The following is a 144,179-nucleotide window of genomic DNA, read 5'->3' on the forward strand; positions in this document are numbered from 1 at the left end:
ATTTTATTCTGCATTGTTTTATTTTGATTTTGGTAAGACAAAAAACAATGTAGAAAGTTTGACAACTTAAAAAAGTAATATGAGTGTGAGAAAGCCCTCTTCCAGGATTAGCGAAAAACGGCTTTTTTTTTTTTTTTGTGACGGAGTCTCGCTCTGTTGCCCGGCTGGAGTGCAATGGCGCCATCTTGACTCACTGCAACCTCCGCCTCCTGGGTTCAAGTGATTCTCCTGCCTCAGCCTCCCAAGTAGCTGGGACTATAGGCGTGCACCACCACGCCTGGCTAATTTTTAAATTTTTAGTAGAGATGAGGTTTCACCATGCTGGCCAGGCTGGTCTCGAACTCCTGACCTTGTGATCCACCCGCCTCAGCCTCCCAAAGTGCTGGGATTACAGGCGTGAGCCACCGCACCCGGCCTAAATGGTCAAGTTTTATTATGGACAATTAAGCTGTAGAATAAAAATCTACTTTTAATAGCTGGCATAGTGCCTAGTGGTTTTGAAGCCACAAGCAGGTTTACAAAAAAAACATTTAAATCTATTTGAGTCTACAGAAAACTAAGATTACCTAAGCAGAAAATGAAATCATTCAGGATTAAGGAGTCTTAACAAATGAAGAGTATAGGTATTTTAGAAGTATTACTTTATATTTTTATAGTATCCTAATAGTTAATATTTACATTCCTACAATTTTAATGAGTTTATCTATATTAAAATAATTTAATGGATTAGTATGTTTATATTTGCTTTTAGTAAATGTAGTGTAGGATAAACTCAGCTGTCTACACCCTAAGACTACACCTGAGGCTGTTTCTGTGTTGATATATACCTGAATTGCAGATATTACTTGAGAGGAAATAAAATAGCTTCAGGCCTAATTTTGCAAGTTTATGATGGGAGAGTAAGCATGACTTCAAAGAACTGACTTTGAGTTAAAACTTGAAGAATGAATGTGATGACAGCAAGTATAAAACAATGCCAGGCAGAGGTGGGACTGTTTACGGGTATTAGTGCAAGTGTGTTGATAAATGATCAAAGTAGGAAATACCTTTCTTCCCCCGTACATGTTGGAAAATAACTGCAATAGAATGCAAGGACATCTCAGAGATAAATGTTCAACGTAGCTTTTAGAGACCGTTCAGTTACTTTTTGTAATGACATCGGAATTGATTGCATTTTGAAGGCAATTCTAAATGCAAAGTCTTCATTTTGTTGACAGAAGCTGGGTTATTTATTATGAAAATCCAAAAATCAAGTAAAATATCTAATTAGGATTATACCAGCAAAGGCAAAGTTAGAATTCAAGACTTCATGATCATGGTAGGATTATTTTAACGTAACTCTGCTAATTAACTGAAATTTCCTTTAACTCTCACATCTGCCTTTTACTTCTTAAGACATTTTTCTAGTATTTCACCAGAGCAAGATATCAGAAGGGTAAATCTCTTACCAATGAACTTTGCTAATTCTTAGTGACTCCGTGACTCTGGTGTAAGGATCAGGAAAAAAGTGAATGAAATACATTTTAATATATTTCTGCTTTCTCTAATTCCAAAGACCACTGGAAAGAATAAGTTATTTGTGGGTATTATTTAAAACTTGAGATTAAAAGAGACCGTGATTACCCTTCATGGATTTTGGCAAAACTTAAGCCATTTCATTAGAAGAGCAAAGCAAGCCTCCCACACTCTTGGCTTATTCTCACAATTATCTAGATATCTAGCAACAAAACTCAAGTAGTTTGTTAACTACAGATGCCAAGGGCTGACAGTTTCACTTTCAGTTTTCAGAATATCTTTTGTTTCAGTGGTGTAAGCACACCATCAGAATCTCTACAAAATAATTAAGTTACAATTGTAACTTCCATCAGATGTAGTACTTAAAGGAATCTAGAAGACACAATTCATTAATTATAGGAATTTGCTGCAAATTCTTCTGGGGGGTCTGAATTTCAAAGGAGGTATCTTTGTAAGTCAGACTCAACTCATTACTCTGTGATGCAGGCTCCTCCAAATGGCAGCAGAAACGTATTACTCTAAAAAAAATACTCTCTAGAAACACTACAGTAGTGCTACAATTTTAGGGTTCTGTAGCGACAAGCACAAATGAACAGAAAATACATTCTTAGAAGGACAGTATCATTTAAAATAAAAAATACTGTCATAATTGTATACCAGAATAGCTTCCCTATAATACTTTATGATTTTCTGATTTTTCAAAATCAAAATTGAACTTTTTAATGTGAAAAAAATGAGTGAATTGTTTCAAAATAGGACATTTCTGTGTATAATTTAAAAATTTAAAAAATATTTGATTAGTAGACTGATATACTCAAACACTTTTGATAAGCTTTTCATTATGTACAAACCATATAAATTGTAAAAAAATTGGAAATTATTCAAAACTTCACATAACTACAGTGACCAAATAAATATTGGAGGGGAAAGAAAAGGAGTCAAATGAATCTAGCATTTTCTTATTTTCTTTCTTTCTTTTTTTTTTGGGGGGGGCGGGAAAGGGTCTTACTGTGCCACCCAGGTGGGAGTGCAATGGCGCAATCACGGCTCACTGCAGCCTCAACCTTATGGGCTCAGGTGATCCTCCCACCTCAGCTTCCCAAGTAGCAGGGACCACAGGCATGTGCCAACACGCCTGGCATTTTTTTGGTATTTTTTGTAGAGACGAGGTTTCACCATGTTGTTGAGGCTGATATGGAACTCCTGGTTTCAAGTGATCTACTCAACTCAGCCTCCCAAAGTGCTGGGATTACAGGTGTGAGCCACCACACCCGGCCTAATCTAGCATTTTCTAAAAGGAAGGACCCAGGGGTGAACGGCAGTATCAGTAATTATGTTCAAGACTATCAGACATGCAGGCTGGGGATGAATGGAAGGGGAAAATGATGAATAAATTATGAATACACATAGGGACACAGTGGATTAGAGATGCCCAAGATGCCAGTGAAATATTCAAAGTTTAACTCAAAAGCCACTTAACATATGAAATCTTGACAAACACTCCTACCTCCAACTGGAATTAATTTCTCTTCTGGGCTCCCGCAGCACTCTGTATTTTTCTAACAGTATAACACTATCTTGTTTGTAGATATTTCCGTGATAGCATTACTAGCTTTCCCCTTATCACAGCTGTTTGAAGTTCTTTTGCCTCTTCCATCCACTGTTCCCCAATCCCACTGCTTAAAGGCTGGTCTTATTAAGTTTTATATTCCTAGTGCTAACACACTTGTCTACACACAGATGATGTTCAATAAGGGGTTGCTAAATGAATTCTCTTGTGATAATAGCACTATGGTAACATAATTGATGGTGAAAATTTCTTCTTAATGTTTACTTTCAGCAGAAAGCATTCATTTAATAAACTTTCATTGAGAACATGCTAATTTCCATGACCCTGGTAGGAAATAGGAAAATAAAGATGAATGTAATAAGGTGCCCATTCTACTGAAAGTCTTCACTAGTGCAGAATTACGGATCAAACTTTTCATGAAATGCCTTCAGTAAGAAGAGTTCTAATATTTGGAATAAAAAATGTTACGGGTTGTGCCAAGATACCTACATACTTCGTAATTTTGTAGAGGGCTGTCCTTAATGCAGAAATGTATACTAACATAGTCGTATGTGGAAATTCTTTTTATGATGCTAACTGCATGCTAACCAGGCTTTTTAATTTAATACTTGCATTAAATAAACCATGCTAGGAATCTAGAAATCTAGCTTGGTTTATTTTCCATAGAATGTACTCTTTGTAGTATGCATATACTACATAAAAATTCTATTAATGGCCTGGTACTACAGATGTGTCTGTTGGGGAATCAGTTATTCTGTATAATTCTATATTAATTGATACATTAAAATATACCAAAAATATAAACTCCGAGTAAAAGTACCCGCACGGTGTGCATATGTTTATTATTTTAAATATCAGCATATACGTTTTCATACCATAAAGTTATAAAATGAAAAAATAGTAGCCTTTTATATTGCGTTAAATTCATGCTTATTCAGCTAGTAAAAACAAGAAAGCAATTAACATATAAACCATGATGGTGGTTCAACTTGCTTTAGTTTGTGTTTTTTAAAATTTGAAAGTGATAAATATAGCCCGAAGTCAGCTCATATTTTCAGTAAGTACTGAAGAGGATGTACTGGCCCTATTGACTACACTGACCCCATTAAAATATTTGTGAGTCTAAAGGTTCACATGATGTTCCTTCACTCTAGCAACAGGCCATACGTGTCTCACATAGGGACTCTGTTCAATCCATTAATACCTCCTGAAGTGCTTAACACTGTGGTTCATTTATAGTAGATACTCAATATATACTCCATTAACTGAATTCTAAGATAAACTGTCTGTTACTTACAGAAATTTTCACGTAAGGGAGTCGCCGCAGCTGAAGGCAATTTTGAAATCCTGTAAAAGAACCCACTCCTCTCTCCAAGTAATGAAGTTTGTTAGCTTCAAGCCTGTAATAAGGTACTGACTTAAATTTTCTAATACAGTACTACTATATATCTAATGTGGGGTTAGTCAATGATAGGAAAAAAACATAAGAAGGAGTCACATTTAAAAATGTGTGCTCAGGGGCATGGTGACGCCCGCCTGCAGTCCAGCTATTCCAGGGGCTGAGGCAGGCGGATCCCTTGAGCTCAGGAGTTTGAGGCTGCAGTAAGCTATGATTGTGCAATTGCACTCAGCCTGGGCAAGAGAGTGAGACCCTGTCTCTAAAAAGAAATTCGTTTTAAGTGTGCTCAGGGCACAACAGGAGCCACTGGTAACATGCCATTTCCACTGTGAATATGGTAAGGACAGAATCCCTGTCTCTAGGCCCTCTTCCACTAGTCAATCTCATCATCACCATTCAAGGTCAACACTGGTATTCTCTCCTCTTAGACAAAGTCTTTGGCATTTTCTATACTATACTATGTCTTCCTCTCCCCAAACGCATATACAAATAAAACTTGAACGCTTCTTTCTTCATTTAGTGTAATTTTCTTTTTATAACATAGACCCAATTTTCAAACCCCACAATGGTGGATTTTATTTGATACATTGTAAAAAGCACTGGATTGAAGTCAAATGGCTTAGGAGACCTAAATTCTAGTCCTGTTTCTACCATGAAAGAGACAAATCACAAGGCTTTGCAGGGCTTCAGCTTCCTTGTGTGTAGAATAAGGAATCATAGAATCATCTCTTTGGTCCTATTGGGCAATAAAAAGCTATGATTCTAAGCTGTTCCCTTTTCTCACCTAAGAATACAATCTGATACAAAGAGCCCGCAGAATGTGTCAACCACTCCCTGTTGCTTCGAATTCTCTCTTCCTTTAGGTTCAGGGATAAAGGGATGTTATTTCTTAAGTCTCCCTTTGCTTTCTTCTGCTTGCCTCGTAAATATTTTTCCACCTTGGCAGTCCTACATGTCTTTTCACTCTACATGTCTTCCCTAGGTGATGTGACCCAGCCTGTGGCTTCTACTGCCATCCACACACATCGCTGCCTCTCTTCACATCCGCATCGCAACTATCTCCTGGAAGCTTTCCAAGTGCTGAGCCACAGTAACCTCAACCGAACTGCTGTTCATTCTCCCCCCAGGCCAGCCCCTCCTCTGCGTCTTGGTGAGAAACCTAAGAGAAATCCTAAACTCCTCCTTCCACCCCACTCCCCACATCAAATCGATTACCAACTTGTGCTGATTTTATCTCCAAATATTCTCCAGAATTGTCGCTGTCATGGACTGAATATTTGTGTCCCCCCAAATTCGTATGTCCTAATCCCTGATGTGACTGGATTTAGAGATGTGACCTCTAAGGAGTAATTAAGGTTCAGTGAGGTCAAAGGTGGAGCCCTGATCTGATAGGATCAGTGCCCTTATAAGAAGAGACTAGAGCTGGGCACAGGGGCTCACACCTGTAATCCCAGTATTCTGGGAGGCCGAGGTGGGAGGATCACTTGAGGCCAGGAGTCTGAGACCAGCCTGGGCAACATAGTGAGACCCCAGCTCTACAAGAAAATAAAATAGTCAGACATGATGGTACACACCTGTGGTCCCAGCTCCTCAGGAGGCTGAGGCAGGAAGATGGCTTGAGCCCAGGAATTCGAGGCTGCAGCAAGCTGTGATCACACCACTGTGCTCCAGCCTGGGTGACAGAGACCCAGTCTCTTAAAAAAAAAAAAAAAAAAAAAGGCCATACATAGCCCAGAAAAGTGTCCTCACCAGAACCCAATCCTGATAGGACCTGGAGGACTTCCAGCCTCCACAGCTGTGAGAAAATTTCTGTTGCTTGCGCCGCCCAGTCTGTGGTATTTTGCTGTGGCAGCCCAAACCGACTCATCAGTGACCTCCTCTCTGTTACCGCAGGGTAGCTCATGATCCTGTCTTCCCTACAGTCCAGCCACTCTCTCACATCTACCTACCTAGAAGTATCACTGTGGGTTACAGTCAGATCACTGGGGATTAAGTCCTCATTCTGCCGCTGCCTGTGTAAATCTGAGCAAGTTACTTAATCTCTCTGTGTGTCAGTAACCTCCCTGTGAAATAAGGCTAATAATAGCAGGGTTGTTTCAACAAGGCGATACATGTATAATGCTTCCAACACAGCTTGGCACATTATAAGCATTCAACGAAAGTGAGCTACTATTATCTCATCAATTACCAGAATAAGCCACCTAAGCCACAAGGCTGCCCACATCATCCTCATGTTTTAAAACACTTCAGTGGGCTCTCTACCATCAACAGGATAAAGTCCACGCTTCCTTTGCATTTCTTAGAGGCTCCATATGAATCCACAAGTTCCAATACGGGAACACAGGTGAACTTTCCACTCCAACTTCAAGCTCCTTCATGTCACTCCTCATCCACATGGAGGTCAACAGCACGAGACTCCGTGCAGTTCCTGGTAGTTCCCTGACCCTCAGGCAGACTCTCCCCAGCCCTCCGTCTGCCACATCCTTGCCCTTTGCTTCCCTTGGCCAGCTCCCATTCATTCTCCTCGATTCCGCTTGGACGTTTCTCTCCCAGGAAGCCTTTATGAACCTTAGTGTGGGTTGTGAACCCATCTTTGCTCCTTTCATACCTTTTGCAAGCCTTTATTACTGACACTTAACCATTATCATACTGAAGTGACCTGTTGGTGTGTCTTTGTTCCCCACTAGACAGAAAACTCAAGATCAGAGATCAGTTCTTGTTTTTTTTTTTTTTTTTTTTGTATCACAGTGTTTAGCAGCCTGCTATATGGTAAATGTCAGTAAATGTTTCACAAACTGAATGGAACTGAACTCTGGAATCTAGACCATCTTTTCCATATCCATCACTCCTGTCTTAGTTGAAGTCCTTATTTCCCATTTGAACCAATGTAAAGGATTTCCTAACTCTAATCTCTCTTTTTCTCCACACCATCCTTTAAACAGCCAATAGAATGGTCATCCTAAAGCACAAATATCCTGTCTTACATATCCCAGATTCAGAACCTCTCTAGGTTTCTCACCATATAAGAAGAAAGTCTAACCTCCTTAGCAAGGTGCATAGGTCTTCAATGGGCTCCACCTCACTTCTCTATATACACCTATATGCTTGCTATGCTAAACTTCTTTCTTATTGTTGCTGGAACAAGTTCAACGCTTTCAAACCTCCCTGACCCTGCATATGCAGTTCGGTCTGTCAGGTATGCCCTTCTCTCTTATGCCTGGGATATTCTCATTCATTCCATATGACCTATTTCAGAAGTCACTCCTTTATGAAGCCTTTCTTAGACATCCACTAGGAGAATCACCTGCTTGCTCCTCTGTGTTCCCACAGCACATACAGATAGCACAGTACTTACCACAACTTATTACAATTTTGTCTGTCTTGCCCATTTGAATCCAAGGGCAAGGACGGAATCATTCTCGTCTTTGTATGTCCTGGGAACTAAACTGTACCTGAGACATAATAAACTCAATATGTTTGTAGTTTTTAAATAAGTTAATGAATAGAATGGCTAGAAAAAGTGAGAAAAAAACTGGCTTATTGTGTAATATACTGTCACACTAAGAATATATACTGAGGACAGAATCACATTATATCATCACTTTTCACGCTATAGGTCACGATCCATTATGAAAAAAAGAATAGTAAAAAAATCACAGGGCACAATTTTTGTTTCTGTCACACACATGTGTACATGTGTATTGGGCTGAAATGTAAAATGCATATTCCATTGTACAGCGTGGTTTTAAAAGAGGCTTGGAAAACACTGCATATGGTCATTTCTTAGTTTAGTACAATTTATTATTTTCATAATAACCTCAACTATAATATAAGTCTACCATGAAGCATTTTGGGAAGGTTAAATGATGTGAAAAATAAATTTGTTAGATACCCTGAGTTCATATCATAGCTTGCTCTGATACTTTACAAAACATTTAACCTTACCCACAAGTTTTAGTTTCCTCACTGAAGTCACCCTAAGGACAGTAATAGCATCTTCCTCATAGAGTATTGTGAGGAATATATAAGAGAATGTATGTAAATGCCTGGCACTTAGTATTTATTCAATAAATCTTAGCAATGATAATGATGATAACAACATGGTGCCTGGCACGTAAGAGAGTTTTAAAATGTTAGTTTCTTCAGTCAAACGTGCTTACATTGATAGTTGATACTAACGGGTTAAGAGGTCATTGCTGGCATAAGACAGATTACAGTGAAATAAAAAATGACTACTGTTTAAAATGAATGAAGACTTACTTACAAAGTCATGTTCATCTGGTACAATAGTGAAGTGGCTCAATTGGGAGAAAATGAAAAATAATACAAGTGAATATATAATCTTACTTACGACAAAAGAAATAGGACACCGGACTAACTATCAGTCTCCTAAACCACAACTTTATTTCTGATACAAAGAGACAGTGAGAAAACCAGGGCTTCCCTCAAATAAATTACTTAATCTCTGATTCAGTTTTGCATCTGTAAATATAAATAACTACAGTTTCACAGTATTTCCATTTAAAAAGTTCTAGTGCAACATCAGAAACAAGAACTTAGTAGGTGATCAAAAAGAAATATAAGTTCTGCTTTGTTAGTCGCCAGTTGCCTGTTTCTAACCCTCATATTAGCCCTCACTTCTTTTCTCCTAAATCCCTATATTGTATTTATTTAATTTAAAGTGCTGGATGTGGCACTATGAGAAAGGAAAAGATACTTAGTAATCTTGTTAAAATCATTAGACATCCCAGGCTATTTGGAATCACCTTAGGCTCATGGTTGGACAGCAGCTATGGCTTGTTTTATTTATAAACTCATCCACTGATGCATGATAATGGAATTCACAAGAGGGCAATTTACCAAAAAAAAAAAAAAAAAAAAAGAAATTTATTGATTTATAATGTGAGATATTAATTTAGCCACAAATATTTATTGAGCATCTCCTACATGCCAGGGAATGGACTATATATGGCAGGAAAACAGATACCAATCATTTATATCAGGCATTTTTTTTCTAATAGAAGGATATTCTCAGGAGACAATGCATAGCACCATGCCTTGCACATAATAGACATTTAACAACTATTAGTTGAATAAAATTAGAGACTAGAACGACACACAAAGAGGCAAGAAAGAGCAAAGATAAGCCTTTTTGAGAATTTCTATCATGTCTTGCTCAATAGCTTGTCTTTATCCACTGCCTGTATTTTTCCATGTAGCTAATCCCCACTGGTCATTAGAATTGAGGCACCCTTTCCTTGAAATCAGCAGCTATAGGAGGCCATTCTTCCTATTGGGCATTTTCTTTTTGGGACAGCATCTCACTCTGTCACCTAGGCTGGAGTGCATCATAGCTCACTATAACCTTGAAGTCCTGCGCTCAAGCAAACCTCTTGCCAAAGAGGTGGGATTATAGGCATAAGCCACCATGCCAGCCTATTTGGCATTTCTACTATAGACAAAGCAGACTTACAGCAGTAGGTCTACCTGCCTAATACAAAAAGAAAAAAAAAATTAACGCAAAAGAGGGAATCAGATCCAGAAAGTGATTCTTATAACTTAGATTACTTAGAGGAGCAGATCTATAATCTGCTCTAGATCCACTGCATACAGTGGGCCGTTCTTATATTCCATAAATAGCACTTTTCTCAGCCCAGCTTTTGATGATAGCTGAACAGACTAACAGTTTGTCTAACAAAGGCTAGAGAAGGGGATGGCAAACAATGGCCCACAGGCTGAATCCTGCCTGCTGCTCATTTTTGTAAAGTTTTATTAGAATACAGTCATTTCCACTCATTTTCACACTGTCAATGGTTGCTTCTGCCCTACAGCAGCAGAGCTGGGTGGTTGGGACAGGGGTCATATGGCTAACAAAGACTAAAATACTTATCATCTGACCTTTTACAGAAAGTTTGCTGATCCTTGGAGTGTACAAGTATTCTATATTGCTGATTAAGAATAGAACCACAAGTATTAGAAGTTAGACCAGCAGGTGGTAAAGCTGTTCATCTATTAATACAATGGAAATGGGGGTTCCCAATCAGGACTCTTGCTTTGATAGAAGGCCATCTTAACGAGGAGGGAGACACCTGCAGGCAAAGTCAGAATTTTCTGCAGGAAAAGTTTTGAGTCCATTTCCCCTTGTGAACAAGTGCTCAGCTCTGTATTTCATCTTTAGTAACCATGCTTTGATACCTGGTTCTCCTTGGTAAAGATTGCTTTCTTCAGTAAGTCTCAAGACTTTCTGGGAAGGTAGGGAGATAGGGGAGTAAAAGTGTCCCAGGACTTACTGAAGGAAGCGGTTTATGATTATCTGACAGAATCACTGTATCATGGTAGAGAAGGCAAACAGAATATAACCTGAAAATAGAGCTGAGGGTGAACAAATGGACACTAAAACTGAACTCAGCATCAGGAAGGTAGCAAAACAAGACACAGTTAAAGAAATGGGGTGATTCAGACCTCAGGAAGCTCTAATGTGGGATGTTTCCGTGTGCCAGGAGCTGAACATTTAAGCAAGAGGAGATCCAGGAATGTTGCTAAAACCATGGCCTCCATATTTCATTGGAATTAGTACAACTTATCCTTGTTTCTTTCATTTTGCAATCAAAATATTTAAAAATTATTTTAAAACACATTATTTTAAAAGCTAGAATGAAAATTATGATACCATGGGCGCGGTGGCTCATGTGTGTAATCCCAGCACTTTTGGGAGGCCAAAGTGGGCGGATCACAAGGTCAGGAGATTTAGACTATCCTGGCTGACATGGTGAAACCCCGTCTCTACTAAAAATACAAAAAATTAGCCGGGCATGGTGGCGGGTGCCTGTAGTCCCAGCTACTTGGGAGTCTGAGGCAGGAGAATGGCTTGAACCCAGGAGTTGGAGGTTGCAATGAGCCGAGATGGCACCACTGCATTCCAGGCTGGTTAACAGAGCGAGACTCCGTCTTAAAAAAAAAAAAAAAAAAAAAAAACCATCCACCAAAATGGGAAGAAGTGATGAAAAATTACAGTCCAAGAGGAAGGGGCATAGCTGTTTTAAATCAATTGGTATATTTGTTATCTAATACAATCGCACATAAGGACAGGTATTTAACAAATGTTTCTGCTGAATTTGATGATTCTATTTCCCCTACACCCCATATGCAATCCATCAGCACCCCACATCCAACCCACCAGCACCCCACATCCAACCCACCAGTACATCCTCTCAGCATTGACTCCCAAATATAACCTGAATCTAACACATATCCTACCATCTCTGCTGCTACAACTTTCGTCTGAATTCTCATAATCTCTCACTTGTACTACTGTAGATGACTCTGAATGAGTCTTCTCGCTTCCATTCCACACAGCATCCATACGGATCTATTTTTTTTTTTTTTTTTTGAGACGGAGTCTCGCTGTGTCGCCCAGGCTGGAGTGCAGTGGCTGGATCTCAGCTCATTTCAAGCTCCGCCTCCCGGGTTTTTACGCCATTCTCCTGCCTCAGCCTCCCGAGTAGCTGGGACTACAGGCGCCCACCACCTCGCCCGGCTAGTTTTTTGTATTTTTTAGTAGAGACGGGGTTTCACCGTGTTAGCCAGGATGGTCTCGAACTCCTGACCTCGTGATCCGCCCGTCTCGGCCTCCCAAAGTGCTGGGATTACAGGCTTGAGCCACCAAGCCCGGCCACGGATCTATTTTTTTAAAAAATTTTTTTGTAGAGACAGGGTCTTGCCATGTTGCCTAAGCTGGTCTTGAACTCCTGGCTTCAAAGGATCCTCCCACCTCAACCTCCCAAAGTGATAGGATTACCAGTGTGAGCCACCCTGCCTAACCCTGACTATCTTTCTAAGCATAAATCTAATCATGCCCCTTCCTTGATTCAACCCTTCAATGAATTCACATTAAGAAAAAAACCTGGCCAGGTGTGATGGTTCATGCCTGTAATCTCAGCACTTTGGGAGGCCAAGATGGGAGGATCCCTTGAGGCCAGGAGCTCGACACCAGCTTAGACAACATGGTGAAACTCCATCTATACAAAAAATACAATAATTAGCTGGGCATGGTGGCGCACCTATAGTCCCACCTACTCGGGAGGCTGAGTTGGGAGGATCACTTGAGCCCTGGAGGTCAAGGCAGCAGTGAGCTGTGATTATGCCACTACACTTTAGCCTGGATGAAGTGAGACCCGGTCTCAAAAAAAAAAAAAAAAGAGGCGGGGCAAGGTGGCTCACGCCTATAATCCCATCACTTTGGGAGGCCAAGGCAGGCAGATCACGAAGTCAAGAGATCGAGACCATCCTGGTGGTGGTGAAACCCCCGTCTCTACTAAAAATACAAAAATTAGCTGGGCATGGTGGCACGCACCTGTAGTCCCAGGTACTCGGGAGGCTGAGGCAGGTGAATTGCTTAAACCCGGGAGGTGAAGGTTGCAGTGAGCCAAGATCGCACCACTGCACTCCAGCCTGGCGACAGAGCGAGCGAGACTGTCTCAAAAAAAAAAAAAAAAGAAAGAAAGAAAGAAAAAAAGAAGAAATCCTCAGTCCAGTCTTAACTACTTGAGAAGCTGAGGGAGGAGGATCACTTGTACCTAGGAATTTGAGGCCCCAGTGAGCTATGACAGCACCACTGTGCTCCGGTCTGGAGAGAGTGAGACCTTGTCTCTAAAGAAGAAGAAAAAAAAGAAAGAATGAATGAATGAATGAACAAAAAGAAAGAAGGAAAGGAAAAGAAGAGAGAGAGAGAAAGTAGAAAGGAAAAGAAATAAAATAAAATAATAAATAAACCCAAATACAACTTCTTTACCCTAATCAACAACAATCAAATAATCTCATGCCAACTAACTCTCTGAACAGCTCCTTCCATTCTATTCCCAGATTACTCCATCTTTCAGCCACAAGACCTTTTTATCTTCCTTTTACCAGCCAAACACAATCCTACCTCAGAACACGTGCACTTTTCTTTTCTCTGACTTGAATCTCCTCCACCCATTACATAATCTTAGCTCAAAGAAGCTTTTCTTGACTACTTAGCAAAAGTATTTATCCCAGTCATTCTCTGCTACATTATTCCATTTTATTTTCTTCATAGTACATTTCAGTACATAAACATTTCCTTATTATGTGCTTGTTGTCCTTCCCCAACCTCCTAAAATATCAGCATTCCTTGAGGGCAGAGACTGTTTCATTCCTGTGTCATCAGCACCTAAGACAGTTCCTGGAACATACCAAGTACTTAATAAAAATTTGTTTATTGACTAGCTATGACACATTTTACTTATATAATTTCATTTTCTCAGCAAAATGAACACTTTGAAATGTAATTATTACTGATTTTTGCAGGTATTTTCTAATTATTTAAATAAAATATTTACTATTTTGGTCAGCCAAAATTCTTACATTATTTTAGCACCCAGGTAGCTTCTAAAAATGCTTACAATTAACACAATTTTATCTAGCAATATGTATTAATCACAAGACAGAATACACTGAACTCTTTTTCACCAAGAAAAAGCAATCCAGGCTGGGTGCAGTGGTTCCCGCCTGTAATCCTAGAACAGTGGAAGTCCGAGGAGGGAGGATCACTTGACACCAGGAATTCGAGACCAGCCTGGCCAGCATGGCAAAACCCCATCTCTATAAAAAATACAAAAATTAGCTGGGTATAATAGCAGACGTCTATAGTCCCACATACTCAGGAGGCTGAGAGGTGGGAGGACTGCTTGACCCCGGGAGACTGAGGCTGCAACGAGCCGTGACTGCATCACTGCACTCCATCCTGGGCTATAGAATGATACCTTGTCTCAAAAAAAAAAAAAAAAAAAAAAAAGCCAGGCATGGTGGCATGCACCTGTAGTCCCAGCTACTCAGGAGGCTAAGGCGGGAGGGTCACCTGAGCCTGGGAGGTAGAGACTGCAGTGAGCCCTGGATAGTCCGCGCCGCTGCACTCCAGCCCTGAGTGACAGAGACCCAGTTTAAAAAAAAAACACAAAAAACAGAAAACAAAACAAACAAACAAAAAAACCCAATGCATTGTTGAAATGTTAAATCCAGTATAAAGAAAAGTACAGGGGCTGGGCGTGGTGGTTCATGCCTGTAATCCCAGCACTTTAGGAGGCCAAGGTGGGCAGATCACTTAAGGTCAGGAGTTCGAGAACAGCCTGCCTAACATGGTGAAAAATGCAAAATACAAAATAAGCCAGGAATGGTGGTGCATGCCCGTAAACCCAGCTACTCGGGAGGCTAAGTGGGGAGAATCGCTTGAACCTGGGAAGTGGAGGTTGCAGTCAGCCAAGATTGAACTCCAGCCTGGGTAATGGAGACTCCATCTCAAAAAAAAAAAAAAAAGAAAAGAAAAAAGAAAAAGTACACGGTTGATTCTGCAGCAGGGACTTAAAAAAGTATAAATATCTTTTCTAACATCACAAAGCTCTGATGTCTGCAGCTTTATGATTAACTGCTAGCTCACTCCCATGAACACACGTATGTAAACAGGCTCTATACAATCTACAATCCCAGACTAAGGGGAAAAAACTGTCCTGTCACTGCGGTTTCCAACCCTTGGCCCATTTCTTTCCTCTTGACCACAAAACTTCTCAGGAGTTGTCTGTTTCCTCTTGATCCACTTATCTTTAGCCCACTCCAATCTGGCATCGATTCTCAGTACTCTCCACTAAAACTGCTTTTATGAAGGCCATCAATGACGTTCATGTTGCCAAATCCAGCAGATACTTCCTGTTTTCTAATTTTATTATTTTTTATTTTTCAAGAGACTGGGTCTTGCTCTGTCACCCAGGCTGGAATGCAGTGATGTGATCATAGCTCACTGCAGCCTTAACCTCCCTGAGTTCAAGAGATCCTTCCACCTCAGCTGGGACTACAGGCATGCACAGCTATGCCTGGCTAATTACTCAATCTTTAACACAGCTGATGATTCCCTCCTTGAAACACTCTCAACTTTTAAGAAACCCTATTATTTTCCTCCTACATTTTTAGCCAGTTCTTCTATCGGCTTCTCTTTATCTGACCTCTAAATGTTAAGAACATTAACAAAGACTGAACCTAGATTTTCTTCCCCCTTACTGTACTGCTCCTGGGTGATGTCAGTCCCATTACTTTAGATACTATCTATTGAAACACTGAAATCACTATTTTTTTTTTTTCTTTTTTTTTTGAGATGGAGTCTCACTCTGTCACCCAGGCTGGAGTGCAGTGGTGCGATCTCAGCTCACTGCAAGCTCCATCTCCTAGGCTCAAGCAATTTTCCTGCCTCAGTCTCCTGAGTAGCTGGGATTACAGGTGTGCGTCACCATACTCAGATAATTTTTCCATTTTAGTAGAGACGGGGTTTCACCATGTGGCCAGGCTGGTCTTGAACTCCTGACCTCAGGTGATCTGCCCACCTCAGCCTCCCAAAGTGCTGGGATTATAGGTGTAAGCCCACTGCACCTGGCTGAAATAACTATTACATCCCAATCTTTTCCCTATGATTTCTTAATTGATCTACTTGACTTATCCATTTGGACTTTTAATAGGCATCTCAAACTTAATGTGTTCAAAATACACCTTGTGACTTTCCCTCCCAAACCTATCCCTACCTCCCTCAGTAACTAATATTATCATTCTTATATTCATATATTGAATAAATGTTTGTTCCCCAAGTATTTGTTGCTGTAAATTTATGAAGAATTCTTTTCTCCCTAGTTATTATAATTAAAATGTAATATTTATTTTCTTTAAAAACTTTACTTTGTAGGATTGTTATTTTTTAAACAGAGACCAACAATAAATAATATAACTTCTCTACTTGATTAAAACTAGGGCTTCCTCTTGTGCTCCCTCAGGACTATTTCTTCGTAAAAACAACAGCTAAATCAGTACTGGTGTCAAAGAAATCATAATCTCATAACTTTATAAATATAGTATGTGGCAAGGGATTTTCCCATCTTACATAGTAATAAAATTTTCAGCTGTGCCATGGCTAAAAGTTTACCATCCAAGTTGGAATTTTAAATCAGAAGTAGTCATCTTTCTTTTTTAAGAAATGGAGTCTCACTATGTTGCCCAGGCTGGAGTGCAGTGGCTATTTGCAGACCTGACCACGGCACGCTATAGCATCCTGGCCTCAAGCAATTCTCCTGCCTCAGCCTGCCAAGTAGCTGGGACTACAGGTCCCTGCCACCACACCCAGCAGAAATATTTAGCTTTCTGAATTTCTCAAGTGTGTGTATGAATAAGACTAGTGGGGTCTTTAACCAAGATTCACAGTATTTTTACTGATTTATTAAATAACTTGGATTTACATCTACCAGAACGTTCTTTGAGGTACAGGTATACCTTTTATATCTCCTAATATAGTCATTACAATGCTAAATACTAAGGTGTGATGCTCACACACTACAGAATAGCCAAGCAAATGAACTACTTATTCTCATAGGGCTATTATAATTAACAAATTCTTATATCACCCCATCATTAGCAACAACATCATCATAGGATTTCCTTTTATCTTGAAGAGTCTGGAAAAAGAATAACAGAGAGGTATTTCTGAGGAACAAACTGGTAATGAGGGAGCTACTGTGTCCATTACAACACTCCTTCTAGAAGCTCAATACATAATGACTAATCTCTTGAAAAGAAGCAAATGTGAGAATGGAAGGCTCTTCTCCAAACTGCAAAATGAATCAATCAGCAGTGAACTAATTTATGAGCAAAACAAATTCCTGTAGAAATTACCATCATATGCTGTCATGCATGTCTGCCAGTCTATTTATCATATTATTTAAGAAACAAACATTTACTGAAGATTTATCATGTGCTCAGCCCTGCCAAAGAGTAAATAAAAAGCATAGTATCTATTCTATCTATTCTTACAAAATAACATTAACACAAATAATAGAAAACAAGAAACCATGTTAAAAATATTACATAGCAACACAGAAAGATAATGTATAATTACACATACGCACTCAAGCAAAGATAACATAATTTGTAAATTATGAGGTACAGAATAGTTAGATTCTGAAAATTAAAATAATCAGGAAAAACTTCACGAAAGAGATGAGATCTGGGTTGGATCCCGAAGGATAGGCAGGTGGATCATGTAGAACAGGGGAAAGGAGTTCCTGATCGGGGATACAACATATGTAAAAACTAGGAGACAGGGCTGAGCGTGAGATTTAATGGGACAGTAAAGAAATCTTCCTCTGTGTTGGGTGGGAGGGGGAACAGAATAATGGGAAACTGCATGGTTAAAAGGTTTGATGTTAAGATAGTGCTTGGATACAAAAGGTCTTAAAGTTGAGTCAAAAGAGTAAAATGAAAGCATTAGAAATAGAAGATTAAACACAATTAGGCCAGGCACGGTGGCTCATGCCTGTAATCCCAGCACTTTGGGAGGCCAAGGCAGGTAGATCACTTGAGGTCAAGAGTTTGAGACCAGCCTGGCCAACATGGTGAAACCCTGTCTCTAATAAAAGAATGCAGGGGGTAGGTGGGTATAGTGGCTCATGCCTGTAGTCCCAGCTACTTAGGAGGCTGAGAGGCAGGAGGAGAATGTGAACCCAGGAGGCAGAGGTGGCAGTGAGCCGACATCATACCACTGCACTCCAGCCTGGGTGACAGAGCAAGCTTAGGACTCCATTAAAAAAAAAAAAAATGATAAAAATAAATAACATTTACTATTGTTTTCTGATGATATACATGGCCGGCCTCTAATTGTAAAGCTGAATGCCTAGTTTACCTTTTTTTTTTTTTTTTTTTTTGAGGGCCGAGTCTTGGTGTGTGCCAGAGGCTGGAGTCTGAATCTTGGCTCACCTGACCTCTACCTCCCAGGTTTAAGTGATTCTCAGCCTCAGCCTCGAGCAGCAGGGGATTACAGGCATGTGCCACCATGCCCAGCTAATTTTCTATTTTTAGTAGAGATGGGGCTTCTCCATGTTGGTCAGGTTGGTCTTGAACTCCCAACCTCAGGTGATCCACCCGCCTCAGCCTCCCAAAGGGTTGGGATTATAGATGTGAGCCACCGCACTCAGCCTACCATTCTTATTTTATGCATTAGGAAACTAAGGTTCAACAAGATTAAAGCTGTGTAAGGTAACAAATATTCTAAGTGGATGGGCTAGAATTCAAAATGAATCCTGCTTAACTCCTAAGCCTGTACCACTATATTTAGAGTGAAGTAGATGGACTGAAGAAATACTTAGGACGTGAAATTTCAAAAGTGTACAGTCAGAAGAGAAGACATATATGTAAACCTAAATTTACACATAGCGAAGTGTCAATAATAAAGGCATAATGCCAAAATGACAGAAGCCGTGCATGGTGGCTCATGCCTGTAATCCCAGCACTTTGGGAGGCTGAGGCAGGAAGATCACTTGAGCCCAGGAGTTTGAAACCAACCTGGGCAACACAGGGAAACCCCATCTCTACTAAAAATACAAAAAATTAGCTGGTAATGGTGGTACACACCTGTAATCCCAGCTACTCAGGAGGCTGAGGCACAAGAGTCGCTTGAACCTGGGAGGCAGAGGTTGCCGTGAGCCAAGATTGTGCCACTGTACTCTAGGCTGGGCAACAGAGTGAGACTCTGTCTCAAAAAAAAAAAAAAAAAGGAAGACTCGAGGACTAGAACCCTGAAATTGGGAATGAGCAGGACTGGCTGAAAATGCTTCTTGCACCTGATATAAATCTTGAAGAAGAATGCTTTAAATAGATATGAAAGGAGAGAGGTGGGCAGTGAGAGGAGACCACCCTAAGTAATCAGAGATTACTTAGGTTGGTTACTCAGGCTGGTCTGTGAATCTGATTATAAATGAAATAGAGATTACTTGGAACAAAGGGCTGTAAGGTAGCACTGTCCAACAGCACTTTCTATGATGAAAGTGTTCGATATCTGCACTGTCCAATAAGGTGTAGCTGCTAGCACATGTGGCCACTGAGTATTTGGAATGTAGCTAGTACAACTGAGAGGCTGAATTTTAAATTTAAGCCCAAGCTAGTCTAAACTCCTGGGCTCAAGTGATCCACCTGTCTTGGCCTCCCCGCAAAGTGCTGGGATTACAGGTGTGAGTCACCACGCCCAGCCTAAACTGAAATTTAAATAGTCATATGCAGGTAGTGGCTACCATACTGCACATGCAACTGTAAGATGTGAAAGTCAGACGTGAGCAAAGAAATGACAAGCCGTTCAATGCTGTTCAAGGATGAAATTCAAGGTTGAAATGATCTGAACTTCTGTGTCTCCTCAAATTCGTATGTTGAAATCTTAATCCCCAATGCAACAGTATTAAGAATTTGGGGCTTTAGGAGGTAATTTGGGTTTGAGGGTGGAGCCCTCATGAATGGGATGAGCACCTGAGGTAGCCTCTTTGACCCTCCCACCATGTGAGGACACACCACGAAGGCACCATGTTGGAAGCAGAGAGTGAGCACTCACCAGACACTGAATCTGCCACATCCTGATCTTGGGCTTCCCAGCCTACAGAACTGTGAGCAATAAATGTCTGCTGTTTATAAATTACCCAGTATAAAGTATTTTGTTATAGCAGCCTGAATAGACTACGACAAAGGTGAACTAAGGCAGGAAGCAGGTTAGAAAAGGAGGAAGAGCCTTTTTTTTTTTTTGAGACAAAGACAAAGCCTCACTCTGCTGTCCAGGCTGGAGTACAATGGCAAGATCTTGGCTCACTACAACCTCCGCCTCCCGGGTTCAAGCAATTCTCCTGTCTCAGCCTCCCAATAGCTGGGATTACAGGCATGCACCATTACACCCAGCTAATTTTTTGTATTTTTAGTAGAGACGGGGTTTCACCATGTTGGCCAGGCTAGTCTTGAACTCTTGACCTTAAATGAACCACCTGCCTCAGCCTCCCAAAGTGCTGGGATTACAGGTGTGAACCACCGTACCCGGCCGAGGCAGAATCTTTTTACAGATAAGCCTGTTCAAGGTTGAATCATATAAAATGTATGATATCCAGTAAGTCTTGATATAAAAAAGAAATACCTGGCAATTTTATATACTATATTGTGCTAAGGAATTTTAAGCACTCTACATTCTGCTCTCTAAGCTCTGTAAAGACCACCAGGGATTTTTTTTTTTTTCTTTTTGAACAGGGTCTTGCTCTATCAGCCAGCCTGGAGTGCAGCGGCGCAATCTTGGCTCACTGCAACCTCTGCCTCTCGGGCTCAGCGATTCTCCCACCTCAGCCTCCCGAGTGGTTGGGACCACAGGCGCGTGCCACTACATCCAGCTAATTTTTTGTAGAGATGGTGTTTTGCCATGTTGCCCAGGCTGGTCTTGAACTCCTGCGCTAATCGATCCTCTCACCTTGGCCCACCACGCATGCCCAGTCACAACAGGGGTTTTAAAATGTAAGACAACCTAGTCAACTGTTACTCTATATTAACAATATAGACAACAAATAACCTCTAAGTAATCTTTATTTCATTTATAATCAGATTCAGAGCTTCCCTTGTGCTTTATAATACTGTCCTATTGTGGGTGGCGCAATAACTAAGGTAATCTGAAAGACCAGTTATATTATATGCTATAATTTACTGCATTTCAATTGCATGGGAGAAAGCAACTGTGTTATTTCCTCCCAATTTTAACAGAAGGAAAATTGTCAAAATTAGCTTATTTAGAATGTCCTATCAGAATTATTTTGATTAAAATATATTTTTAGTCAATAAAATACTTCTCTTTGGTCAATACTTGCCAATATAGAAGTAAATAATATCGTCACAAAATTAAAAACAAAAATTTTCCCCATATTACATTCATGGGTCTTCTTGAATTCCTTTCTGTTATCTAGGTGCTTTCAAAAGTCATATTTCTGACAATATGAAATCACAGCTCCTTTTCTTTGGCATATTTAGTTACTGTATTAAGAAAATGTATAACACAGAATTTAGAATGGATAACTATTATATTTTCTTTATTCTTATATTGAGAATGACATGAAAATTACCAGTCTTCCCAGGTAATACAATTTAAGTTGAAGAACATCTACATAGTACAACCAATACCCATCCCCCTATGTTATGTTTGGAAAAAAATAGAAGTACCTTTAGTAGTACTCTTAGAAATTATCCCAGGTTCAGCATATTGGTGTTTTATTTCCAGGTTTAAGTTACAGTATTTTGGGCACCCCAAGTTTAATGAACTATTCCCTGCAGAAGCCAGACAAATGAAGTTGTGGCTTAGAATATGGTAGTCTTCAGATAAAATGACCTGGTTAAGACTTTGCTAAAGGTCGTAAAGCATCTTTCTTAAATCTAAAGAAAGTAGGAACAAAGCCACAACTAGGATCATAGCATCAGAAGATGCAAAGTTGCTTTGTCTTCAAACTAAAAAAGCATTTTCCATTTTAAAATAATTTTACTATTTACCTGTAGTACTGTTGGAAATGATGAAAAAAATAATTTAAAATTTAGTGCTTTAAAAAAAAAAAAAGCGAATCCTTAGGACATTTTATATAGTGCAAAACAACAGTTCAAGAATTCAAGCATCGAAAGAAATAACCTCTTATCCGCCAGTCTCTGAAAAGGATTGCCTGTACTAAACTATTCAGTATGGCTTAGTCATTTTTAATGCACCAGAATAGGTAAACATGCCAAGCACCAGCCGGAGTTTTTTTGCAGACAGATGTGACTCTTACAGGAACAACAGGGATTTCCCACTTTGGGCAGAAAGTAGCATTTAGGTATTCCCCTTCCAGTGCAGTTACAGACCATCCCCCCGCCCCCCCACCCCCCACAGAAGCTGCTCCTGTCCTCTGTGGCATGTCAGCATCTGATTATCTTTTAATAAACAGTGTGGCATATTAAGTCTCTGTTATGCCCTTCTTTGTATTCCCAGGTTCCACCTCAATGTCAGGATAATAAGAATTTAGTAATGTTTGTTGAATAAATGTAGCAGAAGTTGAAAGAAAAATCCTGTTTCTACAGAAAGATATCACCGGCTTTTTGGGGAGGCAGAGTTCATGACGAAGCTAAAGAAAGCCACCTAAGTTCACCTCAATGCCAAGGCATTTCTCGATTTTGGAAAATCCAGTTGTTGAACCACCATCTACAGAAACGTGAAAGACTGAAAACTATCGTACTCTAAACATTTTCTAGGAAGTTGATTCTATAACACATTTTTGGTTTTTCGATTTGGCTTCTAATAATTCTTTCAAAGTTTGTGTGACCTAAATTTTGTTTTACATTGATCCTTTGAATGGAATACTGTTTCCACATTTTAGAACATTTAAAAAGATATCTACAACCTGAGTCTAATCATAAAAAAAAAATCAGACAGATCCAAAATGTGGAACATTCTACTAAAAAAGGAGTGGGGAGAGGTCTTTATTCTTCCAAAAATATCAATGCCATAAAAGACAAAGAACGGCTATGGAAATGTTACAGATTGGAAGAGACTAAAGTTAAATGCAAGAAGGGAAAAAATGGCATATAGGACAGTATTGAATTGACAAAATTGGATTACAATAGTAAAGTATCAATGTTAAACTAGCTGAAGTTGCTAACTGTATTTCTTAGGAATTATTCACCTAAGAAATTAGGCACACAGATATGATGTATGTAAGCTACCCTTAAATGGTTTAGAAAAAAATGTGTGTATATTCATTAACATGAATCTACACACACGTGTATTAGCGGAAGAGAGCAAGGCACACATGTGCGTAAGTGATAAAGCAAATGAGATGAAATCTTTATTTTTAAATTTAATTTTTTAAGTTTCAGCTTTTTAAAATTTTAGATTCAGGGGATACATGTGCAGGTTATTACATGGGTATATAGTATGAAGCTGAGGTATTGGACCGCTAATGTTCTTGTTGCCCGAACAGTGAACACAGTACCCAGCAGGTAGTTTTTCAGCCTTTGCCCCCTCCCTCCTGCCCTCCCTCCCTGCTTTTGGAGTCCCCAGTGTCTACTGTTCCCATCTTTATGTCCATGTGTACCCAAGGCTTATCTCCCACTTACAAGTGAGAACATGTAATATTTAGTTTTCTGCTTCTGTGTTAGTTCAGTTAGGATAATTGCCTCCAGTTACATTCATGTTACTGCAAAGGATTTGATTTCATTCTTTTTAATGGCTGTGTAGTATTCCATGTTATATATGTAACACATTTTCTTTATCCACTCATCAGTTAATGGGCACTTACATTGCTTTCATGTGTTTGCTATTGTGAATGGTGCTGCTCATCTTTAGAGTGCTTTACCATACACGACTTAGCCTGAAGTTACATATACTTTCCTTAGCCATCAGATGCTCCAAATGCAAAAATGTCTCACCACAGTCACAGAATCATAGAATCCTAAAGTTACCTGGGGTTTCTGAAAATCTTATGGGAACAATACATGAGAATTAAGGCTTGAGAAAGTGATTTATCAACGGACAAAACCAGCAAGACTTGAGTTTAGAACTTGTAGCGGAGCTGTGACTAGAACCTGTTGAAATAGGCAATGTAGAAATCCAGACCAAAGCACACTCTCTACAACTTTACTGTGCAAGTATGCTTAGATACTCCTTAGCAAACAGCAGGCCCTGAGTAAATTCTTTCAGAACTGAATACGAAAAGGATGCAGAATGGAATACACTAACAGATGCAAGATGTGCTCATTTCTGTATTGGAAATGAATTAATTCCGATCCATCTGTAATTTATTATTGCTCCATGATTAATGGAAGGCATAGGAAAGATGACTGGAATCGTGTAACTGGTACAAACAAGTATGACACTTGATTGAACCTCATTACACTGCAATTGAATATTATAAAGTATGGGGGTGAACAAATACTGGGTCGGTCAGTGGACCTACAGTATAATACTGGTTCTGCTCCCAGATAGCTATACGATTTGAATGACTTCTTTATACTTTCATAGTTTCTCTGTTCTTGTCTGTAAAACAAAGGCCTAGAAGATATTATGGGTTGGATTATGTCCCTTCCAAAAGATGCCGAAGTCCTAAACTGCAATACTTGTGAATGTGACTTTATTTGGAAATAGGGTCTTTGCAAGTGATAAAGATGAGGTCATGGAGTGACCTAATCCAATATGACCAGTGTCCTTATTTAAAAAAGGAAATCTGGATACACACAAACAAGGAGAATATCACATGAACATGAAGGCAGAGATCGGGGTGATACACCTACAAGCCAAGGGACACCAAAGGTTTTCAGCAAATCACCAGAAGTTAGGAAAAGACATGGGACAGATTCTCACAGTCCTCAGAAGAAACCCACCATGTCAATACATCATTTTGGACTTCTAGTCTTCAGAACCATGAGACAATAAATTTTTGTTGTTCAAATAAATTTTCGTGGTACTTTGTTACAGCAATCCTAGCAAACTAATACAAATGAGCTTTTAACACTGGGCTAAAAGAGGATGATTCTATGAAACGCTACAAATGTTTGGGAAGATTTCTCATATTCAACTGTTTACAGTATACCACAAGCCTGTCAGTTGAAAATACAAACAAACCCTCTTAATCCTCTATACTTACATGCAAGGAATAGCACACTTTTTCTGCAAAGGTCAGATAGTAAACATTTTAGGCTTTGGGAGACAAACAAGGTCTCTGGTACATTTTTTTTTAACAACTGTTTAAAAATGTAAAAATCACTTTCATCCCAAAGGACTGCAAGAACAGACCTCAGGCCACATTTGACCCATAGCCTGACCCCTGGTGTGTAGGGTTAACAAGCCTCCTTTCCCTTGGGCTCCTTTTTTTTCAGCGTTCCAAGCCAAAGGAAACTATCCTTTTCAAATCCTTTTCTCTCCTAAGTGGGACACCTAACACCAGCCCAGGCATGCTTCCGATAGCCTTAGAGTAGCTGTCCCTTCCTCAGATTACTGTCTAATTGTCCAGAAGTTAGTAACTTTTTCCATTTTTCCTTCAATTCCTTTCCATTAAGAAGGCATGCACCAGCAAATTACTTGTGACTATCAATGACGTACTCTCAGAAGCACCAGCGTCCCTGCGTTGTTTCTAAACCCGTTCTAATAGACACATACCGCAAGGCTGTCTTGCTTTCTCCTCTCACAAAATGACTTACATCTAGAGATTTAAATAATTAAGGTACTTTTCATAACTACCAGGTACAGTAGATCTGATAATGGCAGAGCTAAGCACATATACAGAAAGTAGGGCAATGGCCAGACACTCATTTTAAAGCAATGTTACAAGATCGTCACTGTTGCTTTTCATTTTTCTAAATGTGGCCACTGCTGTTTTCTCACTAAAGGAAATGTTTTATGTAAAGTGAATAACAGTACCTGGCATAAAATAAGTGCTCAATAAATGTTAAGGCCCTCTCTCCTTCTTTAACTGGCCTCATTTTTTACAGAGTGAAACAGAAAAACAACATGGAAGATTATCCTGTTGCTTAGGAAAAATAACTAAAGCTTTCTAGAGAGAATACACCTGAAAATATAGGAAGTGAGGGTAAAAGGGCCAGCTCTAGCTGGCCTATATGCATGTATGTTGGAACAGGACAGAATAGTGTAGGGCAGGGTAAAGAGGACAGAGAAATGGAAGGAAAGGGGCTATAGCCTTGGTGGCAAAATAAAGGATAAGAAGACTCTTTTAAAATGGTCTGTTTCAAATGCTGGGTTGTGTAACTTAATTTGATTACTTTATGAGAAACAGCATCTATAATCCATCCCTGATTTTTCTACAACAAAAATTTATTATTTGTTTTATATATTTGTGTGTAGATCTTTTATATACAACATGTACACATGTATATTTATATATGTATATATTATATATGTATATACATATATTATATATGTGTATATACATATACAATACATTGTACATGTCTGTATGTGTATATATAATTTTTTTTTTTTTTTTTTTTGAGGGAGTCTCACTCTGTCACCCAGGCTGGAGTGCAGTGGCCGGATCTCAGCTCACTGCAAGCTCCGCCTCCCGGGTTTACGCCATTCTCCTGCCTCAGCCTCCCGAGTAGCTGGGACTACGGAGTGCCCACCACCTACGCCTGGCTAGTTTTGTATTTTTAGTAGAGGCGGGGGACACCACCATGTTAGCCAGGATGGTCTCGATCTCTGACCTGCGTCCGCTCTCGGCCTCCCAAAGTGCTGGGATTACAGGCTTGAGCCACCACGCCCGGCCTATAATTTTTTTTAAAAGAATGGGGTCTCAATATGTTGCCCAGGCTGGACTTGAACTCCTGGGCTCAAGCAATTCTCCACCTCAGCCTCCCAAGCAGCAACAAACAGTTCTGGTTTTGAAAAAATAACAAATGTTAAACACCCATGTGGAAGGGTCGGTACTGGGCCCTGTGTTAGTTTGCTTGGGCTGCCATAACATAGCAGTATAGGCCAGGCACAATGGCTCATGCCTGTAATCCCTGCACTTTACGAGGTCGAGGTGGGTGGATTACCTGAGGTCAGGAGTTTGATACCAGTCTGACCAACATGGAGAAACCCCGTCTCTACTAAAAATACAAAATTAGCCATGTGTGGTAGCACATGCCTGTAATCCCAGCTACTTGGGAGGCTGAGGCAGGAGAATTACTTGAACCTGGGAGGCGAAGGTTGCGTGAGTTGAGATTAGGCCATTGTACTCCAGCCTGGGGAACAAGAACGAAACTCTGTCTCAAAAACAAAAAAAGCGCCAGTAACACTACAGACTGGGTAGCTGGACCAACAGAAATATATTTTCTCACAGTTCTGGAGGCTGGAAGTCTAGGATAAAGTTGTTGGCTGGTTTGGTTTCTCTGAGGCCTCTCTCCTTAACTTGCAGACGGCTGCTTTCTTGAAATGTCCTCACATGGCTGTCCCTCTGTCTGTTTCTGGTGTCTCCCCATGTATCCACATTTCCTCTTCTTATCAAGATACTAGTCATATTGGATTAGGGTCCACCACAAAGACCTCATTTAAACTTAATCACCTTTTTATGGCCCTGTGTCCAAATACAGTCACATTCGGAGGTCCAGGGGATTAGGGCTTCAACATATGAATTGGGGGTGGGGCACAACTCAGCCCGTAACAGGCCTAGACCTTAATTTGTCAACACTCCAGTTGGATTTATAGTATAGTAACTGCATCTGTGCTCATCTAAATGTCATACCCAAATGAAATAACATAGCATGATGATCTGAATTTATTAAAAGGCATTTTTTTCCTATAGAAACCCAAATCTATAAATTATATACAAACTGTGGTGAGTTACTTGATACCTTGCCAGGATTCATCTATGGTGGTAGATAGACCACAAAGATCACCACTGAAGGATCCTTTTCCTAATCATAGTTTCCTCACTGGCTTGCCACAAAACCTAAAATTCTTCTACTCTATTCTTTCATTGGCATTTTATTTCCCCTGAAAATGTAAATAATCTCTGGGAGAGCAATCTATTAAGTGATCATCAGCCACTAACACCTTAGGGTAGAACAGCTCAGATCACAGTCTTAAAATAAATTCCATCAGTATGAAATTTTCTTTATTACTGCTCTACTACTGGAATGTTAAATCACTGTCTCCTTTAATAATTCTGGTGTAGGTCATTCAAATTTTGTTTAAGATAATGAGACAAATAACAGGTATAAAAACATTTCCTCATCTAATAAAGCAACCTGAGAACAGTAAGAAGAACGTGATGAAATGAACATTTTTGAGTACCTGCTAGGAATCAAGTATTCGCTAGATATTTTAGAAATCATCTCAATTCAATCCTAAAAATTATTCTGTATAATAGTATAGGTTGAGTATCTCTAATCCAAAAATCTGAAACTTTTTTTTTTTTTCTGAGATGGAGTTTCGCTCTTGTTGCCCAAGCTGGAGTGCAATGGCGCAATCTTGACTCACTGCAACCTCCGCCTCCCGGGTTCAAGTGATCAGGGATACTCAACTGGCTAAATATAATGCAAATATTTCAAAATCTGAAAAACCCCAAATCTGAAACACTTCTGGTCCCAAACATTTCAGGCAAGGGACACTCAAGTTGTATTAATCCCATTTTACAGAAGAAGAAACAGGCTCAGATAAATGAACATCTCAGAGCTTGTTGATGGCAAAGGAGAGACTGAAACCCCACCTGGTCCTGTGGCTTACCTGCTGGGGGCCTGTGGTCAAACTACTAGTACTGAGTTTTGGTGTCCTCACTTTAAAAATGAGGGTAATAAGGTACCTACCTACTTGTTACAGCATTGTAGTGAGGCTGAAATGAATTAATCCACATACATTATAGTGTGATAGAATGCAGCAGAAATGACGACGTGTGACTAAGACTAGTCCTTAAGAGACCTGCAGTTTTCGCTTTTGCCCTCTTGGAACACTCCTGTTGCCATGTTAAAACACCTCTGGGGAGACTATGGATGGAGAGAGCATACTCGGAGCAGGGGGGTCAACAGGATGTGCACATGTACGAGCATACAAGCCAGGTGACACCAGCACCACGGCCTCTTCCAGATACGTCAATGGTGACACTCTGCACTAATGGCCTGTGACATGTCATCATGATTACCTCAGCACCACGGCCTCAGACATGTCACCGGTGACACCCGCACCACGGCCTCAGACATGGCACCGACACCAGCACCACGGCCTCAGACATGTCACCGGGGACACCAGCACCACGGCCTCAGACATGTCACCGACACCGCATCATCGCCTCCTGCTGGACATGTCACCGACACCAGCACCACGGCCCCAGACATGCTGCCTCACCGATACCAGAAAGCACCACGGCCCCAGACATGTCACCGACACCCGTGACCACGGCCTCAGACATGTCACTGACACCAGCACTAATGCGGCCTCCCCAGACATGCACCGGGACACCCAGCACCACGGCCCCAGACATGGCAATCGACACTGACACCACGGCCCCAGACACCGGGGACACTGCCACCACGGCCTGATATGCCTCACCGGGGACACCAGCACCACGGCCTCAGACATGTCACTGGGGACATCAGCACCAGCACCACAGCCTCAGATATGTTGTCGGGGACACCAGCCCCACGGCCTCAGACATGTCCCCAAGGCCCGCTTAGACCCTTCAGCCTCAGCCCAGCTGCTAACTGACTACGGCCACATGAACAGAACTAGGTGAGACCACAGGAATCTTCCAGTCACCTACTAGATCATGACAAATAATGTTTTTTAAACTACAAAGATTTGGAGTGGCGTTTGTTACACAAAATTAGACAACCATTACAGTTCGACTAAAAACATGTCCATTTATAATACTAAATTAAAAGTGTAAGAATGAGAGAAAAAGAACACTCCATACTTTAAAAGTTATTTTTTTACTCCAAAAACTTCCAACTTTGAAAAACTGATTTTTATAATGCGTAAAAATTAAAATAACCTTAGAATTTACATGAGTAGCACAGCTAGCTGGCTTTATTATCTGTTGTACTCAACACTCAATAATCACTGAGGTTTTAGAGAACTCTTTCCCTGGCTTTAGTCTGGTTTAAGCTAAATAATTGTTCTTCCTCAAGAACAAACAACCTTATCTTGTTTTGTTTTCCTTGTCCGAGAGAAACACATTAGGAGTCTCCCATCTTGTTTTACCTTTTTCTGTCGCCCAGGCCAGAGGGCAGTGGTGTGATCACAGCTCACTGCAGCCACGACTTCCCCAGGTTCAGATGATCCTCCCACCTCAGCCTCCCAAGGAGCTGGGACCACAGGCACATGCTATCACGTCCAGCTAATTTTTGTATTTTTTTTTTGGTAGAGATTGGGTTTTGCCTTATTGCCCCAAGCTGATCTTGAATTCCTGGGCTGAAGCAATCCGCCTGCCCTGGCCTCTCCAAGTGCTAGAATTACAGGTATGAGCCACCGTGCAGCCTCCTATCATGTTTTAAATTTTCCGCTGTATTTTTCTCTCTGGCAAATTGTTTAGGGAGTTTCTTTAGTTATCAGACTAAATCTCAAGGCTTTCCTTCCAATTTTGACATGTAAACAGTCCCTCATTTCTGCTTATCTAGTGATTATTCCCAAATCTGTGTTTATAGTCTAGCTGTCTCTCCTAAGATCAAGACTTGTCTCTCTAACCACCTGATGGCAGAATCTCCTCTTGGAGTCTCTCTCCTCTTGGAAGTATCAAGGAGGCAGTTCAAAACTGAACTGGGCATTGGCTCCACTCCTTCTCCTCTTTACTACTAATACCCTTTCTCTCCTTCTACACGACCACACTAAGTCTTATTTAGGCATCGTTTCTTCTGTGAGACCTTTATAGAATCTCTGAGGTTATGTTAGGTGCTAAGGTTTTCTTGACATTCTCAGATTGGGTTAGGTGAACTTTTAGCAACTTACCTTTTACTAAAAACAGTCATCCCTCAGTATCTGTGGGGAATTGGTCCTAGGACTCCCTAAGGATACCAAAATCTGCATGAGCAGCCCAGGTGAGACCAGCAGAAGCACTTTACAGTTACGTACAGGATCATGACAAATAATAAATCATGTTTAAGCCACAAAGTCCTTCATATAAAATGGTATAGTACTTGCATATAACCTACATGTCTTCCTGTATACTTCAAATCATCTCTAGTTTATAATACTTAATCTGATGAAAATACTACGTAAATAGTTGTTACACTGTATTGTTTAGGGAATGACAAGAAAAAAAGTCCACACGCGTTCAGAATACATGCCTTTTTCTCCCCTCTAATATTATGGATCCACAGTTGATTGAATCCACAGATGTGGAATCTATGGATACCAAGGGCACATTTTGACAATCATACTTCTCATCTTACCATGCATTCAACAAATTGAACATGTAAAGTGGTGATAATACTGTGATGAAAAATAAAGCAGGGGAAGAGGCTGCATCCATCCAGTGGAAAAGATGCCCTTTTCAAATCTGCACAGACAGAAAAAGTTGCTCTCCAAGTTGGGGGGTGGGTGGGTCAGGTATGTATGTTGGTCAGGAAGGGATCTGTAGGCACTTACAGATTTGACGCTAATGAGATGGGAAGCCACAGGAAGGTTTTGAAGAAAATAAATGACATGATCTGATTCATGTTTTGATCTGATACACTGGTTGCTAGATGGAGAATAAGCTGTATGGGGGCAAGAGAGGAAGCAGAGACAATAGGAGGATATTGCTATAATCCAGTGGTCCATAATCCAACGTCCCCCCAAGGAACAGTTCGGCAATGTCTGGTGACATTTCTAGCTGTCACAACTGTTGGGACGGGCTGCTAATTGCATCTAGCAGGTAGAAGCTAGGGATGCTGATAAACATCCTACGATGCACAAGACATCCCTTTACCCCAACATTGCTGGCCCAAAACGTTGATAGTACCAAGGTTGAGAAAATCTGTTATAATCTGTCCTAGAATGTACCTTGGATTGAGATGGTAGTGGTAAGAGCTGGAGAAGTGCTTAGCTTCTGAATTTTTTTTTTTTTTTTTTTTTTGAGATGGAGTCTCGCTCTGTCGCCCAGGCTGCAGTGCAGTGGCGCGATCTCGGCTCACTGCAAGTTCTGCCTCCCAGGTTCACGCCATTTTTCGGCCTCAGCCTCCCGAGTACCTGGGACTACAGGCGTCCGCCACCACGCCCGGCTCATTTTTTGTATTTTCAGTAGAGATGGGGTATCACCGTGTTGGCCAGGATGGTCTCAATCTCCTGACCCTGTGATCCGCCTGCCTCGGCCTCCCAAAGTGCTGGGATTACAGGCGTGAGCCACCGCGCCTGGCCTGAATATGTTTTTAAAGTGTGGCTGACCATATTCGCTGAGGGATTAAATGTAAGGTATGAGGGGAAAATATGAATCAGATACCAGGATTTACTGCCTGAGCAATTAGAAGAATGAAGTTCCTCATATGGAGATGAGGAAGAATGTGGAACAGCAGGTAAATAGCATGTGCTTGCTTTGTTGGGGGGTGTGCAGAAAAGACTGATGGGACCAACGTGCTCAGTTCTGGATACATTAAACTTGAAAAGCCTATTTGGCACCAAGGGAATGTATCAGGTAGGCAGATGGATAAATGAGTCTGAAGTTCAGGGGAGAGGCTGGGGTGGCAATATGAACTTGGGAGTCTCCACATCTAAATAGTATTTAAAGCTATAGAACAGGGTAAGGTGATATAGGAACTAAACACAAATTGAGATGAGATCTGAGCCCGGAGGCACTCCGATGCTTAAAAAAGAGGAGGACCCACCAAAAGAGGATGCTCTTTTGACACCAGGTCTGGCAAGGACCACCAGGTCTGGCAACATGGAGGCCAATGCTGATGTGGAAATGAGAGTTTTGGTGGGAAGACAGGAATAAAAGTCTCACAGGTCTGAATTCAAGAGAGAGAGAACAGCAGAGGAAGGGTAGAGGTGGTAGCCATAAACAATGATACATTCTCTTGAGGTCTTTTCTTGCAAAGCTGAATGAAGAAACAGGGTTCCAGAGAGGGATTTTTCTCCATTTTACATATGCAAACACATAAAAAAGCTGAAAGAACTGTTTGACAACCACACTTATTTTTACCACGGATTCAACATTTAATGCCGTATTTGTTTTCCCTGTACATACTGTGTATTGTTTGAAGATAACTTTCCCTGTAAATATACCTCAGATATACCTCCTAAAATAAGTCCATTCTCCTACATAGCCATAGTAACCAGGAACACGCCTAAGAAAATTAAAAATTTATTCCCAAATATATTCTATAGCTGGGTACATTACAATTTCCCCAATATGTGATTTGCAAACCAGGATCAAGTCAAAGTCCATGCACAGCATTTGGTTGTGTCTTTGGTCTCTATTAATGTGTCTTTGGTCTCTATTAATAATGACTTTTTGAAAAGACCTGTCTTATAGAATAAATCTGACTGATCATGTCATGTCACTTAACTTGTTTTTCTATTCTAGAAGAATAGTTTTTTCGGGTAGTGAATACATTCATTACTATTGGCACAATAGTCTAAAATTAACATTTCCCGATTTCCTTATCTCTCTCTGCCCTTTCACTTTCAGAAAATCAATTATTCCAAGATTTGTTTTTCATTTATCATCACTTATTAGCTCTGAAGACTCAACTGAGCAACTTTCAGGGTTTATATACTCTATATACAGAAAAAAACTACTACCATCTCTCATTTACCCTAAGAATTCATAGGAGAGCATGTCTTAAAGCTCATCAATAACCAAACCAAACATTTTATTGATCATGACAAATTACATTTGGAAAGCAAAATGAATTTCCTAAAATTTCTTCCCTGATTAGCAAAATAGTGCCTCCTAACACTTGGGGGGTGAAAGTTGCTGTCAAATATGCCTACATGACTGGAAATTATGACATCCAAATGAGTTCACTGGGTCTGGTAATACTATGCTCTACACGTTTATGTCTATGTAATAAACAGCTTACATCTGGATGAGAAAATTGATTATACAAATATTTGGGCTTCTACAACTGGTCATTCATCTGTAAGGACTCAAAGCAACTTAAAATGCAAACTGATCTAACAATGCTTACGGTTAGAATCCCAAAGAATGTTCAGGCATTGTCAGGTTATGTTAAAACATCTTCTGTCACAATCTTCAAGTTATTATCTTTTCTATTGTGTTGAGCAGCTATAGAGGACAAATGAATTATGCACTCCTGAATTCAATGAACACTTCAAACATTGTAGTATTTTTTGCTATCTTACAAAACCTAAGATTACTTAGCATATTTTAAGAAATAAATTATATTCTTAATCATTTCATTTCACTTATTGAGCTTCTTTTAAGCTTTGGCAATAGAATTTTAATCACAGCACTGCCACTTGCTTACAGTGATGGTTTTCGGCTCCTTTGGGCCTATGGACTATTTCAATGATCTTCACTAGCCATCTAGTCCACCTTATTCTAATTATTACCACTGCAAAAGAAACCTTCACTCGAATAAATCAGTAGATGGGAATCAGACTTCATGAGGTACCTCCCAGGAGACCAGAAGTAAATATTAACTCATACTAAAATCAAAATTGTAGCTATTATCACTCATATGGTTTGGCTCTGTGTCCCCATCCAAATCTCATCTTGAATTGTAATTCCCATGTATTAAAGGAGAAGCATGGTGTGAAGGGACTGGATCATGGGGGTGGACTTCCCCCTTGCTGTTCTTGTGACAGAATTCTCACAAGGGCTGATGGTTTAAATTCGTGTGACTTCCTCCTCTTCGCTCTCTCTCTCCTGCCACCATGTGAGATATGCCTTGCTTCCCCTTCGCCTTCTGTCATGATTGTAAGTTTCCTGAGGCCTCCCCAGCCATGCAGAAGTGTGAGTCAATTAAACCTCTTTTCTTTGTAAATTACCCAGTCTCAGGTAGTTCTTTATAGCAGCGTGAAAACAGACTAATACAATCACCTATGGTAAGTCTGTCTATAAATCAACTGAACTTTCACAGACTATCTAGAAGAACATGCAACCAGAGTAGTTCTTGATCATGCTATATAAATTACTGATTCAGAAATAGAACTAGACAGGAAGGGGCTGGTAGTACAGAATCATCCTCTGGACATATTCTCACAGCCTGATCTCTAGGTAGGAAATTTTATTATATAAAAATACAATTATTTCACAAAATTACCATTAAACAATTTTATTGGGATATTAGACATTATTGAATGACTTGTTCTGTGAGATATAAAGTGAAACTAACATGTTATAAAAGTGTGGTAGTCGGCCCTCAAGATGGCCTCCAATGAATCCTACACCTCTTGGTATTCATACTGTTGTGTAGGTAGGTCTGTGTAACCCATAGAATACAGCACAGTGAGAGTAGGTCACTTCTAAGGTTAGGTTGTAAAAGACACTGTGGTTTCTGCCTCTCTCTCAGATCACGTGCTCTGGTGCCATGTTGTGAAGACACTCAAGCAGCCTTTAGATGACTGCAACCACATAAGAGGCTCCGAACTGGAGCCACTCAGCTAAACCACTCCCAGATTCCTGACCACGTATCATTTCATACACCATGTATGAAATGACAAATGCTGTTTTAAGCTGTTTGGGGAATAATTTGTTACATAACAAAATATAACTAATACAATAATATATACTGATTTAACTGAAGTTGTAACTTCATAACTTATTTAGGTACTAAAAATCACAGCAACCCAATGCAAAGTATTAAAAAAAATCCATTAATACCTATTGAGTACTGTTGAGGGCATGAGGAAAGCTCTTTCATACTCCAGATAAAACTTCCTTACTGTAATAATCATGGCTGACCTCTACTCTTAACTCCTTTCTAGGATAGGAGGGGCTAAACGATCCGACAGCAAGTTTGGGAGAAAAAATTCTGAGGCTCAGCCAACTTGCTCTCTCCTTTCCATTTGGGATTTGGCTGACTGAAGAGGGTCATTTTTTTTGGCCTGCTCTGTTACACAGTAAATGTAGTGGGACAAGCCCTATTCTTGTTGATAGAAAAACTCTTAATTTTAAATCTGCCTAGTTCTTTGAAGTTCGTTGTTGCTGCAAATCTCAGCTTTTTCCAAACAACTTTTTTCAGTAAACTTACATTTCAATCTTCATCTATCTGATTTAACTGGATCCAAACATAGTCAGATAAAAAAGGTGTGGGCATTACTTATCAACCTCTAAACTAAGTTTAATTTTGTGCCCTCATGGAGTTTATAGTATATTTGAGGTTTAAACTAAAACACCTGAATGGTTTTAAATATAAACTATAAAAAACACATGATTAACAAATAGGTGAAAAACCGTGATCATTGGTAAGCGTAAGAAAATCTGAGGGAGAAAAAAATATAGATGCCCAGGACCCATGCCAAATTCATGGAATCATGCATGGGACCCAAGCAGCTGCAGTTTTAACAAGTTCCCAATATATAGTTGACCCTTGAACAATGCAGGTTTGAACTGCCTGGGTCCACTTATAAATGGATGTGATTTTTTTCAATAAAAGTTACACCAAGTGTGCCTGCCTCTCCTCCCTCCCTCCCTCCCAACATGCTCCTGCTCTTAAGCCTCTGCCATGAGGCTTAAGACAGCAAGAACAACCCGTCCTCTTTATTTCAGTAGTTTTGGGGGATGCAGATGGGTTTTGGTTACATGGATAAGTTCATTAATGGTGATTTCTGAGATTTTAGTGCAACTGTCACCTGAGCAGTGTATACTATATCCAATATGTAGTCTTTTAACCCCCTTCCAACCTTCCTTCACAACCCGAATCCCCAAAGTCCACCGCATGATTCTTACACCTCTGTGTTTTCATAGCTTAGCTCTCACTTTTAAGCGAGAACATACCATTTTTGGTTTCTAATTCCTGAGTTACTTCACTTAGAATACTGGCCTCCAGCTCCGTCCAAGTTGCTGCAAAAGGTATTATTTCATTCCTTTGTATGACTGAATAGTATTCCATGGTGTACATAAACATTTTCTTGATCCACTCGGCTCCTCTTCTTCAGTCTACTCAATGTGAAGGTGACAAGGACGAAGATCTTTAAGATGATCCACTTCCACTTAATGATGAGTAAATATATTTACTTTTCCTTATGATTTTCTTAGTAACTTTCTTCTCTAACTTACTTTATTGTAAGAATACAGTATATAACACATATGAAATATAAAATATGTGTTAGTTAACAATATATGCTATTAGTAAGCTTCCAGTAATCAGTGGGCTATTAGCAGCTACATTTTTTGGGCAGTCAAAAGTTATATGCAGATTTTCAACAGCATGGGGAAGGAGGGGTGGGTCCCTAATCCCTATATTGCTCAAGGGTCAGTTGTAATAATACCCACTTAAGAATCCATGGTATATATGGTGAGTGCAACAACTCTAGAAGAGAGTGCTAGGAGCTGGCAAAGGAAAGAGAAAACAGAATTTAAAGCAATCTGTAAAGGACATGCAGGGTTTAGATGACGTGGAAGGGTGAGGGAAAACCAACATTTGCTGTGAGGGCATCATTAACTGCCAGACGTTGTCCTATGTCTTACCTCATTTAAGAGAATTTCATTTCATACATGGAAAAACTGAAGCTCAGACAGGTTAAATGATTTGTCTGAGGCCACAAAATTAGTTAAATGACAGAAGTGGGATTAGTAGATGTTTTCATTTTATCAGTGAAACTGAGCCTCAGGGAGGTTACATATTTTGTATGAAGTAACAAAACTGGGATTAATATATAGCCAAGTTTAAATGAGATCTGTAAATCTAATGCCTACACTAAAAAAAAAAAAAAAAGTGTGAAGGTCTGTATTGCTTAGCAAAACAGACATAGGGAAGCAAAAATAAACTTAAAAAATCAGATTAGACCACCAAAAACCAGTCCCCATTTTAACTTATGTGGCAGAGAACCATATATTAAAGACCAAGCGGTTTAAAAATCTCTTTTTAAAAAATGAATGTTTTTATTATTCAATAGTTTTTGTCTTAATTGATACATTTACTAAACAATTACTAGCTCCAATTAGCACTCAGTTACAATTCAATCATTAAATTGAACCTCAACTTAGCTGTCAACCTAGTCAAAACAGTTAAAGTGATTTTACAGTCATCCTCAGTTGCAGAAGTATAATATTTATGGCTGGAGTCATTTTATTTTTAACTAATTTTTAAAAAAAGATTGCTTTATAACAATGCGTTATGAGTCCTTTGTGGTCAATACTGCTTTTTTTTTTTTTGAGACGGAGTCTCGCTCTGTTGCCCAGACTGGAGTGCAGTGGTGCAATCTTGGATCTGAGGCTCCTGCCTCAGCTTCCCGAGTAGTTGGGACTACAGGTACGTGCCACCATGCCCAGCTAATTCTTTGTATTTTTAGTAAAGATGGGGTTTCACCATGCTGGCCAGGCTGGTCTCCAACTCCTGACCTTGTGATCCGCCCACCTCAGCCTTCCAAAGTGCTGGGATTACAGCTATTTTAAGGACTTTTTAAAAAGTGAAGCTAAACATTTATTCATCCCTATTCTTCATCTATAGGGACTTGTGCTCCATTTTTCTTTGAAGACCAAAGTAAAAACTCACCTTTGTGAGGGCCTTCCTATAATTAAAATTAATCATTTTTCCCCCATAGCTTCTACAAAACATTGCTTGTACAACTATTTAGCACTTATTTCATTCCACCTTGTATGAAAGCTATTTGTTTACAAACATTTCTATTTCTCTTTAGGAATAAGGACTATGCATTATTCACCGTTGTATTCTCCCTGCATTTATGGCAGTCCTTTGCACATTCAATACAAGCTTTTTGGCCCTGTGCATCTCTTCATCTGGCTGTTCATCTGTACCCTTTAAAACATCCTTTATAAAAAACCAGTAAGTGTAAAAAACAAAAAAAAACCCATTGATGAATAATAGGTTTCTCAATAAGAAAAGCATACCAATTATGCATACATCTGAACTAACAAACATGAAGGAAATAGGCTATTTAATACATTCTGTTTTAAAAGTAGGTTTGATCAGCCTTGTAAATTGAAAATTGGGAGCCACCAAGATAATTCATCAACAAATACGCACTATGTATACTAGACACTATATAGGTGATGGTGAACCAAAGAGATGTCGTCATTGCTCTCACAGATCTCACAACCTACTATGGGGCCAAAAATATATGTATATGTGTATGTTATACATATATACATACACATACACATATACATACATATACACATACACACATATATGCTGTAAGGAAAACAAATAGGTGGTAACAATTAGAGTGGGGGTAGAGGACAGAGGGCTCCTCAAATAGGGTGGACAGCTTGACACAAGACACTCGAGCTAAGACTCCAAGGATGAAAAGAGTCAGTTACGTAGAGACAAGGGGACTAGCATTGTCAGCAGGTAGCTGAGGCCCTAAAGGGGAGGGTCATGTGCTGCAATGCCAGCTTCAAGCGAATACAGTTACTAAAACACATCTAACCTTCTATGTGAATGTAGTTACTAAAGCATATCCTCCAACTTTCTATTTTTCTTTTGCTATTGTTTCTACTACCACTTCTCCTTTTCTGGTGATAATTATTTTAAATTTTCTGGCTAAATTAAATGATGGCATGAATTCTGGGGAAACTAAGACTACCTATTTCCAAATAATCCTAAATTCCTTCCAGTCCTTATGGCTGATGAATTCATCTTGAAGTGACAACTACGTCCCAATTAGGAAAGAGTGTTTCTTTATATGCACTTAATTTTTTGATTTGGAGGCTTCCTGATTGCTAATCAGCATGTTGTGTGATTACCTCAACAAGTACTTATAGAACATTATTCTGTCACTGGAAAAACGCTCCGCTGCTTTCTGAAGTTTAGGTTGCTCTGGAGTCTAGGAAGAGTGAACGTACCTAAAGCAGTTCCTAATTACTGGACATTCTCAGATCTGCTAGAGCTACACATCCAATTCTGAGAACACACTGGAAAAAGCCCTGGATTAGAAATGAGAGAATGTAGGTTTTAGTACCAGGTTAGCCACCTTGTTAATGCAAATTTGAGTAAATGGTTTACTTCTTTTAGGCCTTTTGTTTTGTTTTGTTTTGTTTTTTGACAGTCTTGTCTCTGTGGTCCACGCTGGAGTGCAGAGGCACGCTACCGGGTCACTGCAGTCTCTACCTCCCAGTTTCAAGCCATTTTCATGCCTCAGCTTCCTCAATAGCTGGGATTACAGGCATGTGCCACCACACCCTAGAACTCCTGACCTCAAGTGATCCACTTGCCTCAGCCTCCCAAAGTGCTGAGATTACAGGTGTGAGCCACTATGCCTAGCCTTACACCTTGTTTTCTTATTGGTAAAGTAGAAATATCTAGAAGTTGCGTGCTACACAAATTCAACCATATATGCTTGGCAAAAATTTTTAAAGAAAAATATCAGCTTAAGAGTACTAATTGAGTACATGCCTTGGAATCAGCATGAGCTGGAAAGAACAAACCTGTTGTTACATCACTCATTTCTGTTCTCACATGCCGCTCATTGTAAATCTTGCTCAGTGGCATGATTTTAGTGTTTAAAGATTTATTTGTTTGTTTAGGACAAAGTCCCTACACATAATCTACTTGCTTCATATACATACATATGTATATTATGCATGTACATATATGCTATCAAGGCTCACATGAAAAAACAGCCATTCAGGTGATGTGATTTACCTCATATGCTTACTTTAGAGTCAATAGGGTGTTGACTCCACTATACAATACTGGCATAAAGAACACATAAGTCAAAGTAGACAGGACCCAGCCGTACCATTGGCTAGGGCACAAATACAGTCACATATGTGGAGAATGATGTACGTAGAAAGGTCTTCATTGCACAATGCTCTTTAATAAAGATCTGAAAAAAAAAAACACCTAAATGTTCAAAAGGATAGGGTTGATGAAATAATGGTACATTATAAAATGGAAGATTATGCAGCCATAAAAATAAGGAAATACCTTAAATAATAACAGAACAACTTTTAAGGTTAAGTGAACAAATAAGGTACATAATCACCATGCATGGTATGTACCATTTACATAGAAAAAGGGAAGAAAAATAAAATATATATAGTAATTTATTTGCTCTCACATGTGTAAAATTTTTCTGAAAAATGTACCAGAAACTGGTAGCACTCGTTGCTTCCTAGGCAGAAAATGACTTCACTGAGTATCCTTTTGTACCTTTTGAATTTTGAACCATGTGAATAAATGTGTTTCCTATGAACAAAGTGACAAGTTTAGATCAGCAAGACAGCAATTTGAGATGAAATGGGATCACACCCTTAGTAGGAAAAACTTTTTGAAGCAGGTGGTACTTCTAAGAGTAAATACCCACACATGGAATGTTGAAACTGTAAGGAACTTTCCTTAAGACAACCATCTATTCCAAACTTCTCATTTTATAGATCTGTAAACTGAGACCTTAAAAATTCAGTGACTTGCGTAAGGTCACACAGCAGAAGACATGGGATTAGATGTTAGATATTCCAGTATCAACTTTACACTATTATCATGCCATCTTCTCATTTTCTATGGGCAAAACAGAACCAAGTAAGTTTGGGCTACATTACGAGCTGTCATTTTTTTTTTTTTTTTGAGACAGAGTCTCGCTGTGTCGCCCAGGCTTGAGTGCAGTGGTGTGATCTCAGCTCATTGCAATCTCCAACCTCCGGGGTTCAAGCAATTCTCCCTGCCTTAGCCTCCCAAGTAGCTGGGATTACAGGCGCCTCCCACCGTGCTCAGTTAATTTTTGTATTATTTTTTTTTTTTTTAGCAGAGACAGGGTTTCACCACCTTGGCTAGGCTGGTCTTGAACTCCTGACCTCATGATCCACCCCCCTCAGCCTCCCAAAGTGCTAGGATTACAGGTGTGAGCCACCACACCTGGCTGAGTTGTCATGTTTTATCTAAATTTTAGAGCCTGAAGTATAAACTAACCTTAAGCCCTTAAACTACTAATTTCTTATTTGGATCACTATATGGCTACACTTACGAATATGCTGTGCATACCTCTATCATTGCATGTATACAATATGATAGATGCACGATGTGACAGACACACAATATGACACACGTACTTTTGCTATCCTAACATATATGAATTTACTGAAAGAACTAAAATGTCATTTTTTAAATATACACACGCATAGCACAAGTGTGTTGCCAAAAATATGAATACAGGTTTACAATTCCTTAACTAAAACCCAACGGTTGGATGTTTTAGAAATAAGAATTTCATACAATTTTTAAGTGTTACAAGGTATATAAACCAATATATAACATCCCACATACCAGGGGCCAAGGACAGCACCCCATAATCAAACATATTAATATAGTTTCAGCAAAACACATGGGATAAAGACTATATACAGCTTCTCAATAGTTCAGGTCATATTTTGCTACCAAATGAATTTTGTTGCCAAGCTTAAGAAGTTTTTGGTTTTCAGCGCTTTCTGAATGTGAGTCTGAGATGTGGGATTACAGACTGTACTCATAGAGTGCTCCTAGAAAGTACAGCCAGTCACTTCGACTCTCATCTTTTTGATGAGACTAGAAAAATAAATCATAGCAAGTAGCTTTTATATTCCAAGTTTGGGCCAAAGACTTGTACTGTGGTTAAGGAATCTAACTTAGCAGAAGGCGCAAGGGCTGACATCGTGAGTGGCTAAAATGAGGGGGAGAAAAAAAAGAAAATCCTAATCATACAGCACTGAACTACTGCAGCCGTTCGTTAGTTATTAATTTAATAAAAGCTTTCTCCCTTTAAACCATGAGTTTATAACTGGAAATAGGTCAATAAAATTTCTGTCCCACACTGCTCACAAGCGGATGGAGGCAATGAGCTTTAATCCCACTGGAAGGTACTGCACTCTGTCTAGGACCAGGATATGTAATAAAAGCATTTCAAATATATAGGAATAAGCAGATATGTATACACTATTCTCAACTTGGACCGTTACTCTGTAATATAAACGAAAGGGGTTTGTTTTCTAGTCAATCTCTGCTGATCTCCTGTATCCAAGTTCTTCTCTTTATCTTGTGAGTCTTGTACTACCTTTTACAAGGGGAAAAAGCTCTACAGCGAAAACACAGAACACACTAAAATCCTTTCCTTTCTCTTTACAACTCAAGCCCCACCTCCATTTTGTTTCTGTTACTAATTATTTTTCTGAAAAAGTATCAAATTTACACTACAAGACTAAAATTCAACTTTGCAGACAACAATGTTTTAAAAAATATAATTCAGTTTGGTGATGTTATTTTGCAGTCTTACAATTTTAGCTATATTTTAACTGAACCAATTGTTTTGTTCAATTTATGAGTTAACACTCAGCTAGTTTGTTTTTTACAAATAGTGTATTCCATTCTAAAAATGGAAGTAGCAGTGGTGAGCAAGAAAACAACCCTCTGAGTTTTGGCTATTCAGGAGGAAGTACTACTTTCTCCAATTTTAATCACAATTCATAAAAACCTAACTAGCTAGATCTTAAATATACAAATACATTAATAATCTAGTAAAGCAACAGAAAAAGGTAAACTAACCAGCCTATTTTTGTCTGGAGAAACCCCAACAAACTCTGCTGGATTCCTTGGCCATTTGCATTCAGAAGTACCAAAAACTAAAATCCTTCTTACTAAATAATTTATTCTACACGAGACTTGTTTCCTCCATACCGCCCTACCCAAATTATCAGCATTATTCCAGAATATAATCATTTAGTTTGAGACGACTAAAAAACCCCACACTCCAAAATACCAATTGTGGTTAGTCTGTAAAGAAATGGTCTGAAACTACAAAATGTTATCCTAGGACACATAACCAATCGACCAAAAGGACTTCTGGAATATGCTGCCCCCAAGATTTAGAATGCACAGGCAGAAATAGCATACGCGGTCACGATGTCCCTTAAGCCACATGACCTTCCTACGAAAGCAGAGGCTTAAACTTAACAAATGAGAACTCCCCCTTTCTCTGAAGTTAAAACAAGGCAGGGCAGCTGGAATTAGTGCAGCAGGGACAGAACGGCTGCTGACTAGTCAGAACGGGTCGTGGAATGCAAAGTCCCTGTGCTTTCGCTGCTCCCCTTACCGTGAGAAGATCTGGGAGGGAGGAAAGGAGGAGAAACACCCCAGAATCCTGGTAGAAAAGCCCCTGGCCTCGAAGATGGGCTCTAGGGAGACAGGGAGGGGCAGCTCCGTGTGTGATGACCCTTTGTGAACATGCACTCTGTGGCAGCTTCGGCTCCACCGAGGCTTTGGGAGAGCGGACTACGGATGCCCAGCGCGACCCAGCTGTGAAGGCCGCGCCGGCGGAGAGGCTCCATGGCACCTCCGCCGGCTTCGGGAGCCCTTCCCTCTCCCACCTCCGCGGGTCACCCCAGGGCCCTGCGGCTCCCGATCACGCTCGCGCGGACCACGGAACAGCGACGCAGAAGCCGGTCTCTTTCCTCAGCGTAATCCCTCCGCAGCAGGCCGCGCACTAGTTTTAATCACGCCCCACCCCCTGGCCGCTGGCGCCACCTCCGCCACTCGGGCGCTTTCCAGCAGCTTCCAGAAACGTCGCCTCCCCAAACCCAGCCACTCACACATGGCGGGCTCAGCAACCACCGGCCCCGCCCCTCCTCGTCGCCGCAGTCGCAACTGCGTCTGCGGCCACAGGGCGGACGGCCACGCCTCTGCGGAGCGCGACCGGAAGTGCTCACGTCTTCACCTTCCCCGCCACGCCTCCGTTCTTTCAGGTCCTGCGTGCAGCAGGAAGGAGGACTCTTTTGCCGCGGACTGAAGCCGGAAGTCGCCTTCCTAGTGGAAACGCGAGTGGGGGAGGAGCAGTCCGCGAGGAACGTGGGTTGAACGTTGCAACTAGGGTGGAAATCAAGCTGGAACAGGAGTTCCGATCGACCCGGTACCAAGAAGGGGAGTGCCCGCGGCAGGTAACGGAGAAGAGGGAGGGGTTTCTTTCCGCTCTCGAAATTGGGAAAAGAGACAGAGCTGGGATGACCTATGGGGTAGTCGGCGCGCTGAAAGGATGGGCTAGGCTCGGACGGGGTTCAAGTGGGAAAGATTGATGATTAAGGTATAGAGTTGGACTTACAGATCCGTTTGGGCTCAGAGAGGTGAACGCTGAAGAGAAACCAGAGTTTGTTTTCGTTTTCCAAGGAGCGTGGAGTTGGGCAGGGTTAACGGACCCTGCGCCTCTTGGGGCTTCTTAGGTTGGGTGTTGAAACTTCCCTCCTTTGGTCCTGTTCGTCTCTGATTCAAAATAGTTGGGTTTGGTACCAGACAGGGCTGGGTGCAGAAAGCCGACCCTGTTCTTCGGCTTCCAGGTGGGTTGTGGCCTCGCTCTTGACAGTTCACGTGCCGAGCCTACTCGCTCTCGGAAGGCAAGCTCAAATGGGTGGGTATAAGGCCCCCTCTTCGAACAGCTGTTTCCCTGGGTTTCTCCATTTTGCACACAGGAGTGTGAATTAAGTTTAATTGCATACTTGTTACGATTCCCAGGGCCAGCTTGACACGTTCATTGGGCTATATAACTGGGTTCATGCTTGGCTAATAATTCACATTAAGGCTTCTGGAGTATAAGTGGCCCACAGAAGTATGAAAAGTGGATATTAGATGAAAGATGCTGGGGGTGAAGTAGAGCTGAGGAAAATAGAACTGGAAAGCTGGGTTGTTTTCACAGTACAGTGAGCTTTAGGTCATAGTACTACCTTTAGGTTATATTGGGCTGTTTTGACGGACTTTGCTGTAATCAGGCTGGAGTAAATAGAGAATTTTAAGCTAAGCATTGACAGGCTTAGACTTATCTTACAGGGACATCATTTTGACAGTGATATGGAAGGGAAAGAGGTAGAGATTTGAGACCTTTCCACAGAACTGTCCACAGAATTTGGTGACTTACTGTGAGGGAAATAAGGAATAGGGAACAACTCAGACTTTCTAGCCTGTGTGTTTCGAAGGATGGAGACGCCCACATTTAAGTGAGATATGGGAAGGAGGAGCAGATTGTTTTTGAAGGGAAGAAGAGCAGCTACTTAGGGTCAAATTAAGTTGTAAAATCCACCCCAGGATTTTGTATTTAAGTCGAAGTGAATTGTATTTGGAAGAAGACCTGGGGAGCTCACCTCTGGTATTTTTTTTATGTCCCCCATATGGACAAATAAACCTCTGGTAGTAAATGAATTGTCTTTTGGGGAATTCTATATATTCAGGATTTTAACCACCAGCCTATCTTTTTCCCGCTGAAATGTTGGGTGACGGAATCAGGAGAGCAGTTTGGAGGCCCTTTATATTTTATAATTGAGAGAGACAAAGAGAAAACCGTTTGATTTGAAAAAGTTTTCTAGGTTCCCTCAGGTAGTTGGAAATTTTCATCAAAAACAGTTTATTCAAGGTACATAGCCTACTAGTTTCCTATTTGAGAGTACCGCAGAATGATACAACGTGTACTGCTTCTCTACGCAGAATGAAGTATAAAATTAGCACCAAATAGTAGCTTTGTCAGGTGCTAAACTTTTTACATCTTTATCTCATTTAATTCTTAGAAGAAACTAATTTTACAAGTAAGTTTCGGGACCAAGATCCGCAGGTACAAAGCCTGCAAAGCAGGAACCATGGAAGTTTGACTCCTACGTAGTTCCCTTTTGTAAGTAGATTATAAATAGAACCAGCCAAAGGGTAATAAGTTGTCTGTGCCTAAAAAGAAAGAAAAAAGTTAGCATCAGTAGTTCTCACCAAAAGGGGTGATTTTGCCTACCGGGGGACATTTGGCAAGTCAGGAAACTTTTTTGGCTGTTGGATCTAGAGGGTAAAGGTCAGTGACGCTGCTAAACATCATCAGTACATAGGACAGCCTTCACAAACAGTTATTTGGTCAGAGTTATCTGTAATGCTGCGGTTGAGAAACGTTGTCTTATGGTTATTTCTTCAGGAATAGAAAATTAAGATTCACTGATACGTTTCTTTAAAAAGCAGTTTTATTTTTGAAATTATTCCTTGGCTTGAAAGGTTTGTGAAGTTTATATAGCTGAACCAGAACAGCATAATTAGCTTTTAAAGTGAATTATGAGCCATCGATTCCCAGGAGATGGGTGTCATAGAATCATGCATTCGGATTTGGGAAAGACTTATGCCTAGAATTATTTTACAACATTTCTGCTAAGTGGTAATTCTCCTTTGCCCTAAAGGTCTCCTGTATTTGATCTTCCTATAATTGTAAACCCACAATTAAAATGCTCTTAATTATTTTTTGCTTACACTGAGCTCTGGTCTCTCGTAATTTTTACTCTATTAAATGTAGTTCTACGCCATGGGACTAAGCTCAAAACAAGCTTGCCACATGTAATTTGTACTAGGACAGTGTTTATATTTTTGTTCTGATAACAAAAGAAGTTAAATGTGGTGTAAATTAGATCATTTACAAATAATAATTTGTTAGCAGCTTTTAATAAGTAGTATTGTAGTATTTTTTCCAACTGATGAAGTATTAATGTTCTTGGTAGTTGAAAACAATAGGAATGTATGGAATAGATGGTTCATTGTTTCTTTTGTTCCTGCCAGATAGTGGCACAATGGATCTGGGGTTTTTCTCTGTATAATGCTGGCATATTTGTTTCAAATTGTACATAGACTCTAAGAAGTTAGGTTTTCAAATTCTGGTCAATGTAGTTTGCCTTAAATAGTAGCTACCTCTACTACAAGTTTTATTTAATTTGTTCACAAATGAGTCTGTTATGAAAACTGGTCACTGCCCTCTGTTCACAAATTTGCTAGGTTTGTAAATGTAGGTATCATTTTCACTTCAAGATTATAATTGTAGAATATGTTTATTCCAGGACATATAGCCCTCAACATCTACTTAATATATACGTCTTGTAAAATAGCATGGTTCTTTTTTATAGTAAATAGAATTTTTATTTAATTGTCTATTGACTTTTTTTTTCCAGGGTTCATTGAAAAAATCGTTAGTGATATTGACATGTCTCAAGTGACATAAATTAGCCAATGACTCGGAATGATGGATTCTCCGAAGATTGGAAATGGTTTGCCAGTGATTGGACCAGGGACTGATATAGGGAAATCTTCACTCCACATGGTGGGGTATTTGGGAAAAGTTAGTGAACTTATTTTTTGCCTGAGTGCAAAGTTTTTTTTTTCTTCTGTATTTTTGAGACTTAAATTCAATTGCGATGTTACCAGTTAACTTCTAAAAAATTGTGTCTTCCACGGAAATCTTACAGTAATGGCGAAAGATTGTTTTAATGTTTTTACCTCTCTGTTTTATTGATACATGAAAGTGGAAATAAAACATAGACCTTATGATTTACTGTTCTTTGAAAATATGGTACATAAATTCTCCCTGGTAGTTGATGTTACTTTTTTTCTTGCAAATAAAATTGATGCTATTCTTAACACTTAACATTTAATATTTAAAACCATAACATAATTATTTTTGGAATAATAGCTTAAAGGCTTATATACATTTCTTTTATTTGCCATGTTTAAAATATCTTGGCAGGATATTTGTAATAGAAAATTATAATTTTTTCTGGTTACCTTTCCATCTAACTTTTAATATTTTGATATATTGTAGGAATGTCTATATTTTAATTTGCTTTATTTCTCTTTTAGAATTATGATTCAGCTAAAGTTCCATCAGATGAGTATTGCCCTGCTTGTAGAGAGAAGGGAAAGTTAAAAGCCTTAAAGACTTACCGAATTAGTTTTCAAGAATCTATCTTTTTGTGTGAGGATCTGCAGGTAAAGTATTAATCTTATATAGTATATATAAGATTTTTCTTTTTTCTTTTGCTTTTTTCTTGTTTTAAAAGTTTACTCATTTTTTGTTTTTTAGGCTGGATTTTTAATATGTAATCTCAGTTTCTAAGTCTGTCTGGTATACAATGTTATTTTTCCACCTACCTTTCCCTTTGCATAAAGATCTTTGTTTTTATTGCCATTTGACTTGAGAGAGGAGAAAATACATTTCAAGTTCTTTTTTTTAACCTTTTGGAGGTCCTTGTTAGCTATTAGCGTATAGTAGTTACTCTCTCATCTCTTTGGTTTATCTTTGCAACTGATGGGAAAAGTTGCGAATCTCTAATGTACCTGGAAGATTGTTTTGGAAATTGGTTAGTCTAAAACCAGTATATATACTGTGAACCAGATAGAGCATAGAATCTTGTAAAGTCTAAAAGACCCTTTTAGAAGCTCTAAATAGCTTTTAAAATTATAGTAATTTGTACCCACTGGTACGGCTTTTATATAGCAGCTCATTAAATTCTATAATACTCCACATTTTATTGTATTTGACAGTTTATGAGACTGTCTCATACACATTTAATTCTCAGAACTTTGCAGGATTTGTATTGCTATTTCATGAATAAGAAAATAGATGGATTTCAGAGGGTTTAGGAACATAAGATCCTGATACAGTGGCAGAGCTGTGGTTGGAATACAGACTTCTAATTTTGGATCTGTTTATTCCAGCAAAAAATTAACAGTTCATCAGAATTACCTAGAGTGCTTTTAATAAATTTCTGAGTATCAACCCCAGATGCTGATTCAGTAGAGTTGTCCCAGAATTCTGTGGTTTTGTAACATTTGAGGATGAGTCTGATCATCAGCCAGCCAGGTTTGGAAAATACTAGACTTAATCACGTGGTTGTTAATAGATACTTATGCTGGGTATAATTTGAAGTAAAGTAATCCCAGGCATGTCTACAAATATAAATTTCTTTATGCATATATTCAATGGTTTTTTTATGAGTGTCACTGTTTGGCATTGTTCCAGATACAATGTTAGGATACAATAATAAAACAAAAATTTCTTGCCCTTAAGGAGGTTATGTCGTAGAGTGGGAAAGACAATAAACAAGTATGTGTTTCTGTGTCATGTGATAATAAGTGCTGTGGAGGAAAATAAGGCAGTAGGGACTGGAATGCCAAAGTAGGGGGAGTTTGCAATTTTAATTAGGTTGGTGAGGGCAATGCTTCAATGAGAAAGTGAAATTTGAGCAAAAGCCTGAAAGAGGTGTAGAGCAGTGAGCTTGCTAGGCAGGGGAAGCAAGTTCCAGGGAGGCCTTGAGAGACTGGAGGCTGCCTGTGATATTTGTGCTACTGCAATGAAACCAGCAGGGCGATAGAAGGTGGATCAGAAAAATAATGGGGGAGCTGGACCAAGTAGGGTTTTATAGGCCATTGTAAGCTTTCTGGCTTTTACTATGGGTGGAACCAGGAACCATAGCAGAGATGTTGGCAGAGGAGTGACATAAGTTGACTTCAGTGTTAAAAGCATTACTGTGGCTGCACTGTTGAAAATGTATGTAATGGGCAAGACCTAAAGCAGGGAGATTATAGTATAATATGAATTATATTTGGTCCTTGCCTCTGGTTTCTGTCACAGAGCTAAAACTCTTAGAATTTCCTGAGTTGCAAGAGTGTCCTGTTATTCATAATGAGCCTGTTTGCTAACACTGGGGTTCATACTAATGTGGTGACTTAGGATGGAGCCGTGGATAGCCTCAGATGGGGCAAGTAGCTGGAAAGCCCACATGATTAGAGAATTAATGAGTGAGAACTTTTAGCCCTACCCACAGGCCTCCAGGAAAGGAGTGGAGGGGCTGGAGATTAAGCTGTATGAAAATATCAAGATTTGGATTTAACGCGTGTCTGGGTTGCTGGAGGGGCTGGTGCCATGTGGAGGTGGTATGCCCAGAGGAAGTGGAAGCTTCATACCTCTTCTGCCCCATACCTTGCCCTACTCATTTCTTCATCTGTATCCTTTAGAATACCCTTTAGGATAAACCAATAAACATAAGTGTTCGTTTGAGTTCTGTGAGCCATCCTTGCAAACTAGTTATGCCCAAGAAGCAGGAGTGGGAACCTTTGTAGCCAGTCAGTCAGATATACTGGTGTTCTGGATGTGGGATTGGCATCTGAAGTGGAGGGAGTCGTGGAACTGAGCCCTCAACCTGTAGGGTCTGACATGGTCTCTAGTTAGATAACATCAAAATGGAGTTGGATTGTAGGATACCCATTTGGTGTCCTCTGGAGAATTGCTTGGTGTGGGGAAAAAGCCCCCACACCTCTGGTCACAAAAGTGTGCTGGGAGGATAGAATATATGAAAATTGTCAGAATCCAAATGGAGTAATTTGTGTTCAAAAAAAAAAAAAATTCCTGCCTGGTCAGGCAAGTGGCTGACAACTGTAATCCCAACACTTTGGGAGACTGAGGCAGGCAGGAGGATTGCTTGATCCTAGGAAATGGAGACCAGCCTATGCAACATAGTGTGGCCTTGTCTCTAAGAAAAAAATTTAAATTAGCTGGGCATGGTGGTGTGCGTCTGTAGTCCCAGCTACTTGGGAGGGGGACTACAGGTGCACAGCACCATACCCAGGAGGTCCAGGCTGCAGTGAGCTATGATTGTGCCACTGCATTCCAGCCAGGATGACAGGGTGTGAGACCCTGTCTCTATTTAAAAAAAAAAAAAAAAAAAGACAAATAGAGCCAGGAAAGGCTATGAAGAGAGAGCTTTCATGCATAAATACCAAAATATCCCAAAAGACTGCAAAAACCACAGCCTTGCACAAAGACCATCATCACTTACACAGAAGATACTTCTGCAAGAACATCTGCCCAACAACTGCCTGGTCCAGCCGTGGGCTGGTGTCATCCTTGTTACTGATCCTTGTAGCCAAGGGTAATTATCTCAAAACAAGTATGTGATCCTTCTCATTTTCCTTTAAAAACCTTTTGTCTTCCCTTAGCTCCCTGAACACAGTTTACTATGGCATGTGTATTCCCATTGGAATACTTTATTCCTGAATAAATGTCACTTTCTTTTTAAAAGCTTCTCTCTCTTTCTTTTTATTTAGATTGATAAGTAGAAAGGAAAAAAAGCTTTTTTCCCTTTGGACTAGTCAAAGGCAGTTGCAGTATTCTGGGGTAGAGGGTGGTGGCAGAGGTGTTGAGGCATGGTTGGAGTTTATTTATACTTTGAAGGTAAAGCCAACAGGATTTGCTGAAAGATTGGAGTATGGGGTTGGAAAGAGGAATCAAGGATGGTTCCAAGATTTTTGGCTTGAAAAATTAGAAGAATGGAATCGCTAATTACTGAACTGGGAAGACTTGGAAGAGCAAGGTTTTGGGGAGAAGATCAGGACCATAAGAATAGACAAGTCCTAGTCCTCGGGAGATAGGTTTTTGGCTATGAAAGTTAGATGCACTACATGGATTTTTAGTTTTGCTTGTTTTTTTGTTTTGTTTTGTTTGAGAGACGGAGTCTTGCTCTGTCACTAGGCTGGAGTGCAGTGGCACGATCTCGACTCACTGCAACCTCCGACTCCGTGGTTCAAGGGATTCTTTTGCCTCAGCCTCCTGAGTAGCTGAGATTACAGGCATGCGCGACCATGCCCAGCTAATTTTTGTATTTTTAGTAGAGATGGGGTTTCACTATGGCCAGGATGATCTTGATCTCCTGACCTCAGGTGATCCACCCGCCTTGGCCTCCCAAAATGCTGGGGTTACAGGCGTGAGCCGCCACGCCTGGCCCGGACTTTTGGTTTTTGAAGCATTCTTTTTTAAGTGACAAGGCAAAAAACATATAATCAAGAATTTTAAGTATATACTTTGGAAATGTTAAAAGGAACGTGAGTAATTTATTATTGTTTTTTAAATTTCTAGTCAGCAATAAGAGCCCAATGTACTTTATGAAGTAGATTGGTTTACACCAGGGTTGAGCAAACATTTTGTATGATGCACAAGCAAGGAATGATTTTTATGTTTTTTAAATGGTTAGGAAAATATCAAAAGAAAAAATGCCAGAAAAAATCAAAAGAAAGGCCAGGTGCGGTGGCTCACACCTGTAATCCCAGCACTTTGGGAGGCTGAGGCGGGTGGATTCTTTTGAGGTCGGGAGTTTGAGACCAGCCTGGCCAACATGGTGAAACCCGTCTCTACTAAAAATACAAAATAGCCGGGTGTGGTGGCATGTGCCTGTGATCCCTGCTACTTGGGAGGCTGAGGCAGGAGAATCGCTTGAAGCCGGGGCAGAGGTTGCAGTGAGCCAAGGTTTGAGCCACTGCACTCCAGCCTGGGTGACAGAGGAGACTCTGTCTCAAACAACAACAACAACAAAACAAAAAAAAACAAAGAAGAATATCCTTTCATAATAAGTGAAAATTAAATGAAATTCAAATTTCAGTGTTCATAAATAAAGTTTTACCGGAACATAGCCATGCTCAATCATTTATGCATTGTTCATGGCTTCTTTTGCATACAACAACAGAGTTGGGTCGTTGTCACAGACTATGTGGCTCATAAAATCTAAATATTTATCATCTAGCCTTTTATCAGTAAACTTTGCTGATCCCTGTGTAAGTCCTCTGAATCAAATTATTTCAAAAGAGTTCTGTTATAAAATTTGGAGTTTACTGTGCTATAAATTGCAAAGAACCATTTGGAAAACCTCTTTTAATCAGGTATTTACATTAAAATGTTCCTTGATTTGTACACTGATATTCAAGACTGGTCCAAAATTATACCAAATTGAAACTCTCAAGTGTTTTTAAACAGTAGGAAGTTTTAACTTTTTTTTTTTTTTTCGTGGAGTAGTCTATCATTCAGCGTTTACTTTGGAACATTTAATTAGTCTTTTTAAAAAACCCATGAAATTTATAATAAAGTTTTTAAATCATTAAGGTTAAGTAATCAAAGAAAAGATTTTTTTGTTTTCTCCATTTGTAAAATGAATACATTATTATCATAATTTGTCTTTGGCCATACCTTGTTGATAATTACTTATATAAGTATAAGAAGACATGATATGTTTTCCTTTTTCCTATTTCACAAGAATGAGTACAGGAGTTTACTTAAGCTGTTCCAAAACTCAGTGAAAGAGACAGGATTAGGTTTTTTTCAGCATTGGATTTTAAATGATACTAGATGGTTGTGCTGGGCTAAAATACTAATGCTTTGTGTATATTTTTATGACTTTATTGAAGACAGCTTAAAAGCTTTATTCTAGTTATAAAAATGATACATGTTCACTGTAAATAGAAACAAGTCAGGTATAAAGAAGTACAAATCTTTAGAACATGTGGAAAGAGGCAACATAATTCTATAAAAAGAAAAAATAAAGATAAAAATCTGAAATTGTTAATTTATAAGGGAAAAATCGGGGCAAGGACAAATTATATTCCAGATTGGCCTATGGTGGGAGCACAGATTATATAAAGAAAAGTCAGTGAAGACACTTGCAAAGAGTGTGGGTGGAACTCACTAAGTTTTGCAGTTCTGGGGCCTCTTATGGTTTATTACTGTTTTTTTCTTTCTTTTTTTTTTTTTTTGGATATACATTCCTTTGGAACCAAAGGTTTATTACTGTTTTGAATAAAGTAGAGGTGTAAGTAGGATGCATATACCATGATCTTGACTGCTTGAGATTCACAAAGGGTTTTCATCTCAGGAATTTTTTTTCTGGTAAAAAAATTTGTTTTGATTTTTAAATTGTAAAAAAATTTATCATCTTAACCATTTTTAAGTATAGAGTTCAGGAGTATTAGGTATATCACTTGTGCAGCAGATCTCGAACTTTTTTTCATCTTGCAAAACTGAAACTCTGTACCCATTAAATGACTACTTCCCGTTTTCCTCTCCCCCAGCTTCTGGCAACCATTCTAGTTTCTGTTTCTTTTTTTTCTTTTGAGATGGAGTCTCGAATCTTGCTGTGTTGCCCAGGCTGGAGTGCAGTGGCGTGATCTCCGCTCACTGCAACGTCTGCCTGCGGGTTCAAGCAGTTCTCCCTCAGCCTCCCGAGTAGCTGGGACTACAGGGGCACGCCACCTTGCCTGGCTAATTTTTTTTTTTTGTATTTTTAGTAGAGACAGGGTTTCACCATGTTGGCCAGCTGGTCTTGAACTCCTGACCTCAGGTGTTCTTGCCTCAGCCTCCCAAAGTGCTGGGATTACAGGCATGAGCCACCGCACCCAGCCTACTTCCATTTTATTTTTAAGAAATAAAAGTTTCCAGGCTGGGCGTGGTGGCTCAAGCCTGTAATCCCAGCACTTTGGGAGGCCGAGACGGGTGGATCACGAGGTCAGGAGATCGAGACCATCCTGGCTAACACAGTGAAACCCCGTCTCTACTAAAAAATACAAAAAACTAGCCGGGCGAGGTGGCGGGTGCCTGTAGTCCTAGCTACTTGGGAGGCTGAGGCAGGAGAATGGCATGAACCCGGGAGGCAGAGCTTGCAGTGAGTCGAGATCTGGCCACTGCACTTCAGCCTGGGTGACAGAGCGAGACTCCATCTCAAAAAAAAAAAAAAAAAAGGAAAATTTTAAATTCACTTAACATTAGATTTTTATTAAAGCAAAAATATGTTTTCCTTATTAGCTTACTCTTGCGTAACTCAGATTAAACCCTTGATTGTTCAGATTAACCTGAAAAAAATTATTCTTTTGGAGGCCAAATTTTTGATTAAGTAGTTTGTCTCTAAGTTTTTCAAATTTATGTGTATAAATATAACCTGTCATCAAATTAATGCTAAAATTCTATACATGTTTTTCATGATATGAAAACTATAAAACATGAAGTTATTTGAATTTTTATAGTTTTTATCATTTTATTTTTATTTTCCAGTGCATCTATCCTTTGGGCTCTAAATCACTTAATAACCTAATTTCTCCTGATTCGGAAGAATGTCACACTCCACATAAGCCTCAGAAAAGGAAGAGCTTGGAAAGCAGCTATAAAGATTCATTTCTTTTAGCAAATTCCAAAAAGACTAGAAATAATATTGTTACTGATGGTGAACAAGTTTTGAACAGCAAACATAATGGAGAAGTATATGATGAAAGCTCATCAAACTTACCTGATAGTAGTAGTCAACAGAATCCAGTTAGGACAGCTGATTCCTTGGAGCGGAATGAGGTTTTGGAAGCTGATACTGTTGACATGGCTACTACAAAAGATTCTGCTGCAGTTGATGTCTCTGGAACTGGCGGACCTTCCCCTCAAAATGAAGGATGTACATCTAAACCAGAAATGCCATTGGAGAGCAAATATACATCATTTCCCCAGACTTTATGTGTCCAGTGGAAAAATGCTTATGCTCTCTGTTGGTTAGACTGTATCCTGTCAGCTTTGGTGCACTCCGAAGAATTAAAGAACACCGTGACTGGACTGTGCTCAAAGGAGGAATCTATATTCTGGCGGTTGTTTACAAAATATAATCAAGCAAATACACTTCTGTATACCAATCAATGGAGTGGCGTTAAAGGTTGGTACTAATATTTTTATTTATTTATTTATTTATTTATTTATTTGGAGGCAGGGTCTTACTCTGGCACCCAGGCTGGAGTGCAGTGGCATGATCACGTCTCCTTGCAGCCTTGACTTCCCCTGCTCAAATGAGCCTCCCACCTCAGCCTCCCAAGTAGCTGGAACTACATTCGTGCACCACCATACCCAGCTAAGACAGTGAGATGGGAGCCTCACTATCTTGCCCAGGCTGGACTCGATTTCCTGGGCTCAAGCACCCTTCCTGCCTTGGCCTCCCAAAGTACTCCCTGTAGGCATGAGCCACCATTCCAGCCTATTTGTCTTTAATTCTTGAAAACATTAATGTTGAGTTTTGTCTCCCAGCATGTGGGAAAGATGTCATCCGTTGCTTCTGTTTTCTGGAGGCCTGGGAGCAAGGAGCCCAGGAACAGTATCACGAAGCTTGAGATAACCAGTGACATTATCCTGACAGCCCCAAAGTCAGTCTTTTTTTTTTTTTTAAGTACTGGTGTACATGTGCAGAACATGCAGTTTTGTCACATAGGTATCCATGTGCCATGGCGGTTTGTTGCACCCATCAACCCGTCACCTACATTAGGTGTTTCTCCTAATGCCATCCCTCCCCAACCCCTCCACTCCCCAGCAGGCCCCAGTGTGTGATGTTCCCCTCCCTGTGTCCATGTGTTCTCATTGTTCAACTCCCACTTATGAGTAAGAATATGTGGTGTTTGGTTTTCTGTCCTTGTGTTAGTTTGGGTTGGTTCTAAGTCTTTGCTATTGTGATTTTTTTTTTTTTTTAGATGGAGTCTCACTGTTGCTTAGGCTGGAGCGCAATGGCATAATCTCAGCTCACTGGAACCTCCGCCTCCCAGGTTCAAGCAATTCTCCTGCCTCAACCTCCCGAGTAGTTGGGACTATAGGCGCCTGCCACCAGGCCCGGCTAATTTTTGTATTTTTCATAGAGACAGGGTTTCACCATGTTGGTCAGGCTGGTCTTGAACTCCTGACCTCATGATCTCCCTGCCTTGGCCTCCCAAAGTGCTAAGATTACAGGCGTGAGCCACCACGCCCGGCCTAGGCAGTCTTTTTCAAAACTGTGAGGCTGTGTTTGTATCTTACTTAGCCTGTCAGGATAATAGTGGTTAGTTTTAAGTGTACTGAAAAGCAGAATGAAGAAGTGAATAAAAATCATCCATAATCACACAACCTCCTAAGATCTCTTGTCACCCTAAGGGATATGTTTTTCATTTTATTCTCTGTAAAATAGGATACTTATGAACCCACCTCCCAACGTATGAAGAATTAAGACATTCCCAATAATTTACATTTACCTATGTGTTCCTCTCATCCCATTCTCTACCTCCCCCAATAAGTAATCATTATCTGAGTGTGTTTTATCATTCCATCTTTTCTCAGTTTTCCTTACATGTATATATCTAAACAGTATACAGTAGTCTCCCCTTATCACAGTTATACTTTTCTTGGTTTCATTTAACCCAAGGTCTGAAAGTAGATGAGTATAGTACAGTAATATATTTTGAGAGAGAGAGAGAGAGAGAGACACCACATTCTTGTAACTTTCATTACAGCGTATTGTTATAATTGTTCTATTTTATTATTAGTTGTTGTTAATCTTACTACGCCTAATTATAAAACTTGATCATAGGTATGTAGTTATAGGAAAAAGCATTATGTGTAAAGGGTTTAGTTACTATCCAAGGTTTTAGGCATCCAGTGGGGTCTTGAAAGATATCCTTCTCAGATAATGGGGGATGGATAGTACTGAACCCTGTATATATAGTGTTTTCCCTATACCTACATAATTACGATCAAGTTTAATTAAGAATAAATTAAATGTGGGCCAGGTGCAGTGGCTCACACCTGTAATCCCAGCACTTTAGGAAGCTGAAGCGGGCAGATCTCCTGAGGTCGAGAGTTCAAGACCAGCCTGGCCAACATGGTGAAACCCCATCTCTACTAAAAAATATAAATATTGACTGGGCGTGGTGGCACACGCCCGTAGTCCCAGCTACTCTGGGAGGCTGAGGCAGGAGAATTGCTTGAACCCGGGAGGCAGAGGTTGAACAATCACTTGAACCTGGGATCACACCACTGCATTCTAGCCTGCCTGGGTGATAGAGTGAGACTCTATCTCAAAAAAAAAAAAAAAAAAAAAAAACAGGTAAAGTAAATGTGGCTCAACATGTTGCTGCCAATTGGAACACTTGTTTCTTATTGTGTCTCCCACCCACAAATTGAATGCTTTTTCCATCTTAACACTTATCAGGCACTGCGGCCATAAGTTTAGCAGTTGAGATGCAACAGCAAAATTAGCACCAATTTCTTTTTCCTTCTTCCCAGTTTCAAGGATAAGAGATTTGTTCTTAGATCTCAGCAACCTCAGCATATGATTTTTTTCTTTAAGTTGAGAACTTTGACTTTTTCACTTAAAGAAGCATTTTACAGCTTCTCTTTGGCGTATCTGAATTGCCAGCATCACTATGCTTGTGCTTTGGGGCCTTTATTAAGTCAAATAAGGGTTCCTTGAACACGAGCACTGCGACACCATGGCAATAGATCGCGTCACCAAGATGGCTACTAAGTGAACCACAGGCAGGGAGTGTAGACAGCTTGGATACACTGGACGAAGGGAAGATTCACGTTGCCAATGGAAGACAGCAGGACAGCAAGAGAGTTCATGATGCTACTCAGAATGGCATGAAATGTAAAGCTTTTAAATTGTTTCTGGAATTTTCCATTTAATATTTTCAGACCATGGTTGACTTCGGGTAACTGAAATCATAGGAAGCAAAACCACGGACGAAGAGGGGCCACTTTGTATTGCCTAATTTAGTTTGTTGTGAACTTTAAACAAGAGGGTTGTACAGTAAGTCTTCTGGGACCTTTTTTTCTTGTAAAAATTTATGGGGCTGCTTGTAGTTGTGGCTCATTGATTTTTCATTGCTATATAATACTTCCATTTTGTAAATATAACAGTATATTCATCTCCCTGTCAGTGGACAGTTGCTTTTTTTTTTTTTTTTTTTTGCCATTGTAAATGCTGCTGCTGTGACCATTTGGGGGCAAGTCTCCTGAGGCACAGTGTGAGAGTTTCCCTTCTGTATACCAGAGGAATGGAAAATTACAGACTCTCATGTCTAAATTTACAAGATAATGACAGTAGTTTTCCAAAGTGGTTGTACCAATCAGTTCTCCCATTAGCAGTGTATGTAAGAGCTCTTCCTGATCCATATATTCTCCTTGGTTTATTTTCACACTTGAGATTTTTGCTCTTTGATATAAAATGGTGTGTGATCTTGATTTGCCATTTCCACATTTTGAAAAGGTTGTTGGCTCTATGTGTATATATTGCTCATATTTGTTCCCTCTTCTGTGAAATGCCTTTTATATCTTATCCCTATTTGTTCTATTGATTGTCACGTTTTAATTGATTTGTATGAGTTTGTTCTTGTATCTTTGTTGCTAGAGTTACGTCAGATGTTTTGCTGAATCTGCTCCCAACTTGCAGCTTGTGTTTTTACTTTTTCAAAGCTATCTTGATTTATAGGGAAGTCTTTACCTTTCCATTTGGAGCTAGTAATGTTTGTGGCTTTTTTTTTTTTTTTTTGAGACGGAGTCTCGCTCTGTCGCCCAGGCTGGAGTGCAGTGGCCGGATCTCAGCTCACTGCAAGCTCCGCCTCCCGGGTTTACGCCATTCTCCTTTCTCAGCCTCCCGAGTAGCTGGGACTACAGGTGCCCGCCACCTTGCCCGGCTAGTTTTTTGTATTTTTTAGTAGAGGCGGGATTTCACCGTGTTAGCCAGGATGGTCTCGATCTCCTGCCCTCGTGATCCGCCCGTCTCGGCCTCCCAAAGTGCTGGGATTACAGGCTTGAGCCACCGCGCCCGGCCTGTTTGTGGCTTTTTAAAGAAATTATTGCTATTCCCAAGGTCAGAAAATCATTCACCTATATTTTCACTGAAAAGTTATAGTTTTGCTTTTGACATTGAAATTCCTCTTTCAGTTGGAATTCATATTGATGTGTGGTATGAGGTAAGGATCCTTTTTTTTTCCATTTGCATAGCCAGTTTTTGTAGCTCTACTTTATTTTCTCACTTGGTCTGCCATGCCACCTCTAGCATGTATCAACATTTCATGTATGTGTGCAGCTGTTCCTTAACTCTCAATTTCATCCTCTTGGTTACTTTGTCTAACCCAGCACTCATACTTTTTAAATTGTTATGGCTACCTTGTAGGGCAAGAATCCTTACTTTTATTCAGCTTCTTTTGAAGTGTCTTGATACATATTTTTTCTGATCTTACTTGGCCATATATATATTGGGGACAGATGTGACATCATACCAAGCTTTCTTTGCTTGACATTGTGGGTATTTTCTTATTCATTAATGTGCTAAAAATTTTGAGTTGGTCTTACAGTCTTTTATATGGATCTTATACATTGTTTCCCTGTTGTTAACCATTCAGGCTGTTACTAGTTTTTGCTGTTATGAATTAACACCAGGACAAATATCCATATATCTTTTGAATTCATTACTGACTAGCATCCTAGGAGAGATATTAAAATATGAATATTAAAGGTCTTGCTGGATACAGTTTTCCAGAATGGTTGTACCGATGTATAATTCCATTTTCATTATGTAGAAAAAAATACCTCAGTACTTTCTAACCACCTTTGGTTAGAACATTCAAGAGGTTATGGTTTTGTTAGGTAAGAAATACTTTGTTTCAATGTAGGTTTTCTTTGAACCTTTTTGTATGTGTCAGTCATTTACAGTTTTTTGCAGTTTTTAAAATTCAGTTTCTCACAAGCATTTTTGCCTTGACTTTTCTTCTATTTCTGCTTTCTCTAATTACAGGAACCCCAGTGTTAAGTAGGTGACAGTTCCGTTGCTTGTTGCAGAAGAGCAACAGTTCAATATTAGAATTAACTTTCGTTTCATGTTTTTATCTGTTACTAATTTTTTACAGATTAATTTTAGTTTTTATAATCTGGTTGTTAATTATGTGCTGAGCTGCATTACTTTGCAGTGTAAGTGTTTTTTGGTGTGGTCAAATAACAAAAATTCTGGTTAATGCTTATTTCATATTACAAGCGAATCCAGATATTTTCATTAGGGAAACGTATAAGCAGAGTGCGATCAGGCTGTATGAATTATTTATAAGAGATGTGAGTGAAAAGATCTATTTGTAGCTTAAGAGTAAGTAGAGTCAGATGCATGCGGAGTCTTTTATTCAAAATAATTTTCTTACTAATCTTGGATAGTTTCTTGTCACAGTGATTCCATTTTGAAGATAATAAATATTACCATAAAGAAGTGATCCAAAACATAGATATGTGCCCAAAGGTATTTATCACAATAGTATTTATAATAGTGAAAAAAGAAACAACTAAAATGTTTGGCAATAGGAGAATGATTACTAAAGCAATGTTTTGGCTGAGTATAGTGGCATGCGCCTGTAAGCCCAGCTACTCCGGAGGTTGAGGCTGCAAGATTGCTTGAGCCCAGGAGTTCATGACCAGCCCAGACAACATAGCAAGACCCTGTCTACAAACACACACACACACACAAACAAGTGCTATGTTTCAGTCACTGTATAATAACTAGCCAGTTTGTTGTTGTTGTTGTTCTGTTTTTGTTTTTGTTTTGAGAGAGTGTCTCACTTGCCCAGGCTGGAGCGCAGTAGTGAGATCACGGCTCACTGCACCCTGTAGAACCCTAACCCTCCTGGGCTGAAGCGATCCTCCTACCTCAGCCTCCTGAGTAGCTGGGACTACAGGTGTGTACCACCATACCCAGCTTTCTTTTTAAGAGATAGGGGTGTCACTCTGTTGCCCAGGCTGGTCAGAGTTTTTAATGAAGCAAATTTGTGTAGACAAAGCAGGATGTGGAACCAAATAAACACTATGTTGCCACTGAAGACCCCTTCAGACTCCTCAAAAATGACATAGAAGGGAAATATACGAGGTATTAGTTTGGGAAATAATTGTAACTTTATTAAGACTCCTTATAAATTTATCTGTTCCTATGATCTGGCTAAGTTCAATAAAAGTTACACAGAGTGGAATAAATGAATAAATCATTTGTAGTATAAGTAATTGCACATAAGGAGGTAACTTCTTTAGCTGTTTTAGATATAGACATAGTATCTGAAAGGTTATTTTGCTAGACCTGTGATTATATGGGTGAGAAAGGCTTTCCCCGAGATTTTACCCATTAGGAAAGTACTAATGATATTGTGCTGATAACATACATTAAGGGAATATATGGTATACCACAGAGAAAGAATTAAGGAAATTTTGTGTTTTGCTTTTTGTCTCTGTTTGCAGAACTTACTGACTCAGCTTTCATTCTTGGGAATGTCTCAGTTTTCTGTGGCAAGATACACATCGATGAGGAATTGATAATGTTCTTTGTATTTTCTTAGATGGAGATTGTAAAAAACTTACCTCAGAAATATTTGCAGAGATAGAGACCTGTCTGAATGAAGTTAGAGATGAAATTTTTATTAGCCTTCAACCCCAGCTTAGATGCACATTAGGTAAGTAATTGGTATAACTTGCTTGTATTATACTCATCTACATGTAGAAATACGTACATCATAAGGAAGTATAACACTGTTTGATTACCTTGGATGATCATCTTCCTGGGAGAGAGAATCTGAGTGGTCTGACTTAGGAATCTACCACTGGGTAGGTTATTGTAGGGCAGAGCCGTTCTATAGAAATATGCAGGCTGGTGTTCCCCCTCTTGAGAGTGGGTGCTGTTCTCAGAACCAGGAGAATTTTAGGGGCGTATCATTAGTTGCTTCTCTAGTACTTTTCCTAGCAGACAGATCTAGCATTTTTAACCTCAATTGTGCATTAAAAAGCACCGAGGGAATTTAAAAGTAAATGCCAATGCTAGGGGCATTTGAATTAGAATCTCAGGGATGGGGCTCAGGAAATCAGTAATTTTTAGAAACCCCACATGATTGTTACATGTACACAGGGTTTAGAATCTCATCTAAACCAACCATAGTAATTCTGTTTCCCTACCGTGATTGCTTTAGGAATGGACATGTGGTACAGTTTTGGCCAGTGGATATTAAGAGAAATATGCTGATGGCATTTTGAGAAAGCTTCCTCGCCTTTAGAAAGGGCACAAGGATGGGACCTCTTTGTTCTCTGTGACTTGGTTTTTGGCCTGTGGGAGTGGTGTGCAGCAAGTGAGTTAGAGTGTCTGACCAAACCTTTCTAAATTTTTTTAGTATTACAGAAAGGAGCTGTGGGGTTTTTTGTTTGTTTTTGTTTTGAAAGGGCTTTTTGTTTTATTTTCCTTTTATCCTTGTATTAACTCTTCTAGTAATGTTAGAGTAGCAGAGTACGATACTCCCTCTTAGTAATTACCCATATTATGTAAAATATCAGTGCCTTCTAGTTTTTCTCTCAATGAGTGACATTTAACTTATATTAAAAAATGATTTTTATATTTTATAATAAAATCAGTTGTTGCAACTGATTTATCTAACATGTACAAAAGACACCATGCTTCCAGATCATTATAAAATATGATATTTTATAATATATTGACAATATATTTATAACATACTTATATACTTATACCAGGCACGGTGGCTCACGCCTGTAATCCCAGCACTTTGGGAGGCCGAGGCAGGCGGATCACAAGGTCAAGAGATCGAGACCATCCTGGCCAACATGGTGAAATCCGGTATCTACTAAAAATACAAAAATTAGCTGGGTGTGGTGGCATGTGCCTGTAGTCCCAGCTACTCAGCAGGCTGAGGCAGGAGAATCGCTTGAACCTGGGAGACAGGTTTCAGTGAGCCGAGATCGCACCACTGCACTCCAGCCTGGGGACAGAGTGAGACTCTGTCTCCAAAAAAAAAAATATATATATATATATATATATTTATAATATATCTGGAAGCATGGCGTCTTTTGTACATGCTGGACAGCTTTTGACATATTTCGTTGACTCATGCTTCTGTCCCCTAATTTTCACTTTTTTCCTACATTTTATTAAAATTGATATATAATTATTGTATATCTGCTTTGTTTTTATGGACTTATACATATATATTTATTCTGTTTTTATAAAAATCTGATTTTTCATATGCCAGATTTCTGACATTTCCTCCTCTAGGCCTAAAGAACTGTTCTAATTTATGTATCAGATAGACTCTGAGATGAAATGAGTATTCTTTTTTCTTTATATCAAAGTGTAATTTACATATAGTGAGACCCTTTTTAAGCGTGTACAGCTCTGTAACCCTCACTACAGTCAAGATATAGGATTCTGTCACTCTAAAACTTTTCACCAGGCTCCTTGTGGTTAACCAGGTTCATCACCCCCAGCCACTGATCTGTTGAGCAAATACTCATTTTGAAGGAGCCTTTTCCATAAGATCCTAGAGTTTAGATGGGGGGGCTTTTGTGGTGCATTTAGCAGGTACCATTTCCCTTCTAGAGTTCCTACTTCAGTTCCCAATTGAATTAAAGAATGGTTTCTCCCCCAGCCTGAATCACTACCCTTCTTATCCCAGATAATTATTTTTGGAACGAAGTTACATCTTTTGCTTCACCTCCGCCGTGGGCCTGGTTTCCTATGTAACAGAAGGAATTTTTAAATTATTATTTTGTGTAATCATAATAATTGGGCAAGCATACAGCTCTTTCAATGCAGGAGGATTCCTCTCTTGTTTTACTGCCCATTCAAGGATAGGTGCTATATTTTAGCTGAAGATCTTACTAATTAAATATAACTTATTTAACCATGTGTTTTGAGCTCTTTCATGATATTTTAATTCACGGAGAACTTTATGTATTTTAGACCTGAAGATTTTATATTGTGATTATGAAATGTAAATTGTTTGCTTTTTCAATTAATATTTACTTACAATAGAATGCGGATTTAAAGGCTGGTAATGAATTACAAAATTGTGCTATATGACATACTATTTATGCATACAGTGTTGCATATTTTCATTTCTGGGAGATTTATTTGTATTTCTACTTACAAAAAAACTTTTTAAAACTTGTTTTATGGCTGGGCCCGGTGGCTCACACCTGTATTCCCAGCACTTTGGGAGGCGGAGGCAGGTGGATCACCTGAGGTCAGGAGTTCAAGATCAGCCTGACTAACACGGTGAAACCCTGTCTCTACTAAAAATACAAAAAATTAGCCAGGCGTGGTGTAGGAGCCTGTAATCCCAGCTACTCGGGGGGGCTGAGGCAGGAGAATTGCTGGAACCCAGGAGGCAGTGGTTGCGGTGAGCTGAGATCGCGCCACTGCACTCCAGCCTGAGCAACAAGTGCGAAGCTCTGTCTCAAAATAAATAAATAAATAATACAAACTTTTTTTATGTTTTTGTTCAAAAGTAGCAGTGAGACTGTCCCACAAAGGTGACTAAAATAGCCTTTGTAACTACCGATATTTATAGAATATGCTTAGGGTTAGGGTATAACTTGCTTGTATTATACTCATCTACCATGTAGAAATACGTACATCATAAGGAAGTATAACACCGTGTGATTACCTTGGATGGTCATCTTCTTGGGAGAAAGAATCTGAGCGGTCTGACTTAGGAATCTACCACTGGGTAGGTTATTGTAGGGCAGAGGCGTTCCCTAGAAATATGCAGGCTGGTGTCCCACCTCTTGAGAGTGGGTGCAGTTCTCAGAACCAGGAAAATATTTAGGGGGCAAGTTGTTAGTTGCTTCTTTAGTACTTTTCCCAGTAGACACATCTACCATTTTTAACCTCAACTGTGTATTGAAAAGCACCAAGGGAATTTAAAAGTAAATACCAATCATAGGGACATTCGAATTAGAATCTCAGGGATGGGGCTCAGGAAATGAGTAATTTAGAAACCCCACATGATTGTTATTACTTAGGTAATAACACCTACTGTCTGCCTTGTGGTCCTGCCAAGGTGACTGTTCCAGGCAACTGTAGTTCCAGGCTAGGGGGAGAACTGGACCATGGAAGTGAGGCTCTGTCCAGGTTAGGGAAGGCATAGAAGGACTCAGTCTCTTGGGCCAAATCAGTAAGGGAGCATCTGAGCTCCTTGAGAATAGGAAGGAGAGAAACCAATTGGAAAAAAGAATGTAAGAGAAGCCTGTAGATTCTGCTACTTAGCTTACTTTCCAGTCTCAAAGCTGAAAGCCAACATTCACTGTTCAGTTATTTTCAGTGACAAGATTCAAATCTTCAATCGTAAAGTTGTTAAAGGAAAGGATTAGACTGAAAAGTTAGGAAGAACGGTAGATGAAGAATCCAAAGAGTTGAGGCTGGTCATTTAACCATTGTGTGGCCACGCCCTTTCCACAGGTGGAACAAGATGATCAGAATAGAAATGGCCAATTCTGGTGTGTTTCTACAGTGTTTCACTGGTTACATTTTTTTAACATCTGTGGCAAACCATTTCCATAATTTTTTTTTTTTTTTTTAGAGACGGGTGTCGCTCTGTCACTCAGGCTGGTATGCAGCAGCATGATCATAGCTCACTGCAGCCTCAAATTCCTGGGTTCAAATGAGCCTCCTGCCTTAGCCTCCTGAGTAGCTTGAACTACAGGTGTGTGGCACCACTCTCAGCTAATTTATTTCATTTTATTTTTTGTAGAGACGGTGCCTCGCTATATTGGCTAGGCTGGTCTCGAACATCATAGAAACTGGTTTTAGGTTCCTAGAGGCTGGCAGCAATTCTCGGAGGTAATGCAAGCAGTCCTCCTGCCTTGGCCTCCCAGTGTGCTGGGATTACAAGGTGTGAGCCACCACACCTCATCAATTTTTGTTTTAATATACTCTAAGGCTATTATAGTTCTGAGATCTTTTTTTTTTCCTGAGAAATCTAGAAAGATGGAAGACAGTATGGGTCTTTTGTGTGTTTTTTTTGTCTTAAGACATTTTCATAAATGGCAAGGAAAAGGAAAGAGATCGAAGTGTTAATTAAATATTTATGATGGACATTTTTAGAGAAATGCTTTATAAACTTCCCCTCTCCCAGCTCTGGGTGACTTATTCTGTCATACTGTATTAACACATATTCATGCTGTAAATATAGTAAGAAAAGACAGTAGTTCACAATTTTGGTTTAATTTTTGCCATTATTGATTATGAGCAGTAATTTTTCCTTTTCCTTTTGAAGGTGATATGGAAAGCCCTGTGTTTGCATTTCCCCTGCTCTTAAAACTAGAACCCCACATTGAGAAGCTCTTCCTATATTCTTTTTCTTGGGACTTCGAATGTTCGCAGTGTGGACACCAATATCAAAACAGGTTAGTTTCTTTTGTTTTTTAAAATGGGTCCTTCTAGTTTCTCCACCACTGAGGTTAAGAGAACAATTTGAGCACCAGACACTGCAGTTTGATTGCTTCTTTAAACTGGAAGGGTCAGAACCTCATGGTTTGATAGACTGGTAGTAGTAGATTTCTTAAGGAGTTCTTCAGTTGGAAATAGGGACGATGAGAGGAATAGTACACCTCCCTTCTCCAGAGTCCTTGCTGAGTAAGAATACCTCTCAGAATGCCTTGAAACTGTAGGCATTTTTGTTTATTCCTCTATTAGAGTTGAGGGGTTTTGCTTGTTTACTTTAGGTTTCTAACATTATAGACACTGGTTTTAGACTCTTGGGGGCTAGCAGCAATTCTCAGAGGTAATGCAAGCTTCCTCATTTCTTCCCATAGTCCTGTGAAAGACCAACCACCTCCAGAAGCCTTACACGTGAACTGTCTCAGCCATACTTTCTACTTTTCCTAATGCCTCTCAGCGGCGTATTAGAAAGGCCATGATTGATGCACCTGTTACCTTCAGGGTTTGCATAAGGTGTATATGAAACATAATGAATTTCATGTTTAGGCCCAGGTCCCATCTCCAGGTTGTCTCTTTATCTTGGAGACACTTCTGGTCCTATACATTTCAGATAAGAGATATTCAACGTGTACCTACCATGTAAGGAGAGGAATAGGTTTTAGAAGAGGAGTCAGGGAGGCAAGGTATTGAAGATGACCAAACTGGCTCAATTGGTTATGTATTCAAATTATTACAATAGAAATAACTCTTTTCCACTTTTTTTTTTTTTTGAGATGGAGTCTCACTCCCATCGCGCAGGCTGGAGTGCAGCAGTGCAATCTTGGCTCACTGCAGCCTCCACCTCCTGGGTTCAAGCAATTCTCCTTCCTCAGCTTCCTGAGTAGCTGGGATTACAGGTGTGTGCCACCACACCTGGCTAATTTTTGTATTTTTAGTAGAGACAGGGTTTCACCATGTTGCCCAGGCTGGTCTTAAACTCCTGACCTCAAGTGATCCAGCTGCCTTGGCCTCCCAAATTACTGGGATTACAGGTGTGAGCCACCATGCCCAGCGACACTTAAGTTAGAAAACTTGAAGTCTCTTTAAGTTACTAAAGTAAAATGTGATATAAAAATATTACTTTTGAAGGCTGGGCATGGTGGCTCACGTCTGTAATCCCAGCACTTTGAGAGGCCGAGGCAGGTGGATCATGAGGTCAGGAGTTTGAGACCAACGTGGCCAACATGGTGAAACCCCATCTCTACTAAAAATACAAAAATTAGCCGGGCGTGGTGGCGGACGCCTGTAGTCCCAGCTACTTGGGAGGCGAGGCAGGAGAATCACTTGAAACCCAAAGGCGGAGGTTGCAGTGAGCTGAGATCACGCCACTGGACTCCAGCCTGGGCAGCAAGAGCTTCACTCTGTCTCAAAAAAAAAAGAAAAAAAAAATTACTTAGATATTCGTTATCTAAATATGAAATCTTTTTTAGGTATTTAAGAAGTAGTCAAGGAGAGTTCAGTCTGGGAGGATGCTCCAGGGAATGCAGGCAACAAAGTGTGTGTTTGTTTTTAACTGGTTAGATCTACTAGAACAGGGTAAGGGAGGCCACGGAGTAGACACCATGAGCAAAGCTAACCCTCCTGAGGTGAAAAAAATTATGGACAAGAAGTTATCTTAAAAATAACTGTTGGCCGACGTATCCAAGGAATATCGCAAGGATTTGGTCCCTTTATGCATCCTGAGATAGATGAATGTGTGGAGATGGCAGCTGGTGGGCAACAGAGTGATACTGGCATGGTGGTGATACAGGGAAGTAGTTTGATCATGTTAGAAGCCATGGAACAAAGATAAATCATGGCTGCTCTGCAGAAAAATCCGTGTCCCCTCCAAAGGGCCTGTTTTACTCTGATGTAAAAATTGGGTCAGATACATTTTCATATTAAGCTTTTTGTTAAGTAAGCTTTTGTAATAGTCCCCCAAACCCCCACTAGAACAGGATGAGTATTAACGTTTTATTCATACCTAGGACATAAATAATTTAGTGTAAGCAAGTGAGTATGAGAACACATCTGTTTCCAGTCTTCTATCATAGATTTATATAAATTACCTGGTTTTCTCCTCACAGTAACTCAGTGAGGAAGATCCTAGTGTCCTCATTTGGCAGTTATGGATATGACAGCTTAAAAGGGGTTAGATTGATTCCCAAGATGACACACTGTAAGTGGCAGAGTCAGGAGACACATTTAGGCTTTTCTGGCCTCTAAGACTTTCTTGCTCACTGTGCTATACTCCTTAATCACTACCTGGGTTTTAAATAATATAAATAAGCTTGCTGATTAAAATCAGCTTAATTGTAGCTCTTCTGGAATCCATATCTTAGTTGTTTGACAGTTTTCGGTTGAGTATGTTCTGTGTGCTAGGAACTCAGGCACTGAAAATAGTGTATCTTTGCCAAATTTACTAATTAGGTAGTGAGATAATACATGAACACATAATAGAGGTCCAGAGAATTCGTAATTAATCTGATCTTTGGGCTGCTTAATGTTAACTTTGAATGCAAGATGTTAAATGCAGTTTAGGGATAGATAGCACAAACTGTGAGAGCTCAAGGGAGGGAAGCCACTAGTCGCTTTGGTTTCCTTTTTTGTTTTTTTAAAATAATCTTACTTTGTTCTAAAAATGAAAGTAGTTATAGGGGGAAAGCTAAAATGAAGTGACATTTTCTTAAATATGTTTTAATATGTCATCACTTAAAACTTACTTCCACTTAATCTGAAGGAGAACTATCCAGCAAATTCCTCTGTTTTTGTGAAGCTGTTTTTAGTGCCAGCGTAAGGGCTTTTTACTCAGCTTGGAAAGTATAACCCAGAGGCAGTTAAAAACAGTCTTCCGAGGCAGAGCTCAGGTCTGTTATTTATCACTGCACTCTATGTGTCGCCTTCCCCATCTGTAAAATGGGGATGAGAATGGCACCTGCCTCTGAGAGTTGTTTGGAGGATGAGTGTCCAGTGCCATGCCCTCCTTGCATAGGAAGTGTTCAGAAACATCAGATGTCTTACGGAGAATTAACACTTACTTGCTGGGACAGTCTCCTTTTTATAAACTAAAAAATAGGAGCCTTTACGTAACAATTGTCTTTGAAAATTTAAGAATTTAGCAGAAATACAGTCAGTGCATTTATTGACATCTTTATGTTGCTTTGCTTTTAAAATGTTAACTTCCCTGAGTACTGGTCTGTTTTTAACAGACTGCTTTCTCTCAGGATTTGTCAGTATTTGCTGTTGTTTAGAAAGGAAGCTTGTATCTCTTAAGTAATATGTAACTGCTCTTTAAATTACAAGTATTTGTATTAAAGTGGATGCAGTTGAGGTTTAGTGTACATCTTTAAAGGTCATCTTTTTTTTTTTATTATACTTTAAGTTCTAGGCTACATGTGCACAACGTGCAGATTTGTTACATATGTGTACACGTGCCATGTTGGTGTGCTGCACCCGTCAACTCGTCAGCATCTTTTTAGATGGCATTGCTTTCAAGTATTCAGACTAAAGTGCAAATTTAGAACTTGTATAACCTATGAAAACAAAATTTGTTCACAGTGCTTTTTTTTTTTTTAAGGATAAAAAAAGTTAAGTTGTATGTATTCCTGATTTTATGTTTGGAAACACCCTTTTTCATTTTTGGTTGTCTGTAATGGCTAGCCAGTTTGAGTTACTTGAGTAAGGGGTGAGCTCTAATAAATTTGACAACCTTAGAACAGTGGTTCTTAACTAAGGGCTATTTTGTCCCTCTTGGGACATTTGGCAACGTCTGGAGACAACTGGATGCCATTACTGGCATCTGGTGAGCAGAGGCCAGGGATGATGCTTAACCTCCTACAGTGCACAGGACAGTGCTTCACAGCAAAGACATTCTGGTGAAAAATGTCAGTGGTGTTGTTGAGGAACCCTGTCTTGTTTTCTTGCTTCATCTCATAGTTGAAAGCTATGGGAAATTAACATGGAGCATCTTCACAGAGCTTCTTTACTAGGGGTAGTAGGGAGGAACATTGTGATATTAACATGATTTGGGGAATTAAGAAAGTATGAATCACGAAAAAGGGGAGGAATACTTTTAGACATTGGTTTAAATTAATGTAAATGCATTTAACATTAATGAATTTATTATGTCATTTTTTTATAGGCATATGAAGAGTCTGGTCACCTTTACAAATGTCATCCCTGAGTGGCACCCACTTAATGCTGCCCATTTTGGTCCATGTAACAATTGCAACAGTAAATCACAAATAAGAAAAATGGTATTGGAAACGTGAGTTAAAATTGTCTTATAATTTTTAGTACAAAATGAAGGTGGATTTACATTTTTCTTTTTGTAGGATTGAAAATGGTGACAACAATCTACCTTTGTGAAATCTGAGTTAACATATATTTCTGGGTTGCCAACTGCCTCGGCCTGTCTGGCCATTGAACCCACTGTCCCAGGTGAAGCCACTGAAGAGCCAACGTAGGCTGACTCTCTGGCCCCACTCTCCTAGTGTCTTTCCTTCTTTTTGCCTTTTTTCTCCCTTTAAGGATATCAAGATTCAGTTTTTCTCTCCTCTGCCAAGTGTATGGAGTTTCTAGAATTCTGGGATTTGCTTAATCAGATTTCAAGAACTAAGATGATTCAAAGATGAGCCACAGGCTCATCTTTCTGAATTTCCATCTTCTAGATCTCAGCACGCTGATTCCTCGTCATCTTGTAAGCTATCTGGTGGCCTTGGGCAGATATGTTTTCATTATATTTTGCCAGCTTTGCTGTTTGTCCTCAGTTGGGGAGGCTGGTCAGCATTACCTTTTCCAGTGTTACCAGAGCACCATCTCTTTAAACTCACAGGTCAGTTCCATCTCAGGCAGTTTGCCTCTCTCTCATTAATGCACTCACACATGTACACAGCCTCTTTACTCTTAATTTTCAGTCTAATTGTACATTAAGGAAATGTTTTGAGCTCTAATTTGATGTAATAAAGAACCAGGAACATTAACCTTTATGCCCTTGAATGTGCCAGAAACCCCTCAGAATCTTTCCTAAAGGTTTATTCTCATTGAAGTAATAAATTCTCAGTTCATTAGTGCTCACAGGCTCAGAAGGAAAAAAGGGCAGTGGTCCCCTGTCCCCTCCCCCAGGTATCTACTTTAAACCTTCAAATTAAGGTAGTATTTACTTTGACATTTCAAATTGATGTGCCTATTCTACCATAATGCAGTCTGTTCTCCTTTTATAGTAGTTGAGACTAGGGTTCTCACACCAATACCTGGGCCCCATATCTGTTTAGCCTTTCCCTGTCCTTCCAATGCAATTGCGTATTTGGCTAAGTCAGTACTCGGTGTTTGCATTGTTATTAATATACGTATGTTATTCCCTCTTCAGCCAAGCAGTAGACATAGTTAGGTTTCACTTTTACAATTCTTTGTTTTTCTGGGAATTATTTGCCTTATTTTCATTTGTTTTATTATGTACTGAGTTTTTGCCAAATACTTTAAAGACTTATTAATAAATTTCCAATACTCAGATGCTTCACAGTTTTTTACCCCTGTTCCCTCCCCTTTTTTTCCTGGAAACTCTTTCCTGTCACCTTTCACTCTTTGCTGCAGTCTGTGCTGGTTCCTCTCTGGGCCTGGGGATAGGGTGCTCTTTATTATGTACACACTTCCAGTCACTATCCTAGTTTTTAGCCCAAGGCCTCATCCCCACATTCTACCACATCTGTTGCCCATAAATATCTAGCCTTTTAGGGGTTCTCTGGGAATAATAAGCTCTTCTTTGTCATCAGCATACGCACTCCACAGTACTCATGTCTTCGCTTTGTCCATTCTGCTGGGTAAGGTGCCACTTCTCTGTTTGCTTTCTGTCCTCTAAATATTTATTGACTTCTTATTTGCTTATTTTCCTTTCTTTGCCCTTTGCAACTCATGTCTTTTTTGCCCCTCACTATTATTTGATAGCATTTGTGTAGGAGGGCGAAGTGGGAAGGAAGAGGAGGTGTCTGTATGTGTCTGAAGATTACAGAAGTCTGTAATCTGCCTTGGCTGCCAGGTGTCAGTTGTGCGATGTAAATGTTGATGATGAGGTGAAGGGAAGAGCAGCAGAGCATGGATGGGGTCTGCCATCCTGCCCTGGACCATGGGCCTGCTTTCGGCTGCTTGGTGTATATGATTTCATCTAGCTGTTCATACCTGCTTTTTCCCATGCTCCAGCACTGAACATAGACTCGTACCATTGTTTTGTTTAATCTGTTAATTGGTTGCCTTGCAGCATATGTATTTTTTAACTATCCAAAAAGTTGCTTTCCTTAAAGATTCACATTCTGATCTGGAAATGGATTCATTAGGTAAAACAGTTTTTTAATGGAAAATGTGTTTTGAGTTCCAGTGGGCCAATTTATGGGTAGAATTTATAATGTGGACATTTTCTGTTTTCTTCAAAAGTAAATTGAACTAGTATATGAAGTTTCACTTAAATTTTAAATAACAAGGTCTTTATATAAGTCCTTTGTGTTTTTTTTTTTATTTTGAAATTTGTATAACTTGATTTGTTTGTATCTAATCGAATTTAGAAACAAATTTAATACAGTTTTTAGGGATAACCTAAAAGTGATTGGGTTCCTCATGGTATCATATGTAATTAAAACATACAGGATTCTAAAAACTAATTAAGTTCCTTGGACACTTTATCTCAGATAACCCACTTCTCTAATGTCTCCCCACTGGGAAAAGAGTCCATTGATAGATAAATCAGGTGAATTATGCCTAGCGTGCCCAAATCTGCTACTTTTCTTTAAGTAAGTTGTTTAGGAGTTACATTCAGACCATGGTGACATGGAGCACCGAGAACTTAGAATCAGATTTCATTTTACTTGACAAACTCTTCAAAGATTACTGCCACAATCTCTCTGAGTGCAAGGCCATGGCTGCGCTTTGTGGGACAGGGATGCAATGTTTCTCTGCTATCTTTGGGTAGCAGAGGTTAACACAGCTCTCTTGTGCTTTCTTTCTCTCTTTTCTATTTTCTTTTCTTTTCCTGAGGGTAGATCTTTAAATAGGAGGCGTTTAACCACATGTTAGGTAAATGCAAATTGATCTTAGCCTGAAGTCTCTGGTTCACTCTTGGTTCCAGTTTGGTTAATTCCTTTCATTCAATTTTCCAGTGGTTGAGGGAGAACCTAACTTGCTCTCCTCGACTCTGAGCATCATTCTTCATTGACACTTCAGGCATTATGGATAGGAAGAAGTCTGAGAACAAAACCTAGGGATAAAGTTTAGTAGAGATGGGGTTTCACCATGTTGGCCAAGTTGGTCTCGAACTCCTGACCTCAGGTAATCCACCCGCCTTGGCTTCCCACAGTGAGGCTGGAAATAAGACACGCTGGAATTGTAGGTAGGACACTAGAGTCTAGGGGAATCAAAGAGGAATATGAACAGAAAAAGGAAGGGGAAGGATATCATTTGATTGACTCCAAGATACTACTGTTTGTAAGTTGCACCTTTTAAAAAATATGCCATTAAGAAAGGCTGGCTGGACACGGTGCCTCACGCCTGTAGGCCCGGCACTTTGGGAGACCAAGGCAGGCGGATCACCTGAGACTAGGAATTTGAGACCATCCTGGCCAACGTAGTGAAACCCCATCTCTACTAAAAATACAAAAATCAGCTGGGTATGGTGGCACATGCCTATAGGCCCAGCTATTCAGGAGGCTGAGACATGAGTATTGCTTGAACTGGGAGGCAGAGGTTGCAGTGAACAGAGATTGCGCTACTGCACTCCAGCCTGGGCAACAGAGTGAGACTGTCTCAAAAAAAAAAAAAAAAAAAAAAGACAGAAATGCTGCCTATTTAATTGTGTTCCATCAGTGATAAGGTGTATCCCAACTTCAGAGATATTAACATACAGGAAAAAATTTGGAATTCATCCGGCATTTGGAACTTGCAAAGTTTTGGCCGGGCATGGTGGCTTACGCCTGTAATCACTTTGGGAGGCTGAGGCGGGTGGATTACCTGAGGTCAGGAGTTCGAGACCAACCTGGCCAACATGGTGAAACCCCATCTCTACTAAAAATACAAACATTAGCCAGGCGTGGTGGCGGGCGCCTATAGTCCCAGCTACTCGGGAGGCTGAGGCAGGAGAATCGTTTGAACCCAGGGAGTGGAGGTTGCAGTGAGCTGAGATTGTGCCACTGCACTCAAACTTGGGCAACAGAGTGAGACTCCATGTCAAAAACAAACAAACAAACAAAAAAACAAAGTTTCATAGTTACGTAAAGTAGTATGGAGGCCACGCTAAGATTTTCGACAAGGTAGTAAAGCTCTACATTATGGCTGTATTCTGCATCATCTCGGTTCTGCGTCACGTCACCCCGCATCAGGCCCTGGATAGCTTTGGTGTACTGGTCCATCTTGTGGCAGTAAGGCTAGTATAATTAAGAGGATATTTTAAAACCTAACATATAGTTGCTCCAGTTGTTGTCTCTTTTTTTGCTGGTTAAGAAAATCAAATTTCTATCCTATCTGAACCTCATAGAAGACTTTGGAGGTTTCTGACAAGTCATGTCTTACTACCTAGGGGAATGTACTTGTACTCAGCTAGAGTCTGAGTATCTTCAACATCCAGGGAATTGGGCTGAGTATGGATTTTGGTCTTGGCAGTTTTTACTTTTATTAATTTGCAAAATAATAAAAGACTTGGAATGTACAAGAAGCATAAAAATGTGTCAGATGTTTTTACATGCATTATTTATCATGTCAGTATGTCTTAAAATATTTTCCACACGTAAACCTATGTAAAGGCAGGAAACTAGTGAGATGTCGTAGTCTAGGGATCAAGAGATTGTTTTAGTAACTAGCCTCAGTATCTTGAAAGGTATTATATAAGGTCAAGGAACTAAATATTAGTTAAGAGTCAGGCCAGCCATGGTGGCTTATGCCTGTAATCCTAGCATTTTGGGAGGCCAAGGCAGGCAGATCACTTGAAGTCAGGAGTTCGAGACCAGCCTGGCCAACATGGTGAAACCCTGTCTCTACTAAAAATAGTAGTGTGTGGTGTGGTGGCACATGCCTGTAATCCAGCTACTCAGGAGGCTGTGGTGGGAGAATTACCTGAGCCCAGAAGGCGGAGATTGCAGTGAGCTGAGATCATGCCACTGCACTCCAACCTGGGTGAGAGAGCTAGTGTCCATCTCAAATAATCATCATCATCATCATCATCATCAGATAGGTGCCTAAAGCCTGCATATCCTGCTATAAGAATACATCTCAAGTTTTACTGTGGTTCATTGATTCAGACATGCAGTTCACATTTTAACCTGTCTGAAAAGGTAATACGTGAAATTGATACCATGACATAGTTTAAGTGGCAGCATGTTTTCATAGTGGTACATTTGATAATTAGTGAAATCTTAGATTTGATGAAATATGATTTTTTAAAGTGGAAACGTTTAGTGTTATAGACAATTTGCAGGACTTTTTATTTTATAGGTACTTAAATTTTGAGGACTTGATTACTCTTTAACAAAATGATTGACAAGGATTAATTTATAAATTATCCCTTGTCAGTCTGAATAATCTGCAGTTTGGACATTGATTCAAGTTTATTTGGGCTGAATAAATTTTGATAAACTAAGTTTTGACAGCTGTTTAACTATTGGGAATAGGGCTATTCAACATTTTTTTTACATCCTAAGAGCTTTGTTAAATTTAGTTATTTGAGACCCACTGGGTTCTATTTTCTGGTTCAGCATGTTGCTGTAATGGTAAATATAATTTTGAAATTACAGTTGTCTTGAGGTTAATAATAAATTGACCAATATGTTGTATTTTTTTATCTACTTAGTTAAAAATTGAACTCTAAGTAGAACTTTTAATTTGACAGACCCCCTTTGCTTCCTGAGATAACTGAAATAGGCCAAATTAATGCTTATTTGAATATTAGGTGTGTTGCTTTCTTTCACTTATTACCTACACCGCTTAACAAAAGCAATTAATCTGAGCACTTGATGCCAAAGGAAATTCTAAAAGGTCTGGATTTTTTCCTTGGATTTTACAAAGTAGCTACCATGAGATCTTTAAGCCAAAGCCGCATTGCTGCTTACAGAGCAATTTTTGTTTAATGGTCTTTATTAGAGTCGTACTGCATGATGACTTCCAACTGTCTGGGATACCATTCTGAAAAGGGTTTAGTGTTACATACTTCTTAGAGAGAGTTCTCCATTTCTAATTAAGGCACACATCTGGAGGTGCTCAAGAAAAATTAATGCAGTTTGCCTTGGAAGTGTTATGTGTGACTAGTTCACTTCAGACATCTTTTGTATAACCAGACACATGGCATTAAATTTGTTTAACTTCTCTTGCTTTTCTCTCCCACAGAGTATCTCCCATATTCATGTTGCACTTTGTAGAAGGCTTACCACAGAATGACTTGCAGCACTACACATTTCATTTTGAAGGCTGTCCTTATCAAATAACTTCTGTAATTCAGTATCGAGCAAATAATCATTTTATAACATGGATTTTAGATGCTGATGGTAAGTGTTTAGAGGTTTTCTTTTAAGATAATTGGCATGGAAACTAAATTCTAGCATGTGGGGACTTTTTGGTTTTTATTTTTAAAAAAAGACAAACTTTGCTGTGACTCTTTCTCTCTCCATTCTAGCTTTTGCCTTCTCCTTTTCACACCTATTAAAAGTGGTGGTTTTAGTATCCTTTCTCATTTTTTCCTTTCCTTACATCATGTGTTATAGGTAAACACATGTGCATGTGCATATTTCTTTTTTAGATAAAGGATGAGATTACTAATGTTTGCTTAGTTTGTTTTCCTACTTAACATCTTTGCTTTTATTTTTTAGACATATATTTCTAAGACTATTAAACATGAGACTTATGTAGCCCTTCTGTCATTGTGGAATACAGTTTACTAACAGCTACCTTCAAGATAAAGCCTTTATTTAAGTAATTAAACCTCTTAGTAGAAAGCTAAGTAAGCACAGTTCATGGGTTTTGGGAATTTTCGCCTTGCATTTGTCTGATGTGGTAAAATATTGAGTTTGTTTTCTCATAATGTTCACTTTGTCTTAGACAAGATAATTCAGTCCCCTTAAAGGGTTGTATCAAGCCATTGATAAGGGCTCACTTTGATATAACCATTTTCTGTTATTTGGACACTCTTTCATACTTGCTATTTTCCTGCTGGGGATGGTCTGAATGGATGACACAATTCTGTATTATAAAAGCACTTTACAAACTGTAACTTATATTATAAATGTAATTATTACCTTAAGGTTTTACCCTGTTTCAGATTTGAGTGGAAGTAGTTCTTCACAATACAAACAACTTATTTTAACTGTTTTTGCATTTCAAAGAATGATCAATCCACTTCAGGTGCAGCATGGTTTCCAACCCTGACGGCATGGAAGAGTCATTTAGTTAGCTTCTAAAAATGTCCAGGCTGTACCCTGGAGACCAGCCTTGGGGATTAGGCCCAAATATCAATATTGGGTGTTTTTGGTATTTGTTTTTGGCCGACCGGTCCTTCCTTCCTTCCTTTCTTCCTTCTTCCCTTCCTCCCTCCCTCCCTGCCTTCCTCCCTTCCCTCCCTCCCTTCCCTCCCTCCCTTCCTTCCTTCCTTCCTTCTTCCCTCCCTCCCTCCCTCCCTCTGTCTCATTCTCTCTCTCTGTGTCTCCTTCTTTGCTCCTTCTTTCCTTCTCTCCTAATTTTCTTCTTTATTTATTTTATTTTATTTATTTTATATTTTATTTTATTTATTTTATTATTATTGTTTTTTATTTTATTTGAGACAAGGTCTCACTGTATTGCCTAGGCTGTTCTCAAACTCCTGGGCTCAAGTGATCCTCCTACCTCAGCCTCCTGAGTAGCTAGGACTACAGGCACATGCTATGGCAATACTGTTTTAAACATTGTTTTCAAGGCTCCCCAGGTAATTCCAGTGTGGGTCATGTGGTAGAGAACCACTGACACAGGCAAACAAAAGATACATAAAGTTTTCTATTTAATGAGTAGGTGCAGGTAGTAGATAAGAGTGTAGCCACATAAACCACGTGCTTAATGAACAGTTTTGTTTTGTGTGTATATGAGGGATTAGCAGATCTCTTAGTATATTTTGTTTTCCCTTTTGAAACTTATCAGAGAATTCATTTGTCTGTTACGCGACTAATGCTCTCGGTTTACTTTTTTTTTAATATCATGTTTTTTTTTGAGATGGAGTTTTGCTCTTGTTGCCCAGGCTGGAGTGCATTGGCGCAATCTTGACTCACCGTCACCTCTGCATCCTGGGTTCAAGTGATTCTCCTGCCTCAGCCTCCTGAGTAGCTGGAATACAGGCATGCACCACCATGCCCGGTTAATTTTGTGTTTTTAGTAGAAATGGGGCTTCTCCATGTTGGTCAGGTTGGTCTCGAACTCCTGACCTCAGGTGACCCACCCGCCTCGGCCTCCCAAAGTGCTGGGATTACAGGCATGAGGCAGCACACCCAGCTATATCTTATATTTTAATAAATATTTTAATTTGGTCTGTAAACTTTTCTCTTTGGCGAATGTGTTTTAAGTCTGTGTTGAGTCCTAGACCTTTGTTGTTCTCAGATAGTCACTAGTGATGCCTTAGCATTAACCAGCCTGTTGGTAACTAAATTGGCCTGAATTGACAACTAAGGAAAGGTCTCTTTCTCCTTTCTTAATCTTCGCATTCCTTAAGATTAGTTCTTTGTAGGAAGCCTTGAAGCCTGGTGGCAAGTACCCTTTTTCCCTCACAATCTTAAGTTCTTTCTCAGCATTAAAAAATGACTATGGGAGATATGTCAAACGAGTTTTCTATGTGTGCTCTGAGAAATCTTTTTACAAAAAAGGATAGATGCACGTGTAAGGAAAAGAGAAACTGAGTATACTTTCAATATTTAAGATAAAGTGTTTCTAAACATGTTTTGCAACATAAAATGATGACCACTGTGTTGGTCATTACTTCTCTACTGCTAAAATAATGTTTTCTAAAAGAATATACTCCTTAGAAAAAATACAGTACTTTGGGTGCGCACTATTGTAATCCAAGGAATAGGAAATGTTTTGTAGTAAGTACGACGGTGTTTGACATCATAATTTATTAATTTATCACATTTGGTTTCGTAGAAATGGAGTAAGCTGCGTATTTGCTGTGCCACGATTGCCATGACATCACACTTCTTGTATCTATTTCTGTTTCATAGATACGTAGATACTGATACATACAGTGGAAGTGTGGATTGTTTTGATAAGTTTCTAATGAAAGTACAGATATTTGTTGATTATTTATTAGAAGTTGTTACTCATCCAAGCCTGTGGTTAGCTTTCCCCAAATTATCATGTGGTAGTAAGTAAACTGTAAAGAAATGTACCCTCCCTTAACCCCACACCACCTGTTAGCACCTAGTCAGCTTCCTTTACTTCTCAGCCGTACTTTTTGTATTTTTTTGTTGTAGTGGTAAAATATATGTAACATAAAATTTACCATTTTAATATTTGTAAGTGTACAATTCATTGGCGTTGAATACATTGTGTGCAGCCACAATGCTGTGCAACCACTATCACCATCAGGACTTTTTCATCAACCCAAACAGAAACTACTCATTAAACAATAACTCTGCATCCTCCCACCCCAAAACCCTGGTAACCACTATTCTACTTTCTGTCTCTGTGAATGTGTCTATTCTAGGTACCTCATAGAAGTGGAATCATACATTATTTGTCCTTTTGTGCCTGGCTTATTTTACTCAGCATATTTTCAAGATTCATTTGTATTGTGGCATGGAGCAGAATGTCATTCCTTTCTAAGGCTGAATAGTATTTTATGTATTATCCATTTATCTGTTATGGACATTTGACTATTGTGAATAATGCTCTGAACATTGCTGGACAAGGAACTGAAAGTCTGCTTTTCGTTCTTTTTGGTATCTACCTACAAGAGGAATTGCAGGGTCTTAATGGTAATTCTGTGTTTAACTTTTGCCAGACTGTTTCCACAGCAGTTGTACCATTTTACATCCCCACCAGCATTACACAAGGATTCCAATTTCTTCACATCCTTGGCAACATTTGCTATTTTCTGGTTTTTTGTTTGTTTGTTTTTGTTTTTGTTTTTAAAGGAATGGTTTAAACAGGTTCCCTTCTTACTCCTCATTCATGCTTTAGTTGACTACGTAAGGACCCCTGTCCCTACTGCACCACTGAAATTGTGCAGGCAAAATAACTGCCAGCGACCACACTGCTATAAGTAATGGACTTTTCCCAAGTTTTGTATTAATATTTCAGTATTTGGCAGTGCATCCTACTCCTAGTTTTTAAACTCTTCCCTTGTCATCCATCATCTCATTCTCTCTTGACAAATGTGAAAATGGAAGCTCCAAAATAAGAATTAAAACGAATATTGATCCTTCAGGTAACAAGCTTCATTTATCATGAAAATTTATATATATGAAACATTCTGTTTTCTGATGTTATTGGATAAATTAGGTGATAACCAAATTCTAAGTTCCAAAAGTTAAATATACTCCGTCTAAGGACTTTAACATGGCAGACGACGGTGACAAGGTCAAGACCATGTTTTAGAGTCTTCTCCTTTGGTGGGTATTCAGTGATACAGCAGCTGAAAAGGCCAGAAGAAAGTTAACCTAGGATGGTGGTTTTTGGATATCTAACTTTCACTTTTTTCCCATCCTCCAGGAAGTTGGCTGGAATGTGATGACTTAAAAGGCCCATGTTCTGAAAGGCACAAGAAATTTGAAGTTCCTGCTTCAGAGATACATATTGTTATCTGGGAAAGAAAAACATCCCAAGTGACAGATAAAGAAGCTGCCTGCCTTCCACTTAAAAAGGCTAATGACCAACACGCTCTCGGTAATGAGAAACCAGTATCTTCAACATCGTGTTCTGTGGGTGATGCTGCCTCAGCTGAAACAGCCTCAGTAACTCACCCTAAAGATACATCAGTTGCCCCTCATACTTTTTCACAGGACACAGCTGTAACTCATGGAGATCATTTACTTTCAGGTCCAAAAGGTTTGGTTGACAATAATATTTTACCTTTGACACTTGAAGAAACTATCCAGAAAACAACCTCAGTTTCACAGTTAAATTCTGAAGCTTTCCTGTTAGAAAGTAAACCTGTAGCAGAAAATACAGGAATTCTCGAAACAAATACTTTGCCATCACAAGAATCACTAATGGCGTCTTCAGTATCAGCTCCATGTCATGAAAAGCTTATCCCAGACCAATTTGTGGACATAAGTTTTCCATCCCGAGTTGTAAATACAAACATGCAGTCAGTACAGCTGAATACAAAAGACACTGTAAATACTAAATCTGTGAATAATACTGATGCTACTGGTCTTTTACAGGGAGTGAAGTCAATAGAAATTGAGAAGGACGCTCAGTTACAACAATTCCTTACACCAAAAACCGAACAATTAAAACCAGAACACGTCACATCTCAGGTATCTAATTTGAAGAAAAAAGAAACTACAGCAGATTCTCAAACCACAACATCTAAGTCATTACAGAATCAGTCTCTGAAAGAAAATCAGAAGAAGCCATTTGTGGGAAGTTGGGTTAAAGGCTTAATAAGCAGGGGTGCTTCTTTTATGCCACTCTGTGTTTCAGCTCATAATAGAAACACTATAACTGATTTACAACCTTCAGTTAAAGGGGTAAATAATTTCGGTGGCTTTAAAACTAAAGGTATAAACCAGAAGGCCCGCCACGTATCCAAGAAAGCGCGTGGGAGTGCAGGTAAGCCTCCTCCCATCAGTAAGCCACCACCAGGCCCTCCATCCTCTAATGGCACAGCTGCCCACCCACATGCTCATGCTGCTTCAGAAGTTTTGGAAAAGTCTGGAAGCACCTCGTGTGGAGCTCAACTCAACCACAGTTCTCATGGAAATGGTCTTTCTCCAGCAAACCATGAAGACGTGGTGGAAGGTCAGATTCATAAACTCCGTCTAAAACTTCGTAAAAAGCTAAAGGCAGAAAAGAAGAAATTAGCTGCTCTCATGTCTTCCCCGCAAAGCAGAACAGTTCCAAGTGAAAATCTAGAACAGGTGCCCCAGGGTGGGTCTCCAAATGATTGTGAATCAATAGAGGACTTGTTAAATGAGCTACCATATCCAGTTGATACTGCCAGTGAGTCTGCATGCACCACTGTTGCTGGTGTTTCCCTGTATGGTAGTCAAACTCATGAAGAAATTTTAGCGGAATTACTGTCTCCTACAACTGTTTCAACAGAGCTGTCAGAAAATGGGGAAGGTGACTTTAGGTATTTGGGAATGGGAGATGGTCATATCCCACCACCAGTACCAAGTGAATTAAATGATGTTTCCGAGAACACACATCTGAGACAGGAACATAATTATTGTAGCCCCACCAAGAAAAATCCATGTGAAGTTCAGCCAGACTCTCTGACAAATAATGCCTGCGTTAGAACATTAAACTTGGAGAGTCCCATGAAGACTGATATTTTCGATGAGTTTTTTTCCTCCTCAGCATTAAGTGCTTTAGCAAATGACACATTAGACCTACCTCATTTTGATGAATATCTGTTTGAGAATTATTGAATTAATGCTTGTTAACTTTTTTTCATATAATATTTATTCTTAGAAGAACTTACTATGTGTTCAGGTAGTGTTTATACACTGGACTTGTGTAATTACTTGTGTAATGACGATGAACAAAATGCAAGGTTTGACCTTTGGTTCTGCCCATTAAGCATGTAATCTGTCTTACAAATTAAAATCATTTAATGTGTTCTCCTTCTTGGTTTTATTTTGTTCTTGTTGAGAGTATGAGAATTTCAAAATGTTAAAGGTGAAAAGTGGCATCAGTTTCTGACAGTTTGTACAGTTGGATGCATTAAAGTTTTAGATTTGAAGTTTTGGTTATGTTAATGTTATGAGTGATCTTTGGGGTGGTTTTCTTCCTCTGGAAACCTGTTGCTGGTTGGCACCTTTGCCCGTGGTGCCCGAGTTCTTGTCCTGCATCCAGGTATGCAGACGAAGGGTGAAGTAGATGAAGAGTAGCTTTATCTAGTGTGAGAACAGCTCAAGGAGACCCACAGTGGGTAGCTCCCCTCTGTAGGCAGGCAAGTCATCCTTCAAGTGTTCAGCTCTTAGCAGAGAAAAGGCCCTGGAGAGAGTAACTCTTCTCAGCTCTCAGCAGAGAAAAAGCCCCGGAGAAGGTAGCTTGTGTTCACAGGCAGGTTGTCCAGAGGTCTGCTGCTCTCAGGAGAGAGGAGGCCCTGGAAAGGATAGTTTCTCTCCATAGGCAGGTGGTTCTGCTGTCTCTGCAGGTCTCTGAAGCGCTTAGCAGAGAGGGTATCTCCTCCCTGTTGCTGGTCATCCCACCCTCTGCTCAGCTGTGGCTGAGCCCAGGGCTTTTTATGGGCCTCTGTGGGGAGGAAGTACATACTGACTGGCCCATGGGTGGCCACAGGTGAGTCTAGAAAAGGCACCAGTTCCCACTCCTATAGGTGGGACTGGCAGCCTGGCCCCCAGCCCTCACGCCCTCCCTGTTCATGACTTCTAGGTTTCCCCCACTGCTTTGATCCAAGAGCCGCTGCCAACAGCAAGGAGAAGCCAAGCAGCGGGGACACGCACTTCCTAACCTGCAAAAGCAGGCCCCCAGAAGTGCAGGGATGCCTGAGTCTGCAGCCGCACCCAGGAGGGCGGGGATCCTGCCTGCTCCAGGGAACGGGCGGCCCCAGCCATGCCTGGCTGCTGCAGCTGGAATGATAGCAGGCTGGCTGGAGCACCTGCCACCATCATTAGTTCAAGAGTTGATGCAAATTTAAGTTGTATATGGTATACGAATGTATGACAGTTTTCCTTATGGTTGTGTGGCCTTCTATAAGAGCCTACACCTGTTTGTTACACCAGTAGAGTGCTGTGGAATGTAAACTTTCCCTATATCACTTATCTCCTTTATCTCTTCATACAGAGGAGGGCAGGAAACCTTATTACTTGAACTTTAGTAATGTTAAGTGATCAATAAATCTATAAATAAATCGATAACAGAAAAAAGTTACCTATTTTTGGGATGATGTACAAAAAGTTTACATGTTATCACAAATACCATCTTTTTTCCCAAGACATTTACTTCTGTAACCAACGTGGGACACCATCTCACAGTTGTATTTTGGGAGAGAATAATAACCAGTGCTTATAAGGCTTGTTATATGTTGGTTGTTAGATAGATATTATTTCGTTTAGACCTCAACATTCCTGTGGGTGACATACTTTTATCACATCTTACAGATAAGGAGACCGTACTTAGTTGTGGAGCTGAGATTGAGTAGAGTGGCTACCATAGCATTTGAGTGCTGAGCTTACCAACATATGTTCCACTCAGGCTTCATTTAAAGTAGGATGCCCAAACAGCACCACCGCCCTAGAGATTGGAGTTAACAGCAGTACTTACTGAGGTTTAAGCCTGGCAGCCAGTGTCCATGCAGAAAAATTATTTGCTAGGGACTCAGTACTTCATAATTTGTCAAATTTACTCCTAAGCTTCCGTGTTTTATTTATTTATTTATTTATTTTTTCTGACAAAAGTAGTGCATATTGTCAAGGAAAAACTAGGAAAATACAAAAAAAAAAAGATTTTTGAATACTTAGTGATAGCGACTACAAACATTTTCCTATTTTATGCATATAGACTTTAAATAAAAATGAGATCCTATTGTATCTGTTTTTATGGATAACCATTGTTTCACTAATGTTTTAAAATTCTGAGGTCATTTATACTGTCTTGCCATTGTTAATTGCAGCAGGTATCCTTGTTGATAAATTTTTGCATGGATCCAAGTTTTGTTTTCCAGGAGTGGAGTTGCTTGGTCAAGGGAAATGCACATTTAAGGTTTTTTGATGATTGCATGACTGACTTCCCTGGGCCCTCGCCAACACTAGGTAGTAGTATTGAGAGGAGCGGGGAACCAACCCTGGCTGCTCCATGATTACCAGTGAGCCTGAACATTTTCTATAACTATTGTCCACTTGAGTTTTTTTTTTTGTGTGTGTGTGTGGGGGGGTGGTAGGGGAGGATTTAAGAATTGCCCATCCTTTGCTTGTACTAATTATCTTTTCAACAAATATTTCTAGATTACTGCTAAGGACCAAGCACTGTTCTAAACCTGAGATAAGGCAGTACACTAGAAGGAAATCCCTGCTCCTTTTGAGTTTGCCTTCCAAAGATGGAGATCAATATATAATGTTAGATGGTAATAGGAGATACATACAGTTGACTTGTGTCGTTTTTAGTAGTTACGGTCAATAAAGTCGCCTTGAACACTGAATTAGCATAAACTGAAATACTGTTCCTAGGAGAAACAGGTTCCTGCTACCCTGTGGTCATGACATTTTTGTGAAACAATGACTATATAAGCTTTTTTGTTTCTGTTTAAAGACATTATTTGATCTATATGGTTGATTCTTTACATTAACATGGCCAACAGCACTGTAACTCAGCCTGAACAAAGCTTATCTAACACATGATGTTCTCCATAAGGCACACCATAGCCTCCTGTGCTTAGGAACACTAAACGGCACTTCAGCACTGCACTTGAGGACGTTTTAAAAACAGTGAAATCAAAAAGCACCAAAAAAAAGCAACAATAACAAAAAGACACTAAATAGCCCCCCCGCCCCCAAAAATACACTTGTTTACAGTGTGAACTGAAAGAGGAAGGTGGAGTATTGACTTGTTTGACCTCAGCTGGAAATGTGCACGTCATGTGACTCAAATTTTTCTCTGTTCTGTGCATGCATGTCCACAAATGACCACAAGAAGCACTGAAAGCATTGATTTTTAGGGTTACAAATTAATTTTAGCAAGTAGAATTCACAAATATGGAATCTGTGAGTAACGAGGACTGATTCTTATCATGTCAGATGGCACTAAATACTACGGAGAACAGGAGTGGATGAGAGGGAGAAGTATTTTAGACTAGGTAGACTTGGAAGGTTTCTTGGAGGTGGGTGACGTTTGAGAAGAGGCTTCAATCAAGTTACGGAGTTCACCATGTGATTGCAGGAAGAGCGCTCCCGGAGAGCAAAAGTCATGAAGAGTGAGTGTTAGGCATGTGTCTGGTCTGGTCGGGCTGCTATAACAAAATACCTTAGACTGGGTAAAAATGTATAAATAATAGAAGTGTATTGCTTACAGTTCTGGAAGCTGGGAAGTCTAAGATCAAGGTATCAGCACATTCTGGTGATAGCTGCTCTGCTTCCTGGCTGGTTCCTCTCACTGTGTCCTCACATGGCGTAAGAGGGGCACAGAGCTCTTAATGTAACCGTCTCTCCAGTGGCCCCATCTCTTAGTACTGTTGGATTGGGGATTTAGACTTCACTAATTTTGGGGGAACACAAACATTGAGACCACAGCAGCGTGACTGAGGACAAGGAAGAGGCCAGTGTGGTTGAGCAGAGTGATCAGGGAAGGAGAGTTAGGACATGAGTAAAGAGGCTGGCAGACACCAGATCTTATGTGGCTTTGTAGGCCATAGTGAGGACTTTGTCTAAGCTGAGAATAATAACCTCAGGAAAGTTTCAGGCAAGAGGGTAACATGGTCTGGTCTGGGTTTTAAAAGGATCACTGAAATGGGGAGACTGTCTGCAGATGGTCTGAATAGGAGTCCTAGTCTATTACAATGTCCTTGGAGTTTAGGGTGGTAACTGGAGGTGTTCAAGAGTAGTTGGATCATTGCTGCATTTCAAAAGTAGAGCCAACACGATGTGTGCATTGGCTGTGAGGTAGAAGAGGAGTCAAAATGATATTTCCAGGTTTTATTGACTGAGCAAATGTGCTATTTCCTGAGATGGGTCAGATTTGGGAAGGAGAATTTAAAGGGGATAAGATAATCCCATTTGGAGTGTGTTAAGTGTGAGATTCCTATTTGACTTCCAAGTGGAGATGATTTAATAGGAAGATAGATCTGCAACACTAGAGATCAGCGGAGAGGGACACACTGGAGATAGCCATTTGGGAATTAGGAGTGTGTGGATCATGGTATAGGATGGGGTCATTAGGGACTTAAAAGAGCTCTGGAGAACAAAAATGGGGCCTTGATCTTGGACTTCCTGGTTTATAGAACTGTGAGCAACATATATATATATATATATATATATGTTCTTTTGTTTTTGTTTTTGTTTTTGTTTTTGAGACAGAGTCTTGCTCTGTCATCCAGGCTGGAGTGCAATGGCATGATCTCGGCTCACTGCAACCTCCACTTCGTGATTCAAGCAATTCTGGTGCCTAAGCCTCCCAAGTGGTTGGGACTACAGGCGTACGACACCACACCCGACTAATTTCTGTATTTTTGGTAGAGATGGGGTTTTGCCATGTTGGCCAGGCTGGTCTCAAACTCCTGACCTCAAGTGATCTGCCCACCTTGGCCTCCCAAAGTGCTCGGATTATAGGCGTGAGTCACCATGCCCAGCCTAAATTTCTAATATTTATAAATTATCCAGTCTGAGATATTTTGTGATAGCACCAAGCAGCCCAAGGCAAAGGCCAAGCACACTCGCTCCTCCTGACTTCTGCTCTTGTGGAATGTTTCTCCTTTAGTCACATGGTTGCCTGCCTAGCTTCATTCAATAGGAGTGTGGTGCCCTGAAAATACAAGGAAGAATGCTTTTCTTTTTTCTTTTTTTTAATGGAAGGGATGATTATCTGTCAGATGCTGCTGAAGAAGAGTAATAGGAGGACTGAGAATTGGCCACTGGCTCTGGCAATAGAGAAGTCCCCGCTAACTCCACATGAATGGTTTCACATGAACGAGTGTGAGTGGGCTCAAGAGAAGGGATGTGAGAAAGTGGAGCTATGGACTCACTGTTGAAACATTTTCTGGTGCCTCGTGGGGCAATGTGAGGTCAAGGATTTTGTTACTGTTCTGAAGATGGGAGAGGCTGATGCATGGATGTTGTAGTGAGAGAAGGGGCACTTGCGGGAGGAAACTTCTCCAGGGATGGGATCCAGTGTCTAAGGGGAGGTGGTGTGACCCTAAGAGCTAGAAAAATTATTTTATTAATAGGAAAGACAAAGTACCTAGGCTCAGATGCTAGGAGATTTGCTGATAAAAGAATGAGAAAGGTCTCTTCTGATTATTAGGGAAATAAATGGATCATCAGCTGAGGGTATGAGGGGAGGAGGAGTTGAACATGGAGGAAGACAGGTATGAAACACGGGTCTCAGAATGGAGAGCTAATTGAATAGGGACATGCAGTGGGCTTGCTAAGCTGTGCGGAGAGCCCATGGGAAGTTTATGGTCATCAATTTAATGGACACCAGCTAAGATGGTGGTTTGTTTTCCTCCAGTCGTATTTAACTGCTCAGGTGCAGGACAGAGAGAGTAAGTGTGAAGTTAGTTTCAGCCAGTGTAGAGGAATTGTCAGGCAAATGGGACAAGGAGATAGAGGAGAAAAGGAATTAAAGCTTCCTGCAAGGGTAATGACTGTAGGGATGGATAAGTAAGGAACACGGGAAGTGGCTATCTGCTGAGTGGTGGCAGAGCTCAGTGGATTGGAGCAAGATTCAAACAATGGCAGAGAGGCACTTGTGGAGGAAGTAAGCTGGCTAGAAAGTATTGTGCTTGAAATTAAGCTTCCAGGTGATGACAAAGTCGGAAGTACGACAAGGAAACTGCAGGGCCAGAGTTGGCAAGAATTTGTGGAAAATGAGGAGAAAGAGGCACCAAGAGGTCGGGATGGCACATGGGTTGTCTCTGTGCAAGTCAAAGTCATCTAAATGGCAGCAGTGGCCCTAGCAGAAAGAAATATACAGTGAACCAGAGCAAAAATCCTCAAGGACAGGCAGAATGCCATGAAAACAGCAGATGACAGCCAAAGGAGCAGGGCAAGGGTTCAGTCCAAAGTACTTCAGAGCCACTGGAGGGTTGAGTGGGCAGGGGAGGGAGTGGCTGAAATGGCAACAGGGAAGAACCTCTCTCATCTCCAGGCCCAGTAGTATGTGGAATGTGGGAGATAAGACAGCCACCACTGGCCAGGGCTGTAGAGGGACACTCAGCGAATATTGAGGTTCCACTTAGCACGAGGGCAGGGAAGGAACGGTTGGCAGAAAAAATCTGGGACAATCGGATTAAGGACAGACCACACATTCCAAAAGGCACCGTGGGAGGGTCAGGGGGCAAGGTTAGGTCTAGGCTTCAATTTCTGGGAGGTTCAGTCTTCACAGGGTGACAGAGATCAACAAGAGTACAGCTTAGGCCGGGTGCAGTGGCTCATGCCTGTAGTCTCAGCACTTTGGGAGGCCAAGGCAGGCGGATCGCTTGAAGCCAGGAGTTGGAGACCAGTTTGACCAACACGGCGAAACCCTATCGCTACGAAAAATACAAAAATCAACCGGAGGTAGTGGTGCGCGGCTGTAGTCCCAGCTACTCAGGAGGCTGAGGCAAGAGAATCACTTGAACCTGGAAGGTTGCAGTGAGCTGAGATCGTGCCACTGCACTCCAGCCTGGGCGACAGAGTGAGACCCTGTCTCAAAAACAACAACAACAACAAAGAAAAGAGTGCAGCTTATGACGGGTCTCCTGAGGAGAGGGTTTGTGGGATTCACCTGCCTCTCAAAATGCTGGGACTATGGGCGTGAGCCACCACACCCAGGCGGGGGAGGTGAGTTCTAATTGTTGTATCTCTCTTGGGATTGGCCTCCTGGGCAGTTTAAAAGGCAAGGCAAGGAATCTTTTGAAGAAAGAGACTGGGGGTAGGGTGTGTCTGAACAAGAAGTGTGAGAAGCTCTGTGGGCCTACCTTCAGACTTGGGGTCCTTGAAATGGGATCTCATTTATACCAGCTCTAGGTGTAACGATATTAAATCTTCTCTGTCATTTGGCAATTTTGGTTTATGCTTGATCATCATTTTTAATGTTTCAACATGTAGAAGTTTAATCTTATTTCACATTCTTTTCCTTCTGGCATCATGTTTTTTAGCAAGATTGTTTCCACCAAAAAAAAATATGTATCTTCTAATGAAACTACGTTTCTTTTTTTTCCTTTGCTTTCTCTTTTGGTGTGTGAATCTTTAATTATTTGTAATGTATTTTGATGTGTAACATTGAAGTTTCTATTTTGTACTATTTTTTCCCCAAATAGTAAACTTATTGTTCAGATACTTATTGAACAACCTGCACTATTCTTTAACCATTTAAAATACACCATTCACATATCTTTCATACTACATTTAATAACTTTTTTAAATTTAAAAACATTTATTCTACTGATGTATTTATTTTGAGACCAGGTTATGAAACTGGCTAATTTTTGTGTTTTTGGTAAATACTGAAATTCATTATGTTGCCAAGGCTGGTCTCGAACTCCTGGGCTCAAGCAATCTGCCCGCCTTGGCCTCTCAAAGTGCTGGGATTACAAGTGTGACCCACCACACCCAGCCAACAAATGTTATTTGTTATTACATTTAATTCCCATAGTACGTTGAAATTATCAGGGAAAATTTTTCAGTGATCTATTATTGAATGCCAAATTAAAAATGTAAATACAATGATCCAATAACATTTTTTTCAGAAGAAAAAAGGCCAGGAGGAAGGTCTATTAAGTTTTAGCCAAACTTTCATCCACCTAACATATCATGGTCATGCACTGTGTAAGTCAGGAAAAGAGTAAGAAAAGTAAAAGATACAATTGATCAGAGAGTTTTGCTGGATGCTATAGAAGAAATCAACACAAAATGGAACAGCTTCTTCAAGCTTAGAGTCAGAGGCTGTAATCCAAAAGACTATAGTCAGAGGCCATAGGGCCAAAAGACATGCGTTATGGCATTGGAGGAAGAGGATGCTTTGGGAGTTCATGGTAGAAGAGGCGGAACCAATCTAGTGGATTAAAGAAAGTAGCCCAAAGTTACATTAAACTAATGCCTAAATTCTGAGCTGTTTTCAGAGGCAATGCCTGTTTGGGCACCCCTGCCACGTGTAAAGAGTCACCCACGGTTCGTGGACTCTGAACAGGCCTGCGCAGTGAACGTATCTGGCACTGTTTCTCTGTCTGTTTTAGCTGTATTGAGTAAAATTTAAAGAGACCATTATTTTGCTCCTGCCCTAGGCCCAAAGAACAGACCAAACCTGAATGGCTTCACTTGTCCTAGGTGCTATGTACTCAAATTGAACTTTGAAACAGGTCGATTTTTCAAAAAAAAGCATAAGATTCACAGCAACCAATTAGAAGAGGCCCGGTCAACCTGAGCCAGCATGATGAGGCTCTTCTGCTTTAATCCTACAAGGAAAGAAACTCTGAAATGACCAATCTACTTTTATTCTTGGTTTCTGCTTTCTTTGGTCTATTTCTGCCTATGAAACCTATCTCCTCTGCTCAGCTCACTGAAGTACCCTTCTATTTATAGATGGGATGCTGCCCAACTCATGTATCACTAGTAAAAGCCAATTAAATTATTACACTCGATTTTGCTGTTTTGACAGCTTTTCAAAGACACCAAGAGGTTCACATCCCTATTTCCCCAGCCAGTGTTCCCTCAGGGAACCACGGAAGAAGCAAGGGCGGCTGAAAGCCCGTTAGGATGCTTCTAAGTACCGCACATCCATGAAAAGGCACTTACTAACATTTGCAGGATAGCAAAGCACTGCAGTGACGATAAACCTGGTATTGGAGAAGTTCAAAATAATCAGTAGATTAACACAGAAGCCAGAGCTCCTAGGGAGAAAAGGAACCCTATGGAGTACTGCAAATCTGAAAGCGAACACGCATTTCCTGTTTAGGTAGCGCAAGCATGTAAAAGCTTGGTAAAGTATCCTTCTTGCCAGCTTTCTCTTTCTTACAAGCCCTTTTACTGGGCTGGGAGGCTGATAGTATCTAAATATGCTGAGGAGGTTCAAGTGTCTCCACAACTCACCTGAGAGTGAATGCTCCCCTCGGCCCTAAGGCAATATAAGCCAGCCCTATTCGACAGGATAGCGAAATGTTTGCAGTTGAAAACTGGTGTCCCATTGGTTGTGGCGCTTGTGGTGTAAAGAATCCCTGTGCTTGGTAATTAATAGAGAAATTCTATATTTTAAACTTCAGTTCTATATTGGCTCTTATCCATGGCAGATTTTCACCTATGTGATTATTTATTTATTTTGAGCCAGAGTCTCCCTTTGTCACCCAAGCTGGAGTGCAGTGGTGCAATCTTGGCTCACTGCAGCCTCTGCCTCTTGGGTTCAAGCAATTCTTCTGCCTCAGCCTCCCGAGTAGCTTGGACTACAGGTGCACGCCGCCATGCCGGGCTAATTTTTTGTATTTTAGTAGAGACAGGGCTCTACTGGTCTTGAACTTCTGAGCTTAGGCAATCCGCCCGCCTTGGCCTCCCAAAGTGCTGGTATTACAGGTGTGAGCCACCGTGCCTGGCCCTATGTGATATTTATTACAGTGAATTCCAATGATTAGACCTATAGTCAAGTATAAGTGAATATATCATTCAATTAAGTATAAACCATCATTATGCTCATATTCACACATATGATAATATGCTCAGTTTATTGCTAAGGTAATTCAGAATCTCTTTATTTTGAAGTGTTCATTTGATATACCTGTTTGGGAATAACTAGTTTGTCATCTTTGACAGACAGTAATTTTTGTTGTTTTCCTTTTACTAAAAAAGCATGGTGAAAAATGGCTCCATTTCTGTGAGAGGTAACTAAAATATGGCAATTTGCTGGGTGTCATTAAAGTAACTCACAAGGAAAAAAAATGCAAATTGGTATCTGCTGATGGAGTAAATCTCTGTGCAAGTGACTCTGAAAGGATCAATATATTAAAGCCCTTCCCAGCTGGTCATTCCAGATTGTAACAATAAAGCATTAAGTGTTAAAACCTCAAAGTAGCTTTTTTTTTTTGTCCCCTTTATTATTAATTTTATAGACCTACTTAATTACTAAGCCAAAAAAAAAAAAAAAAATCAAACTTGTTTCTCTTTGGGACTTGTCAATAGTATTAAACTATTCTGGTTTTAATTTTTGTGTTACCTTAAAGTCTCCGGTTTAGTCATTTTTCTGTACCTAAACACTTCAGATTTGACATGCTTTGTGGCCTTTGTCAGTAGTTAGAATGTAAATCCAATAAATAAAGTAAAAGCCAGGTCTTCAAAATCTGGGGGCCAAGAACTCTGCTTTAGAGGGCCTGTGACTCTCTCGGACGCTGTGAACAAAATCTCATCTCTGAATGTGGATATTTTAGGGAGAGGGTCTTTAGGTTGACATTTGGATTTTCACAGGGCTCCATGTACCCAGAAGGTGGTCTCTTGGGCAATTTGACTTCAATAAATGAAGTTTCACTGAAACCTGAAATGAAATCTCACTGAAAAACAAAAACCAATGAAAGATGCTTTTTTATGGATTAAAAACAAAACAAAACAAAAAACACCTCAAAGCCAAAGATTCTTTCTGAAATCAGGTCCTAGGTTCCAGAGCAACTCCATGGTAGGGAATCAGCCGCATGGAACGTAAGCTAAGAGTTTGGACAATTTGTAATACGTATTCCTAGGTTTCTTTCAGACCCTTTCAGATTTGGAATTCCTATTAGTAGCGTCAGCCAGGCTCTAAATGTAAGCATCACCGTAGACGCCTCTCTCCTGCTGCCGCCCCCAAGACTTGCCCAATGTTGCCTTGAATTTCACCCACACTGCCTTCTCCAGGCCCATTTGAGCCCAGAGCCTCGTTGCACCTCCTTGGAAGTATAATTTCCTCCTAACTAGTCTCTGATCTACTATTTCCCCTACACTGTTGCCACACCAATCACCTAAAATAATATATTTCATTCTACCCTGAAACAGAAACCTCTAATAAGTGACTCGCTTCCTTGATGGGGTAAAGTAAGCCACATCCCAGCTATTCAAGCACCTTCCAGGAGCTAAGAACATTTCCCCTGCACCTTCTTGAAGTACACTTGTCCTATGTACTGGTTATGTTCATTTCTTGCCCCCTACTCTCATTTTGTCTCGAATTTTCCTTGGCCTTAAATGGCTCTCGCCTGCCTGTCCACATCTCTCAGGGTTGTTTCAAATCTTCCGTGAAGACTCATAGCCCCAGCCTATGTTGGCCGCTTACTTCGCGGCCTGTGAACATTATTCTGTGGCTGACTTGCTGACACTCCATCAGATGCATTTTTATCTGGTTGTCCATCTGTGAACCATACCCTGAGAAGGCAGAGAGTGCCTCTGCACTGAGCATGTGCTAGGGGACAGGTCTGTGCTAGAGAGGCAAGCACTGCGAATGAAGAACGGGTCCCTACCCTCAAGGAGTTTGTATCTCAGTGGAGGTGACAAGCAGCTCACTATTTCTGGGGGTTGTGGTGACTGCTGGGAGAAGGGGTGTCTACGTCAGATCGAAGCAGCATCGGGGAGGTTCCCTGAGAAGGTGATGTCTCAGTGGATGTCTCCCAGGTAAGTGGGGCAGAGGTGGAGAAGGGCAGAGCAAGGAGAGGCATCTAAGTGGGGCGTGTAAGCCTGCATGGGTCCTTCAGGGAACCCTTGGTAACTGCATGTAACTGTGTGAAGCTTTCATGAAGGAACATGGTAGGAGACTAGGGTGTGGACCATACAAGTCCTTTTGCTAAGCTCAAGAATTTGAAATGTATCCTGAAGGAAATCCCTTGGAGCCTAAAAATGATCATTTATAACAGAAGATGATCTCTGCCCCCAAGGAGCTTGTCGCCTAGGGTAAATACATTCAGCTTCAAAGTGGAAGGGCATGTTTTCTAAGTCCCTGTAATTGTAGCGATAGCAAATATTATGCCCTGCATCTTGAAATGTGAAACTAGGTTTGAACAGTACATACATTATCTTATGACCTAATTTCTCCTCATTGTGTTGTTTCCACTATGAGCTACCCAGAAGTGTAGATAGGATGTTTGGAATTTGATGGGCATCAGAAAGATTCCTACCTAGGAACTTGGTTTTTTTGTTTTTTTTTTCCCCTCTGAGACGGAGCCTCGCTGTGTCATCCAGGCTGGAGTGCAGTGGCACGATCTCACCTCACTGCAACGTCCACCTCCCAGGTTCAAGTGATTGTCCTGCCTCAGCCTCCCGCTGGGACTACAGGTGTGCATTACCATGCCTGGTTAATTTTTTTTTTTTTTTTAAGATGACATCTCACTCTGTCGCCCAGGCTGGAGTGCAGTGGCGCGATCTCAGCACACTGCAAGCTCCGTCTCCTGGGTTCACGCCATTCTCTGACTTGGCCTCCCGAGTAGCTGGGACTACAGACGCCCACCACCACGACCGGCCAACTTCCTGTATTTTCTGGTAGAGATGGGGTTTCACCATGTTAGCCAGCATGGTCTCGATCTTCTGACCTCATGACCTGCCCGCCTCGGCCTCCCAAAGTGCTGGGATTACAGGTGTGAGTCACCGTGCCCGGCCTGCCTGTTTAATTTTTATATTTTTAATAGAGGCAGGGTTTCACTATGTTAGCCAGGCTGGTCTTGAACTCCTGACCTGGTGATCCGCCCACCTCGGCCTCCCAAAGTACTGGGATTACAGGTGTAAGCCACCGCGTCCGGCCTCCAAGAAAACTTTTAAGAGCCACTTTTTCTGTTGCCTGGAATTCCACGGTAAGCACAACGTTGTGTCTCCTTCTCCAGGGCTACTAACTAAACAACAGAGGGTATTGTGTTATCAACAATTATTTGATTGATAACTATCAGCAAACATTTGCCAAGGCATTCCCTTAAAGACAGCCTAGTGACTCTGTTAACTACTCTTTCTTCCAGGCCTCTAAGTTGTGTTGGAGGTAAGTAGATCCCAGAGACAAAGCACCGACCATAGGACCTGAATCTTGGTAGAAATAAATTAAGTCATCATGTGATCATATTATGTGTGTTTCTATCTTTACTTAAAGTCTTATGTGAATATTCTGCTTGAAAAATATGTGTCCTCTGTTAGACCAGAGTTGAAAATATATGATTCACGAGCTTGTAACAGGAGTCCGTACAATTTCTGCTGGAATTTAATTTCAGGGTTAATTCTGTCAGCAATCTAAGGTAAACATGAACATTCTTCCCTAGATTTAAATCCGTTGTCCAAAAGCTATAACAGATCTTAACTGAATAAACAGTTTCTTAAGATGGTAAGCTTCCATATGCTTTAAAATGACTCCTCTACACGTTTTCATCTGGAAGGCTGCTCATGCTTTTGGAAGGCATGTCTTAAATAACTACACTTGCTTTTCGGTGGTGCCAGATTTTTCTGAGAGTCACCAATGGAATTTATAAATTCACAGGTCAATGAGCAATTGAGTTGATGTTTTGCTATTTCAAAGACTGCCGTTTGTGAGCGTCGTTGGGAAGGCCTCCTGAAGCACACGTGCTTGTTTCCCTTGGATAAGTGGTAGGAAGAAAATCGCCAAACCATGGCTTGCAGTGCAGACACAGCCTTTCCCTTGGGCCCAGCCACTAGGCACCACACATTAAGAGGATATTTGTCTGTCCTTGTCCTAGACACGTTGTAGCGTCATGCTCCTATTCGATTAAAAATCTCATTATTGCAGTTTTAAAATGAACCATCTCCTAAATACTGTCTCGGGAAAAGAAGCACTGGCCGTCCCTGGGTGGGCTCGAACCACCAACCTTTCGGTTAACAGCCGAACGCGCTAACCGATTGCGCCACAGAGACCCAGTTACTCAGACCTCGCCGCGGTGTGTACAGATTTCCGCGGAGCCGGCAGCGGCTTTCGCCACCCTCGGCGTCGCCACCCCAAGCACTGTCAGAGCAGCGGCGGGGCGCGCCGAGGAGGCGGCGGAAGCGGCCGAGGTGCCGGGCGGCCGTCGCGAGGGGAGAGGCCGAGCCCCGGCGCGAGGGAGGGGGCGGGCGAGGCCGCGTGACCCCGGGCTTCTCTGGGGACGAAGCGCGCCCCTGGTGGCTGCAGCGGCCAGTGGTCCGCGGCCGGCCCGGACTCGGCAATGGCTGCTCGCTGTGCCTGCTCTGCGGCTGGCACCCAGCCGGCCGGGCGCGCCACCAGTAACCGGGGACCCAGGGGAGAACCTGCCAAAGGGAGCAGGTCACACGGACAGAATGCGACACGCTTGGAGGGAAGAACCACGTGCTGTACAGGTTGAAAGGATGGAGCATCACGTCCGCTTAGGCCCCAGACTTCGGGGGCCTAACCCTTTTTCTGGGTTGCTGCTATTGTCCCTTCTCCTTAGACAGTTTTTCATCTCATCACCTCTCACCCCATAAAATGCAACGAACATAGATAGGCTGTGTATCGGTGTATACTGTATGTATATCTGTGCTTCGTACATAAAAGAATACAGATTTTTCCCACCTCCTAAGAACCAATTCGCACCCCATTTTGGGGGATACGGCCTCCGTTGAGAATGCATGGTTTAGGGGACATCAAAAAAGCCTTAGAGAGGGAGTGGCAATTAAGATAGCCTTTCAGTTTGAAATGGCCATTGAAGGCTTCTTCCTTTCCCTGACTTCTGAATTTTTTTTTTTTTTTTGAAACAGAGTCTTGCCCTGTTGCTGGAGTGCAACGCCGCGATCTCGGCTCACTGCAACCTCCGCCTCCCGGGTTCGAGCGATTCTCCTGCCTCAGCCTCCCTAGTAGTTGGGATTACAGGCACCTGCCAGCCACCATGCTCAGTTAATTTTTGTGTTTTTAGTAGAGACGGGGTTTCGCCATGCTGGCCAGGCTGGTCTCGAACTCCTGATCTCGTGATCCGCCCACCTCGGCCTCCCAAAGTGCTGGGATTCCATTACAGGCGTGAGCCACCGTGCCCCGCCAATATTTTTAGGCGCACAGTTCAGTGGCACTAAGTACATTCACATGGTTATGCAACTGTCACCGCCATCCATTTCCAGAACCTTTTCATCTTCCGAAACAGAAACTCCCTACCCATTACACAGTAACTCACGATTCCCCTCCTGTAGCCGGAACAATCACCATTCTACTTTCTGTCCCTATGAATTTGTCTACTCTTAGAGACCTCATGTAAATCGAGTTATACGGTGTTTGCCTGTGGCTGGTTTATTTCACTTACCATATGTCTTCAAGGTCCATCCATGTTGTAGCCTGTGTCAGGATTTCCTTCCTGGATAAGGCTGAATAAACTGCACTGTATGCAGGTATCGCATTTTCCTTTTGCATTCATTCCTCCATGAACATTTTGGTTGCTTCCACCTGCAGCTATGAAGGTGGGTGTACAAATAACTGAGCTCCCCGCTTTCAGTTCTTTTGGGAATATACCCAGAGATGGAATAGCTGGATCACATGGTTTTCCATTGGCTGTACCATTTTACATTCGCACCAACAGTGTACAAGGGTCCCTATTCCTATTCCTCCTCATCCTTTTTTTTTTTTTTTTGTAAATAATAGGCATCCTAATGGGTATGAAGTATCATCTCATTGTGGTTTTGCTCTGCATTTCTCTAACGATTAGTGGTGTTGGGCATCTTTTCCAGACACCACTAATCTGAATTCTGTGGCCCTTCGTTCACGCACTTCCTCCCAGCAAGAGCCAGCTCTGCTTCAGCCAGGAGGAAGCTGAGACTGATGGAGTTTAGGAAAGGGCCCAGGGGGCTTGCAGAGTGGGGCCTGCGCCATGCAAGGAGAGGAGAAGAAAGCGGGATCTTTGAGTAGGACTATCTGGAGATCCTGGCTTCATAAGGTCCTTGCTTGTGTGCTGGGCAACTTTTGGAGCTAGTTACCCTTATCTTAGCTCTTGAGGCATGTGGTGCTTTTGAGCAGCCAATCTGTGAAGAAGGAATTGATGGTCTCCACCTTGGAAATATTGGAACAGATAATGCCGTCCATATTGCAGTTTTAGAAGTTAACTTAAAATTGTGCTATTTTAATGGAATTTTGGATGCACTTTCAGTTTCTTCTTAAGAACTGCTGGAATTTCTTATGTTAAGTGTTTAGGTGATGATCTCTTTTTTTCTGATTCCTTTTTTAAAAAACAAAAACAAAATCTTTCAAATGTATAAGAAACAGACCTTTATTTTTCTGTAACTCCACAACATTTCTGTTTTGATTCCCATTCTTTTGCTACTGTAAGCACAATCTCAGTCAATTCAACATCCTGTTTGTGCCTTTCCCTGGAGTCATTTCCAAGTGCTGAGGCTTTGGTCCATGAGTCGCATGGGCACACTCGTGGCTGGAGAGGGAGCTTTGCTTCCGGTGAAGGTCTTGGTGGTTCTTCTATGCCTTGATTGAGGGAAAGGAATCTTATGTGAAGTTAGCTTTGTTGTATCAGATGTTCCGTAAAGCCATTTCTGGAACAGTCCCCTCTGTTTATCGGACCCCAAGCTTCTCTGTCCTCATCAAGCCCACCTTTATGCTTTCACTTCACCAGACTTCATGTCCAGACTGTGGAATGAACAAGTGGTTATAAGGTTTTAGAGGCGCCTGTAGGACTAGATAGAAGGGGAAAAAAGGAAATAACCTTTAAGCATGCTCTTCATTCCTTAAATCCCATCTGAAAGTCTTAAGGATGTCTTTTCAGTCATATTTATTTGACAATATTATCTAATTTTCTCTATTAGCCCAAGCTCAGAGGTCTTTCTTCTTCCATATTCCCATGGGTGCAATGGTTTTCTGAAAGGAAGATGGCATTACTAGGGCAGCAACATTTAAGTAATCACAGGTACTTATCAAACTACAAAACAGGGATTCCAGGAACTGGGTGTTTCTGTTCGTAAAATTACACTCTCGTGTACATGCTCCCACTAAAACGTAAGTTCGCTGAGGATGGAGGTTTTGGTCTGTTTGCTCCCTGCTGTAACCCCAACACTGTAGCAGGGTCCGGCACATAGCAGGCATGCAGGGACTATGCACTGAATCAATGAGCAAATGAAAACCAGGACCATGAAGTAAACTGGACAAAATAAAATGTGATAGAAAAGCTGAATTCCTAATGCATAAGGAGCACTTATCAATTGATATTTACAAAGTCTTTTTACAATTCAATTAAAGACAACATAAATAAAAATGGGGACAGGAACAGAAAATTCCCCCAAAGAAAAAAAATATATACATGGTACAGCCATGTGGAAAGCAGTATGGAGTTCTCAGAAATATTAAAATAGAACTATCATATAATCCAGCAATCCCACCCCTGGGTATATTTCTAAAGGAAATGAAATCAGTACGCCAAAGAAATGTCTGCACTCGCATGTTAATTGCAGTGTTAGTCACAACAGCCAAGATATGGAATGAACCCATCAGTAGATGAAAGGATAAAGGACATGTGATACATATATGCAATGGAGTAGTATTCAGCCTCAAAAAAGAAGAAAATCCTGTCATTTGCAACAACATGGATGAGCCTAGAGAACATACTAAATGAAATAAGCCAGGCATAGAAAGACAAATGCTGCATAATCTCACTTATGTGTGGAATCGAAAAAAGTCAAATTTAAAAAAAATGTCAAGCAGAGAATAGAATGGTGGTTGCCAGGGACTCTGGGAAGTAGCAGGGGTCGGGGTGGAGGGGAGGGAGTGGGGAGAAGTTGGTTAAAAGGTACAAAGTTTCAGGTAGACAGGTGTAAGTTCTGAGGATCTATTGTACAGCATGGTGACTGTAGTTAATACTGCATTGCATGCTTAAAAATTGCTCACCAAAAATGTTCTCACCAAAAAAATGATGTTTGGATATGTTAAAGTTTGATTTAATCATTTTGATGTGTGTGTGTGTGTGTGTGTGTGTGTGTGTGTGTGTATACATCAAAACATCACATTATATACCATATACAATTAATATATACAATTTTTGTCAGAGAAAAAAGGCACATGACCAATATAATGATAAAAGTTTAGTCTAACTAGTAATAAAAATCAAAATTAAATGAAATAAAAAATGTCTTTCCCCAAATCGCAAAAGAGAAAGAAAGGTAATACTAAAATACAGTGAGGGTGTATTGAGAAGACCGCTCTCACACAGGACCAATGAGAATAAATTGGAGAGCAATGTGGTAATATACATATTAAACAATGTGTGTGCCCTCTCGTTTTAGAAATTCTATGTTAGAAATCCATCCTAAGAAAATAACCAGGGATGTGATCAAAATTTTAAACAGAGCATCACAGTATTATTTATAATAGTTATAAATAGGAAACAACCTGAATGTCCAGCAACAGGCAAAAATGATCAATAAATTGTGGCATATTTAAGCTGGGCATGGTGGCTCATGCCTGTAATCCCAGCACATTGGGAGGCTGAGGCAGGAGGATCTCTTGAGGCCAGGAGTTTGAAACCAGTCTGGGCAACATAGTGAGACCCAGTCTCTACAAAATATTTTTTAAAATTAGGTGTGGCATGGTGGCTCATGCCTATAATCCCAGCACTTTGGGTGGCCAAGGTGAGCAGATCACCAGAGGTGAGGAGTTCAAAACTAGCCTGGCCAACATGGCACAACCCTATCTCTACAAACAATACAAAAATTAGCCAGGGTAGGTGGTGCATGCCTGTAGCCCCAGCTACTCAGAAGACTGAAGCAGGAGAATCGCTTGAACCTGGGAGACGGAGGTTGCAGTCAGCCAGTATCATGCCGCTGCACTCCAGCCTGGGCGAGACCCTGTCTCAAAAAAAAAAAAAAAAAAAAGGGAAAGAAAGAAAGAAAGAAAAAATTAGCTGGGCATGGTGCTGTACGCCTGTAGTCCCAGCTATTCCAGAGGTTGAAGTTGGGGGATCGCTTGAGCCTAAGAATTTAAGGCTGCAGCGAGCTATGATTGCGCCACTCCACTCCAGCCTGAGTGAGAGAGCAAGACCCTGTCTCTTAAAAAAAAAAAAAAAAAAAGTGATATATTTTTAAAATAGAATATATTACTTATATAGACATCAAAAACAATATTTTCAAGGGATATTTAAAAACATAGGATCATGATAAAATGTAAAGTTCAAAGGTAAGATGGAGAACGGAGAACTGTGTGGCACTGTATAATCTGACAGTTCGAGTTACATACTCCTTTCTGTGTGCTGGTGCTGCTAGAACACTTTGTACACATCACCTCATTTAAGCTCAGCATCCCTAGGTGGCAGATATTATTATTATATTCCAATTTTGTCTCACGTTGCATATGCGAGGTGAGCCCCAATATGGGATGTGTGTGTGCACATGTGCAGTATTTGGAAAGTTCCGTGAAATATTGTTAGTAGTTATCTCTGGGTGGTGATTTTTATTCCTTTTCCAGTATGTTCTCAAGAGTTTGCTGCAAGCAGTCTTTTGCAGGGCCGGGGTTGAGAGGCAGCAGCAGTTTCCCTAAATTACAGATAGAGGGAGGTAGGTGGTTATGCTTGGCCAGATCTCCGTCTAGGGGTAGAGGAGTGCCTGTGTGTGGGTAGGGACACCGGGGGGCTTTGCCAAACACGGTGGAACTGTCACGCTGGTCTCGCTTCTCAACTCTTTCACTCACCTGAGAAAAGGGTGTTTATGGGCCACGCACACTTCTGTGGGGGAATTTTACAAGATGTGAATCGTCAGTGATGAAGTTACTTTCATTTAAAAAGAACTGGAGTACCTGAGATTAGAGATAACTTCTGCCCTTTTAAAACATTTTTAAAAAAATCTATTTGCACTGATTTTGTTTTCCTTTTAATGAGTTGTTTTCATTTGGGTGGGATAACTCAATCTACAGGAGAATATTAAGACTTTTTTAATTTTAAAAAGTATACTTTCAAATACTTAATACATTTTGTGTTAAATGACAGCCAGCAGATAATGACTGAATTGAGCTGACGCTTCAGGGATCTCCCTTCCATTTAAGACTCTCTGAGAGACCATTCCTGACTGCAGGTCACTGCATTATTTTTAAATTTTAAATTTTTACTTATCTTATTTTATATATATTTTTTGAGACAGAGTCTCGCTCTGTTGCCCAGGCTGGAGTGCAGTGGCATAATCTCAGCTCACTGCAACCTCCACCTCCCGGGCTCAAGCGATTCTCCTGCCTCAGCCTCCTGAGTAGCTGGGATTACAGGGGCAGACCACCACACCCAGTTAATTTTTGTGTATTTAGTGGAGTCAGGGGTTCGCCATGTTGGCCAGGCTGGTCTCAAACTCCTGACCTCAAGCGATCCTTCTGCCTCGGCCTCCCAAAATGCTGGGATTATAGGCTTGAGCCACCCCACTCAGTGTACTTTATTAACCCACTTGCGGAAACAGGATATACACAAAAACATTTCAAGGCAGTAAGTGCCACTGCATGGCACCGACGGTAAATGTTTCACAAATTTGAGTTGGGAACAATCATTAGTCTCACTAGTAATAAAAATCAAAATTAAATGAAATAAAAAATTTATTTCCCCAAATGGCAAAGGAGAAAGAAAGGTAATACGAACACGCCGTCAGGCTGTGGTGAGAGGGCTGCTGTCACACAGGACCAATGAGTACAGAGCCATTGGAGAGGATCCTTTTTTTTTCTTCTTCTTCTTTTTTTTAGAGTCAGGGTCTTGCTCTTTTACCCAGGCTGGGTACAGTGGTGCCATCATAGCTCACTGAAGCCTCAAACTCCTGGGCTCAAGAGATCCTCCTGCCTCAGCCTCCCGAGTAGCGGGGACCACAAGTGAAAGGATCCTTTAGTGATGTCGAGGAGAAGGAACAGAGGCGTGGATGGGTGGGCACAGGTGCAGGAGCACAGCTGAAGCAGAGGATTACAAAGGGTGGAGCCTGATGTAAAGAAACCTAATCGGTGACACAGCATGGAGGCTCTTGAATACCAGGCTGGAAGCTGCATTAGGAACAGTGCTCATAATTGCAGAAAATTTTACACGGCCTAGATAGTCATCAAAGGATGATGTATAAACAACTATGGCATATTTATACACTGTGCCGACAGGATGCACTGAACATTTTGAACAACAGAGAGACTTGATAATGGCAAGGTTCTGAGGAGGTTAATCAGGATGCAAAAAAAAGCAAACAACTAGTAAAGTTGACTTGATGACAAACACTATCAAAAGGAGAAAAGCTACTGGTTACCTCCAGGGAGCTGGTGAGAGAGGCTGGGTGGGAGGATCTACCCTTCTGAATTCTGAGTGCACCTCCAGTGTGGTCCTCAGAAAGCAGGGGCTTCCAGGCTACAGTCAGATCCCGACATCCCTATTAATTCCACCGATTCCACACCAAGTCAGATTTATGACTTACTGTGGGGTTTTAAAAACCAAATTGCAGGGATGCTAGCCTATCACAGCTTGTCTTAGACATTGTCCACTAAGGTTGACAGAGTGCTGCCTGTTCCCTTGGTATCCTAATCAGGGAGCCCCATCAGATCTGCTCCTTCCTGTGGGGTAGGGAGTAACACGAAGGCTTACCATCTCACACTGATAGCTGGTCATAGGTCCAGCAGAAGTTTACAACAGAAAATGAGGAAAGCCATATGATTAACCACTGCCAGACTGTTTGGGTTACAAACAGCGGTTTCTTAGGCATTGCCTGGGACATGCAATAATTTCTGTTACACAGTCTTTGGTAGTTAAAATGCTGCACAATGAAAGCTATCTGATTTGGATTCATTATTAGGTGAGCCATTTCATCTGCAATTTGGTTCTATCATTTTAACAAATGTAAAAAAGTTTATTAAGCTCTTACAAAGTTATGCTGGGCAAATATGCAAAAGTCCAGATCACCTACCGCAGGAACTAATCTAGCTTCCTTTCTGGGCACCCTGTTGTTTTGGGCTGGGCAGTTCTTTCCTGTGTAGAACCATCTAGGGCTGTATAGGTCATTCTGACACCTGGGCACCTCTCCCTGCTCATAAATGGGACAATCAGAAACGGCCCTTCTGTTTCCAAACTCTCTTTAAAGTAGCTGTTCTGAAAACATGGTCCAGGGATCCCTGATTGTCCCTGAGACCTTTGAGGGGATCGTCAGGGTTAAAACTAATGTCCTAATAATGCTAAGATGTTATCTGTCTTTTTTCACTCTCACTTTCTCACACGTGAACAGTGGCATTTTCCAGGTGACAGAGTGTGCGATAATGAACCTAACTGAATGCAGAAGCACACAGGAGAACCTAGTTTTTTCAATCAAACCAGACATGAAAGAGATTTGCAAAAATGAAAAAACAATGCTATCTTCCTCATGGTATTTTTGTTTTAGAAAATAGAGTTATTTTTCATAGAAATGTTTTTATCAGTAATAGGTTTATTATTATAATTAAAAAATGAAATATACATACATATTTTTTTAAAGTTCTCAGTTTTAATTTCTAATACAGTAAGTATTGATAGGTGTGCCCCACATTAATAAAAGCTCTTGGGGTCCTCAGTACTTTTTTTTAAGAGTTGTCAAGGGGTCCTGTGACCAAAAATAGAGCCACTGCCCTAGAAGAACAGCACCAGCCTGGGTCAGGAGCAACTGGGACAGAACCTACCTGCTCCTGGTGGATTGCAATATGGTAAGATTTAACCCTCAAGGTTTCAACTCTTGGCAAGAGTCCATGAGGGGCCATGGTTTGCCCTGAGCATTGCTTTCTGGTAACAGGAACAAGTTCCTTAGGCTGGTGAGCCAAGCCAGCCCGACACTGGCCATGGACATGTTAGTGGGCTGCTTCTTCTAGTGTGAGTTTGCATTTTATGGGACATGTAATCTGCTGTAAAGCTCTTCTTATTTGAGGAAATCACAAGTTCTCAGAATGTTTGTTTCCCTTGGTTGGGGCCTCTATAATTAAATTATAAAACAGAGACAATGGTTAAATAATGCAAGATTTGACAGAAACCACTGAGGATTCAGGGTTTAATTTGAGTGAGGCGCAGGGGGGATGAAGATGAGTAGTCCTGGAGACAAGAAAAAGATTGGAAGAAGCTGGGCACAGTGGCTCACGCCTGTAATCCCAGTACTTTGGGAGGCCAAGGTGGGCGGATCACTTGAGGCCAGGAGTTCGAGACCAGCCTGGCTAACATAGTGAAACCCCGTCTCTACTAAAAATACAAAAATTAGCTGGGTGTGTTGGTGTGTGCCTGTAGTCATAGCTACTCAGGAGGCTGAGGCACGAGAATCGCTTGAACCCGGGAGGTAGAGGTTGCAGTGAGCAGAGATCGTGCCACTGTACTCCAGCCTGGCAACAGGGTGAGACTCTGTCTTCTTCTTTTTGGGATGGAGTCTGTCGCCCAGGCTGGAGTGCAGTGACACGATCTCGGCTCACTGCAACCTCTGCCTCCTAGCTTCAAGCGAGTCTCCTGCCTCAGCCTCTGGAGTAGCTGGGATTACAGGCATGTGCCACCATGCCTGGCTAATTTTTATATTTTTAGTAGAGATAGGGTTTCCCCATGTTGGTCAGGCTGGCCTCGAACTCCTGACCTCGAGATCTGCCTGCCTCAGTCTCCCAAAGTGCTGGAATTACAGGCGTGAGCCACGATGCGTGGCTGAAACTCTGTCTTTAGGAAAAAAAAAAAAGAGAGAGAGAGAGAAAAAGATTGGATGAAACAACAGAGTGGGGAGGACCTGTGAGCTTGGTAGCTTGGTGAAGGTAGGGCTTTACTGGGGGCCTTAGAGGGGATCCAATAAAGGTTCCCAATCGTGGTAGTGACCTAAAGAAAATAGCATTTTGACATCTTTCGTTTCGTAATAGACAGTCACAGTTTACAAGGCCCTTTCCACAAATTCCTTATGTCAGCCATACTACAGCCCAGAGACAAGTTGTGCACTCTCTCCTCTCACAAATACAAAAACTCAGCCTCTAGAGGCCGGTGACCTGCTCAGGGTGATGTGCAACTCAGGGATGAGAGAGTCGAGGCTCCCAGCTCAATGCTTATCCCTCACAGGCACGTTGCCTCTCAGTGCGCAGTATAAAACTTTGTACAAGAAATCAAGTTGCATAAGTCAGTGGAATTCCCTAAATGACCACATCGTAGATGGTGTATGCTGTGGGCAGAGCAAGGGCTGCTGTTTCTTGGGCAAAACAATCAGTCCTCTTCCCCGCCAAAATAAATGAATGCCAATGATGTGACTTTATTTTAGTTTTATTATTATTATTTTTGAGACGGAGTCTCACTCTGTCACCCAGGCTGGAGTGCAATGGCATGGTCTCAGCTCAGTGCAACCTCTGCCTCCTGAGTTCAAGTGATTCTCCCACCTCAGCCTCCCGAGTAGCTGGGACTACAAGTGTACGCCACCGTACCTGGCTAATTTTTGTGGGGTTTTTTTGTTTTTTTTTTTTTAGTAGAGACAGGGTTTCACTATGTTGGCCAGGCTGGTCTCGAACTCCTGACCTCATGATCCACCTGCCTTAGCCTCCCAAAATGCTGGGATTACAGACATGAGCCACCGCGCCCGGCATTGTGACATTAACTGTAATTACAGAATGTAGGACTCACCTCCCACTATTGTTATGGCCCAATATTCTCTTAGATAATGTTTGGGGCACTAGCTTACATGCAACACTGCTCAGTGGTTAACGTTGTAGCTTTGCAGGCAGACTGACCATATTAAAATTTGATCACAGCCCTTGCTAAGCCTGTGGACTTGGCCACGCTTCTTTATTTCTCTGCTTTAGTCTCCTCCTCTGTAAAACACAGATGATGCTATAAACACACCCAAGTCCTAGAGTTGTTATATAAATTAGAGAAGATAGGCAAATACGTCTCTCACAAGAGAGCCTTGCATCCAGTAAGCGCCACTAAGTGTTTGCTCTTATTGTACAGTGGCTCCAAGTGCTTCTGTCTTGGATTGTTTCTGACCAGGTGGCTATGTTTCCTAGTAACTTACCAATCCTGTTGAGTTTTAATAAGCACATCTTTGATGCCTACGGTGCGACTGAATTTCCAGGATCCATTACTGGAGACACAATCATCCTATTTGCTTTTTTCCATTTGTTTTTAATAAAGTAGTACACGTGTGTAGCACCAGATCAAACAGTACAGAGCAAGTTACAATGGAAGAGAATGGCCTCCCAGCTCTCCTGAAATTCCCAACTCAGAGACAACTTTTTTGTTTTTCTTCTAACAGTTTCTTTACACAGCCCTTTTCGTGGTTACCTTCGTAACTCCAGAATAAATATACTTACCTCTGTTTGTTCACTTAGAAACATTAGACATTACCTTTCAACTCCTCAGTATGAAGCTTTAGTTTTCAGCACCCCAGGCCACCCCCTCTTTCCAGGACTTACTACTTACACTGGTGGTAGGTGGAATTTTGAAATTCATCAGCATTCTTTTGTGATTGTGTGTTCCAGTTTTACAGCAACCCCTACTTGTTGCATGAGTACAATAGAACTGGGAGGCTCATAACTTAGCCTGCAGGACTTTCACTTAAAGCCTGGCCCTCAGGGTGATGTCACCCACCTCATTGTGCCTGGCTCGGGAGTTTAGTCCCTCAGTTGCCTGGTTGCATAGTTTGGATGTTCAGCACCTCCAAATCTCACATTGAAATGTGATCTCCAAAGTTGGACGTGGGGCCTGGTGGGAGGTGTCTGGGTCATCGGGTGGGTCCCTCTTGAATGGCTTGGTGCCGTCCCCATCGTAACGAGTGAGTTCTTGTTCTGGCAGTTCACACAAGAGCTGGTTTTTTTAAAGGAGCCTGGCACCTTCCGCTCTTTCTCTTGCTCCTCTTCTTCCCTTTCTTTGTCATTAAAAGCTTCCTGAGGCCTCACCAGAAGCCATGCGGATGCTGGTGCCATGCTTGGACCTCCTGTAGAACTGTGAACCAAATAAACTCTTTCCTATACATCACCCAGTTTCAGGTATTCCTTTATGGCAATGCAAAACAGACTCACACATCTGGTAAGCCTCAATTGTCTGCTTCTAGATAAGACGGGAAGAGTGGGGAACTGGTGAGGGTTTCCACTGCATTGTCTATTTTCAGGCACGGTGTCTCCACTGGGTAGGCTTCACATTCAGAGCTCTGGGTAAGGTGGGCAGGAAGAGGGTTGCAGGCTGCCCACAGACGGGACTGAAGAAGGCTGAATCCTTCAGTGCCAACCTGTGAACCAGAGTCTTAGCTCTCTTTGAATATTTTGTTCAGTATCTTTGGGTTTTATTTTGCCTTGGGGTAAATACTGACTGCCTGTTCTCTGGACAGGAATGGAGAAGATGGTGCCAGCAGGGTTGCTGTTCATATGCAGACATTCATGCAATCGCGCTCTTTTCAGCACACTTCTGACTTCTGCCCTGGGTTCAGTTGCCATCTCTGAGCCCAGAAACCTTCTAGGGCTCTGTTAGGTAGATTGGCTTCCACCATCTTTGCAACAACCACAGAACATTCTAGACTGTTTTCTCTTCAGTCTGTCTCGCATGTTCTAAATATTTATAGATCTCTCTCTTTTGTTGGAGTGGCAGAAAATGCTAGTTGACCACCCAATATTCAAATTACCCTGCCTCCTTAATAACAGAATACCACTGGATGTGGTGGGTAAACAGAGAGGGGTGGCCAATGAGATGGAAATGAAAGTCATTGGGAAAGACTCCCAATAAATCTCTTTAAACAAGACAGACTGAAGCAAGTTGACTAATGAAACCCAAAGCTAGCAGTTGTTTTTGTTTATCTTTGCCTCGTTCTTCTGCTTCCTGTGGGACAAAGGGCAGTGATGTCTGGAGCTGCAGCAGCCATTTTGGCACAATGTTGGAAAAGCCAAGAGACTCTCAGAGATCTCAGCTCCAGCATTTCTGTATTTTTTTCCAAATATTTGCCCCTGCAGGAGGATGAGATATTCCTGCTTGTTGCCTTGTGACTGTAGGAGGACTATACTTCCCTGCCTTATTGTCAAATTTCCCCATGTGCTCTGCTTTGGCCAATAAAACATGAGTGGGAGAAGCTTGGTGAACCATTGCATGTCTACCAGCTTTTTTGCTTTCTCCCCTTTGGCATTAGAAATGCATGTCTAGCATGGAGCTGTTCCTTCAGCCTAGACTGGGTTATGAGAAACCAGCTGGGGGAGTCCAGTAACATATAAAGCGAGTTAGAAATAAAACTTTGTCATTGTAAGCTACAGATATATATATATATATAAAACACATTATATTTTAAGTTCTAGGGTACATGTGCACAATGTGCAGGTTTGTTACATAGGTATACATGTGCCATGTTGGTTTGCTGCACCCATCAACTGCTCATTTACATTAGGTATTTCTCCTAATGCTAGCTCCCTTATGCTATCCCTCCCCCAGCCCCCCAACCCCCAACAAGCCCTGGTGTGTGATGTTCCCCGCCCTGTGTCCAAGTGTTCTCATTGTTCAATTCCCACCTATGAGTGAGAACATGCAGTGTTTGGTTTTCTGTCCTTGTGATAGTTTGCTGAGAATGATGGTTTCCAGCTTCATTCACATCCCTGCAAAGGACATGAACTCATCCTTTTTTATGGCTGCATGGTACTCCATGGTGTATATGTGCCACATTTTCTTAATCTAGTCTATGGACATTTTGGTTGGTTCCAAGTCTTTGCTATTATGAATATTTATATTTATAGATCTACAAATATTATATTTATAGATCTCTCTCTTTTGTTGGAGTGGCAGAATGAAGCTAGAAATTTCTCCTAATGCCATCTCCCTTCTGGCTCCCCACTCTGCTGGGAGATACTTTCACTCAATAAAACCTTGCACTCATTCTCCACGCCTACGTGTGATCCAATTCTTCCCATACACCAAGGCAAGAACCGGGGATACAGAAAGCCCTCTGTCCTTGTGATAAGGTAGAGGGTCTAACTGAGCTGATTAACACAAGCCGCCTATAGACAGCAAAACTAAAAGCGCAGACAGTAGCACACACCCACTGGGGTTTCAGGAGCTGTAAACATCCACCCCTAGACGCGGCCATGGGGCGAGAGCCCCACAGCCTGCCTGTCTATGCTCCCCTAGAGGTTTGAGCAGCGGGACACTGAAGAAGACAGCCACACCCTTATCGCATGTCCTGCGAGGGGGACAAGGGAACTTTTCCGGTTTCACTTCCACTTGGCTTGAGCTGGCACAAGGAAGCACCCTTTTCCCTTCTCACTGAGGGAGGAGAGGGGAAAAGCGGTAGAACTAATAGGCTAACAATGCCCCTCTGAAAATATATTCTATTTTTGGATCCCTAGAGATAGCTGATCGTGGCAGCCGAGGAGTGCATTCGGGTCTCCTTTCAAGAAAGAACTTGCTGCTCAGTGTTGAAGAATGCAGTTGGCCAACAGCCTCCAGCTGCTCTGCCTTCAGCATCTGCCACGGCATCTGAGCTGAGGTCATGTTCTTCCTGGGAGGTCCCCAGCAGAAGGATCACGTGGAAGCTCCACAAGCTTCACAGATGTTCCAGGAGAGAAATAGGCAGCATTTGGAAGACATATCCTGCCATAACGAGGGCACTTGCTAATAGAGACAACAAACAGCAACAGCCAAGCGAACAAACACACAGGCACGAAGCACTTTCTCCCATTTCCTCTCATTGATCTTGTCCGGGTAGAAGTTGGGGAGGAAGTAGAATAGGGTGAGGCAGGGTGGGGCTGGGGGGCGTACACCTTCTTCCTTCCCCTGCAGGTCCTGTCCCTGGACCAGGCTTGAACTAGGGGAATGGGAAAAGTTGTGAAGTGAATGAGAATTAGGAGTTTTTATTTAGACTGGACTTGAATTTTTTATTGTATTTCATTGTTTATTAAGACAGAGTCTCGCTCTGTCACCCAGGCTGGAGTCCCGTGGCGCCACCTTGGCTCACTGCAGCCTCCGCCTCTCAGGTTCAAGCGATCCTCCAACCTCGGTCTCCCAAGTAGCCGGGATTACAGGCGCCTGCCACCACGCCCAGCTATTTTTTGGTTTTTTGTATTTTTTGGTAGAGACGGGGCATCACCATGTTGGCCAGGCTGGTCTCGAGCTCCTGGCGTCAAGTGATCCGCCCGCTTCAGCCTCCCAAAGTGCTAGGATTACAGGAGTGAGCCACCACGCGTGGCTTGGACTTGAATTTTTAATTCCTAAAAAAGAACTATAAGTTAATGTTTAAAAATGACCACAAAGCTGTGGGATATGCTGATGTTTTGCTTTGAGGATAAGGAAAAGATATCTGGTTGAGTGGAGTTGAAAACAGGATAGGGAGAGAAAAACTCATTCCTGGCTCACCCTTTTGAGTCCCACTATCTCAATAATCTGGTGCTATGTGTCACACACACACACATACACACACGCACACACACACACACACATTTTCTTTATCCACTCATCCACTGATGGGCACTTAGGTTGGTTCTATAACTTTACAATTGTGAATTGTGCTCCAGTAAACATACATGTGCAAGTGTCTTTTTTTCTCCCTTTTCTCCTTCTTTTCTTCCCTATGCTTCCATAGGCACTGAGGAAGAGTCTTTTTTATATAATTATTTATTTTCCTTTGGGAAGATACCCAGTAGTGGGATGGCTGGATCCAATGTTAGATCTGTTTTTAGTTATTTGAGAAATCTCCATATTATCTCCATATAGTTTTCCATAGAGATTGTACTAATTTACATTCCCACCAACAATGTATGTGTCCCTTTTCACTGCATCGGCACCAACAACGGTTGTTTTTTGACTTTTTAATAATGGCCATTCTGGTTGGGGTAAGGTGGTATCTCATTGTGGTTTTAACTTGTATTTCCCTGATAATTAGTGATGTTGAGCATTTAAAAAATGTATTTGTTGGCCATTCGTATATCTTCTTTTAAGAAATGTCTGCTCAAGTTGTTTGCCCACTTTTTAATGGGATTATTTGGGTTTTTTTCTTGCGGATTTGTTTGAGTTTCTTGTAGATTCTGAATATTAGTCGTTTGTCAGAGGTATAGTTTGCAAATACTTTCTCCCATTCTGTAGGTTGTCTATTTACTCTGTTGGTTATTTCTTTTGCTATGCAGAAGCTTTTTAGATTAATTAGGTCCCATTTACTTATTTCTGTTATTTTGTTGCATTCGTTTTCGGGGTGTTAGTCACAAATTCTTTGCCTAGGCCAATGTCCGGAAGAGTTTTCCCTAGGTTTTCTTCTAGAATTTTTATGGTTTCAGGTCTTAGATTTATGTCTTTAATCCATCTTGAATTAATTTTTGTATATGGTGAGAGATAGGAACCCAGTTTCATTCCTTTACACTACATGTGACTATCCATTTTTCCCAGCACTGTTTATTGAATAGGGTCTCCTTTCCCCAGTGTATGTTTTTGTTTGCTTGGCTGAAGATCAGTTGGTTGTAGGTACTTGGTTTTATTTCTGGGTTCTCTGTTCTATTCTACTTTTATACCTGTTCCATGCTGTTTTGATTATAATAGCCTCGTAGTATAATTTGAAGTCAGATAATGTGATACCTCCAGATTTGCTCTTTGTTTTGCTTAAAATTGCTTTGGCTATTTGGACTCTTTTTTGGTCTCATATAAATTTTAGGATTGGTTTTTCTAATTCTGTGAAAAATGACGTTGGTATTTTGATAAGAGTTGCATTGAATCTGTAGATTGCTTTGGGTAGTATAGTCATTTTTACAATATTGATTCTTCTAATCCATGAGCATGATATGTTTCTCCATTTGCTTGTGTCATCTATGATTTCTTTCAATAGTGTTTTGTAATTCTCCTCGTAGAGATCTTTCACCTCCTTGGTTAAGTATATTCCTACGTATTTTATTTTTATTTTTTGCAGCTGTTGTAAATGGGATTGAGTTCTTGACTTGATTTTTGCTTGGCCATCGTTGGTGTATAGCAGTGCTAGTGATTTGTGTACATTGATTTTGTAACCTAACACTACTAAATTCACTTATCAGATCTGGGAGATTTTTGAGGATTCCTTAGGAGTTTCTAGGTATAAGATCATGTCATTGGTAGAGGTAGTTTGAGTTTCTCTTTTCCAGTTTGGATGCCCTTTATTTCTTTCTCTTGCCTGATTGCTCTCACTAGGGCTTCCAGTACTATGTTGAATAGAAATGGTGAAAAGTGGGCATCCTTGCCTTGTTCCAACTCTTAGGGGGAATTGCTTTCAACTTTTCTCCATTCATTTTGATGCTGGCTGTGAGTTTGTCATAGATGCTTCTTACTATTTTGAGATATGTTCATTTGATGCCTAGTTTGTTGAGGGATTTTATCATAAAGGGATGCTGGATTTTATTGAATGCTTTTTCTGCATCTATTAAAATGTTTACGTTTTTTCATTTTTAATTCTGTTTATGTCATGAATCACATTTATTGACCTTATGTTTCTTTGTTGCTTACATCTACTTTCTAATTTTACTATAATAAACATGTATAATTTTGTTATCAGAAAAGTCAATGTAAAAGTGACTTTTAATTTAAAAACTTGGGCCTAAGTCTTCCTGACTCCCAAGACCATTCCCTTCCTGATATCTGGGGCTTCCCTCCTGAAGCCTGCGCTGCAGGATAAGGGGATACAGTCCACATGCCCGCTGCTGGTTTGGCCCATGAGACTCTCCATGGGCAATGTCTGAGCCTCTGCTGTTGAGTTTTGCTTTACACACTCCTGGCAAGGAAAGGATGGCCAACGTGGCTTGGACATGGGTTGCTGATAATTGGTGATGTCTCATGACTGGTTCTGCCTGGAAGGTTTGCTGTAAGTCCCTGATAAGAGGAACATGGGCCCGCACAAAAGCAGAACTTATCTGACAGTGAAGAGGACACTTCAAGAACAGATGATCAAAGTCTAGGTCAGGGAGAAATATACTTTAGAGCAGAATAAGGAATGGCGATGCAGCTGAGCTTAGACACAAGCAGAAGGAAATCCACAGTGAGGGCACAGGCAAGGAAAGGGGCTAGGAGAGCATGAGTGGGGACAGTCAGGGGCAGTGGTCAGGATGCTCAGATGCCAGGGTGAACAATCGCATCAGGATTAAACGCCATGAGAATTGTTAAACTTCCTGTCATATGTCTCCAGGTGGTGCTCCAAATATCCTAAACCAGATGACAGCACCCCTCCACCCTCTGCTCTGTAAGCACATCTGCTCTCCTGTAATCATTCCCACATAGCAATTTATAATTTTTATTGATTTTTCTTCATTTAATACACGTAAAAGTGTGTCTTTTATTTTTAAAAATTTGCATTTCTTTAATTGCTTTGGAGGTTGTGCATTTTTCTCTCTGTTGATTTACTCTGTCAATAAACATGTAATCCTACCATAAGCATGTTTTACTTGTGTAATCAACCAAAATAAAAAAATTTCAAAAGGAATCACTGACTATGAATTAGACATGTAGATAGGCACCAGGGTTGCAGACACAGCCCGCATTCTTACATTAACTTGCGCTGTGGTTGGGGGCATTGGATGGGTACATTCAAAGGACTAAAGTAATATAAGGCAGCATTTATTAAGTGTTGAGTGAGCGCTACAGAACCCAAGTGCTGAGGGAGTTTCATGCAGGAAGAGATCAAGAGTAACACAGAGAAGAATAGATCAATTTAGCACATTCATTTAAAAATTCACCCTTTGCATGAGGGAATGTGTCTTTTGTGTGGGGGGCGGGGAGTTCTGATTGGCAGTTTGTTCTCGGGGAGCTTGAAGAAGAGATCTTGGAGAGGAGGCGCAGAGAACAAATGAAGAAAATGTCAAAATGGAAGGGGTTGGCCCGGCTATGCATACCTTAGCCTAGGTAGAGTCTACACTTTTACAAGTGGTTTCAATAGGTGTGTTTGGTCTGGGTTCTTTAGGAGGTATTACAGGAGAATGAAGGCAAGGAGGATGCCTCCAGCACTAACATCCAAAGGGAAATGTATTTTACATGCATAGCATTGTTTTACTCTCTTTCCATTTGGAGCATATCTTTAAAAAACCCATTTCTCTGGTTCTAAAAGGAGGAAACATCCTTTGCAACAGAATCTTTCATTCTCACATTCATCAACCACTGTTTGTGTACTAAGTGTCAGACCTGATCTCCATCCTGCCTCGTATGGCACTTGCTTCTCTCTTGAGACAAGCATGGTGATAAACCATGACTGAAAAAAGGGCAGTTCTATAAACACAAGTCTGCCGGGCTTTCAGCGATTCACAATTTCCTTTCGCAAGTCAGGCTGGAGTTAATGGCTCTTTCCTGCAGCGGCGGAGATGCCCACAGTGCTGAGCAGGCAGTTTGAAAGCCCCACTTCCTGTCTCTGCATGGACGCGTGTCCACTGGAAGCCACTGAGAGGAAGGAGGGAAACCTCAGAAACCGGCCCCTGCCTGGCTGCTTCACCCTAGAAAGCCCAGGCAGAGGAGGGAAAGGTGACATGTTGAAAAAGAATAAAAAAAGGGGAACATGAAAAGAGCAAGAGCAGGAGGCAGGGACAGGTAAGGAGGGGAAGCACGGGAAGGAGCCAGTGTCAAGGAGGAGAAAAGATGGCTGGTGGAAAGGAGCTTCCAGGAATTGGGACACAGCCCTGTCTTGTTGCAAAAGATGGAAACCCTGAAGGAGAATACATTCTTACCTCCTCTTTCCTCGTGAGTCAGTCCTGAAGGACAAGCTGCCTGAAGTCCCACACAGATGGGTCTGGGACAAGCGTCAAACATCCTGGGGGCCCTGGGTGTGGTTTGCTTTTAAATTCCAGGTCAGGGAAAGGAAAGTCTAAGTTGTCTGCTCTAAGCTCAGTAATAATCCCCCTCAGAGCTATGGGCGCGGTGTCTGGGGTAGCCGCTACATCTCTGGGCAAATACCCTGGAGAATGCAACGCTGGTTGTCTGAGCTGGGGACAGAGTGACAGCATAGTTGCATGCAGAGCTGGAGGCTTCTGCAGCTGTACAGGTAAGGTGCTGAAATTCTCCACCAACCCTTCCTCTTTGCCCCCGGCACCATGAAGATAGCCCTCTTTGAAGATATGGAAGTCTGTTCTCCAAACTTTCCATCTAACATTCTCATGTGAGCCTTAATAGATTCAGCTCAGTTACTGCCTCCTCCAGGAAGTCCTCCTTGTCTGCAAACCAGCCGCACACCATGCCTGCTCACCCATGGTTTTAACTCTGTATCTTTCTAATATGCCTTAGCCCACTCTGTCAGGATTCCAGTCAGCTTCCTTCTCCTAGACTAGGAGTTGCCTGAGGCCAGGAGGACCAGTCTCATTCATATCTGTACCCTGCAAACCTGTCAATGCCCAAACCTGCTCAATGCTTTGGAGTGTGGAACCAGTTGTCAATTCAGGAATGTTACACTCTAAGAGTCCCAAAGGTAGCGAGATGAGGGATTGGTGCTGGAAGTGGAAGGTTATTCTAAGGATGGGTGTGGCAGGAAACACAATTATAGCTCAGGGAGTGGAGTGTCCAGGAGTGGGAGGAGAGGAACTGGGAGAAAGAGCAGAGAGTGAGAGTGAGAAGGAGCACAAAGAAAGCGAAAAAGAGTCAGGGATCAACCAAAGTGCCTGGTCCCTTTTCAGCCCTGCCAGGGTGTGCAGGGTGGCTGCTGTGGATGCGTCAAGGCTCAGCCTCAAACATGTCTCCTTCCTTGACTTTTGTCTATCATTCGAAAGCTAGGTCATTTAAAAAGTTCTTTTGCTTTCTTTCCACCGATCCTCTGATTTCTGACATTTGCCAAAAAGAGATCAAGACCCTGGCGTACCGCCCTACTAAGATTAAAATAAATATTATCCATTGAAACTGTTATTTTTTCCATAACCGTTATTTGTAAAGTTAAAGATTCCCATGATGGAGCTGGCTCTAACATCATTTTTGGCTCTTTCAAGATAAAATTTGCAATTTGATGCAAAAATAGCTGTGACGCATATGTGTCTGTATGTGTGTGCTAAGGAGATTTTTTATCATTACATCTTCTTTTGCCCTGCCTTTCTGCCTTTCTGTCCTTTTAATTTGCAGGCTTTTGGCAACCACAGCACGGGTCTGGTTTCCTAGGAGTTTCTTTTGTAGGATCAAACCGCTAGTTGGCTCTTGGCCCTGTGATAGGGCCCTGGGCTAACTTATTGGGAAAATGTTGCTGTAACCCCTGCCCAGAGGTGCCTGTGACACGAGCTGCCATCTTCTCCTCTTCCCTTGGCTTTAGCCCCACCTAGAAACCTGAACAAACATTTTCCTTGACATTTCATAAAGTGTCAGTGACTCCTCATTTAGCAAAATGTATCCCAAGGAAGTTTAAAAGTTAAAAAATGCCGTAACTTCTTCTTCTCAGGGACCTACAGAAAATATGTGGTACCTCGGCAGCCTGGCCTGCAGCTCTCCCCTCCCCATCAGAGAGTCCTGCTACAGCAGGTCCAGGTGTCTGGATGCCCTGCAAGCACGGCTCTCTGCAGACCTCTGGACACTACCATGGGAGCCGCACAGTCCCTGCCTGTTCTGTCTGGCAGTTCTTGTTTCCCAGCACCCGCTCTCAGGTGAGAGGTTCCCTCCTCTGCTGGGCTTCTCCTCCCTGCTGTGAACCCCAAATATCTGAGGCAGGTCAATTTAGGAACTTCATTATGCCAAAGTTGAGGATATGCCCATGACACAGCCTCAGGAGGTCCTGACGACATGTACCCAAGGCGATCGGTGCACAGCTTGGTTTTATACATTTATACAGACATCAGTCAATATATGTAAGATAAACATTGGTTCAGTACCAAAAGGCTGGACAATCCCAAGTGGAGAGGGGGCTCCCAGGTCACAGGTAGATAAGAGACAAAAGGTTGCATTCTTTGGAGTTTCTGATTAGCTTTTCCAAAGGAGGCAATCAGATATGCATTTATCTCAGTGAGCAGAGGGGTGACTTTGAATGGAATAGAAGGCAGTTCTCAGCTCAACTTTTCCCTTTAGCTTAGTGATTTTGGGGTCCCAAGATTTATTTTCCATTTACTCTGCAGACAGTCAGGGGCTTCTGTGCATCCAAGGAGCTCCTCCTCACAGAAGGACGCAGGCCATTACTGAGACCCAATCCAGCTCCAACCTCCTGGTAACAATTAGGACATCACTTCGCTGAGCAACAGCTTCCTGCCTGTCCACGAGTTATCAAGACATTCCAATTGTTCCTCCACATCATTGGCATGAAGAGTTGAGGGGGTCAGATTTTCCAGGGGGCTTGATGGCAAGTTCTCTTCACTGTTCCCTGCTCTGGTCACCCAGGTGACCCTGGGCAGGGAAGAGGCCCCGAGTTGCAGAATCTCTGTTCTCACAATCCATTGCCACCCTGAAGAGCTGCTTTGCCACTATTCCTAGGATGCCGTTGGCTATTTCAGGAAAGGAAGCGTTTGACTTTTCCCTTTGCAGTGATTTCTGCAAGGAAAGGAATTGAGAGACTCAAGTCCCTGAGATAAATATTCATCAACTATTACTGAAAGGGAGCATGTCAAAGAAAAAATGTGGAGAAACTTCAGCTGGAACACATAGTTTAAATCCAGCTTGGTGTAGTCCAGTGGGCATGGAGGTATCATTGTTTTGCAGTGCATTCTTCTATGATCAATACACAAAAGCAAACGGGCCACGCTGGCAAACAGTAATTTTCATTTACCAGGGTAAATATGGAAGTCCTCTTATTCCCATGTCATGGTGAAGAAAGCAAGGACCATCCTTTGCCAAGGGATAGTGGCTGTGGGGGAACTGAGGAGATGGAAGGACAAGGCAGTCAAAAACTTTTGGAGCACTTTTTTTTTGAGATGGAGTTTTGCTCTTGTTGTCCAGGCTGGAATGCAAGGCTGGAATGCAATGGCGTGATCTTCGCTCACCACAACCTCTGCCTCCCAGGTTCAAGTGATTCTCCTGCCTCAGCCTCCCGAGTAGCTGGGATTACAGGCATGCGCCACCATGCCTGGCTAATTTTGTATTTTTAATAGAGATGGGATTTCTCCATGTTGGTCAGCTGGTCTCGAACTCTTGACCTCGGGTGATCCACCCACCTTGGCCTCCCAAAGTGCTGGGATTATAGACGTGAGCCACCGCGCCCAGCCCTTTTCTGGAATAACTTTTACAGGTTTTCAAACTATTACACTTGCGTTTTCATAGGAGAGAGGACATAGTCACTGAACAATTGCTGCAGATTTGAAGTAAGTCCAGGATGGGATGACAATGAAACAACCACGAAATGAAAGGAAGAATGTGTCACTGATATGTCCACACGTCTCCAAATCTCTCACCTCTGTCAGCTGCAAACAGAGCCTGAAATAAATGTTTCCTCCGTGCACAGCCTCCGCAACTTCCTCCCTCCACGTTTCTCACTCACTCCTCTCCAGCACTTCTCTCCTGGTTCTGCTTGCAAACTTGAAACCAGCTTTGCAAAAATTATAACTGAGGAAATTATGACAATGAAAGAGATCAGACCTAACTGACTCCATCTTGCTTCTAACCTTTAAGCTGTCCTTGTTCATTTTTGGGCTGAACTAACTTTGGGAAGGAATTCAGTTCATGGTATAACTCTGAAACAAAATTGACAATAGCCCTTTCTTGAAAAGACCCCCTTCTTTCCTGGGGACCAGTTTGCCTTTGCAGGACTAACAAATTAACTACAAGATTAGAAATTAAGGTTTAGGGCTCATGCAGCCTCTGGCTGCGAGAGTCTGAAGCTCCCCAGATTGCTCCTGGGGATAACATCACTATTGCAAAACCCAAGATCAGAGCTTGAGATATTTCGTAGACCCTGCTCTGGATAGATCGGCTGACATCATCCAGACCAGTAATCTGGCCCAACCAGCTCTGCCATCCCATCCAGGAACAGAAGAAAAACTCACTTCAACCCGCTATGAGTCCATCTCCAACCTGACCAATCAGCACTCCCTATTTCCCGGGCCCCTACTTGCCACATCTGCCTTTGGAGGCAGGTAACAACTTATCTTTAAGAACTCCGATCCCTGAGTGCTCAGGACACTGATTGAAGTAATAATAAAACTCCGGTCTTCTGCACAGCCGGCTCTGCGTGAATTACTCCTTTCCCATTGCAATTCTCTTGTCTTGATAAATCGGTTCTGTCTAGGCAGCAGGCAAGAGGAACCCATCGGGCGGTTACAAACTTATCCTCTGTGGAAGAGTAGGAGTTCACGGAGAAATTGGTTTCAAATTACAAAATTTTATTGTGAGGTCCACTTGTCCCAGTGTCTATCTGTGCAGTGAAGGGCCTCTGTGTGGTGTAGTGATTGCAAGTTGGGTCTCTAGGGTCAGGTTGTCTAGGTTTCCATCCCAGCTCATTCACTTATTATCTGTGTGCTCGAGAAAGCTCCTTAATCAATTGAGGCCTTGTCCTTCTGTTTGTCTAATGATGAGAATAATAACCTTCACAATAACCTCATCATAAGGTTGTTGTGAAGATGGATCAGATAATATATATAGAGAGAGTGCTTATAATAGTGCCTGGCACATTAAAAATGCTCAAAAATATTAAGTGTTATTAATAATAAACTGACATATATTTCTTGAGCAGAGTGGTGGGTGAATGGGTGTTCTTTTTATTAGGCTTTAAAGTGTGCATAGATCATATAAATTCTTTTTATGCATATGATATATTGCACATGCATGAAAATACAAGCATTAAAAATAAATGAGCATTTATGAGATTTAGTTTAGCAGTCACATGTCCCAGGATTACAAGCCAGCAATAATGGGTTGGAAACCATTCCAACCCATTATTGGACCCATGTGCCAAACAATGGAACTGCCCACAGGTTCTGATTCTTGGTTAAAAAAATATGATTATTATGGGAATAATACTGATTCCCTAAGAATTAATATCTGAGCGTGTTTCTTTTTTTCCTGTCTTCTTGGAAGATCAGCAGGTTCTAGATTCAATGGAGTCACTAGGATTGAGCCACCAGTATACGCTAGTCCTCTCCAGAACGGCCACCTGGTGGTGGGCACTAAGGCAGTCTCAGATGAGGACTGATTGACATTTGAGTGAACCCAAACTGCCAAAGTCCCTCCCTCACCTTGCAAACTTCAAAGCACAGCTTTCAAAGCACCACTTTCTTTCTTGGCTCTCAACTCTCCGCCTAGAAAGAGGGAGCTGTTGGCAAGGATGTTTGTTTAGTTCTGGGCATCAGTCAGCGGTACCCAGATCTTGCCGAACAGAAAAGACACAGCTTTGTTTCTGTGATGCGGTTGGTAGTGCTCATTGCTTATTGCTGTCAGGGGCTTCTGCAGCAGTAGAAGGGCCCTTTTCCCCTGCCCTGCAGCACTGAGAGGAGCATCCTCGGAGTCATGGTTGGAATCTGTTGTTGTCATGCTCGTCCTCTTCCTCGTGCTAGCTGTTGCATTGCAGGGACATGTGTACCTGTTTGTCTTCTCCACTAGGCTCTAAGAAGCCAGGTTTCTTAAAGGAAGGAACCTGATCTTGTTTATCTTGGAGTCCCCACAGTGACATTGCCCGGTCAGTGTTGAGTGTATGAATGAATAAACGGGAACCATCACAAAAAAGCCGAAAAGAAAGTGGAAAGATTGGATCATAAAATCTTCTAAGTAAATTTTTTTTTCCTCTTATGCTCCATTTCAAAATAGGTAAAATATTTTAAAAAATCCTATCAGGATATTCTAACACACTGAGTTGACAGAATAGAGATTTTTAAATGCAGTGTCGTTTGGCCAGCCATTTGTGAGAATTTATAAATGTTTCAGCAGGTTGAAAACACTATAAAAGCAAGGACTATGTTCATACTCAACAGCTGGCACTTAGTATGAATGCTAAATGAGACATTCTCTTCTCTTTCAAGAGTCAGTCCAACCAGCGACCCTGACAAGAAGGAAGGCACATTTAGCTCAATTTAATGAACTCTTATAGAGCATCTCCTTCTTCAAGTGCTTTGCCAAGGATGGGGTAAAAACATGAATAAGTCTTGGATTCTGTCCTTCAGGAGTTTTCAATCTTTGGAGGCAGATGCGTTTGCACCCAACTATTATCCTAGGCAGAGTGTGTGTGATAAGTACAATAATAGCAGTAAAAGCTCTAAGTGAGGCAGGAGAGGAGGAGCTCATTAAAGCTTATAGGGCCTAGGAGGCCTTCGGCAGAGTAAACTCCAGGGGGACAGCTAAGCGTCTGGCTGCTGGAATTGGGAGGAGGATCACTTTAAGTGGCTACAGCTCTGGCTGTGCAGGACGAGAGGGTGAGGGCCAAGATGGGAAATTGTGGCAGCCATCCTCCACACTGGCGCCCACCGACCCTTGCCTCCTGGTATTCACATTATTACATAGTGTCCCCCAACATTATATCAGGGTTGGCTTGTGTGACCAGTTGCATATGGTGGGAATGATGGTGTGTGGCTTCTAAGACAAGTTCATAGAAGATGCAGCCGCTTCCCTTACTGTTTTTTTTTTTTTTTTCCGCTGGGGGGAGCCGAGTTTTACCCTTGTTGCCCAGGCTGGAGTGCAATGGCATGATCTCTGCTCACTGTAACCTCTGCCTCCCAGGTTCCAGTGATTCTCCTGCCTCAACCTCCCAAGTAGCTGTGATTACAGGCATGCCCCACCACGCCTGGCTAATTTTGTATTTTTAGTAGAGACGGGGTTTCACCATGTTGGCCAGTCTGGTTTTGAACTCCTGACCTCAGGTGATCCACCCGCCTCGGCCTCCCAAAGTGCTGGGATTACAGGCGTGAGCCAACTGCGCCTGGCCCTTACTGTCCTTTGGATCGGCTGCTCTAGGGGCTACGTCAATCCTTTATGTGACTGCAGCCCCAGCCAACATCTGGACTGAAACCCATGAGATACCCTGGGCCAAAAAAGTCCAGTTAAGACCTTCCTGCATTTCTGACCCACAGAAACTGAAAAAAGAAATGTTTTGTTGTTGCTTTAAGACACTAACTTCTGGGGTCATTTGTTTTGCAGAAATGGATAACTAATACAGAAAAGCAGGCTGGTGGAACAGTGTGGGAAACGCCTTGATTTTCAGGGAGTTGCACTTTGTTTATGTGCAATGGGGCACTGTTTTTAGAAAGACACAAAGATGATAATACTGGTGATGGGCATAATACGGGTTGTCAACAGGAGTGACTGAGGTGGTGATAATTTAAGAGGCCACTGCAGTCGTGTGGCAAGAGGTAATGAGGGAATTGAACTTGGTGGGAATGGGTGAGATCAACGAGGCAGTCAATACGGGCAGCGAGTGTGAAGGAGCTGTGAAGGGTGACTCTTTGGTTTTGAGCTTAGGAACATGAGAGAACCAAGATCTTACTTATCCAAAGAGGAAACACAGAAGTGAGCCCCTGCTTGGGGGCAGGGCTGGGTAGGAGGAAAAGAGTGGAGACGTCTGTCTCCCCAGGGAGAGAGCCCCCTGCTTGCAGATCCCAGTGGACGGCAGGGCACTCGGCTCATTCACAGACTGGGCTGCTCCGTTTCACAGCCCGTCTCCCTCACTGCCAAGTGTTCCTCGAGTGACAGTCTCTGCTATCAATATTTTTAGCATGTGGCCTTTCAGAGACTAAAGAGCAGCATCCATCTCCTGAATCTCCTTCCCCAGCTGACAGCTGGTGACCCGTGGAGGAGGGAGCTTCAGGGAGCCTGATGGGCGAGAGTCTGTTCCAATGCCAATCCACTGGAGGAGATGAAGTCACACCCGAGTTTGATAGAAAGTCACACCCGAGTTTGATGGAAAGCCTACTTCCTCCCTTGCATCCAGCTGTGGAGACCTACCAACGTCAGTGCAAACCAGAAGCTAACACCCAGTTCATATATCTCAAGTGGAAGGAAACCCAGTTCATATATCTCAAGTGGAAGGAAACCCAGTTCATATATCTCAAGTGGAAGGAAGGAATTGCCTTACATGACAGCAACATAAAGCCTGAAGGTAATACCTGGCCAGGTAATGCTAGAAAAGCACCTGAACATAGGCATCGCTTTTATAGATCCTAGGATAGGCCTGAGCAAAAACTCTCTGGGATTCATAACACACTTTGTTGCAGTGTGACAGAAGGATAGAGATCCACTCCAAATGGAGTCTGATTTGGGGCAAAGCAAAAGAGTATGCGAGGAACCTTGAGAAAGGGGGACAGCTTCTTGAATGGAGTCTGCAGTCCCTGGCCATGGCTGGGGCTGGAGAAGAGACATGACTGCGCTTGCAGAGTGGTGAGAGTTTGCTGCCAGAATTTTTAAGTCGTGTGTTTTCATTTTTATGATAATGTAAACTGAGATAAGCATATTCTCCGCTATCCCAATAAGCCCCTCCTCTAGGAGGACTATCTTGCCACCTTATCCATAAATGTGTTTATAAATTATTTTGATGACAGCTGGTATTTTTTAAAAAGTGGTTTTGGACTCACAAAAAAAGCCAAGACGGATTTATACATAACAAAGCATTTGTGTCAAGTGAAAGCCAAGTGACATCTTAGCGCCCTGTGTGAGCGAAGGTGTGGTAGCAATTCAAATGTGAATGCCAATGAAGCTGCCCAGGACGGCCAAGGCCACTTTGGTGTGTTTGAGGGAATTAGGGTTTAGCAAAAAAAAAAAAAAAAAAAGGACCTGACACTCTGAACTACTGTGGCTACCTGGAATTTTGGGGTTTTGAAGCTTTGCATTTAATTTGCAGTTTATGACCTGGTGGAAAAGGCAGGTGAAATGCATATCCTGGGATGAGTCAGCTGGAGGAGAGGGCTGGGAAGGGACTGAGCTGCACACACGCAGTTCTTCTCGCAGGCTTATCGACCCGGTGAGTCAAGTCTTCTTCTAACGGGACAGAGTGTGAGAGAGAGCAGGGAATAGAAGCCAGAGTCCCTGTTACATTTCTCAGTACATTTCTGTCGGAGAATGGAACTTTCTCTATTGTAGGAGACCTTGAGAGCCTAGGATAGAAATTACCCCTTCATCATGTATTTTCCTCCCAGAAATAGCATAGCCACTGTCGCTACTAAGCTGGAGGATCATGAGCACAATTTCTCTCACTTTCTAAACCCATGCCTTTGTAGGAGATCGCTCCACCAAAAAGGAGTTAAAAAGAAGCAGCACTATTTTGTGGAGTACAATCATTACCATTAGCACCATCAGCACCACCGACCTCCACCACCATTATCAAAAACATTCACCGGGTGTCTGCCTTACTAACTGCAAACTGCAGTAGACATTTGTAGCAGAAGGTTTGTTTCCTTTCCTCCTTGGGATGTGAAGAAAAGCTGGAGAATGTTTTGATAGCTACACACTAGGTTGCATTGCTGATAATGTGATGGCCCCATGAGAGTCTCTGTTGGCTGGTGTAGTTCAGGTGGACGACTGCAGGATTTTGTCCTTGGAGCCTCAGTTCTGGCTGGGCTTGGGGTGTAAAAGTTTGGGAGCCAGATGACAAGAGTATCTGAAGGGTAGAATAATGAGTTCATCCAAAAGATCACCAGGATGGTTATTAAAGAGTACAGAGGAGGAATTTACTGGTAATACCAGTTTGCAAACAGAGAAGGGAGTCTCCAATGTGGACCGAAAGTGCTCTGTCTTTGAGCAGGGGAAGGGCAGGTTAGGTTTTATGCCTCACAGGGCTGCTACCATACATATTCAGCAGATTTTGGGGAAAATCTATACATATTTATGAGGTGAGCTGATGCCTGCATAATAGATAAACGTATATGTAACATACTTTTCATATTCGTTTTGGGGCTGGGTTTCGGCAGTAAAATTGGTGGAATTTGGCTCTTTATGTTAAAAGGTGAAATACAGGACACAAAGACGGTTCGTGCGCACCCTCTGTAAACTGGCTGAAACCGGCTTAAGGTCTGCAACTGTTTATCCAAAAAGAATGTGTGTAAGGCCAGGTCTCTGTCCAATCAGAGTTGTAGTGGTCCAGGTTGTAAATCAAAGTTTATAGCTCCTTTTGTTAGAGAGTTCAGCTGTAGGAATTTAGACATTTGCCATGCCTGCCAGGCCCTGAACCTTTGACCCATAGGTAACTTTATTTCCTTAACCTTAGGGTCAGTCTTAGTTGATATGGGGCATCTATTTATTTCGATATCTCAGATCCTACCGTCAAGAGAAAAGATCTTCCACCAGAGGGTCCTATGTGGCTGCAAAAACTGCTCTGAGCTAAATCCACTCAAAATCACTGCAGGACGTCACTACTAGAAAATAGGGCAGGGACAGGGATCCCCTTCCCATGCTGACTGAAAATGCCTGATAGCTTACCTCCCCCGGCCCTTGAGGCCGCCTTGGAATAGGCACATGCAATTCCATCACTACCCAACAGGGTGTGTCCTAAAGCTCAGTTTTTTCTGTAGTTTTTCTACACACTTGAACCAGAAAATCTAATAAAATCATGTGATTAATACAATTCATTTTACCACGAGGGGTCACATTGTATTTCACACTACCGACCTTCTGACAATTCTTCATTTCACCTTTATCTTTTTTTTTTTTTTTTTTTGAGACAGGGTCTCACTCTGTCACCTAGGCTGGAGTGCAATGGGGCAATCATGGCTCACTGTAACCTCTGCCTTCTGTGCTCAAGCAATCCTATCACCTCAGCCTCCCAAGTAGCTGGGATCATAGGTGCACATCACCAAGCCTGGCTAATTTTTTGTATTTTTGGTAGAGACGGGGTTTCACCATGTTGCCCAGGCTGGTCTTGAACTTCTGAGCTCAAGTAATCTGCCCGCCATAGCCTGGGTGCTGTAATCCCAGCACTTTCGGTGCTGGGATTACACACGTGAGCCACCTCGCCTGGTCCCTTTCACCTTTATTATCTTTGCCTTTAACTCTAGTGCTTCCTTCCTGAATCAGTTAAGAATTGCATTTGTCTGCATTAACAGAAACCTCACTGCAGAAGCTTAACCAAATAGGGTAGTTTTTTAAGAGATATTGTTTACATCATGCAAATTGCACAAATTTTAAGTACATAGTTCAATGAGTTTTGACAAATGTAGAACAGCATAGCTATATAAAACCATTTCATCAAAAAAATATTATCACTATAGCAAATTATGTCCTGTCCCTTTCTTGTCAATCCCAACTCCTCTCCCCAGGCAACCTTCATTCTGATTTCTCTCACCGTAGTTTAGTTTTACCTATTTCTATAATAGAACATCATATAAATGGAGTAATATAGAACACAATCTTTTGTATGAAGCTTCCTTTGGCTCAATGTAATGTTTATGAGATTCATCCACGTTATTGAATGTATCAGTAGTGTTTTCCTTTATATTTCCTAGTGTTCTATTGAATAAATGTACTACAATTTGCTTATCCATTTATTTGTTGATGAACATTTGGACTGTTGGCAATTTTTGCCTGTTATGCGTAAAGCTGCTAAAAAACATTCTTGTACAAGTCTTTCATTTCATATGTTTTTCTTTTTCTGGCATAAAAAACTACAAGTAGAATTGTTGGGTAATAAATAGGCACTCATCTAATATTATAAGCAACTGCACAACAGTTTTTCAACGTGGCTGTACTATTTCACTCTCCCAGTGGCAACGTATGTGTTTTCCAGCTACTCCACATGCTCACTGGCATTTCCTGTTGCCAGTTTAAACATTTCATCCATTCCAGTGGATGTGAAATCTCTCTGGTTGTAATAATTGTATTTCTCTGATGACTAATTATGTCAAGCCCCTTTTCAAATGCTTATCAGCCACTTCTATACTGTCCTCTGTGACATGTCCATTCAACTCTTTTTGCTCATTCTTTAAAAACATTGGGTTGGTTGTCTTTTTCTTTGTTTGTCTTCCGCTTTTCATTTATAGGAGTGCATATCTTCGGAATACAAGCCCTTTGTCAGATAAATGTATTGTGAATAATTTTCTCCTAGTTTGTGGTTTGCCTTTTCATGTTCTTAATATCTTTTGATGAGTGGAAATTTTAACTTTCAAATTAAGTTCAGTAGATCAACTTGTTTTTTGTTTTTTTGGGTTTTTTTTTGACACTGGGTCTCACTTTTTGCCCAGGCTGGAGTATAGTGGCGCCATCATGGGTCACTGCAACCTGTGCCTCCTGGGCTCAAGAGATCCTCCTGACTCAGCCTCCCAAGTAGCTGGCACCACAAGCATGCACCACTACGCTTGGCTAATTTTTTGTATTTTTGGTAGACATGGGATTTTGCCATGTTGCTCAGGCTGGTCTGGAGCTCCTGATTCACCCACCTCAGCCTACAAAGTGCTAGGATTACAGGCGTGAGCCACCACACCCAGTCGAGTAGATCAAGTTTTAATTTTACGGCCAGTAGAGATCTATTTCAAGGCTCTCTATTTTGTTCTGTTGCTCTATTTATCTACCTTTATGCCAATTTTCTTCTCTTTCGATTCAGATAGGGTTAAATAATAATTATTTTTTCCAGGGATAGATGGACCAGGCTGGTGAAGGTGTTCAAGGGAGTCATTAAGACCCTGGCTCCTTTCATCCTTCTGTTCCATCTCCTTTGGCTCGTGGATTTTGTTTTCCAGGTGGCAACATGGTGCCTCCACCTTTGGTATCCTATTTTAGCTCCTGGCAGAAAGAAAGGAACAGGCTAATGGCCCTGATTAGTCTACCCCCTTTTAACAGGAGAAAATTTAAGAAACAAAAACCATGAAACCCTTTCGCAGAGGCAACAACCAGAATTCCATTTATCTTTCATTGACCAGAACAGACCACATGGTCACTGGTGGTGGCAATGGACACTGGGGAGATGAATATATTTAAGGTGGCACATCCCAGAAGAACAGTGTGCACCGATTGCATTAATGAACCCATTAATGTGCCAAGGGGAGGTTTACCTATTAACATGGTCAAATTAGAACCCACTGTTGGAGCTGCAGGTGAGCCAATCCCACCTAAACAGTGTGGATGCTACAAGATGGAGAAGTAAATTGATTCTATTCCATACCCTAACCTCTCTCCAAGATGTAGTCTTAAAATAGAAGAGGGAAGACAGAAGGAAGCATCCAGAATATATTTTTATTGTCTTTTACTTCTTCAGCTCACTTTAGATCAGTGCTTCTCAATCTGGCAAGGGGCATGCAGGAGGATGTGAGTTTTATCAGGGAAAGCTACACAACCCCCCATCCACAATGCTACCCCCACTCCTGTGGACCTTCTTTAAGAGAGACTTAATACTATAGATGGAGTTGATATGATTTTAAGAGAGGCCATATATTATTTGCTTTCTGTCTTGAAAAACTTGTGATTTTTCTGTATTGTGCTACTGCCAAAGAGAATAGAACCCTGACTGAGGTGTCAATGTTTATGTAACTGATTTCATGTGCTTTCTGTAGTTCTACCATTTCTGAAAGTTATAAATTTCTTGTGTGTGTGCAGTTGGGGAGTGTGTCCTCCTCCTTCCGCTCTTATAACACGCATTAGCACATCAAAATGCTCTAGTCTTTGTATGATTATGTGGCATGTGGTGACGCAGCCTCACCGTGGAAGGCCTTTTCTTGAGCCATTACAAATGTAACATTACTTTCAATCAGATAGTGCCATTAAGGATTTCATTACGGCCGTCACATCCCGTGACGTCTCTAAATGTGCAGCATTAGGGCCTAAGTGCAGCCCTGCAGGTAGGGTTGCCAGGTTTAACAAATAAAAATTACACGCTGGCCAGGTGGGGTGGCTCATGCCTGTAATCCCAGCACTTTGGGAGGCTGAAGCAGGTGGATTATATGAGGTCAGGAGTTTGAAACCAGCCTGGCCAACATGGTGAAACCCCGTCTCTACTAAAAAAACAAAAATTAGCCAGGCATGCTGGCAAGTGCCTGCAATCCCAGTTACTTGAGAGACTGAGGCAGGAGAATCACTTGAGCCCTGGAGGGGGAGGCTGCAGTGAGCCGAGATTGCACCATTGCACTCCAGCCTGGGTGGCAGAGCAAGATGCTATCTAAAACACAACACCATATTTGGGGCATGCTGATACTAAGAAATCATTATTTGTCTGAAATTAAAATTTAAATTGGGGGCCCTGTATTTTACTGGGCAACCCATTTGCAATATCAGTAACAATTTCTTATTCAGACCACCAACTAAATGTGCAAAATTTGAATCTCTGAACAGTACCTAAGTCCTTGATACCTTAAATTAATCAATGTCTTAGACACTCAAAGCAGTAGGAAGCATTATGGCAGATGTTTGGGCCCCAGAGATGTCCGTGAGCACAACATAGAGCTCAGAGCCTTCTCTGTTATTTGCTTCACGACAGAGCAAAGGACTGCAGCAGGTTGACTGATATAAAAGTCTTACCATGTCTCACAGCAGGCCTTTGCTTAAGTTTCCAGTAAGGCTATCGTATCATTTCTTCCCTGCAGTACTTGTAAATCCATTTACACTGCCTGCTGTTGAGTCATTTGTTTCGTCATGAGTAGCATGTCATCCTGGTTCCGAGAAGATAGTGAGTTTAGTGACAGTAGCCAAGCAACAGCAGAGCAGCCTCAACCAAAACGGTTTTCCATTTTGGTGGGATGAAGTGAAACACAAGCATCTTCTATCCAGGGGAGATTTGGGGATCATAAAGAATCAATCTGGGCTGGTACCACCATATTGGCTGCTGCATTAGTTTTCTAGAGTTGCCATAACTAGTCTCACAAGCTGGGAGGCTTTACACGACAGACACATATTGTTTCATAGTTCTGGATGCTGGAAATCTGGAATCAGGGTGTCAGCAGGGCTGTGCTCCTGCGGAAGTCTCCAGGGGAGAAGCTCCTGCATGGTTTTCTCTTAGCTTCCGGTGTTGCCAGCAATCCCTGGCGTTCCTTGGCCTGCAGGCGGATCACTCCCATCTCTGCCTTTGTTGTCACATGGCATTTTCCCAGTGTGTCTGACTCTGTGTTTCTTCTCAAAAGAACATCAGTCATATTGGATTACAGGCCCATGCTACTCCATTATGACTTCATCTTAACTTAACCAATTACATCTGCAGTGACCCTGTTTGCACATAAGGTCGCATTCCGAGGTTCCAGGAGTTAGAACATAGACATATCTTTTGGGAACAAAATTCAAGTGATAACAGTTTCGAAGACAGACTAGTCCTGGAGTTTGTAAGGTGAGCCAGGACCAAGGAGCCAGGATTGTCATTTTGTAAGGTCCAGGAACAAAGTGATGTTAACAGAAAGAACATGTTTTTGTTGTTGTTTGTTTGTTTGTTTTTGAGACAGTCTCACTCCATCACCCAGGCTGGAATGCAGTGGTACAATCTCGGGTCACTGCCACCGCCACCTCCCAGGTTCAAGGGATTCTCCTGCCTCAGCCTCTTAAGTAGACGGGATTACAGGCGTGTGCCACATGCCCGGCTAATTTGTGTGTGTGTGTATACATATATATACATTTTTTTTTTTTCTTTTCTTTTCTTTTAGTAGAGACTGGGTTTCATCATGTTGCCCAGGCTGGTCTCGAACTCCTGCCCTCAAGTGATCCACCTGTCTTGGCTTCCCTCAGTGCTGGGACTACAGACATAAACCACCACACCCAGCCAGAAGGAATATGTTTCCTTCAAGTCTCACTTGACTGGCTGGTTCCCTAGATAACAACAGAGGATGTCTGCTGCAGTTCTCATTGCTGGGGAGTCTGAACTGGAATAAAACACCCACTATCTCCATCAGGCTTGCACTAGAGCCCAGCTCTAGCTGGAGAGAAAGAAGCTAACCCGCACAGACACAGGACTGTAGGCAGGGAGCGTCCGGGGTATATGGGTCCTGACTCTGATGTACCTAAGGCCAACTTCTCTCTGGTCATGCTGGCGTGCATGAGCTCACTAATCTTCCTTTTTGCCTTCCATTTTCTCCAATCCTGACTTAGCAAAGGCTGGGCAAAAGAGGCTCTGAGTTCGAACAAAGCCTGAGATGCTGGATTTTCCAAGATACAAGAAGGGGCTGGGGGCTGGGTGAACTGGTGGTGGAGAAGGGAAGAATTAGTTTCCCAAAGAGGGGAAGGGGCCAGGACATCAGGCCCTGAGGACTTGGAAGAGGGGGTCGTGGGTAGGAGGTAGATCAAGTGGAGTGACACAAAGGTCAGGAAAGAGGAAGTGTCCACACTGTCCTTGGACAGACTTGAGTCTATAGGACTTCCTCCCTGCCTAGTACAAGGAAATGAGTAAGTGAGATAATGTAACTTCTGGCCCTCTGACATTGCACTGCCCCGATGTCACAGTTGGCAACTGTACCTGCTCCCATCCTTGTCTGGGGTGTGTTTGGTCTGGGGAGGGCTGGTGAAGCAAGAGGTACTCAGAAAAGGGACAGAAATTGCTTCCTATTATCTGGGCATTTGGAGGTGAAGGGGTCAAAGCTCTGGCAAAGATGGGGCTGAAAGGGCCTGGGCTCCAGCAAGGGGCGGCTCTGTATGACCTGGTTCCTGCATCCCACCTTTGCCCCCTAGCACCTCCTCTCATCTCCCGTTTCTATAGAGGAGGACCCTGCCACATCTGGACAATTCTGCAAGAACTCTGTAGAACTGACTTCACTGTGAACCAGGCATTGTACATCTCCAGAAGTCAACAGAAACAAAAATGCTCACAGTTAATCACAAGGCTCCCTGGCATACACAGAAGACTCTGAAAATTTCTGAATTTGGGAAATCCTTTGGCACCTTGGGGCACATTGGGAACATAAGCCATCAGTGCTGGGGTGTGTGTGTGTGTGTGTGTGTGTGTGTGTGTGTGTGTGTGTATCTTTTACCATGCCTCCTACAAATTTGACCTGGGCCCAGGGCCATGTTCAGTGGTTTTTAAGAACCCTGGCTCCCAGAAGCGGTATTGGGGCAGCTAGAGTAGCCCCAGAATCTACATCAAACTCTACCTGTTTCTCAACCAAATTTCTTCCGGAATTTTATTCCATAAATCTGAATTATGGTGTCAGACTCCTAGCAAACACTAAAGGAACTCTCTGCCTTGCATTAAATAACTGTGGTCTCCCTGAAAGAGTCCCCCTGGAGGTAACTCCCTGACTCTTTAGAGAACAGATGTTGAATAGGCATTAGGGGATGTGATGGATGTGCTAACCTTCAAAAAAAAAAAAAAAAAGAAGGCTTGAGCTGAGTGCTCAGAGATTCACAAAAAGCTGACAGCATCTCTCTGTTCCATTGGAAGCTGGGTGATCCTTTCTACTCTTTCCTAAGAAAGGCATTTGGGCAGGAAAAAGCTGTATCTCTGTCTTCACTGAGAGGATTTCTAAGTCCAAGGGTGAAGGACCAGGAGAGGGGAGATATGACAGGTCAATGTGGGGTTCATCCACTTGACTGAGAACCAGAGGGATCCCATCATTGCCAGGGCAGATGCTCCATTTTTGGGGGCATCATTCATTCTTTCCTGTTCTCCCTGCATTACTCTGGCTCCTGCTCAAGAGAGGTGGCCGCTGGCAAGAGAGCTTGGTGGAGGTGGGAGGTAGGGGGTGGGGGGTGAGGGGTGGGGGTTTCACGAACCAGGACCTAGCATATAGTCTCCAGCCTGCTGATGGCTCTCTTGGATGCTTCAAAGGGGAGGAGAAGATCCTAGACATGGGAAACATCGGTGGGTGTTCTGCTGGGGCATCTGTAGCCTCTGAGAAGGCTCCCAGGCTCTCCTAAGCTTGCACCGTCACACCCTGGGCACTTGTTGAATGTCTTTACTTAGCTTACAGCCTCTGGTTCCTGTTAGGAAACTCAGGGCTTGCCACAGTGTTCATTTTCCTTTGCGGGCAACTCCGTTCCTGGCATTTATCCTATTACGCATTGTACTGCCCGCTTTGAGCTGTGTCAAGGTTCTGAGAATCTATCCCTTGGCTTGGAAGGGGTCACCTCTGTGGCCAGATCACTTCCTGATGGGTCCTGGGGCACCACAACACAGAGGAGGCTTGTCCTCTCTCTGGGGTTCACTGCCTTGCTTCTTCTCCAGGTCAATATGTGACCTTGGATGGGTTGCGTGAGTCCTCTGAGCATTCAGAAACAGCTGGGTTTCCCTGGCTTTGGAGCCTGGCAGCCTGGCTTTGAGAACCGGGCTTTAACTTGCCACGTGACTATGGCCAAGTTCCTGGGGCTCTCCAAGCTTCACCTCATCTGTAAAAAGGGCAATAATATAATACCTGTCTTACTGGGTTTTGTCCATGTTAGATGAGACATTGGGTGCAAAGCACTCGGTCCCATGCCTGACACATTTACTGCACTTAATGTATGATAGTTTCCTTATTATTCTAACAAACAGTATAGTTTTGGGAGTATAGTTCTACCACATTGCAGTGGCCTGAGTGAAGGTGGTGAGTGCCTTCTGGGGCCCTGGGAGTCAAGGTTATCCGCATGCCCATTCTTGCTTGCTCCTCACCCTGGCTGCCTCTATGTCCACACCATGCAGACGCAACAGGTAGTTTGAACCTCTGAGGCCCACAGTGGGATGGGGAGGCAGGGACATCACTTATGGGGTGGGAAGTGGCCCATTCCCCAGGAAATGTCCCCAGCTGCCTTTTCCATGGCTCCTCTTGAAACCCTGTGGAGGCCACATTCGTGCTGGGGAGGTGTTTTCCAGGAGGATGTGCTCAGATGCCGAGGCATTCTGAAAAGCCCTCCATATAGTTTCCTTTCATAACACGCGAGCATCCCCTTGGGCTTCTGTAATTTTCTTTTTTCAGGACCTTATTTTCAGGCAAGTGGCCCTTTGACCTCTAAGGTTGTCCTTTCCTAGCTACCGAATCCAGCATTCAAAGCGATAAAAAAAAATACAGTCATAGTAAAATATCAGCACTTATGGCCTGGTAAGAATGTCACTGCAATGCTGAGTTTGGGTCAACATTTGCCTACTCTTGCCATTGAACCTGGGCTCCCCTCCAGAACTGAGCTGCTGCAGGGGATCTGCGTAGCTAGGACTGTGTCAGAGTGGCGATGATAGCCACCGCATGCTAAGGAAGAGATCCCCAAGGACAAGGAGATTCCCACGCCGAGCTACTTGCTTCTTTGTCAGTCTTGTTTTTCTGTATTTCCCAACCTTCTTAAACACAACCTCTCAACCTCTATTGTTGGCTTGTGTTTTTCAATCACCAGCACAGCTTTACCTGGCCCCATGCTTTGATTGACTATACCTGCCAACACCGCAGCAACGAGAAAGGGACGCCAGCCTAATACCACTAGATGGTGTGTAGCCTGGACATGAGGATAATTAAAAACTCCCTACGGGATTTCAGTATGTAACACGGTCTGGAAACCGTTGATGTAAGACCTTCTCACTCAACGTGTGCTCCAAGGAGCAGTAGCATCATCTTATCAGAAATGCGCATCAGGCCGCACTTGGACCTGTAGAATCAGAATCTGCATTTTATCAGCTCTCGATGTTGTGTGTATGAACATTAGCGTTTGAGAAGTGTTGCTTTAAGAGACTAAGGGGGTCAGTCTACCTCACTTTGCAGCTCTGTGTTCCTTAGTTATTGTCTAAAACATCAGCGCCCCCTGCAAAGAGCCTTCCTCCCTTGTACAGTCAGTGATGGCCTGTGAACCTTTAGCCAACTGGAAGTGGGAGGGGACACAGTCCACAAAACACTATCCTGCCTTCTGACACCAACTACAAGTTCAAGGGGTTCCCCAAACCACCCTGAGTTGTGATAATTTGCTGAGAGATCTCACAGAACTCACTGAAAGTTGTTGTACTCATGGTTATGATCTCTTATAGGGAGGGAATACAGATTAAAATCAGCCAAAGGAAGAAACGCATAGCATAGAGTCCAGGACAGCGCCCGACATGGAGCCCCCACAGTCCTCTCCCGTGGAGTCACGGACAGCGCCACTCTCCTGGCACTGACGTGTGACAACACGCAGGGAGTGTTCCCCACCAGGGAAGCCTTGGTGTCCAGGGTCTTCACTGTGATTCTGTCACAGGAGCACAGCTGACTGCCCATGCGGCCGATCTGTTCCCAGACCCTCCACCGCTACACGTCACTCACAGTCCCTGCTCTAAATCACACACCGTGACCCAATGTCCCCAGGCAACGGAAAACACCTCTAGCAGGCAGGATGTTTCAGAGCCTTAGAGATCACCTCTCAGAAGCCGAGGGCAGAAGCCAGACCTCTTTTTGGGCAGTGTTAAATTCTTTACTACTGTGTTTGAAAAAAACTCCCAAATTGAGTTTTTCCTCTTCACTTATAGCAACATAACAACAGTCATCAATGCAGAAGGCTCCTGTGAGCAAAGGCGTGGGGGAATCCCCAAGCAGCAGACACTAGCTGGTGTCCTCCAATTTGATTCTGACGCTGTCTACTGGGAGATAGTGTCAGATCCTCCAGACGGAACCCTCCTTCTCCCAGGCGGAGGGCTGGCCTCCGGAACTTCTGACCAATCCACTTCAGGTTGAGGCTCCCACCAGCCCGCTCTTTGGGTTCGACTGATTCACTAGAGTGGCTCACATAACTCAGGGAAACACAGCTACCAGTTTATTGCGAAGGACACTTTAAAGGATAAAAATAGGCAGAGAAAGATGCATAGCGCGAGGTGTGGAAAGGTCCCTAGTGCAGGAGCTTCTGACCCTGTGGAGCTGGGGTGCGCCACTCTCTCAGTACATGAACGAGTTCTCCTTCACCTGCCTGTCAGCCCCCACATGTTCAGCTCCCCAACCTAGTCCTCTTGGGTTTTTGTGGAAGCTTCAAGACACCCACATTCTTTCCCCAGGGTATAGGACAAGAGCTTCCCTGGGGAGGGTCCTAAAACCCACAATCAGAAAGGTGGGGTGGGGGCAAGATTAGAGTCCTGCCTTGAGGGGCAGGTGAAAGGGGTGGGGGGAGTAGGTCAGAAAGATTTTGTTTTTTTTTTTTTTGAGACGGAGTTTCACTCTTGTTGCCTGGGCTGGAGTGCAGTGGCGCGATCTCAGCTCACGGCAACCTCCACCTCCCGGGTTCAAGCCATTCTCCTGCCTCAGCCTCCCGAGTAGCTGGGATTACAGGCATGCGCCACCACGCCCGGCTAATTTTGTATTTTTAATAGAGATGGGATTTCTCCATGTTGGTCAGGCTGGTCTCAAGTTCCCAACCTCAGGTGATCTGCTCGCCTCGGCCTCCCAAAGTGCTAGGATTACAGGCGTGAGCCACCGTGCCTGGCCGAAAGATTCTGTTTTTGAGGACTGCCCCTGAGGTCTAACACACTCAACATTGTAACACAAGACTGTAGTAAGGGGTATGGGAGTTATGAGCCAGGAACTGTGGACGAAAACCTCTTACAGATATGCATATCTGTAATAACTCCACAACTACACACTGCCTTATTGCTCAGTTCTTCTCCCCATGTCTTTGACCCATCCTTGCCCCCTTTCTCCATCCTTTTCTCCATTGCAAACCCATCCACTGTGCCCTTTGGAAAGCTCACACCATGAACTGCAAACTCTCGTGTGGCTTCAGCCTCTTCTCTGAAAGTTCCTCTCACCTATCGCTTTCTCTGGAATCTGCCATCCCTGCCACCTTCTCAAAAAAGGCCTTTTATTCTCTCCATTCCACAAAGCTCAGGGTCAACACATGGGATTTACACTGGAAGCTGAGGTCGCATCAGGAGCTGGGATCAGGGTAGACCTAGCTGCCCAATGCAGCTCCCAGACCTCCTGTAAAATGCTGACCTTTGAGGTCATGACAGCCCTCTCCCGCTATGCTCATAGCTGACCACTGAGCACCTGGACACTCTCCCTCCCCGACGTTCACAGAGAATGTGGGCACATGTCTCACAGTCTTCCCTTGATCCAAACTGCTGCCTTCCTCTTGAGTGACAGCAGCATCTTTTAGATGTCTTGGCCTGCCTAGCTTTATTTTTGTGTTCTGCCGTCAAGTCGCCACTTCTGTTGCCATCGTGCCTGTCAGCGCAGTGCAGGCTGTGGTGAAATCTCACGAGCTCAGGCATCACACTGACCAGGTCTGAGTCCTGTCTCAGTTGTCAGCTAGTTGTGCAATGGTGGGAAAGGAACCTACACTTTCCAAGCCTCAATGCACTCGTCTAAGGCATGGTGACAATAATGGAGGTTGATTTAAAGTCCTTTGTAAGAATTAAGGGTTATAATAGATATAACGTGCTGTATCTGGTATACCTATAAAACGTTTCATAGAAGTTAGTAATTGTTGTTCACGTAATGACTCTCTAGGCTAGGATTTCAGCTTCACTGCATGCATATGGTGCATGCACACGGCGTGACCTCTCTCTGTCTCAGTATCCTCATCTGAGGACCGGGATAATTATACCTCTTCATAGGGATGTCACAAAGATTAAATAATATGTGTAAGGCTGCTTGCATTTAGCTGCATTCAACAAATATTTCCATATCCTTCTCCTTATTTCTCCTTACTTTCTTGCTTATTATCTGCTCTAGGTATAGATTTCAGAGAACTAAGCTTGTTACAATCCTTCATAAAATAACCAGGCTGGTTAGGGCATTTCCAAAAGTCAATACTGTTTAGTGACTATTCCCTATTTAATCTATTTCGATTGTCCAGGGTCATCTCTTGCTATGTCATAGGTGGTTGGCTTCTTCTAGAGAAGTGAGACTATGGACAAGTTCCAAGTGAGTGAGGCAACCAGTCGGGATGTTCTGCTGAAAGCCTCACGTCAGTTCTAATTTGTGATTGTAATTCAATTACAGTCTGAGAACAGGAGGACTGTGGTTCAAATGTTCTGTTCCCCTCCCCTTTTTTTTTCCCAGAGGATAATTTTTTTTTTTTTTTTTTTTTTTGAGACGGAGTCTTGCTCTGTCACTAGGCTGGAGTGCAGTGGCCTGATCTTGGCTCACTGCAACCTCTGCCTCCTGGGTTCAAGGGATTCTCCTGCCTCAGCCTTCCAAGTAGCTGGGACTACAGGCGCACACCACCACGCTCAGCTAATTTTTGTATTTTTAGTAGAGACGGGGTTTCACCATGTTGGCCAGGGTGGTCTTGATCTCTTGATCTCATGATCTGCCCACGTCGGCCCCACAAAGTGCTAGGATTACAGGCATGAGCCACCACGCCTGGCCTCCAGAGGATAATTTTTAAATGTGCTTTTGCTTTTGGAAAATGTGATTGGCATTTTTTTCTAATTTTCTAATACGACACGCTGTCAGATGCTATGGATTACTTAAACCCTCTGGCCACCTAGAAAGATCTTTAAGTGGTTCTCAACAAGCTGCATACGCAATGTAAATTGTATTATCTCTCAGGATGTGTGAGAACATCTGTTTTTCTTCTAACGCAGTAAACATATAAGGGTCTCTTGGGATATCTTTTAAATAGACTTAATACAACATTTAGGAATGATAACAAAATATAATCACAGTCATAAGGGAATGTGAGCATTTCATATTAATAACATTGGAACCTTATGCTTAATACAGTGTTAAAAGTTGACAAACATGTAGGAGTCAGAAAATTCAATTAAAATTATCACAGTACTATGAATTTAGCCACATCCTGTGTTAGTTAGTTTATGAAATCCATTTAACACCACAAACAATAATATTTTTAGCCAGTTTATTCAAAAGGAAAACAGGAACTAAACCACTTTCATGCAATATATAACTCTGTTAATATGGTCAGGCTAATTTTGCTGGGGGAAGGAACTTAACTTTTGAATATTTGAATGCCCAGTCATTTAATCTGAATATCCTATTTCCTTGCATGTTGCAAAATTTCTGTCAATAAAAGGCAGAAAAAGAAATCTCTTCTCCCTGCTCATCCCTAAGAGAATGGGTTGCTGTGCCCTGAGAGCGTTTTCTGGGGGGCACAACCACTTTTCTAATTTTCCTTCCCAGTTCTCTGTGGGTGCAGATGCTCTTTGGTTGAAAGGGTTGTCATTCAGTCCTAAGATGAGGTATGGATACTGAATCCCTAACCTAGATCTGGGGACCCCATAGCCACACACCGGGGAAATGAAGCTTGTCATTCAGTTCTCCAGTCATTGCACAGGGTTCATGGACTCTTCATTGATCCCACCCAATGCTCCTTCTCTCTGCTAGCCGAATACACATCTCTCTTCTCTATCAGGAGGCCATAGGAGATGGGCATTCATTTTTAATACACATACATCTGCATCAAGTTTAATTTTGCCATGTCTCAATCAATCTACTGTCAAATGGGTTGTTTGAGGGCTATTGTGCTTATCAAACATTTACTCAAGAAGAGCCAAAGTCAGCCAAGCAACGAGAACTTCAGCAACATTCCCAAATGGCCCCAACTACGTACTGTAAGAGTCAGGATAGCTAAAAAGTCTTAAGAGGGACTTCTCAGGCAGTGGCACCAACATTCATCTGGTTGTTTAAGTCAGAAATCTGAGCATCATTATTGACTCTTCTTCCTCACCGTCTATCCCTCACTAAGCCTTGTAGCTACTATTTAGCAAACAGACCCTCAATACACAAATTTCTGTCTAAGGCCATGGCCACCATCCTAGTCTAATCCACCATCTCTTCTCTGGAACAGACCCCAACTGCTCTCCCTGTCTCCGTGCTGGTCTCTCCAATCTGTGTTCCACACTGCAGCCAGAGTGCTCTACTCTACAATGCAAAACCATTTGTGAGACTCCTCCTCTTAAAATCCTCATGTGGCTTCTCTTTGCCCCCAGGATCATTTTGAAACTCCTTAATGGAACCGACACGGCCCTTTGTGATGTGATTCCCCAACCCCTCCCACATCATCTTTTCAATCAGATTTCCCACTCAATTCAATGGAAATTTTTTTAGGTCCTCAACTTCATGGTGACTTTCTCTTGCTCAGGATCTTTGAACATATTGTTTCTTCTTTCCTCCTGTATTTGCCAAAACACCACTTCCTCTGGTAAGATTTTCCTGACATCCTCTATAAAAAAAGATTGAGGAAGTTGACTACCCAAAATGTTTCCCATTCATTCCAAGCTCTATTCAAGGCAGTAAAGTGCCCAGCTGACAGATTACATTCCTCATCTTTTCTGACATTCTGGCCAATAAGATAGAAGTGGAAGTTGAAGGGTGGGATTTCCAGGAAAGCTCGTTGAAGAGGTAATTCCTCATTTCACTGCTTACTCTTTCTCTTTCCCGCTTCCTAAAATGCGGTGCAGATGGCAGACACTTCAAAGCTGTCTCAGGCAATCAGGTGATGTTAAGGCAGAAGCCCGCTTTATGATGGGTAGAACAGGAAGAAAGAAGGCACCTATGTTCTTGTTCACCTTGGACCACACCAGCCCTGGCTTGCCTACCCCTGGAATTCCTTTAATGAGAGGCAAATGAAAGCTTACGTGTTTAAGCCATTGCTTATTATTATGATTTTTTATTTTTTGCTTATACGCAAATGAACTTTATCCTAACCAATATTAACACTAACTGGTTCTATTGCTTGGTACCAAGCCAGTGCATGACACATGGTATATGTGCTCAGTAAGTATTTGTTGAATGAGTGAATAAATGAAAGAACATAGAGGATATATAACGTTCAGTTCTCCTGCCCAGATGTCATCTGATCCTCTTTAGGATCTGGGCCTGTAAAACTGTATCTGATATAGTTTGAATATTTGTTCCTTACAAATCTCATGTTGAAATTTAATCCCTAATATTGGAGGCAGGGCCTAGTGGGAGGTGTTTTTTGTCATGGTGACGCATGGCCTGTTGCCGTTCTCACAGTAACGAGTGAGTTTTTATTCTAGTGTCCCTCTCCAGTCAATATCCAGCCCTAGCCCCAGCTCCAGGCAACCACTGATCTGCTTTCTATTGCTATAAATTGTACTTATCTTTTCTAGGGTTTCATGCAAATGGAACCATACAGCATTCACTCTTTTGTGTCTGTCTTCTTTTGCTCAGCATAATGTTTTTGAGATTCATCCATGTTGTGTGCCTCAGTAGTTTGTTCTTTTTATTACTGGATAATTCCATTATAAGAATATACCACAATTTGTTTATCCATTTACTGCCTGATGGACATTTGGTTGTTTCCAGCTTTGCACCATTTTGAAACCTAAAGGCTGCCAGTTTTGAATGAGACCCCAGAACAATGAATGTAGGCTGTGTATACAAGCTCAGGCTGCTGGGCAAGCTGCTCTGCCACTTAGGCCTTAAGACCCAACTGACATGATGGTGCTTAAAGTAGCTGCAGTGGAAAGGGAAGCTGTTTGGAGCCTTTGGCAGGCCTTTATAG

General features: G+C 41.6%; 1 protein-coding gene and 1 non-coding gene across 5 annotated transcripts; one reads left to right on the top strand and one right to left on the bottom strand.

Annotated features, from left to right (window-relative positions):
- Positions 1-42,995: 42,995 nt before the first annotated feature.
- Positions 42,996-84,268, top strand: USPL1 (ubiquitin specific peptidase like 1). 4 transcript variants are annotated; one of them, XM_003913726.5, is made up of 9 exons: positions 42,996-44,797; positions 47,810-47,976; positions 48,495-48,623; positions 55,504-56,143; positions 62,592-62,705; positions 67,314-67,443; positions 71,637-71,762; positions 77,852-78,009; positions 82,190-84,268. In XM_003913726.5, the coding sequence occupies exons 2-9, from the start codon at positions 47,878-47,880 to the stop codon at positions 84,073-84,075; spliced, it is 3,282 nt and encodes a 1,093-aa protein (XP_003913775.2). In that variant the 5' UTR covers positions 42,996-44,797; positions 47,810-47,877; the 3' UTR covers positions 84,076-84,268. The 4 variants fall into 4 exon arrangements, with proteins under 4 accessions (XP_003913775.2, XP_009189989.1, XP_021785216.1 ...); XM_009191725.3 differs by lacking the exon at positions 47,810-47,976 and having other exon boundaries at positions 44,425-44,797; XM_021929524.2 differs by lacking the exons at positions 42,996-44,797; positions 47,810-47,976; positions 48,495-48,623; positions 55,504-56,143 and adding an exon at positions 58,320-58,870.
- Positions 84,269-98,068: 13,800 nt separating this feature from the next.
- On the bottom strand, positions 98,069-98,142 carry TRNAN-GUU. The gene has a single exon. It is a non-coding gene; the product is annotated as a tRNA-Asn (tRNA).
- Between the last annotated feature and the right edge of the window lie 46,037 nt (positions 98,143-144,179).

This window comes from Papio anubis, chromosome 15 (genome assembly GCF_008728515.1).
Source record: "Papio anubis isolate 15944 chromosome 15, Panubis1.0, whole genome shotgun sequence".
Taxonomy (NCBI): domain Eukaryota; kingdom Metazoa; phylum Chordata; class Mammalia; order Primates; family Cercopithecidae; genus Papio; species Papio anubis.

What these genes read in the sequence shown, in the direction of transcription:
- USPL1 (XM_003913726.5), top strand. Translation starts at nt 47,878, where the DNA reads ATGATGGATTCTCCGAAGATTGGAAATGGTTTGCCAGTGATTGGACCA. An exon ending in TGGTGGGGTATTTGGGAAAA is followed by an intron (nt 47,977 to 48,494) that starts GTTAGTGAACTT and finishes TTTCTCTTTTAG; the next exon opens with AATTATGATTCAGCTAAAGT. An exon ending in CCAGCTTAGATGCACATTAG is followed by an intron (nt 62,706 to 67,313) that starts GTAAGTAATTGG and finishes TTCCTTTTGAAG; the next exon opens with GTGATATGGAAAGCCCTGTG.